General features: G+C 39.3%; 1 protein-coding gene across 2 annotated transcripts; it reads left to right on the top strand.

Annotated features, from left to right (window-relative positions):
- The first annotated feature begins 25,998 nt into the window (after nucleotides 1–25,998).
- Nucleotides 25,999–92,557, top strand: NFATC3 (nuclear factor of activated T cells 3). 2 transcript variants are annotated; one of them, XM_035543808.2, is made up of 11 exons: nucleotides 25,999–26,279; nucleotides 41,127–42,258; nucleotides 50,212–50,374; nucleotides 63,361–63,560; nucleotides 64,740–64,912; nucleotides 65,658–65,798; nucleotides 68,165–68,220; nucleotides 68,853–68,979; nucleotides 70,786–71,838; nucleotides 80,387–80,488; nucleotides 89,048–92,557. In XM_035543808.2, the coding sequence occupies exons 1-11, from the start codon at nucleotides 26,180–26,182 to the stop codon at nucleotides 89,170–89,172; spliced, it is 3,372 nt and encodes a 1,123-aa protein (XP_035399701.1). In that variant the 5' UTR covers nucleotides 25,999–26,179; the 3' UTR covers nucleotides 89,173–92,557. The 2 variants fall into 2 exon arrangements, with proteins under 2 accessions (XP_035399701.1, XP_035399702.1); XM_035543809.2 differs by lacking the exon at nucleotides 80,387–80,488.
- Nucleotides 92,558–108,117: the final 15,560 nt, after the last annotated feature.

The raw sequence follows: 108,117 nt of genomic DNA, 5'->3' as shown, positions 1-108,117 counted from the left end.
TTCCCTCCCAAGTACTCGTTTTAAAGTAATTCAGCACTGTGCTTTTCTTCTAGAGACTGTTCTGTTCACATTAGTTTTAAAGACTTTGTTGGACAGTCTATCCTGCGCTTCTCTTTTCTGCTGTACCTCTCATAAACAGAAGGTGGCAGATTTTATTGCCCTTCTCCAGGAAAATCTGCTGACTTCTGCAAGATTAGGCGGTGCAGCCATTGCACTTCTGCATTCTTGCATAAGGTGGCAATTGAGACCACAGTTGGATTGGAGAATGTTTAGCCTCACTTGTCAGAAATACTTTTATTTTGCCACTTTTAATATGGCGTGGATGCGATACTTGGTCAATACGAACCAAAGCTGTGCTTTAAGTATTTAGTGGGAAAAAAAATCCTATTAATCGTATGGAATTCAGTGAAGCAACCTTTCTTTTCTATCAAAAAAGCCTTTTCTACAAGTATTGATGCTGCAGGAACTGTTCCTAATACCAGCCAAAGGTGACCCACGTGCATAGGGAGCACTGTGACACCCCCCGATAGCCTACATGTATTCTACTTATTAAAGCATGAATGGGAACGCGAAGGTACGTTTACTGGCCTTTTAGCACGGATGCGCTCAGTGTGGGCTACCTCTGGGGCCTTGCTGTTTGGAATGCTTTTTGGAATGTCCCAGGCTCTGAGCCCAACCCCACCCTGGAATGTGAGGTTAAATGCTGGCGGTACAAATCTAGAGTTTGAATATCAAAATCCTAGAGTTCCCTAGTGCTGCAATTTCAGAAAGCTGGCAAGCGAACCACATGTCAGCTCAGCTGCTCTCTGATTCAAAGAGTAGGCATGCTTTGGGTTGCTGGGGGGGGGAGGGAGGGAGGGAGGATGTTTTTTGTTTTGTTTTGTTTTTTACTTACCCGTTATGACCTGCAGAAGGGCATGCTTTTCAAAGACATTAACTGGCAAGATCGCAGGAGGTCCCAAACAGGTGCTAGCTTGAAAAAAAGCCTTCATTCACACGAGTGCTTTATCACTGCTTCTATAACCAAACCTACGAGCTCAACATACGTGGGAGATGTTGCCTTATTAAACAGGAGTCCGCTGATTCTTGGACTCAGAGTCGAGAAGCTCTCGATGCGATGGCCCACGAGGCTTAAGTTTCCATCTGTCCAGAGTGCAGGAGGCCGGCGTTGCAGACTTTTAATCTGAGTCTGATGACAAAGCTGATGAAAAACATTAAAAGCGACATGCAAGGCCTTTGGTGAGGAGGGAGTGCCTTGTGCATTGTTAAACAGCAGTTGTCTAGGTCAGTTGAGGAGAAGAACTGATGAGCTCCAGAGGGAGCCTAGTCCAGTATCCCCACTCAAAGTATTAACCTCAGTGTTTTTATGAGGGGAGGCTTGAAAAAATCAACATGTTTGTGGTGTTCAGTTAGCTCCCAAATGAAATTCTGTTGCAGGAGTTAATGGGAATCTGCTTGTTAAATAGCTATTAGATAAATAAATAAATACTTTTCCCTTGCCCCGGCATGGTGGGAGAGGCTCTGATTTCCTTTTTTAGAAAGTTCTTGTCTGACAGATAACCTCTTGTGAGAGTTTACAAAGCGCTGCAGTGGAAAGCTGACATTTTACCCATTTTGACTTAATTTTTCCTCGGTGGTCTCTATATATTGAATACTTCAGTTTGTACATGTGTGTAATATGAAAAATGGGCTTCCTGTTTAAGTGCCTTTAAAAAATATTGCTTGCTTGGTTCTTGCAACTGAACTAGTTGTAACTGTGAAAATGGATTTTTTGATTAGTGTTCTGTGGGGTAGAGCTGACGGAACTGAATTTGAGAACTGATCCTCAGTCTGTACTTTTCATACAATTTTAAAACAGCTTAAAATTTTACCTCTCCTGTGAAGGTTTTTTGTTGATTGTGAAGTTACCTATGCTGTGCTAGGAGGCTGCACATGCCACGCATGGCTGTATGCTTGCTGTGCACAGGTGTTAGCAGAGACTGTTAGAATGCTGCCATAGGTCTGTATCTGAAACTTCTTAAACTGATAAAATGGTTTCCCCCACTGGCACCTGAGAAAAGCCAGGGTTACAAAAGCCAGGGTTTGAGATATTAAACTCAAAGCTAATACCTTTTAACCTTTTTTTTTAGTGTTGGAAAACATTTTCCTTTTGACTTAGGGGAAAAAAAAAAGGCTCTGATCAAGCTTCCATGGCTCGTGTGATTTGATTCAATGCATGTTTATCTAGAAATTAACTACTGCAATTTTCTCTAAGTTTCTCAGGTAGCAAAGATATGTATACCATCTAGTATTTTACTGTCTCTCTACCTGTCTGAATAGTTACAGAAATGTAAAGTAAATTTCATGGTCATCAGTGTATCTGCTCTAGTTGCATACTCAATACACGTCCCAGGCAGCAAACAAAAGTTAAAACCATTGTTTTCTGCTCACTGCACTGAAATAAAGCAAATCCTGGACACCAGACAGAATACAAGTAAACATGTCTGGGTAGATGTACCTATACGAACCACAAAACCCATGAGATCTTGAGTATGTTAAAAACAATGTGGGACAGTTTCACTTCAGCAGTAGCATGCATTTATTTCCCCTGTATGGCATACAGTGCTTTTTTTTTTTTGGCATTTTTTTTCAGAAGCTAATTGAACGTTAAGCATTCTGGCCATTAGGTGAGAGGGACCAGCAGATCAAGTGTTCGATAGGTGCGTAACAATGACAGGACTTCAGAAGCTGGGATATTGAAACGTCAGGATTAAGCAGGTAAATCACTGTACAGTTAGACCGTGATGCTTGCCTGTCACATCTGTGATATGTAGTTCTGACTTACTGTCCTACTGCCCTGTGACATTTTGCTAATTACAGCTATTACCGGCTTTAATATTTTGCACTGCCTATAGCGTTTATAGTACTTAGGCTATAAAGATACTGCATTATGAATACTAAATTAATAACAGATGTAATAAATTATCTTCTCTCCCATTAACTTTCATCAGTAGGCCAAATATTACAATGTGTAGACTCTAAAAATCAGGTGTAGTTTGCTGACTTGTACAGGTAACATACAAAGACTACAGTGTGATCTTAGATGTGTGCACATCCTGTAATGGCAGTGATGCTGCCAGGGGTGAAGGGATGAGTGGAGCAAACAACCCAGCCCAGCCCACCAACCCCCCTGAAACCAAACCAAACAAAAACCTTACTCACTGACATCTTATTGCACAGTAGTACTGCTTCAGTATTTACCCGTAGTTTCTGTCTTCAAAACTGCTTTCCTCATATTCATATTCAGTATTTAAGTTCTTTTGAGGGCACAGTGCAAGGATTCTCCATTCTTTGTTAGAAACATGCTGTGTAAAACATTTATTTGAAGTGATGCCCTATGTCACTGTTCTGTAGAAGCAAATGCAACTCGAAGTATGATGGAGGACAGTTTCCATTTCATGTCTTCTTGCAGAGAACCACAATGAAGACAAACAGATTTGTTCCACCCCCACTTGGTTATTTTTTTCATACATCTTAATTAAACAACAACAACAAAAAGTTAATTTAGATGAAAAGGAGATTTTCCAGAAAGGGTTGATGTATTTCCATGAAAGGAAGAGCTAACCTCATCCTGTTAAAAAACAACTTGTATTTTCACCTACCACTGCTAGATTGCCATTATGTTTACCATTTCCCTCTCAGCCTAGCCTGTGAATTCAGCGGATCACCTGGTCGGAGAGAACATTTCGCCCACACAGTTCACACTCTTCTCACTTCCCCTGTGCTTTAGAACCCTACAGCAGACTGTCATCACATTGACATCCTATATGGCCTGACAAGACAGACAATAAATAATAATATTTGTGTGTGAGTTCATGCACAACAAGAGAACACTCTCCTTTATGCATTTTACAGTTTTTTTTAAGCCACACCTTATCCTTAAGCCATGAAATCTTCCCCTCTGGCAAAATGACAGAGGTAACAAACACAGGATCTGTCCTGTTTTAGGACGTTCTAATCCTCTAATTATATCCTTACAAAATAGATACCTGGGGCCAGTGGAAAATAATTCTGTTCTAAGGCCAGAACCCATCCCCAGGTCTGTAGTTTATTACTGGTGCTTGCAATGTTTTTTGTCATGTGTATGTGGCCTACTGTTATTCTGCTCTCTCTAATAACTCTCTAATAAGTTTCCCCAAGCAAGTCCTTGATAAAAGTGCCTGTGAGCAAATTGGACGGATATGCCTTAGTTTAGTATGCAATGGTACCTGGTTTTGCACAGTTTTAGGACCCTTTTCCAAACAGACATGTAGAAAGCAGCTGGCTGTATTCCATCTTGCATTAGTAAGTTTGATTGGCTTTTTTGTAGCTGTGACTTAAACTCATTTTGGCTAAGTAAAGCTTGGCCTTTAGAGAAGTCTTCTGTACCTTTTTAACAGACTTTGGGATACTGACAAAAGGCTACTCTGGGCTCATTGAAGTTACTCCTTACTCAGGTCAGTGTGGAGGTGGGAAGAGGGGGGTCCTCCAGTGGTAGCTCAGAACATTTGCTGGTCTCAGTTATTTTTTCAGCCTCGCTAAGGTGAAGTTAGCATCTGTAAATACATTTTTTTTTCCACCTCATTGTTTAAAATCAGCATGTCAAGCTCAGCACTCTTTTTATCTGAACATAGTTACCTTGTTAATCCCCGTTCTTCCATGACAAGCCTTTCTTGCATCCTTGGGTGAAAATGGATTCTGTATTCAACTGCTACATTCGAGTTACCAGTACAATACTGCACAGGTGTTGACTTCCATTCAAGAAGGCATTTAGCTGGGATGATGAACCTGTACATCTGTTGTCTTCCTATCTTTGCTTGGCAATGATTGCTTCTGTAGTACAGATCCCTAAGGAGTACAGATATCTCTTCCTTGACTTCTGCTGTGTACTGCCTGTAGCGTTTGATTAGTGTCAGTGCTAATTGTCATGATGCTGCTTCCTCACGCTGTGTCTGGGGTGTGTAACCCTTCAGCAGGTGCAGCTAGCAGATCAGAGCAGGCAGCCGAGAGTGGTCACCACCTTTTTTGCTCCAGCAAAATCTGCCACCAATTGTTACTCAACACCTGAAGTGCCTCTCTTGACAGGTAAAGACTGGCTAGGACAGAAATGTAGCGAGAATACTGAAGATGAATTATGAAAGTGGAAGATTCAAACAGATAGGGAGCCTTTTGCTCTAACACCTGCACTTATGATAATACATATGCAGACAGTAGGGATGTTTCAACTGAAGTGGAATGAGCTGCTGGTTACAGTCCAGTTCTTAGCATGAAACATCCTGTTGACAATGTTAGCACAAAGATCAGTGGCAGAAGACAAAAAAAGCAATTAAAAAATATTTTTGTAGTCCCTTGAAGTACTGTATCTGCAGGTCAGGGCTCAGAGTAAGTGATATTGGGGTTCTGTGGACTTTGTCCTGGTACTAAGATGCAGCTGATCTCCTAAAAGAACTTAATCATTTTCATTTTTTGACACTTCTTTGCAACTTAGCACAGACGTTAGTGAGATGAGAAGGTACAGACCAACTGGATGTGCAGTTGTTTGATAAGCTTCCTTGCAATTCTAGAAATGGAATTGGGAAAAGTCTAGCGTATTTCTATCCACTACACTTCTACAGACTGCCTACTATTTTGTAGTCAAGTTCATAACCTCTGCACAGCTGGTAAAAGCTATCAAATGTATTCTGCTAATTATTTGTATAGGTTAGTCCATTAAAGAGCAATATGTAGTATTGAGCTCTGTCAGCAACTAGTCTGTGTATTACAAACACACCCACAGTACATCATGAACTGCTGTAGTTTTACATAAAACTAGCACCAAGAGGATCTTCCTTGATAAGTGAGGAAGTTGCATGATCTGTCATTAGTTTCCTCCTAACGAGAAACAACTATCTTCAACCACATCTTTAAACTCCCACGCCACTGTGGATATTGAGATACTCAGCTTGGTTTATTTTAAAGGTCATCATGTGAGATCTAACACACAATTTCTAAACTATAAACAAAACATCACTCCACAAAAGGAAAATGCAGATTATCAAAAGTGAGTGAAACTTAGCAATGTCTAAAAATAGATTCCAACCTCCCTTTTCTGGCTTAAAAACATTAGCAATTATGCACAAAGTTTGGGGTTTTGTTGTAAGATGAAGTTTAGGTCTATGTGAAATACACGTATTTTCTATATTATAGCAACGTCCAAAATAGGCCAAGTGTTGTAAGTATATGGAACATCTGCTATGAAGAATTTACTAAGAGAACAAACATGAAAGATAGGGCAGACAGGATATACCATAAACAAAGGGTAGAAGGTGGGGAGGAGCACAAAGCTGACTGACCCATTTTTCACAAAAGTAGAGGAGAAGATGAAGTGCATCATTTTTGTGCTTTTTGTGCTCCCTGTGATACTAGAGGATGGATGTTGTAAAGGAGGAAGAAGCTGAGGGACTCAAGAGTGGATTGAATTTCATAATCATAACATGGAAGAAAGAAAAACTTTTGTATAAAGCAGCTTAAAGAATGTATTGTTGGACAAACCAGTGAGAAGAAAGTTAAAACGGGGGCCTGGAAATGGGGTTACACGAAACCGTATCAATGTAATGGAGTAAGATGATTTACTGTCTCCCTGAGTGCTTGTATTGGTGATTTAAATATGGTTCTGAGCTGCTGGTAACATCCTGAATTCAGATTTACACACTATAGATAGGGGAACAGGGACATACTTCCTTGTATATGATTCCTGACAGCAGATTCTTTAAAATGGAGATCAGCGTTGTTCCAGGTTTTTGCTAGCTGACTGTAAAGCTTTAGACTGAATTACTTAGAAAGCATGAAGTGCTGGGTAAATTAGCTGGATTAAAGTAACATATTTTGGATCTAAGTTCTCACAAACTTAAGAACTATTTAGGCTTGGAATTTTGCTTCAGGCCTTTTTCTGTTTGAAGTTTTAAAATTATGTGCTTAAAAGGAAGGAACTAGCATCCAGTACTTCAGGGGGACTGCATGAGATTGCTCCTGAAATGTATTAGACTTTACGGAGATTGGAGATGAACTGAGGGATGCCAAAAAGGGGTATTGAAGGAACATCAGTTAGGGGAGTTGGCATCTGTCCTTGAATCTCACAGGTGTACTGGCATGGCACTGTGTCTGAACTACGCTGCCAGTGTATTCCTGGGACTAATTACTCCAGAAACAACACACACTTCTCAGAGACACTCGAAGCTACTAAATAAGCCGCTGTAGCATTTAATTCAAACATGTAAACGCTTTCTTTCTTAAAAAGTTATAACTAATGCAAGGGACTGTGAAAGCTGACTTGACACCCATTCCGAGCTCTTTCATTGAGCTATTCAGACTCACCGGTGCTTTCATCCTCTTACATTTGCTTTGGTACCATAGGCATAATATGCTTTCAAGGCTCACATAATAGGCTGTGGTTCATGTCAAATTACCTTACCAAATCCTTGCCTCCTGCTTCTCGGTGCAACCTCCATTGCTCTTTGCCACCTCCACTGTGCCAGCAGAGATGGTTGCTTTAATTTCTCAGGTGAATCAGTTCCCTGGTCTGATTCACTCTGGGACCCCACAAGTAACTGTAGTGGCACAATAGCAAGGATGGCACTTAGTCAAGCAAGGGTGCCCAAGAAAGGAAAGTCCCTAAGGAGGGGAAATGGGGACTGCTGAAATCAATATTCGTCACCCAGGAAAGGTCAGTACAGCCTCATTAGTTTCAGGCCCAGAGAATATCTCTTGGCAGGTTAACCTTTGCATTTGTAGATCTTATTTATGTGCAGGGTTCTGATCAATCAAATCAGAGTTGTATTTTTTTGCATCAAATTGTTGTTACAGGTAGCGTAACTCACGTCCTGAGTAAGAGCACTGCCCATTGGGAAACAGTTTGCTCTGCAAGTTCTGTGATTCCTGAGAACAGCTCTGACGAATGTTATTTCCATGTAATTGAAGTCGTATTGTTAAAATACCAGTTAAGATGACTGGTTACTGGCAGAACAGCTAGGCCAAAACAGATTTCAGAGCCGGACTAACTTCTCAAGTATTTATTCAGTTTTGAAGGACGTTATGTATCCCTGCAATGAAATATGCACTGCAAGGGTTTTGCCAGCTACAGCTAATGTGGCTGCTTTATAGCGAGGCTGCCTCCGCCTGTGTGAGCTGGAGCTCTGAAAATGCCTACAGCGTGCGTACATGCTCAGTCGCAGTGGGAGGACTTGGTGGCTCAGTACCTGCTTTCTGTTACGGTGAAGTAGCTGTAGTTCTGGTGGGGTACACGTCCACTGTGATGCACACGGCAGCAGTCTGAGTGATGGCAATCTCCATTTCTGAGGATAGATTGTGATTTTAGGGAAGAGATTTTAGGCAAGACCATGTCACTTAAACCTTAGATGTTTTATTGCTTCTTTCTAGTCTGCTGTACAGATCATGGCAGCTGACAAACAATTCAGTCAAGTGTAGAATCTAAAATCGAACACTGGGTTTTTCTCTTTGTTTCCTCCCCCTATGATTTCCTGAGAAGGAATGTCTTGAAATAGCTACTGAATCCACAGCACATTTGTAAATGTTTGTTTAGGGAATTAGCGCTTTGGGAAGGGTTTGGATTAGTGCCTCTGTAAGCTGAAGTCCCCTGCCTGTGGTTCAGTACAGTGCACTCAAGTCAGCTTTACCCAGGCTGGTGGAGTCAATTCTAGAGAGGTAACCCCGGACACCTCTTCCTGCCCCCACGTCGCCCTCTCAGTTCTGCAAGTGCAACTTGCACAGCTGTTTGGCTAACTAGACTGGGGAACTGCTGTGGGTTAGAAACAAGCCAGCCAAATAGTGCACTTACTGGGTGGATTATTTTTGATAACCAAGGGCCACAGCCACCAGAAGCACTCTCATTCTCATCCGGGATGACTTTGAACTGGGCTGTACAGTTCCCGGGCTCTCCAGGGCCCCACAGTTCACATTACCAGATGCTTTGGCCAGTGTCTCACTCCTAAATGAAAAGATGAAAATAGATACTTTTTCAACACAGAAGTGGCAGCTGTAAGTATTTAAAGGGTAGATACTGGCAACTACAAATGAGCTGTAATGGGAGCTAAGTGGATACTCGCATGGCTAACAGACAAATAGCATTCTTGTACAAAGTGAGCTGTCTTTCCTGGCAGTAAGGCAGTCGGAGTTGTTTCTTGACTGTGTAACAGATGCTATGCCTATTCTGTATACACATAAGATATCAGCATTTAATATTTTGGGGGGTCAGTCTGCAATAAACAAAAGCTGTGGCAATTCATGATGTGGACAAGCAATCATGGTTTTCTTCCTGCAGCAGTTTCTGAGTTAACTGGTTTTAATTGTAAAAGATTATTTTTTTAAAATAGAACTGCCAGAGGCTGAACTTTACAGATCATTAAAATGTAAAGACTTTTTTCCAAATGGTCATCAGTTTCTCACTTTAAATAAACTGCTATACAGTCACCTACCCCTATGATGTTTCTAGGGTTTGCTAAGTGAGATTTTGCTCTTTTCTTCTTTAGCTAAATCATGGCATTCATTCACTTTGTTTCAGGGTATTAATAGCCATGGTAACCAACTATCAGTGAGAACCTTGTCCAGTCCCCAGAGTAACAGGAGCCAACAAAAAGGAACACTTTTATTCCTGTCCGATGGCTCTCTGATCGTTTGCCATGAAAAGCAGATTATTCTGACAGAACCAGGTTAGGGAGTGGCTCCATGTGTAGTCAGACGGGCAGATCTGAGAGGGCTGGCAACTACAGGCGGTGTGAGGGAGTTCACCTCTTAATACAGATCAGCTGCACAAGTCTGACTGTGTCCACAAGTTCAGCAATGCTCCTTCTCTGTTCCCTCTCAGATCCAGGCAGGGAGACACATGCTCTGTTCCCAAGATGACTTGCGAGACCAGTTCTTTCAAAAAAGAGGCCAATTAAATACTCAGTTTATGGTCCATATGATTTCTGAATGATAAACTTGAAGTTCTGATTGCTCTAGACAGGCAAACGATTTTGATCCTTTGCTTTACTTGGCTGTGAGCGAAGCCAAGGTTTGCAGAGATATCCTCCGCACTGGACTGGTCCCAAAGAGCATGAGGGATGGAAAAATGTAAGGAGAGGCAAAGGTTCAATGGAAAGAATTGAAAGAAAACTTGTTCCAGGATCCACGCTAACCATTTTTCAATTATCTTTGATGCTCCTCCTGAGGACCTGCTATTTTGTAAACTCGAAAAGTGATGACATCTTCCACACAAGACATCTTCATGTCTTCCTGATGAATCCAGGTACTTCTCCGAGCTGCTGGGATAGCTGACAGACAAACTAGATGTTGTTATCTGTGGATCATTTAACATATATTTGGGAAAGCAAATCAACTTTATGACATTATTCTCTCATAAGCTCTAGGGCAGATTGGCAAAAAAAAAAGTACAGTTGGTTCCAGTCTCCATATTCGTACCACATCAAAATAAGCCTAGATAAGATAGAAGTTCCTTTAAAAGGATTTATGTATTTTAGTTTTCATCTGACTCCTGTCTCCATATTTTTGTCTATAGAATAAAAAAAAAAAAAAGCTTGCAGAGTTGCCAAGAGTCATTTCTAAAGGTAAAGGGAACGATTTGAGAGGGGTGGAGCAAAACAAAAATGCCCTTGTTTCGTAAAACAAAAGCATATTATTTGGAATCTCTTTGACAGCATATAGGTTGGTCAGTATGTGAAAGGTACTCAGTCTAGTCCCCCTGCCCTTCAGAAAATTTACCAGGCTCTGTCAGTATCACTGGGGAGACAAATATGATCCATAAACAGACTAAGACTTAGGGATTACCTCCTGCCTTACACCAAAACAAGTACTGTATTATATGGAGTAATAACTCAGCCCAGTATTCATAAAAGTGGGGAATGAGCAGCTGCTTAACAGTTCTTTTCTGAGTGTTTTAGAGCCTTTAAAAATCTGTCTGTGAATTTGCCCCTACAAATGCCTGTATTGTGTAATCTGGTTTGGGAATAGGCAAACACACTGGATCTTGGAAGTCTGTAAATTTATGTGTGGTTATAAAATAGTCTGCATATTTCAATTTCTAATTTTCCAATAAACTGCAAGAGTCAGTAACAACAAGCTTGTTCATAAAAATGTTGTACACAACTGCAACAGCGTCTGGGGTGGGAGGGAGAAGGAGAGACCCCCTTGAAGACTAAGCAGAGTGAGCTTATTACAGTGTGATTTCAGCTGTGTGTGATCCTTTTTGAGAGGGTATCTCCTTAGTCCTTATAAAAAGAGCCTGAATTATAGATAGGTAGTTTTTTTTTGTTTGTTTTTGAAGAAAAGGACAACATTATGTAGTTAGTACGCAGACAAAACTGCATCAGATTTCCCTAGGAATTCTGAATATGCAGCATGAAGAGATCTGACTCTTTACAATTTTTGAAACTTCAATAAGAACTCTACTACACAAGCTGTGTGTAAACAAGCCCAGTTTTGTACTTTTAGTAAATGGCCTATACTATGAATTTGTAAATGGGAAGCCAAAGTATACAGCTGATAGGAATAAGGGTGATGGTTTTGAACTAGGAGGGTAGATTTAGATTAGATAAAAGGAGGAAATTGCTTACTCTGAGGGTGGCGAGGCACTGGCCCAGGCTGCACAGAGAAGCTGTGGATGCCCCATCCCTGGAGGTGTTCAAGGCCAGGCCGGATGGGGCTTTGGGCAGCTTGGTCTGGTAGGAGGTGTCCCTGCCCATGGCAGGGGGTTGGAACTGGATGGGCTTTGCAGTCCCTTCCAACCCAAACCATTCTGTGATTCTGCATATTTGCAAGCAAGGCACTGAATTCTACTCAAGCTGTTTAAATGGAATCCCCAGTTTCATTTTGAAATAGTTTTATTATTTAAAGGACAAGTTTTGTTGCCATCTTCCACTAATTCATTTTTACTTCCCAAGAATTCTCCTTTAATTGGCTGCCTAGATAAGTAGCAGAAACATTTTATGCTCCATCAGTTTGGCTGCTGTAGTTTGACAAACACCTTTTCTGGTGTCAGTGTTCCCCTCAATCCCCAGCTATTCCCTGTCATAGTTGCAGCAGTACAATCTTTCATGAGATTTTGGGGTAAAACAGATTAGGGAATTGATGCAGGTTAAAAACATGCTCCCCTCCATGCCCTCTTCCAGCAACCTTCTGAACAGTTGATCTGGGGGAACAAGGAACCTATAGCAAGGGTGGTTTAAGTCAGCACTGCTGACAAGAGAAGTATTTGTCAGACTGTGTCCTACAGATATTTACTACCTGGTTGATTTGGATGTCCTTGACATTAGACTTCCCAGGACAGCAAGCCCAAGGAAGCATTAACCATACCCATGTGTTCCAACAAAAAAATACGTGAGCTGTCAAAGGGGAGAGCTGCCATTATGGAAGCGATGCGGTGTTTCTCTAGCTGCCCCTGGTGAGGCAGTGCAGCCCGCTGGATACAGTGTGAAGATTTGTGCACGTGTGTACCATGTGGCCTGTCCAGATGAATGTGTATACTTGTCACATAAAGCTGTTGGTTTAAAAAGCCCAAAAAATCAACAAGTCTAAATAATTTAAAAGTTCAAGTTCCATTTTCAGATCTGTTATTGGAGACTACATCCCACTGACTTGTAATGAAAGACTGATACATTTCTAAGGCATTTTTGAAATAAAATTTAGTTTTTGGAAGAAATTTATATACCGTAGACAATTTTACTCTGGCAATATGTAAGACCCTACTCCTACAATGAACTGCAAATGGTCAAGCTTCATTTCAAGGCAAAGTTGAATGAACTTGGTGGTTGTCAGAGTTATTTTATAGGTTAATTAGGAGAAGCATTTTGGATTAGTGTGTTGTACCTAAAAATCAGAAGTTGTCTTTCATGTTGCATATAAAATGGATACAGTGATTTCTTCTTGAGCTGCTGCCTGCCAATTTTGCCATCTCTGAAGTGGAAACATTATAGAATTAGTGACTCAGCTGCAATTGAACCCATATTGTTTTTAATTTCCTTTTGCTGTTTTAACTAAGGTCGACTCCTGGTAAAGGTTCTGAACCACGTGCAACATCTGTTTTCACCAAAATTTTACTTTACCAACTTTGTCTTTTTCAGTAACAAGAAACAAAGTCAGTTTACATAGGATAAGAGTCTCACCGTAATCTTTTTTTAGAACTGAACTTTTTCCCCACAACTTCTGAAGACAAAACACTATGTGAGAAGTTGACTACGTTCATCATATTCCAGCTGAGAACAGAAATAAAAGTGCCAGCAACATCACAAATAAGCCTTTTTCTCGTAAGACTTACAGCACTTTTTTTTTTCTGACAGAAAGTGTTCAGATGAATATCCAAACTTTTAGATGTTTATCTGAACTATACCCACATTTTTAACCTTTTGTAGCTCTTGCTTATATCTGAGACAAAAAAAACATCTATCAGAGCCATGGCTTTGAACAACAATCATCCCTGGAGGACAGATTGTTTTCAGAGTTACTGGTATGAATTGTGGGGAGGGGCATAAATCGATGAATTGTTGTCCAGGTGTCTAAAGATTCTCTCAAAGGGAATACGAACTTCAAGCAGGTTTCAGTCTGTTTTTCCTGATGATTTACTATTGCTTATCTCTTATTTCTAACAACGGCCCTTTGAAATGATTATCTTTCTCTTTATTGAATGCAAGTTGTATCTCTGAAACTAAGTAAGGTTAACAAGAGAAAATCCAATAGCAAATAGTTCAATTGCCGTGGTTTTATTGCTTGCAATAGACCTCAGTAGTTACTTTTCAGACTTACTTTCTCCTACTTTCCCTCCCTGTTGATCTGCCTCATCACAGGTTTTCTTCTAAAGTCACTCTACAGGAATGCATTTGCAGCATTTACCCTCGAGATAGCATCTGTTCACTTATAAATTTGTTCTGGGTCCCTTTTACAGGCATTTGTGAGGAATGGTTGCCTTGGCAGTGTATGGGAGCCTTTCTCTCGAGCTATTGCCCTGTGCAGGCAGGCACAGTTACTAGTACCGCTCGTGCACTTGCGTTTCATGAGACAGAGTTTGGCATCAGCACTGACTGAAGATGTCCTTGGTCTGCATTGCTTATTGCAGTCACTACACCACCCTTGAATGGTTGTGCTGACACAGCTTTTCATGGGGCCACGCTTTGGATTGGCTCAGGGAACTTATCTGACTGTACCAATCTCTCTCCCCTCAGATAAAGAATAAAGCTGGGTTGGTTCCTTGATCTATCTCACAGGCTGGTCTGACAAATGGTTGTGCCAAAAAAGGTGAGCGGATGGTGTGCTCCTAAGGTGCAGTGAGCAGGAAGAAACCCTTTAGCTGGTATTGCCTAACACCATATCACCATATTCTTATTAGTCTCAAAGTACAAACAGATGTTAATATTAAATTTATTTCCTAGTACTTGTTGTAACTGCAACTGACCTTAATGGCTAGGTTGCTGATTTTAAGTATAAAAGAATGAACGAACAAGGTTTTGAGACGTAGGTGCTGTAATTTATCTTGTAGCCTACATTCATTTATTCATTCCAATTGATTAAAACGTCATTAGAGAAAGATCTATACTTAATATATCCAGTTGGCATTGATGGCAGCCTGACTAACTGCTGCAGATCAAAGCATTGACTCTTCTGCTAATTATTCCTTAATTACTAAGTTAATATCATCTTGGGTTTGTTTTCTGGTACAGTAAAGAAACATGTTTAAAACGGCAACAAAGGTCCTGCAAATGGGGTCAGGTCTGGCTCTGTTCCCTAGATTAGAGTATGCTCTGGCATGCAGTCAAATTGAACTGATTCCAGTGATTTCTGCACTGTGTCTGACTTGTGCTGGCTTTTCCTGTAAGTCTTGTAGGTCAGAAACCCGTGATTGTGCATTTGCTGCCCCCCATTCATTCTCCACGGTTTGTTCTTTGATCCAACCTGCAGATACCCCAACATTTTCAAAGCTTTTTGCTTTTCTCTCTCTATGCTGAGGAGCAAGGCAAGCAATTGAAGATGTACATTGAAGCAGCAGGTTCATCGATATCAGTACCTTACTGACTTTTTTTGGAAGTGGGCATGTTCATTTGGTACAAATTACTCTTTATGGAGAGGGTGTGCAGAAGGCACAACAGTGGAGGAACAGAAAGGGGCTATGTGCAGAGCCTTTCACATGTGTGTTGTGGCAGGTGGGTTGTTGGTGAGGAAACCAGAGGTGACAAAGGCATGACCAAGGTACAGGATCCATGTGATTTTTCAGTTTTTTTCCAGTTTTCAGGTCTGTGTTCAGAGGGAGCTATGGAAGAGCTGCTCTTTAAGCTGTTGGGGCTAACATGGCTGATTTTCACTGCAGCTGCAGAAGGAGTGTTCACTCCTTTGCTTCTGTAAGCTGTGTAGGTGGCTGTGAGAGGAAGCCACTTCACCAACCCAGCAGCAATCAGACCAGGACATGCATCCACAGCCCCACAGGCAAAGGCGGTAGGCTGAGCTGAGCTGAGAAAAACCTGCTGCTTCCACAAGAAAGTGATCCCGTTCCCATCTTGTACTGCCTCGGGCAGAAAATTAACACAGCAAAAGTGGAGACTTTTTCATCTGGTTTAGCAAGTTAAGTCCATTCTCTGATGGCCATATGAAGGAGAGCAAGCAGTAAACCCTCTTTCCCATAGCAGGGAGGTGTTAGACCAGTGCAGCTAACTCACTGTGCCTTTGGTTCTAACTTACAACAAGTCATGCTGGGTGATTTGTGACTTACCAGCTGAAAGATGTTACCATTCCCTTGTCAGAGGTATCAGATTTAGTGAAGTTTTATCCGTTTAATATACTAGCTGCCATATTCGTGGACCCTAAAGCTAATTATAGTTTAAGTCACTATTTTGTGAGCTACAATGCTCGTACACAGATGGTTAGCCACTGGGTGTTGGACAGCTGATGGTCCCAGGGGCTCTGTAGCCCCTTATATCAAACTTGCGTGAAACCGAGTGAGGTGAGGTCCCTCCCCTGTGCCAGCCGTGCTACCAAATAATGAGCTATTCAGGGAACTGAGACAAAAAGTTGCTTTCTTTGGAGAGCTGTTTTTAACTGGCTCAGATCCCTGAGCTGACTTACTGCGCAGTGCTCACAACAGCACAAATCTCTGAGCAGCTAAGGGCTGCTGGAGAGGCAGGCTGCGGCAGCTGTGCATTAGATTGGCTTAAGGTGGTGTAGAAATACGTCCCACATTGAGGCAGAAAAAATATAAAAACTTCTCTTTAAAAATAATGTTTTCCTTGAGTGTTTGAGACACTATTGAGAAGTGCAGAGAGATTAGGTACAAAGAAATTTAAATCCTACGCAATTTTAATATAACTTTTGAGTTATATTTGGGCCAGTTATATTGAAATAGATTGAAATAGATTTCCCAAAAATAAATTCTTCCCACTCTTTTGTTTAAAGACCTGTCATTCCGGTGATTTAATGGGTTAATTAGTTCATTTTCTCAAATGTATTTCTGGGATATTTTCCCTTTAACTACTTTGATCCATAACCCCATGTTCTGAGAGTTACTTAACCTTTGGTCTTGTACAGTTTACTGGCAATCATTCCTTTCCTTTTAGGATCTTTCTTATTTGAGATTCTCTTAGCAGTATAAACCACATGTAGCTACTGTTTCCTACCATGAAGCCTCAAACAGTGAATTGATGTTACATTTAATTAACAGAAGAATTTTAGGTATCTCATAAAGTTACTGACACCAGGAACACTGTACGTTAATACTAAATGTTTGATGTGATTTACTGTAATAGATTTTGTAATCCCAGATTAAATTAATTTTCAAGGATTCATCAAATTTATTTTCCAACCAAAGGACTGCTATAAGAAAGAGTTAACATTCTCTGCATATACTGTATGAGGTTCTATGCCTTAACAAGCTTGGATTTCTTTCAAGTTTTACTCCAACAGTAACATTTCTTGGCTTGCAATTGTTTTCTACTCTAAATCATTTTAAAGCTTAATTTTAAACTTTTACAATCAATTTTATAACAATCTCGGTATAATTTATTAGGGCATTCCCAATGACAAAAAAAAAAGAAGAAAGAAATCCAGGAAGACTGTTTTAAAGACTCTAAATGTATATAAATATCAACTTTGAGACTATTTTTAGTTTGATCTTTTGTCTGATTCACTGGTACATACCAATTGTTTTGTACCAAGCACAGTCAGAGCCTGGTAGCCAGTTGAACTGGGTTTACAACTTTGGAAGCTGCTAGACGAATAACTTTCATGTGCTGTCTTGACTGGAAAAAGATTCATTTCCAGTTTATGGTCATACTGTGGCAGACACACCCCTCCCTTTGTGATAATAAATGAGAGACAGTATTCTGTGATACGGATCTTTAATATATTGACTGTTTTTGGAAGGTGCCACTGTAGAAATTTCATAAGCACAAAACACACAGTTTCCTAATACAGGTAAAACTCAGTGCAAGCAGTTTCCCACTTGGTGCCTCTGGTGTTTTAGAAGGTTTTTCCTTTTAATGGTTCTCGAGCAACTGTATAAACCCAGAGGATTAGAGGCTGCCTGCAGGAGAGCACCAAGAAGGGCAGCTGTTGCTCTCTTCAGCATTTTTCTGCTGAGCAAAAGCATCTCAAAGCCATCAGGACAGCTTAATGCTACTACATGCTAAAAAAGTTATGCATTACAGTGATTGTGGGTACATACAGTCCTGCTGACTACTTCCTGCTGAATCCCTGCCCAGCAGAAACCACTTCATGGCTGATTGATTGCTTCTTGTTTTTTAATTGAGCAAAACTGGAGAAGATGTATATGTTTTAATTCAAATGGAAAACTAACTAGCAGATTCCAGAGGCTTCGCCTTTTCTTGTCTGAGTACATTTAGCTCAGCGAAAGGGTTTAGTAAGTTAATGAAGAGATTTGCAGGAGGGACTAGCACCTCCCTGTATTTTATACTTTTATATGTTAGTTTATAAATACTGAAGTATGTTTTCCAAAAATAACTCGGTCCCATCCTTTTGTTTGGAAACCTGTCATTTTGGGTGGTTTTATGGGTTAATTAGTTTCTATTTTTAACTGGATTTATGGGATATTTTCTTTAACTGCTTCAACCCATAGCCTCCTACTCTAAGAGGAACTTAACCAAAAGCATACTGTTACTCTGCACAGTGCTGCTAAAACACACATTATTCCTCAGGATCCTCCCCTTGATTAAAATCTTTTTCTCTGCATGTTTCAGAAACCATTTTGGACTGTTCAGAAAAAGGCTTGAGAATGGACATGTGTTGTTTTATTTCAACAGGAAATAGGCTGACACTGTCCCAATATTTATTATGGCCAGCTGATGTGCCAAAAACATCTATTTACAGGGACAGGCTTGCAGTCATACTACTGTAATCTTTTGAAAGCATGCCCTTTGTTGTCCAACCTTAGATTTTAGGCTCAGTTTCAGATTTTACCTCTGTTCTTGCTGTCTCAATGGCTGACCAGATAAAAGTCTGTATAAATGGCACCTATTTTGATTCATTTATTTGCTGTGGTTCTGCGGTGGGCACTTGGTGGTACCCACACACACACGTGTATTTACTTATCTCTTTACATTACTCTCCTCTTCCAACATCTTCCTTTTCCAGAATCTTTATCCATAGCTTTCTAACATTACCTTAAAACCCTTGTATCTACTGTCTGCCTATTTTCTTTGTTTACAATAGGATAAAAGGTAGATTGCATATTAGCAGTAGATATTTGGGATGGAAAAATTATCCATCTTTTTGATGTTTTGCCTGGCTTTTATTCTATAAAAATACAAAGAGTAAAAGGAGAGACAAAAGTGGCAAAACAATAATTTTCAAGCTTTTTTTTTTCCTTGTAATTAGATGAATTCCCTGTTGGAGTATCTTTCTTGTTGTTTTCTTGACATTTTTCCTTGAATGCTAATCTTAAATGTTCTTTTCCTGATTTTTCCCCCATTGTCTTTAGTTTAGCAAAAGCTAAATTATTTTTAACCTCATTATGTCCTTATCAAAGACCACTCTACTCTGCCATGCAATAGTTCTGAGCTTTTTTTTTGATCTTCATGGGTTTTGCATTCTTTTTCCTCCAGATATATGTTTCATAGCAGACATTGCTTCAACTCTGGTTTGTGTTAATCTTCCATCTGTAGAAAAGCCTTTGAAGATGGTTTGCAGAAGTACATAGGATCTTTTCATCTCCAGGTTATTGGCTGAAGCTGTATCAAATCCACTCGGACCAGAATCTGTTTCCAACCACTAGTTTAGCAGTGTTAGTCAGCAGCTATCAATATAACAGAGACATCTCCATATCTGGTACCACTATTGCAAATGCTGGTTTTCCTGCTATGGAGCAAACATCACTGGAGGTCCCAATGTAGGGCCCAGGTTCATTTATAATTTGCTGCCTGAACAGTGGGCTTTGTGCTTTTCTTTGGTGTTGTCAGCCCAGCATTCTTCACAAACTCCATCTCCCTCTTGGTTTTAGGAAACATTATTTGTGAAGGCCAAAACACTTTGCTGTGCTGCTGCTCCCTCATGGATGTAACATAAATAGTATGTAGAGGTTTTCTAGTATTCTTTTTTTTGACTTCCATCTACTTTCTCCTGAGGTAGCTTTTAATTTTGATATAGTGCCTTTCAATTATGGATCTTAAACTACTTATTACCAATTACTTGTGTTTTTTTTTTTTTTTTCATGGAGATGACTTTCCCATTGGTTTACCTTCTTTGTTTCCCAGTTGTTACTACCATTCTAGATGCAACTACTATGACGTTTCTAGCTAAAAACAGCAGGAACTAGAGGTAACATAGAATAGAGAGTAGCCTGCATGCTGAGCATGCAATTGGCTACTTTCCGATCAATCTACAGATTATAACCCTTGTTATCAGCAAATGCTTTATAGACAAAAATTGAACAAGAACCAAAATTAATTCAATTTTGCACCAAATTTCATATTTAATGGGCAGATAATCAAGTTTGGTAAGGACCTCATAGAATTATTTACCCATTCTATTACTATCATAATATCGAATTTAACAAGTTTAACATGTTCTCTTACCAGTTTTCCTAATCTGAAAATACTTGTTCTGTAGCTTATTACTAGTTACCTCCTTGTGGCTTATTGGTATCATTCCTTCTTCATGTATAGGAGCACCAGGCCCTGGCCAACGAAGGAGCATGCAATAGGTCAAACATTTTGCATTTGCAGACAGATGATCTGTGACATGCGCAGTGAACTCAGACTGCATATTCACACGTTTATGGCCTTTTTGATAAAAGCAAAAAGACTGATTATATAATTTGTTTTTGCTTGCTGACTAGATGACATAAATCCTTGGGATAAGATTTCTAGTTTGAATACGTGTTAGAAATCCATTTTATTTGAGCATTCATTGAAACTCAGTTGTTTTGTTCAATATAAATTAACAGCTAGCCCATTGCTTATGCATATCTGAGAAACAAATACATAGGACCTGCAAATACAGCAAAAATAAATCAGTATTAGAAGTGTGAATATCTATTAAGTAATATTCTTCCAGAGCTGACTGCGATCACATTGTTAACTGAACAGCTCATTCTCCAGCTTGGAAGAATACTAAAGTAGTATTTAATCAGTTCTGAGTCTTCACTTTTCTGCTTCCCATACATTTTTAATAGACAGCAGTACCTTTATCTCACAGTCCAGTCTTGCATAAAAGGAGCCAGAGGACCCAGCAAAGCCTATTCCTGGGAAGGGGTTAGGGTAGAAAGATAAGGACCAGGGCCAGCAGCACGGTGTCAGATAACTGGCTGTAGTGAGGATTGATTCTGTGACCAAATCAAATAGTTAAACCTCCCAGCTCTTGCTCGGTCAAAGCAGCATCAACCCTCTTCTATGCAATCTGGACAGCAAGCCAGGCAGAAATTCAATCAACTCAAAACTGAAGGGCAGGAGCAGTTAATGAAAACTCTTGATGATGATGCCAGTGCTACTTTTATTCCAATGCAAAGCAAAAACTAAATGTAAACCACCTGGCTGGCCTGCTCGACTTCATACTGGAATGGATCGCAGTACAAAAGACACACAAGCACCTGCCACAGCTGGGACATGGCAGTCGTGTTCAACACCTGTTGCCTCTCAGCTGAAAGCTGTTGTATCCAAATTAAGACACTGGGTCAGAAAGCTCGTTAGGCACACACCAAGCAAGTAGTGTGAGCATATGTGATCTGACGACTGCAAAATGGATCCAGTTCCACAAAGACAAAAGGTAGCAGTCCAAAATCCAAACTACCAGGGAGCCTTTCAAGCGCTCCGCGGCGTTCGAGCCTATTGTTTTATGTTGGCTTAGGCTGACCTGAGTCAAGGACAAAAGTGATTTGCACAAGGCTGACAGTCTCTCACTGAAGAATGAGGCCATCAGGATTCATACAGGCAGTATACTTGAACAAAAACAGAGCCATATCATAGAATTATCATATTCTGTAGAGATCCTAGAGAACTAGCAAGAGGCTCAGAGACTGGGGTTCCACTTTCCTGTGATAGTCGTGTGATGCTTCTCCGTTTACGGCACAAAGAGAAATATCAGCCCAAATCACCCAGTTAGGTTGCTTGGTTGTTCAAGCAACGTTTAATATTCCAAACTTTGTAGTCCTTATGAAGAGGCATGTGCTATCTAAGTAAAAAAAAGAGACAACAAAATCTGTATTATCATCACCTTAGAGGGAAGCAACGGCAGTGTTTTAGATGACTACAAAACAAGCAAATTAATTATGCCCTTTGGGAAAGTCTGAAAGTTAGCCTCTAAGAAACTGGAAGCTTGGAACAGAACACTTGTTTTCTATGTCCCAGTCCTTACCTTAGCAAGAGGACCTTCTGCTGGCTAGCAAACCTTCAAAAATGAAAGTTAAAATATGCAAAAGTAACTAAAATGCCCCCTTAGACTTTGTATCAAGCCTAAGAGCTTTTATGAAACCTCATTCGAGTTTCCACAAATATTTATCTTATGCAAACATCACTGTGCATTAAAGGAGTTTGTTCTTGTTCCGGTGGCAATCTCAGTTGTCATCTGATTTCACCAACAAACCACTGCAGGCTTTGTAATAAGGCTCTAAGGTAACTATAAAAGCAATCTCTTCAGAAGCAAATACCTGTGCCTGGAGTGTCCTTATATATTGATACCAGTAAGTAATAGCGAAGGTGATAATTTTATTTGGCTTTCACTTGATGATCTGAGAGCAAAATGCTACAAATAGAAGTTCTGCGGAGAGAGCTATGCAACTAGGTGCCAGGTTTCCAGACCCTCAGCTCTGTTTAACGTGTGATGGTAACCTCCAAATGGGGGGATTCCACCCCGCTGTGCAAAACTATGGAAATATAAAGCAGCAACAAACTTTATGAAGTAATGTCTGCTTTACGTGGCAGAGTGTTAAACAAACAATAAAGCAAAGCATTGATTGTTTAATGTAAAATATATATTGAAGAAAAATCTACTGAAATGTACCAATAAGGCTGCAGGAAGTTTAGGGGAGCGATGAAACTTCCCAGAGAAACCTGTAAAATGGTTAAATGAGACTCTATGACCTCATTAAATTTTTATGTATGTGTGTTTTTGTCAACACACACCTTGTAGGCAACCTTTTTTTTTTTCACTTTGTGATCTTGTTATTACAAATGCCCCATTGATCAAATGCTGAGCATGAGATCTAGATAGAAGCATTGCAACTGAACAGTCGTGGCATAGTGAGTCTGAAAAGGATGGCTGCAAATTTTCCCTGAAATCTTAAAATTTATCCAAGTTCAGTCAAATTACTCCCTTTTACTCCATTTTCTCTTACCATGTATTCTGATGCCTGAATTAGGACAACTCCTAATTTTCCTACAAAACTTTCCAATGCTCTGCAATCTACTTTTGTTTTTGTTTTCCTTTTAATTCCCCAATGGCAGAAGTTTCACATTTCACCCAGGCACTGGTAATTAGCCAAGGAAATTATTTAAATGCCAGATGTCACATATTAAATATAAATAACCTATGACCTTGTGTGCAGAATGCAAGCCCCTTTTTCTATATGACTGCTGAATTTAACTTCCCCAGACACTGCCTCTATGCTGGAATAGTATCCTTCTCCTACATAACACGGTTCTGCATGCTTACAAAACTGATTTGACTTGTTAGCTGTGAGAGAAATAAAAGCTGTGATATTTTGTTTTTATGCCATTTGCAAGTGACTGCAAGTGTCTAAGGATATATTTGCAACAGTAAAAAAAAAAAATCTTTCTGTACTCATGCTTTTTTTCAATAGTAGCTGTAAAAAGCATAACCATCGATGCAGCCAAAGAACACTATCTGCTGATTCCAGAAGTCTTTCTCTGTGCTTTCTCATCTGCCCTTTCCATGCCACGCTGGTGTGTGTGGCTTCTAAACAGGTCCAGATTCAACCACGAAAGGGAACAAGATCAAGCATCTGAAATACAACCTTGTGCATTATATTCTTAATTCGAGTCTGTATGGTTTATTGAATCATGCAGAACGAATGCCTGACCATGCTTCTTCCAAAGCCTATTCTGGCTATAATTGCACAGCTGGGTTTGATTTGCTGCCCGTAGGAAGGGGGGGAGGAATCCCCGTTTCTCCAAGACAAATACAGATCTTGGGATGTGGCTGCAGCTCCAGAATTCCTTGCTATCCAGCATAGGATGATGTGTGGAAAATAAAACACGGCACAACGCAGCCCTCAGGTTTTTGGAGCCGAGAGTCACAACACGCCTACAAAATAGCCCCAGTTTGGAAAGCATTCAAATACCACAGGAAGCGTGTTCTTTCCTTCTCGAGGCACACGCAGTAACTCCAGCTTCTGACCAGATCAAGGTGTATCCCCATCTGGATGCAATAATGCAGCCTAAAAGCAGCAAGGACAGAAACCACCTACAGATATTAGATGAATAAACAAAAGCACCCCCTCACAAAAACACAAGCGAAATAAAGCTGCCCTCGTTACCACTGCTGTTTCAGCATTCAGTAGTAGCAAGCAAATGCCAAATCAGCCATCCACGCTGCGGACCTCAAGCGCAGAGGTCGACCTAAGTCCCTGGAAATTGATGTAAACCCACGTCACTCTTTTGAGGGCTTCTGCCAACTCGCTCTCTGTCACGCCCCAATTACTCCTCAGCCTCATGGAAGGGGGTTGAAGGGGTTTTTCTTTTTACAAATTCAGTGCTGAAAGGACGTGCATTTTGGTGCAGGAGGACAGAAAGTAGAGTGAAAAAATATGGTGAAGAAAAGACACAGGAAGGATATCACTGACAAGAAACAGAAGTTCTGAATTCAAAGAGTTGGATATACCTGATTTTGAAGGAAAAAGCCTTATAAAGGTTACTGCCTTACTTTCTACAAATTCTGTAAATCCTTTCTCTTAGCTAGATGACCATGAGATAACCGATTGGTCTATTTTATTTCAGGGTATGTGGTCTTTTCTCATTTTTACCAACAGCTCTAAGTAGGACTGAAACCACTCCCCGCTGACCCACAGATATCATAGCTTTCTGAGTGAGTATCTGTCTCAAACACGGGAGAAAAGATTTGTTTTACAATCAGAGGAAAGGAACAATAGTGTACATTTTTAGTTTAGCCTGCTGATTAGAATTATACTCTGAGCATCTTATCAAATAACCAGGATCAAATGCTTGTTGTGCTCACGTACCCCCTTATGCAAGAACAAATTTGGTTGTATTTTACTCCAGGGACATGCATAATGAATAACGTGCTAGTGTAGCAGAACAGGAAAGTACTACAGTTACTCCACCTGCTGTAACCTGACGCAACCATTATTTAACAATAAGATGAATTCTAATTTATCTGCTTTGAAAATCAGAAAGATTGCCCCAAAGTTTTAAGTCAAAAATTATCTGTTATCCTGAAACATTTCTCAAAGACCTGTTTTCATTCAAGAATGAAGGTGCGAGGGCTTTTTTTAAGCCTTGGTTAATCCAATTACACATTCTTTTCCAGCTTGTCTTGCTCCATGACCTTGGATTTAGAGGTAAAAAAGAGGCAACAGACCAAGGACTCATAAAGAAGGTTTGGGTTTCCTTCAGGAGAGGGAGTGGGCTCCCCTAGCAGAGGCATCAGCCTTCAGTTTAAGCACCACAGGAGCAGTAGCTGCAGTTGCTCTTGGGTTTTACGTAAAGAAACAGCTCGTGGTGCATGGGAAGTGACAGCAGAAGGGATGGTGCATTAGAAGACTAAGGGTAAGACAAACCCACAGCTGCTTTGTATGCTGGGCACTACACCATCCTCAGTTAGACAGACTCCTCCCATGCCAAGGCCTGCACAGTTTTTTCAGTTTTATTTTTTAAGTATGATGCTTTCTGCTTCCACTAAATCTGGAAGACCAGAAAGTAGCTTTTTGCTTAGGCAGGGTTTCTTCAGCACAGATTACTGAGCTTCTTTATGAGTGTGCAGGCAGATGGCATTAACTGGGCTCTTATAATTCGTCTGCACCCAGAACCCTACGCACGCACCAAGCTCTGTTCACATCACCTTTGCTCACCTACAAGAGCACCTGGCTGCAGACACACGTGGGGCTGCACGTTTGTGCATCTGCATCCATCCAAACAGCAACACGCCTAACCCTGTGCACAAAGACAAGCTGAATTTGTCACTAACACCCAGACCTGCAACTGCCCCTAGGAGCCCGCCCCCAGCCCCGGCTCCCCTCGCCCCCTCCCTCGCGGCGCGCCCCAGCCACGTGCCCGCCCGGCGCGCTCCCGCGCCGCCACGTGGCGCGCCGTGCCCCGCCCCTTTACGCGCTCTCCTCGGGCGGTGCCTCCCGGAGAACTACAACCCCCAGCAGCCCCCGCGGCCGGGCGGGGCCGTGTGGCGTCACGGGCCCAAACCCCGCGTGAGAGAGAACCCGAGCGCTGGGGAGGGGGGGGGCGAGTCCTAACAGAGGGGCGTGTCCTAGCCGGAGGGAGGCGGGGCTTTCCCAGGCGAGGCCAATAGCTGATGCTGCCTGCGCTGACTGACAGCCGGAGCCCCCGCTGCCCCCTCCCGCCCGCCGCCCTCCCTCAGCCCGCGGCGCCGCCCGCTGCTATGAGGCGGCCCTGAGCGGCGGCGGCGGCCCAGCGCAGCCCGGCCCGGGGTTGCCGGGGGGGTCTCGCCTCGCTTCGCCCCGCCGGCCAACCCCATGACTACGGCAAACTGCGGTGCCAGCGACGAGTTCGACTTCAGGCTCATCTTCGGCGAGGACGGGCAGCCCGGCCCCGGGCCGCCGCTGGGGCCTGCAGGTGCGCTCCGCAGGGCCGTGAGGGGAGACCGTGAGGGGACCGTGAGGGGCCGGGGGGGGGGGCGTTCGTGTTCTCCTCACAGCGAGGCTGGGAGAGCACCGGGGTGGGCGTCGGAGGGGTTGTGGGGGTACTTAAGGAGGTATCGGGGGGATTTGGGGGGGTACCGGGGGTTTTGGGGGATTTTTGGAGGGTACCGCGGGGTTTGGGGGGAGCGGCGCCGTCCCGCCCACCCTGAGGGCCGCAGCCGCCTCACGGCGCCGCTCCCCGCCCCTCGCCGGCGGGAGGCCGAGGGGGCGCCGCCGCCGGTTTCTTCGGGGAAAAGCAAAAAAAAAAAAAAGTTTTAAAAAAACCACACAAATAAACCCCAAAACTTCGCCCTGCGCCGCCCGGGGGGCCCAGATCGCGGGGTGGAGGCGTCCTGAGGTGCAGGGCTTGGGGCCGAGGGACCCTCCTGCAGGTTGGGTTTCGTGACATTGGTGCCTGCCTGTGGGGGCACCCCTGTAGCCTGGAAACCCCTTTAAAAACCCCTCTCGTTTCCTCAAGCAGCGCCCAACACACGTATTCCCTGTAAGTTGTCGTGCATGGGATGAACAAGAGCCAGCTGTGCGGTGTGTGGCTGTGCTGGACTTGGACGGCTGTGTGCTTCTTTTGTGACCTACTTGAAATAAGTGTTAGCTGGTAACGTGCCGTCCTGAGCCTGCCCGGTGAGATGGCAAGATAGGTCTGAAACGCAGCTGGAGCTGGGCTAAATGGTGCAGCCATGTTGTTTTGTTCGCTCACTTGCTTGTCTGCATAAGTTGATCAGGAAAAAAATTCATCGATAAGCTCTGTATATAGTCCAGTGCGAACGCTTGGGAAAAGTTGCCAAAAAAAACCCCAAGCCTCCAACTTTTTTGATGCAGAGTTTTAGCTTACAGATTCCTTCAACAAAGGGGGGATTTTTCTCCCTTATTTTCCAGCTTGGTGGAGTAGACAGGAATAGTAAAAAGCAGATGGTGCTTTTGGGAAGGGGGCCTGAGTTCTGCTAGCCAAAACAAACGCGTTCTAGTACCCGATGAACAGGATGCATGCAAGTCAAACGGGAAACAATGGGGAGTGTTAATAAATTACAACAAAAATAATGGTGACGTCCCAATTTCTGTTTGCTTTTCTTTTCACGTTAAACTAATAATCTAAACTATGTTACTCAGTCAATGGTAGATGAGAATGAGAAAACAAGTTCAGAAAACTGGACACTTTTATAGTACTTGTATTTTGGTAGCATTCCTTAATAAATGGCTCAGATATTACTTTACAAAGAGAGAGAAACTTCCATGCTTGATAATTTACAACTGTTTTTAAGGCAAATTTGAAACTGTGATATTCAGACGATGAACAGATTCATTTGCTGTGGCTTTCAGTGAGAAATGCTTGGCGGGGGGGGTTGGACCAGATGATCTCCAGAGGTCCCTTCCAGCCTCAGCCATTCTGGGATTCTGTGATCTGCATCCCCAACTCAGGAACTCAACAGTGTGGTGATGTATTGGGGGTGGCTGGCCTGTGCCCCAGACGTGGTCCTGAGGCGGAGGGGTTACAAAAAGGCCTCTGCCTCTTGGCATTGCCACAGCTTAGCTGTCAGTTCTGCTGTGGATCCAGAACTAGATTCCTCGTAAGAGAGGACCCTAGTTGGAAGTCGTATATTTTCCCTTTCCCCCTCGTCCAAGTATATTAGTTGAACAGAAGTTGTTGCATCTCCTTAAAGCACATGTTTCGTAATCCCATGTCACTCGCTTCAATGATGTTGTCAGTTGTGTAGCGAAGTAAGTGTAAGGGTGCTTTTTTCCTAATATGTGGTGATAATAAAGTGTGTAGGTGACAGGGGAAGGTACTTAATTTGAAATAAATAATATTTAAATTGCCAAGTCTGCTGTGATCATGAACACTTGAAAAGTTCTTGTGCCTCATGCTTATCTTCTGAGGTGTTTGGGATCGGCATCCTTGTGAAAGAAGTGTCTGGTAATAAGTTCTGGTGTGAATAGCACGGAAATCTAAGTTAATGCTTTCTTTTATGCTGAGACTACTGCAGTATTGTGAGGATTTAATTCTTCTATATAGGTACATAAATATTTATATATCTTAATTTGTGACATTTTAACCAAAATCAAAAAAATATGAGCTATTCATTTAATTTTTTTTGATTTCTGAGTGATTAAGAAAATGCTAGACTCAGGCTGTAGTTGCCATTTTTTGTGACATTAAAAGGTCAATATGAGAAATTAAACCAGGCTATATTCTGAGCTAGTGCATAAAACAATCTCAGGGGGTTGCAGGATGCTAGAACTAGAGGGCTTAGCTTTACGCTCAGTGACAGAGATTGAGACCACCATTTTGCAGTGGAGCTTGTGTGCTAGATCTGAAAATTGTAGTTCCTGCTGCTGAGGGGAATGCGTGAAAGATGGCTCAAAGACACTTGAGAGTCCATGGCCTAGTACTACAGTTTGCTGTGTTCTTTGGTTAAAATCAGGGGGATTGCCCACTTCATATCCCTCGTGTCTTGACATAAGCATTTGCTTGGGTTCAGAAGCGCTTCAGATACTTGTAAGTGGAGGTTAGGCACTGAGCACCTTCTGCCAAATCTCCCCTGGTGTTTCAGTGTCCTTGTCCCCAATATCGCTTTTATCTTGCAGTGTTCAGTGCTCAGAGCAGGTGGTTCTGGGCTCTAGGTGCGGGTCAGCTTCATCTTCTGACAAAACACTGCAGGCCTCGAGTGCCCTGAGGTGAACCAAGACCCTTCGCCATAGTCTTCCTTGCAAAACTGTTTTGTTAGTTGGGGCAGCATCTGACTGCATCTCGCCACCCAGTATCAGTTGCCTTTGGGATGCTGAAGTAGGCATTTGAATTATGGTATTGTTGATCCTGTGCAGTCCAGTAAAAGAGGTTGCCATGTAACTAACTGCCTTTGTCGGTCAATGTATTTGAGGTGCCACCACGCTTGGTCTTTTTAATTACAGATTTTTGAGATTTGAATATGTGACTCTTGACTAGCAGAATTTGAATACTATTTTTTCTGATGCCCCCACCCCTTTTACCCCTCAGTTTTGCAATACTATTAAGTATAATCTTGTGAAGTTTGAATTTAGAATTGATAAGGCATTAATCAAGTAAATTGCATTATGGGCTTGGTGCTACTGTTACAAACCCTGTAGAGGTTGAGGTATAGTAAAAGTTGCAATCTGGCATTGAAAAATGCTGAAGTGTGCAGAAGGGAGCAAGTACAAGTAGCTATGATTCATTTCTTCAGCTGATTTTTTATTTTCAAGGTTTATCTTCTGTTATCAAAAAAGGTGTTTTTACAAGGGAAGGGCCTTTAAAGAACTTGGAGTATGTGGTACTGAGCTGGGAATTCCAGATCTGGTGAAGTTCTGTAACATCCCAAATTTTTTCTATTCAATATGTGAAATGAGGGCTGACTTAGAATCAGAGGCTGTCAATATACAGCAGATGAATTATTTAATTGCTTAGGAAATTGTGACAGTTGAGTTGTTGATGCTTCTGTTCTGAATCCTGTCAAAAATGTGCCTGTTATTTCTGCAGAAGTCTTCTGAGAGCGAAAGGGTTTGTTACCCAGTAGAGCGGGGCAATATACCCACCGTAACCCCCAACTTCTTGCTGTTGAATTATGAAGTGGAGGAAGACAATTTCATAATACCTTTTAGCTTTCAATATATGTAGTCATCCTTGGTTGTTTTTTGTTTGCCTTCCCAAAATACAAATATTTTAAAAGTACTGGTGCATTTTTACTATGAAAATGAAAGCTATGTTCCTTGGAGTTTTTGTCCATAATAGCTGTTTTTTGGAAACTACAAAACAAGCTGAGAAAGGGTTCTCCATATTTTCTTTGACTTAATATTTGGTTAGATAACTGCTGTGCAGTTATCTTGTTACTGGTGCATTATTTCCCACAATCTCTCTTATATCCTGAAAAAAAAAATAGTTGTGGGTTATTGGTTTTGCTTGTTTGGGTTTGTTTGGTTTTGATATCCCAGTTTGGTGATGGATTTAGTGACAGTTCAGAATGTCTCTGTGAGCTGGAGCCCTGCTCTGGTTTAGAACAGTGTACCTGGATTTGACTTTTTAATTTATTTGGAAACTTGTATACTTTTGTTCTACTTGTTTGTTTTTTTTTCTCTGTAGCTTAGAGCCATTAGTGTACTGGTTTAAAGCTGTTTCTGAATACCAAGAATGAAATGCTCATTTGGCCATTGTGACTGACAAAGTAATACCTGCTACTTCCTTTCAAAGGCTTCCATGTTTGCCCGTCTTTCCCTATGAGCATCCCGGAGCTCCTTGGGCCGCTCAGCAGGTGCCCGCTGCTGGTGTGCTGAGTGCTTGGGAGCGATGTCTGGCTCTGAACTTTCCTCAGCAGCTAGGCAGAGATCTGTGCAGCGGAAGTTGGTACTCTATCTGTCATTTAATTCAGTTATGTACTAAAAAATCTTACAGCCGATGACTTGGTACTGTAACAGTACTGTAATACGAGTCTTCATAGCTTTGCTTTGATCATTAATATCTAAAATATTTTTCACTTCTTAAATGTGTATTTGTGACATCTTTGCTGTCAGGGGCTGCTGTTAGAGAGTAGAAACCAGGCTAAAATGTTTATAGAAGCCTGCAGTGCACTTGAAGTTCTTGTTCTTTTCCCTAAGGTAATGGTTAGGGTGGGTAGTGCTAAGAAAGTCACATTGTGGTAGGAAAGAAAGTCTCAAAACTGGGCTGGGTGGAAGATGCAGGGCTGAATACTGGCAAGTCATTGTGCACTGCAGGTGCGAGCTGAGGGAGGGCTGCTGAAGGTGGAAATCCTGCCTGTGGCCTCTTGCTTCTGATCCCAAACTGCTACAGATCCCTCGCCTTAGCTGGGAAGGGGCAGTTTGTGGGACGTAGCCTTCTGAAGAGATCAACTTGCACACCTGTATTGCTTGCCTGAAGTCATCTTACTCTGTTTAGGTTCATTTGTCTGTATAAATGGGTAGGAGAGCGAGTCTGCACAAGATGGTATCTCTGAGGTTTATGTGAATAGTTTGGGCCACCCGTATAAATACAGCTGTCCGTGCTGCTCTGTAGGTGTCTGCTCTGTGAGAGAGAACTTTTATAGAGGAAGGCCAGGTTCAGCTGGTGCAAGAAAGGGATGAATGAACAAGTTGTTAAAGTCTGTTTCTTTTTTTTTTTCTCCACTAGAAATAAATGACACTTTTAAACAAAAAATATTTATTTATTTATGATAGAGCACCAAATGTATTGCAGTAGGAACTGCCGCTTGCGGGGAAGTTTAATTGCTGCCACTATTTTATTTCACAAGCTGGTGAGTGCTGTTGTGTGCATGCAAAAGGTTGATGTGCAGGGACGCGATGCAAATCAGGCAGAGGCTGTGGTTATATAATCTGCTGGTGGAGGGCAGGGGGAAAACCAAACAGCTGCATCTGACCAAAAATAGAGGGTCTGTGACAAGAGCCGCATGGCTTGAAGATAATGTCGAGAGCCTGAGGAAGAACCAGAGGGAGATAGGTATTAAAGTCAAAGCTGGTGTCACCAAATGCAGCGTTGCCTGGCCATTAAGAGTAACACTGGTTAAGATGGTAATGTTCAAATGTGTTGTGGTTTTTCATATTATGCTGGCAAAATGAAGTCTTGCCTCTTTGGGTAAAGCTTGACCAGGAGGAGGCCATTTGGCAAAAGCCAAAAAAAGTTCTCCTGTGTGCTGTGGTAGTTGCACCTGATCTAATCTCGTAACTTTCACGATTTGGTGTCTGGTTCTTGGCTCACTGTGTAGGGCATCAAGAGGCGCTCATGCAGCCATTTGGAAAAGATCCCCAGTTTGACCAAATGTCACTTATTTCATGTGTGCATTCATCCTGACATGCCACTTTCTGTTCCTCTCCCTCCAGTCTGATGTTGTAAATCTGAACACGTGCTGAGAGCCAGGGTATAGGAGGTGGGCCGGGTACAGAAAATGTTTGTGCTGATCCTTTTATCTTACAGACTTATGAAAATTGGAAATAAACCATTTCTTTCTTGAAAGCAAAAAGTAGCCCTCTGCCGAAAACATGACGTCTTCCTTTTGCTTGTACCCTACAATTGCAAATTTAGTATTGTTGCTGTTGAATGAGTGAGAAATAAGAGCAGATTGGGCCCGGGTCAATCACAAGCAGCAGTTTGGCCGTTCACAGCAATAACGTAACTACGGGAGTTGTTGCCTAAAGCTGCCCTAGTGGGCCAGGGAAGTGCGTGGAGCAGAGCTGGCAGGCAGCCCAGCCCGTAAAACGACATCCCCGTCCTTGCATTTGTCCAGGCATGCCGCAGGGGTTCAGATGACAGTGGAATTCAAGAGGAGTGAAGTGATCAGCAAGGCGAAGTAAAATCACAAAGCGGGAGCAAGCCCATCAATGAGCCACTGTTCGGTTCTGCCTCTAGCACAGCCATCTCTAAGTACGGCTGCGAAACACTGGCGGTGAGGTTGTGCAAAAATCTGCCGAGCTGTTCAAAGTCTTTCAGGGAAGATGAGTTCAAAGCTGAAGAACAGCAGAGCTGATCGGTAAGAAGGCTTTCTGTCTGTGCTGCCGGCTGCACGTCTCTTGAGTTGACTGAACAGCTGAACTTAATCATTTACGTGGCTCTTCTGATTAAATGTCTCCCTGACACTGAATGCTTATGGCTGCTCGTCAGACAAAGGGCGATAGGTGTGATACGAGTTATTTTTGGTGGTTTTTGTTGAGAGGGCCAGGCTTTGTTTCTGTGTACGTGGGGGAATGGGAGAAGAATCAGCTTTCTGGGAACCTGAGTGCAACGATGGGAACACAACCAGTGATCTTCCAACAACATGATCATAAAAATGGGAATCTCATTTTGGTTTGGTTTGGTGTGTGTGCTTTTTTGTTGTATTGTTTCTTAAAAGCAGAAACAAATACTTCATTTGAGCATGCAGAAAGACATTCATAGGTAGAAACATGAGCAGGTACCTATGGCTAATACATCACCCTCAGAACTACAGAGTGAAATTATTCGTATTAATATTTAGATTAATAGCAATTGTTTGTTTAAAAATGGCTTCTTAGGCTGCTTTTTGGAGGTTATTCATCACTTCTGAAAATGATAAATATTTTTAATATAGCAAGATATTGCTAGATGGAGTAGGGCTTTCTGTTTGTTTTTTAATGGGTTGGTGGAGGAAGTTATATTCAAAATCTTATAAGTGTTCCTCTCTGGACTTGCTTTTAGGTTCTTTCAAACCTAGTTTTTTTAATTGTTTTTTTTTTTTATAGATGAGCTTATTCAGGATTGCAAGAGGCAAATATCTCTCAATTCACCGCTTAGCAAGAGTCTTTGTGTTTCATTGGTTGCTACCTTTCTTTTTTAGGAGCCAGTGCTGTGAGATTTTTTTTTTTCTAAATTGTTTTACATTGGTTTGGGTAAACAGACAAATTGGAAGGCCACGTAAACAGAAATTCACTGATAAGCAGCATTTGTACCATGCTAGAGAGGGAATAAAGTGTTACCTTGTAACTAAATTTGTTTTACAAACTTTTTGTGTCTTCATATCCAAACTGAAAACCCACTACATAACCAAGATATCAAGCTGGTAATGAAGCCAGGGTGCTTTTATTAACTGGGAGTGCCAGTGGTTTACTGCTTTTGGTGACTGGATTAAAGGGTGGTGATAATGACTACAATAATTTATAAGGATTCATCCATACCTTACATAAAGTGCTTTCTAGTAGCTGTTCCCTAAATCAAGGACACAAAGGAGCTGGAGTAACAGCCTGATTACAAAAGGTTTTAGTAGTGTCACTTGGGATAAGCGTACTCAAGTGACAAGGCCACGAGAGAACGTGTGGTTTAATGCAAGGAACCGCTAAGAAAATTTGTGAACATTCTGTATTTTGCATGTAGCTACTTTAATTTAGGTCAGAGTTTGTGTATTTCATCAGTGTGAATGGTCAGGTGTAGGCTTCAGAGCAGCAGATAGCAGTACCTTTCAAAGGGGTTAGCATTTCTGCTGGCTGGGGGAAGATTTGATTTTAAGCTGATTAGGTGCCTGCTGGAATAAATACAAGTTACTGAGGACTCTGCGAAGAGATGCGAAGTTTCAGGGTTTGCGTGTGACACAGTCATGAGGCATGCTAATATTTTCTTGCTTGAATTTTGGGGGATCATTCTGGAAATCGGTGAAAAACTGGCTTTCTAGCTGTGCTTTGGTGTCTCCTTTCGGGTTCCATGCCTGTCTCTGCCTGTGACACTTACTGTGTCAGTCGGTTAGCAAAGTGAACTCGAGGGGGGGTTGATAACTCTTCATTGATGTGAGCACTTCTCATTCTGGCTTATTTCAGTCCCTTAGCATACAGAGCCTTTGAGTTCTGTACATGTGAAGTCTACTCTCAAGCTGTATTACAAAACATATTGATGAAAAGCTGTAATATTAAAGATTTGAAGTACCTATGTGGTAGGACCGCCTGCTGCGGCACGGCAGGTTTTACCCTCTATTGTGTTGCAGGACAGCTGCTGAAGTAAGGTGTAGCTTTACTGAGGTGTGAGGGGTTCCCAAACTGGTTTGTTCATTTGCTATCAGCACCAGGTCTCAGCCAGCGCTGTGTTCTGTTTGATAACCAGAAAAAGGCAGGCCCCCGTTTGTCTGCCCTTCTCTTGCTGTAGGACTTAACCTCTCCCCACTCAACCTTTTTGTCTTTGCTTATTGCATTTTTTCTATGCACTTCCACAAAGACCACAGCCCGGGTCACTGTGCTGTCCTACAATCTAAGATAGCCATTTTCTTGCACGCGCCTGTTTTCTCTTTTGGTTTGTTTTGCTTTGGCCCTACTTAAGCACCCTAGTCTTGGGAACTCAGCTTCTGTGCAGTGCTAATTTCAGGACAGAGGCAGACTGCTCCTGGACGTGTCCCTGGGACAGCAGGGTCGGTACGCTTGGGGGTGGTGGGAGCTGGTCATGGTACAGCCATGCGGCAGTGGGGTGACAATTTCACTGGGTAGGTCAAGCACTAACCAGAACTTCAAATAGCTGGAGAACCCTTCATGGAGTCCATTGATCCCACAAGAGAACAAATACTGAACCATAAGCTCCAAAAAGTTCTCATTTGAAAGCCTGCTTCACAATCAACCTGAAATACCAGGAGAGCTTGAGAAGGCCCAGGTATAAACACTGCCTAGTGCTTCCGGTTGCTCTTTGCTGTTCTCGTAACCGAACGTACAGTGACTAATTCTTGTTGAAACTTACTGTTACAAGCTGGATTTTTTTGCCTGCTTTGTGCATCAGTCTAGTCAGCATCTCTCAAAGCATTCTGCAATGAAAGATTATGAGAACTTGGATTTTAAAAACAAGGAAGAGGCTTTCTCAGCTGAGATTAACTCCATTTGCCACAACTGAAGTACATAATTTTTGGAAACGTGCTTATGGCTTAAGTAGATACACTTGATTTTCATGTTTATTTAGTCTGTTTTTCTTACATGCCCAATAAAATTTCGTGACTGTTACTTCCCTATTTGGAACTGAATTCTGTTTCTTCATGGTGAAGCGTGATTGCTCCACGGACAGCCCTTCTACTTGAAATGTGTACCAGGCGACAGCCGAAGGCTTCAGTTGCACGTTACATTTTTATTTGAGAGTGCCACCACCTGCACTTCCAGTCCTGGCTGCTTGCTTCTCCCCATGTCCTAAAGTTTACGTAGCTGCACTGTAAATCAGATTACTAAAATCATCCGGGTTAAAAATACGACTCTTCTCATTTCCCCTCCTGCTTTGTATACGTGTGAGTGTGTGTGGGAGGGTAGTTACTGCTGAAAAAAACATAACATGTAGTTACACCCTGTGAGCCAGTCTGGTCTTTTTCTGTGAAATGTCAGTTGTAAACACTTGATAGGCTGTATTATTCTCTTGCTTAAGCTAGTGCAGCTTCATTACTGCTCTGCGGTTCTACTGAGGATAATTAATTCTCATCTAGACTAGGACTTGGAAAAGATTCATTGACGAGCTGCCACTGTGGAAGAGATTGTTTTTCTTGCACATTTCCAGGATCCTTGCTTAACACGAGAAGATGAGTGAAATTCTGATGGGCATGACAGAGCTGCCTCTATCTAGCAGCATACATGACAAGTAAAATTTATTTTTCTCCCTTTTGGGTAATCAGATATGACTGTGAAAGAGAGCACAACATCACTGAATGTGAGGTACTCCTCCATCAAATGGTGGTGGTGTAAATTATCCTTTCCTGGAAGCTTGAACTTGCACTGCTGTTTTGTGTGTTTGTAAACTTGGACTACAAGGAGGTGTTTTCCCCCTGCTCCCCATTGCTGCCCTAATTGCTTTCACAATTTACCCTTTTTATTACCATTTTTGGTGGCCTGCTACTCAGTTAGACTCCTCATAAACTAATACGTGGCTGCTCTTCAGGGCTTTTTTGGGTTGTTTGTTTTGAAGTTCTCTGCTAGATCTGACATTTAAGCTTGTTGGAAGACATGAATTGTCTCTGGAGAACGTGCAGGTTGCAATGGAAAACTGGAGTTAAATGTCCAATTATAGAGCTTTAGTGGGGTAGTGTGCCACCACGAACGCTGATGGGTTGTCTTTAAGTGCACAAAAAGCGAACTGGGGCTGTTGAGTGGGTTTGGCTTGTTGTGAAGATTAGGACTCATTTTTCTCCCCAAGAAGTATATGAGTTGCTGCAACTGAGTAGGATAATGAAATTAAAAAGTGGAGCTGCCTATGTTTTTTTTGTTCATGTTAACAGATACTTCTGTGGCATTCTTTTAATACCATCAAATTTGGAAAGAGATAATGGTGACTTGTGACAGACCTGGAAAACAGAGGAGGGTGTCCTTCTCAAAGTTTGGGAATGGAGACAGATTGTATGACTCGCATTAGAGCACACATGATGTCTGTGGCAATGCTTGAGTCCTTCCTCATGCTATTTAAAGGACTTTATTACTGATCCTGTTTTCACAGCAGTATTTTTGTAAGACCTAGGTCATGTTGCACTTTCTTAGTACCTTATAACAACTCTTATTGTCTGAACCTGTTTGTTTATGGGCTTACAAACCTAGAATAATACCGCAGTTTGGATATATTTGGCACAGGGCTTGTGTTCAGACATTTGATAGTAATTGACCTTCCTTCTGTGGAGAAATGGGGCTCACTGCACAGCTGCACATACGCCTGTGCCAGTTCATCGCTGAGAACAACTGGTGGGAAGCGTTGCTGGTCTGGAATAGCAAAAATGTGCTTTAGAAATGGTTTTTCTGGGTGTTCTTTAAGCTAACTGGAGAATATCGTTACATTGAAGTGTAGCTAGCAGCCCAGTCAGAGATGAGCCAGTGTTGTTTCGATGCTGCCCATGAGCTGCTGTGGGCTCGTGCGCTTCCAGGCAGTAGCAAACGTGCTCCAAGTGCCGGAGCGTCTGGCTCTCGTTGAGGCACGGACACCTGAGGGGGGCACCAGTGGCAGGCTGCACCTCCGTGTAGCTGACGGACATGTTGGGAATACGGGGCGTACGCTGCCTTTTGTGAGCCCGCTAGTAAACACCATCTCAGCAGGGAGGGGAAGAGGGCTTTGCTTATTTGTAGAGACTCGCTGCCTTCGCCATGCATGGTAGTGTGCAGTGCTGTAGTAAGCTAAAGCAAAGCTGAGCTTCTCTCTGTGCTACCAATCCAAAAGGCCTTCCTCAGTCGTACAACAAAATGTGTCTGATGTGGTTTTGTTCTTAACAAACGTTGACTTCTTGTTTTGTTTCTTGGTCTTTAAATGCTTACAGGAGCAAATCACTTCCTATAACTGAAGTTAAACTGATTGATCTGTAATTCTTCACTGCTTTTTAACCTTTTATTTAGGCCAGTTTTCTTTACTCTGCATTGTTATTAATTTTGTTAATTTCCTTGCTTGTCTTTACTGAAGAAGAAGCATTTACAGTCTGCCATGTCAGGATTGTGGCAGGTTTTGGATGTGGATGGCAGTACTTTTCTCTGTCCTTGTGTTTTGCTATGTCCTACTGAGCATCTTGCCTCCATGTGCTTCTGGTGGCTTTTCTGCTCTACCTCAGTAATCTGACCTAGTTTCTGTTTCTTCAATGGTTCCAGCACATATTTTAAGGTCAGTGAAGGCCTAGGCCAGCTTTACTCCTTTATTACAACATCTTTTGCTCCCTTACAAGGATTACTTGGACGTAATAGCTCTCCCATTCAGTTACCTGATTCCCATAACTCCATCCCTTGCCATGGATTTTTGCATAACTCCTTTTTGCCTTGTACTTGCCTTTTGTGGGACTCTCGTGAGCTTGTTTACTCTCTGCTCTCTTGAAGCCCTCTGTTGGATTTCTTTCAGCTATTCTCACTCCTTTCCATCTTAAGGATTGTCAGGCTTTTTTTCCCCCCTCCTTTCTTTCACTGAAGTTGTATTCATCTTTGTATGTTTACTAGTTCCTTCCATTTAGTTAGGGGGCTCTTCCAGATCAAATTCTTTATATAGTTCTTAATATGACAAAATTATTGGTAACTAATGTAGTAGAATTAATGAGACAGTCTTAATATTTAATGTTGTCCTTTGTATGAGTAACTAGCAGATTATGTTAACACATGATTATAAGGGGAGGGGTGGAGAACAGGCACAAACTAAGATAAATCTTAGTTTGGTTTATTGATCGTGTCTGAAAATGGCTTGCGTGACTTAGACTTCAAAATATATTGTTTCCACAGTCTTAAGTGTGCTTGTGGGATTTGGCGTTCATTAGAGGCTAACATGTTCTGACTGCAGGTTTCCAGCTGCCTGTGTTTTAAGTGCACGCTGCTGGGGAGGGATAGCGGGCGAATGCCCATATATACATGTAATGTTACATATAAAATCACACAGTGCATATAAAACTATCTAGTATTAGTCTTAAATTCCTTTTTGTGCCTCTTAGTGTGAGGATCATTGTCTGTGTAGTCTGTTCCTTGGTAACAGTATGCTTTGTCTCCACTTGAAGATGCTTCCTTCTCGTCTCTGAGGAGATGCTGTTCTGTTCTGTTCTGTTTCTGAATAAAGGCTTTTAGTTAATATTAAGATGATTGCTATTAATGAAGCTGAATGACTTGATTAACATCCTTTTTTTTTTTTTTTTTTTTCCATCGTGGAAGGGCCTAAAATACATGGCTTCCTGTCTGGGTATTTTTATTTGATTGTGAGACAGAATAAATTTATTTTAAAACCATCTTCATTTCAGGGCAGCAAAGGCAGCAAATTGAGGGACAGTACTAAAACATCTGCTAGAGTAAATATATATTTTTGAATGAGCAGTGACTTTGCTGAGTGGTGTAAAAAGAGTCTGCTAAAAAGGTCTTTTGCCTAATAACTTTTAATGAATCTTGAAACCTGAAAAGGTTGGTAAAGTGTTAATATCCTACCCAGCACTTTAAAAAAAAAAAAAAAAAAAAAAAAAAGAGCTAATATCCTGAGATACAATTAATGCCAGCCAATTTGCATTTACGTAAAATCATCAGATGACCATGGTGTTTTATCATTACATTTGATAAAGGAGCAGTTTTTTTGTGGAAATTTATAGGTTTCTGCCTAATGGTCCCCTACTACTGGAAAAAAATATTAAAAACAAACAACACTAGAAACTGCACAATTTTAATTTTAATGGGTGAAAAGCTCTCCAAGTGATTCAGTATTAAAACAAATTACTCATGCTATAGAGACAATATTGTTAACAGATTTTTCAGACTAGTTTCAGTATCGAGTGGGAATAATCCAGGTATGTTGAGTTCATCTTCTAGGAGATGATGGATTGGTGAACAACCTGAGGTCTCCTTCATGCTTTGTGTGATTTTAGAGGGAAGGATCCCTTTTACAAGGGAAATGGGTGGAAGCATAGTGATTACAAAATAAGGAAAAAGGTGTGTTTTCTACTTATTTCCAGGGCAAATGTCTTGTAGGGGCACTTAATCCAATATTGAGAAGCAGGGCAAGAATATCTGCATTGGTTCTGTGGGACAAAGCTGCTGATTTTCTTAACTGGACTTGCACTCCCTTGCGATTGGTTGTTTTTCTTTGGAATATTTCCTGTGTTTGGGATAAGTTTGTGAGATCTGGGAATACTTTGCCTTTTTTATGCTGAACAGCTTGCGCTTAAACTTTGCGAGACTCAACTAGAAAAAATGCTGTTCTGTGGGATGGGCACTTGAGAGTTTTCTAAGCAACCAAAAAGGCCTTTGGAATAAGATTCTTCCTACTATCTTTAATAATGTTCCTTGTTAGGCCTCTTTTGGTCAAATGCTTTGGGTTGTTTGTCATCTTCATTGGAGTTTGAGAGATTGTAAGATGCTTTCCAATGTTAAAGGAGATAAATACTGTGCATATGATACTCCCGTGCTTATAAGTATTGACTAGTGGGATTGCAGAAAGTGTAGTGTTTGTTCATATTCACATAAAAAGATTAAATATTTAATGGATTGTTATAACTACATTCAATTCATAATTAATTTATGAAAGAGGAAGTTTGAGTTGAGCGTTTCATCTTAGATCCTTTCGATATTTTAAACCCGTGTTCTATGTGTATTACATTTTAAACCACTAAAGATGTGGATAAACTGGAATCTGGTTGAAAACTAGATTTATGAAAGAAAACTTAAGCTGTAGTCATATCTATCTATAAATAAATAAAGGGTATCTACAATAATGAGCTTTATTTCGTGTGCCTAGTATAGTAAGAAATGTCTAGGATGTTTCCCGGACACGTCCTGTTTTCAACAAAAGATCTTGTGACGTTTTTCAAGTATTGCATTCTGACTCTGTTCCTCTTTTTTCTTCTTCCTTTATTTATTTTGTTTTCAGATCTTGAGTCAGATGACTGTGCATCCATATACATCTTCAATGTAGACCAACCATCATCGTCTGTCAATCAGCCAATTTGTATTCCTCGCCATGGACTGCAGTCTCACTCCTCTCCTCTGTCACCACCTACAAGACTTCAGAGTCACAAGAACTATGAAGGAACTTGTGAGGTACCAGAATCCAAATATAGTCCACTAGGTGGACCCAAACCCTTTGAGTGCCCTAGCATTCAAATTACATCAATTTCACCTAACTGTCATCAGGGGATTGAAGCCAATGAAGATGAATTGCGCACAAATGGCACAGAAAATGAGTATATGGAAAGGCCTTCAAGGGACCATCTCTATCTTCCTCTTGAGCCATCGTACAGGGAATCATCCCTTAGCCCAAGCCCTGCCAGCAGCATTTCCTCCAGAAGTTGGTTTTCAGATGCTTCCTCTTGCGAATCCATTTCCCATGTTTATGACGATGTAGACTCAGAGTTAAATGAAGCAGCTGCTCGATTTACCCTTGGCTCTCCTTTGGCATCTCCTGGTGGTTCTCCAAGAGGTCCCAGTGATGAATCTTGGCAACAGCCGTATGGATTTGGGCATGCCTTGTCACCTCGACAGTCTCCCTGTCATTCTCCTAGAACTAGCATTACAGATGAAAATTGGCTAAGCCCTAGACCAACATCAAGGCCCTCATCAAGACCTACATCTCCCTGTGGGAAACGACGACACTCCAGTGCTGAGATTTGCTATGCTGGTTCTCTCTCTCCTCACCATTCTCCAACTCCATCGCCTGGTCATTCTCCCAGAGGAAGCATAACAGAAGACACATGGCTGAACACGTCCATCCATAATGTACAAGGTCTTAACTCTGGCCTTTCACCATTTCAGTGTTGTACAGAGACTGATATTCCTCTTAAAACAAGAAAGACCTCAGAGGATCAGACTGCCACTTTATCTGGAAAAATCGATATCTGTACTGAAGAACAGGGTAACTTATCATCATCCCTGGAAACTGCAGTAGATGACTGCTCTGGATCTCAACACACCTTGAAAAAAGACTTGCCCGGAGACCAATTTCTTTCTGTTCCTTCGCACTTTACTTGGAACAAGCCAAAGCCTGGTCATACTCCTATATTTCGGTAAGTGGTAAGAAAATCTCTGAGTCCTTCAGAAGGCTTCCCTCCTGTGCATCCTGTATACACATACTAATGTGCTAATATTTCTGTGATGCATTAAGACTTCTTAAAGGAAACTTCTTGTGGACAGGTAAACAATATAATTGGAACAAAAGCAAGTTGAGACGCCAAATACCCATCTGCTTCTCCTTTTAAAAATACAGTAGATGTGCTGTAACATAGGAACTGACTGGAGGGTGAAGCTACCCTTCGCTTGACCAGTTCTGTGTAGACGTTTTCTAAGAAAGTCATGTTATGTAAAGCAATTATCTGTATAAAAGCACACTGTGGGTGTGAATCTTGGTGTTCCCATACTAGTCTGCCTTGATCTTAAAATAACTAATTAAAGTAGTGTCATTCTACAGAGGCAGTGCTTAAGATTTGCTCTTCAAGGGCATTGTGGATGAAGGAATCAGTGTGGTGGATGAAGCCATTTCTCTATTTTAGTCGGGGAGCAAAATCAAGAGCTGATGACTTGACTTGATACAGAATGTCAGAAGTTACTTAAATGCTGACATTTCTCAAAAATATGAAACAGGTACACATGCAGAAAGCGGTAAAGACTACACCTATTCACAAGTAAACTGAATAAAATGATACATGAGCTGCCCAAAATTTAGCCTGACTATTGAATTAGTGGAAATGGTTGCATTAGCAGCTATTTCCTGTATGAAAAGTCAAACTACTTAGCATTTGTAGCTTGTTCCAGAGGTACTGTGAGACCAGGCGTCTTCAGTATACTCCAATATTTAATTCTATTGTATAGTATTTTGATTTTGCTACTTAGGAAGTAGGGAAGCTAAGTTCACTCTTACCCTTTAGGAATAAAAATTAAATGTAGGGAGATCCACTGTTGAAGTAGTTTATAGCAGTGACCAAAAGCAAGCACCTCGGTTGTCATAAAGTTGGATACTAATTGCAATGTATATATTCATCACATAATACATATGCACTATATATAGCATTATATCATAATATAAATTATAAAATATATCATAAATTGCAGGATATGTCATTACGTAATATTTGTTTGACCAATACCTTGGCAGATTAGCACTCTTTCAATTGTAGATTAAATTGGTCATTTTTCAGTATATTCAGCAATGAAGTTATTTGGTCATTTTATTTATTACATTCTTACTCTTGTTTAAGACACCTTTTTTTTGTTTGCTTTTGGTTCCCTTACGAAGAAGGATAAGAACTGACTTTCTGTGTATTTCATGTTTCCATCCCCTCCACTTAGAAAATCCCTTTCTTATTGGGATCTTGTGATAGAAATGGCAGATCTGATCTTGCCATTTGATTGTTGCCCCATTGTTTCATGAAGATGCTGGGTTTTATTCTTTTTTTCATGTCTACTGGTACAGCTTGAATTTCATCCACTGAAAATACTCTTTTCCCCAGTAAATCTTTCGAAGACGTATTTCTAGGTTCTTGTATAGAGTAGTTTCAGATTTCTTTTATGAATTTGGTTATTTTTTTCTTTCATTCCTTTTCAAATTCTGTATTACCTGTTTGAAGAGCAACATAGATGCTTCAGGATAGCCTATGTCAGTATAGGCTAGGTAGTAGTCCAGGAGAATACCAGAGAAAGTGTTTCTTCCTAGAGCCTATTCATATGCAAATATCTAAATGTGATCCACTTGCTCATGGTAAGGTACCATCTGAAAAGGGTTAGTATGCTCATGTGAGTTATCTTAAGTGTGTCATTAAGTTATTAAAACTTTGTGGAATTCCCATTTAGTAGGTACTTAGTAAATATTTATGAAATCATGTAATATTGGGAAGTTCATCAAGACTGATCCCTTCTAAAGTTTTCTTGTGTAGATTCCAGCCAGCTGCCTCAAGTACAAAGCTGCTGTTTTAGAAAGACAAGTAGCAAGTAGTGTTTTGAAGTGATACATAAATAAATTGTTTCACAAAAACTGACGTTCTCCATTACAATGCCTACAGTTAGACATCTTAGATCTCCAGAAACCGGGGGAAAAAAAAAAAAACAAAACTGTTTTATAAGGCTTTTTTTTTTTCAGGTTGATCCAGGAGAATGAAAACATTGTATGAACAACCCAGAAACTAGTAATGAGAAAAGATTATAATGTAATTTAATACTCAGGATGGAGATTTTTCACTAAAAGTACAATTCATAAGAGCTGAGCAACATTTAGTGTTAACATCCACAGATATGGTGCTCTGTAGTTAATTAGTTCTGATTAAGAACTACTTTATAAACTGACGGTTTCCTTCAGAATGCTGTGCCACAAGTTCAGTCTGGAGCACCGTGAAGTGATGGGATACCAGGCAGTATCTTGGTTGCAGTGGTGGTGAACAAGTGGGCTGTGACACATGCATGTACAGTTCAGGAATCTCTTTAGTGGTGCATGCTTAATGGCAACTTGAGAGTACTTTACCTGCAATTATATGGCAGTTTCCACTGAAAGCTAAGATTGCTGACTATGTTAACCTTCTTTTTCGGGGAAAAAAGTAATGTAAATATAGTGGCAGGTGGTAGAACACTTGCAATAGTTAGTTCTCTTGTCTGAGTCTTTCTCTTGGAAGTCTGTGGAGCAGAGAGGAACAGAATTGTTCTATTTTTAGCATAACAATTGGGATCTCAGTCTTTAATTTTACGAAGAATAAGCCTTTTAATGCGATTGGACTATAGACAAACTTACTCTGGTACGTAGTTATCCATCTGTTTTTTGTTACATAGAAATAACACCAGTTATGCTGTGTTAGCAAAACTTTAAAGTAAAAATATTTGCAAGTCGCTGACTTTGAAGATAAGTACCCACTTAGTGAGACAAGCAAGAGAACTTTGAACCTCTTAGATTTTTAATAAGCTAGGCTATTGCTGTAATGTTTACACACCATTAATGAATCCAGAGAAATTCAGACTGTTTAATACGCGACCTCTGTGCTGTACATATGATTCAGCTCTCTCCTTTGTTCTGAAAGATAAAATACAGATTTTACTCGGCAGTATACTGTATCAGTAAAGCATATTTAACTATAGGTCTGCTAGTAGCAGAACAGTGATATTTTGAATGTAAACAGTATTTAAAAAAATTATTTATTGATATTCTACTGTGGCAACTGGAATGGCCCCCAAATTCTTAACTCCAAAACATGTTACTTTGTTCTGTGTAGTGAAGAGCAATCACAGCTGTGTTTTCACTCTACAAGAACTCTCGAAGAAGGACCATAATATTGCAAAATAGTAAGATTTGAGATTCTGAAGGGTTTGCTGTGTCACGGCATTGACTTGTCGTAACCAACGCTGTTGGTTATTCTTTGCAAAAGCTCAGGATGTGAAAAAGTTCTGGAATATCCATTGGTCAGCGAGCTCTTTCTCAGTCACAGATTTTGATGTTTCAGAAGAGCTGCAAGTGGAAAGTGTTACTTTTGCTGTAACTAAGAAATAATAATAAAAAAAATCACTCTAATAGCAGATCCGTGAAAGTTAACCAATGAAAGAAAAAAAACAGAAAAAGAAGAATTGTCACAAACTTTTTGAGATCCTAGTGGGTATCTTTGAAAGGTTATTACTAGAATTTGTGACTACTGAGAGGCAGGAACATGTTCATACTGAGTAGCTAAAATGAGCTCTCATTCCACCTATATTCAAAAACTTCTTAAGCAAGGAGTACAACAGAGCATTAGACTAAAACCGAGCTAATCACACGTGCTTCAGCTGAGGTACCAGGGTTAGCAATTGCTCTCTGCACGGAGCCCCAGCTGTCTGTCCAGTGAATTGCCTAGGAGGAGTGCTCCAAATGGAAGATAACTGTTTTCAGTTTTTAACAGGATTATTTTCCACAGCTGCCATTGGCCCCACAACACTGCATGTGGGATAGAAGGAAGAATAAAGCGCAAGTCAAATGCAAGCAAGCAATCTTGTTTCTAGGCTTTGTTTCTTCCTGTGCAAGGGAGATACAGCCCATGGAGGGGGCCCTGGCTTCTGCAGGTCCGAACACTGAAATCCAGAGGAATCCATGAGATTGTCATTCTGATGAGCGTTAGATGTGTGTTCATCAATGTGAGCAGCCAGAAGCGGTGTTATTTTGGAGATCATAGTTGCAGGTGAAGAAGGTATCCATTGAATTAATAGTGTGAACACTGAAGTGATCGTTTTAAAAGTGATGGCTTCTGCTGAGGATGCTACTGAAGGGTACTTTCTCTACTTCTAAGTTTTCTTTAATAGCAGCTGTTCTCTAAAGCCTTTAATCTTGATGTGATAGAAGTTTGAGCTTTTGGAGACTTGCATTAATCAGATTATGAAATTCTCTTGGCATTACTGGAAGAACATCTGTAGCTTTACAGATTGGTGCTGTCTCAACAACATGCTAAGATTTGATTTCATGAAACATTTAGGATGACCGTCAGTCATTGTTTGCTGGTATGTGATTTGGTGCTTTACTAGTAGGTTACTGTACTGTTAATAAGGGGTTTACTCATCAAAGAAAAGCAAAAATTACAGAATCATGTGTAAAAAACCACTAAGTTGCAAGCTATTGTAATGGTAATTTTGTGATGAACTTCTGTAACAAAGTATGTGGAAGTGTCTACTAGTACATTCCTCCTCCCTCAAGTTTGACAAGTGAGAGGTTTGAAAAACAAAAGTTCTTATTTCTTTTAATCTTTTAGTCTAAAATACCTTGTAAAAAAAAAAAAAAAGTCAGCACCTGATCTAGATCCTGTGTTCTGAATGCAAAGGTAGAGATGGCTTTGAAAGTAATAGAAATGTCATCATGCTGTGTGCAAACTGGGGGAGACAAATCTTTTTGTAACAGTACCAAATCTTTGCACATTTCTCAAAAAGCTGTGGTTTTTTAAACATGTTATAGGTGTCTTAGTTAAGTTTCAAATCATCAGAGATCAGTAGAGTTCAGTATCAACTTTATTTGCTCTAATTACTCCAGCTAGCAGCTTCAGAATTTATTTCCCATATACAGTGTCTGGTACAGAGATTGTGTTGCTTCACACCCCAGTTCTGACATGATTCTTCTGTTTTGATGTTGATTTCTACCTAGTGGGGGAAAAAAAAAGTTTATAGACTGTTTTCTGACATTTTGTGCATTTATTTAGTGTCCGAGCTTGAAGGTCCATGTGACGTTCAGAAGGTGACAGGCAAGGAAAGTTCTTGTTCAGCGTCTCTCCCGTTATTTCAGTTTGAACAAACCATTTAGATAGTGGAGGCTCTGGTAAACTAACAGAATAAAAAACTTACCTTTCAAAATGAAATGAAGTTAGATCACCGATGTACTGTAATGTGTTGCTCTACAGCATTTACCTCAAAACAAGTGAAAGAGTGGTGTGGAAGCAGAAATGGATTTAAATGATATCATCACAGGGCAGAAAGGTGCATAACACTGTACCCCGAAACTTTTTAGGATTTTATTGCTGATGAGAAGTTGAGGGTAATGGAGACAGCAAGAAAAATATTCAAAGATAAACACTTAACACTTTGGGTATCCAACATCACAGTCTGTTCCTTAAAGGGAAGCAGCTACAACTCTGGTCTGTTTCATCTAGAAAACAGCAGTTTGAAGCAGCAAGACCTAAAAGTCTAATGCTATGCAATTTATTTGGAAAACTTTTGGAAGCTTCTCCCTCCCTCCCTCTCTGTCGCTCTCGTTTAGGCATCTGTACATGCATGTGTGCTTGCTCACTCCCTCATGCTGATATTTTTTTATTTGTTTTCAAAGAATGACAAAATCTTGAGACCTCGTTATTTTCCTGTCTCCATGTTTGTTCTAGTATTCCAAATATTGTTTCAGCAGATAATGGGACTCTGATATGGCTTGTGCTACATTTTTATTAGTTAATTGCAGGGTTAAACCTCTTAGAGGTACAGAGAGCCATCATTAGCAACAAATACTTTTTGTAGAGTGAGTTTAATATGTAACTTTGAGTAATATCTCCCAGTAATTGGTATGTAGTCTGTGGTGTGCATGTTACACCAAGCTCTCTGCGGGACCATATCTGTTCATTATGCATACCAACTATTTTAACATCAACTATTTGGTTATAGGGAAGAAAAAACTTTTTCAGAAAAAATAAAGAACAAATTCTTGCATGCTATATTTCTTTTAAAACTATTTTTTGTATCTTCTAATCCTGATGTTTTCTTTCCATTTTCAGACTGAAGACTTGAGTCTTCTTCAGTAACTATAAAAGTGAATGGCAAGGTCTAGTTGATAACCAGTAGTAGCATTTAGGCAGTACACCTTGGCCTGTGGTAAGTAACTGGTAGGACTGGGCTTATGCTGCATTCCTCTTGTTTTCCTGTTTCCTCTTTTATTCTTGACATCACTTCTCCTACCCAGTAAATACTATTGCTGTGGAAGGACTGGTCCTAAGACCTGCTTACTGGGGGAAGAAGAGTCTTGGCTACACACTGAATGCTTGTGGACACAATTTATTGCTCTCATTTCTTACTTTCAGTAAGAAGAAAGGGAAAAACTCTGGTTCCCATTCATTCCCTGAAAGGCGCTTCAGGAGATGAGTTTATCTCAGGGTTAGCTCTCTGCTGAAGTGCACAGTTGGAGGTATTCCACAAAGCAGCAGGCCACCAGGTTTATAGGTGGCCCTCCTGTAGGAGGATGCCAGCAAGTGGGGCCTTTTCTCCTCCTTTTCCGTGCTTAGTGACAATGATGTTTGTAGTAAAAGGTAGATATATGGTGCTGCAGCCTGAGCCCAAGTCCATCCAGATACTTACTAACGACAGCCTTTTTTTCTCCCCTTCAGTTCAAACATTACCTTCTTTCCCAACTGTGGATATGTTTTCATAGGTTGCAGCTCTCCAGAAGGTACAGCTTATCTTTTGTGGATCTGTAGCTGTTCGTGTTTGTGAAAGTGTGCGTGGTTTTGGACTGGCAGTGGGGTTTTACCTGACTTCCTGTAAAAGGAGAAAGAAATGGAGTTGAGCTTTCTCAGGCAACAATACAAACCAGTGTTTGTCCATCTCTTTAAAACCTACTTTGCTTGCCCTGTTGGTCAGTGTATGGTAGTAAAAACTATTTCAATAGAAGCTTATTTTTGTTGTATATGTTCTTGTGTGGTACACAGTGCTATAAACGTTCACTTTTAAATGTTTAGAAATTAATTTGCTCCACCAGGTAATTACTGACTTGAATCCTACTGTTCTTCATATTAGAATAATAAGTCTGTGAATCTAAGCAGGTAAAAGGATAGGTATGGAAAAAAAATGGTGATACCATGTGGCTTATTTCCCTTTGAGTTTTTCATGTTACTTCTATTGCTGCATTTTTTTCCTGCACCCCTGGAGCAATTTTGCTACTGGGTGTAAGAGTATAATCCATGGATAAGCTAAGCACACACTTAAGGTGTGTTTGTTGCAGTAAGTGTTTATGCTCAGACAGGACTACTAGTCCTAAAAGTTTGAATCATCAGGTAGTGTTCATCGGAATGATAGTTAACAAAGTGCAGTGCTTACCAATCTTAACAAAGTAACTGTCTGCTTTATTATCTTCAAGTATTTTTTAAAACTTAACGATTTAGGAAATGAATTTAAACTGTTCCCTTTAGAACCATTTGAACTTGCTTGTTGATAAACTTGAGAATAAAAACATAAAATAAAAGCATTATGGAGTGACGCTGGTAATGCAGGGCCTGCGGGACCTTTCTTTCAGTCAGGGATTGGAAGGAAGAAATACAGCACTACATTAGTACACTCCAAAAATACCCCTCCAGATAAATGTTTAATTGAAGATTTTAATGCACCAGCAGACTTTGGGAATTTTCAAGAAATAGTGCTAGGCTAATAGCTATTCTTATTTGGTAATCACGTGTTAGGAAAATGACATCATTGTCTGTATTTATGGAGAAGTTCCTGTGATTGTACCCTGGCCAAATGGCATATTTCATTTAACCATAGTGTGCACGTCTTGATTGCAGCACATCTTCGTTGCCACCTCTCGACTGGCCTTTACCAAGTCATTACGGGCAATGCGAACTGAAAATAGATGTCCAGCCTAAAACTCATCACAGAGCTCACTATGAAACAGAAGGAAGCAGAGGAGCAGTAAAAGCATCTACTGGAGGACACCCTGTAGTGAAGGTAGGAAGTCTGGCTTTCTTGAATCAAAGATAACTTTTTCTCTTAGCTACAGTTACTGGTATTTACAATGCCGTGAGTCCTTACCTTCTTTGAAGCTTATATTCCTTCCTGGGTAAGATTTTCCCCTAAATGTACCTTGTGCAATACAAAAATTAGTTCAGATTTGAACTGTTACTCTGTAAGGGCAAGCAAGACTTGTTCCCCTTCCTACCCCGCCTTGTGTCTCGTCACTGTTTCCACTGCTTTAACAGAATCAAGCAAGTTTATTCTCTTTCAGAACAGTTTTGTTCAGTACTGAAACTGATTTAAATGCAGTAGTAATGCAGGCAACGGTTCTCCTCTGACTAACAGAGGGTGGTGGTACACAAACTGTTTTGATACCAGGTACTGGTCATTAACAGTTGCTTTGGCTGGGTTCCTTTGTTCATACTAAACATTTAAAGTGCTAAAGACATCTAAAGCGTAGTATATAAATACTTTGCAAACACCATCCAATTGTTGTTGAGCTCAGGAATGGATGTAAGGTCCTGGTAAATCAGGTTTGGCTTTCATGTGAAAGCTTTGCCATCATAATCTCCTTTGAAGGGAAAGAAGCGTGGTTTTGGTGTTGTGGATATAAATAACTGCGTACACAAGCTGTGATGTGCTCCCCTCTAAGCCGAGGTGTGCACACATCTCCTACCCTATGCTGGGTAGGCTTCTGGATTACTTTACTGGTAGTCACTTACGTCTCATTTAGTATTTGTGGTGCAGCTGGCAACAGAACTGGCCCTCTTACTCACTGGACACAGGGAAGATTGTGCTGGGGAATTATGGGGCTTGTTAAGATTAGTTGATTTGTAAGTTTGCCGCATCCGTGGGTGAAAGCAACGTCTCTTTACTTATTCACCTCAATCTTGCGTAATGATTTTTATCTCAATCCCAAAATATATTAAGATAAAAATCAAGTGTTCATTTATATGTCAAAAGAAACAACAGCTATAAAGGATAAATAGCTGCTTAGGATAAATAGGGTGGGGAAAAAAAGAAAATTAATCTAATTACCTTAAGGTTACCACAGGTCTGTTTCTTCCCCCAAACCCAGGATACTTCCTGTTCTTTTACAGCCAAATGGCAGTCACAGTTTCAGTCCTTAGTGTTTTACAAGAGCAATTGAGAAATTAAAAACGTATTTGTTATATTTGTCCCATTTCAATAGTTTAAGTAACGTGTTAGTATTTAAAACCAGACTCAAAGTGGTAATAGAGTTGGCATAATCAGTCCCTATTGTTTCTCCTACTCATACTATAGGATAAACATATTATCACTTTTTCTCCTTATATTTTTTTATTCCTCACTGGCAAGCAAATTCTGTCATGCTTTGTAATTACATCAGTTTTGGAACAGCTCTGAAGTTACACGTGCATAGGTAAAGATATACCAGCAGAATTTAAATGTATTGGACTGGCTGTTCCTTTCTCCTTGCCTAAGCAATCTGCTCTTTCTAAGCTCTTCATCTAAAGAATTTCTTCTCCTAACCTGACACCTAGTCACATTTTTCAAGCTACTTATCCAACTTTGTTTCTTCTCTGATACCTTACCTTGATTTTTTTCATTCCTCCTGTTTTCTTCTTAGGACTTTTTTTGTCTGTATCTTTCCTTTCCCTCCTTCCAAAAGAAGGCTGGATCTCTTCATCACCTCTCTTCTTCCTTGAATATCTTTCATCATCCTTCCATTTTCATTCTTAATCTAAGCTCTTCGTCCAGCTTTCATGTTACCTACAGAGTTTCTCAGTGTTTTCCTGGTGACAATACCATGGCGCAACCAGCTCAAACCTTGTCCTATTTTCAGACCTTCTAGATTCCTTAGCACAGTAGAGGCAACGATCGAATACACAGCAGGGAAGTCTGTGCTGCATACTAGAGAAAAATGAGGATGCCTGAGCTAGTCTGGAATCTGAAAGTAGTTGCCAGGGCAAATTTCTTCATGTGGAGCATTGTGTTTAGTTGCTGGAGAACAAGTAGATACAATTTTCACATGCCAAGGTGCTGGCACTGGAATTTAACACATCATTAATGAGGACAGAATCTTGGGAGATTTTAGCTGCCAAACTAAGTCTCTGCTGAGCATTTGGGAACTATTTTTTCCCCCCCCTGGGTTTTTGCATCTTGCACTAATATTTGTTTTAAAGGAACTTATTTTGCTGATGGTTATAAGACTTGACAAATATATGTAGGCTTCCTTTTGCTTGCAAAACTAGATGCTTTTAAATTGCAGTGGTAGATGTAAATTAGAAAAAAAACCACAGATCTGTAATCTATGTGACTTATTATTTGCAAAGCTCTTTATTCTAATTAGAATTGTGAAATACCTTGCTATTACAAGAATCCTGTTTTAAAAATGGGCGTAGTATTTGTTTGTTTCACAGTCTCGTGCTTAAACACATGCATGGTGCTATGCCTCTCTAAATTAAAATGAATACGAATGCAAATCAATAATCTATTTTGCAATTTCGTCTCTTCCAGCTGGATTAGAAATTAATTATTGTGCTTGATGGGAGAGGAAGTTGTTACGAAACAAAACAAGGATTTGAATTAACTTTTTATTTGCTGCTGGTAAAAACAGTATGCTAAGGGCCAAGTTTGGTGAAAAGTAAACATTAAATAGCTGTGAGTAGACATAAATTACTCAATTTAAATATAAAGATGCAAGCATTTCCAGAGTGTTATTACACAAATGCATTTCGCGATATGCATTGCTATTTGTATCTGACTTAACTTCTTTCTGTTTGGTGCTCTTGGCTTTACAACATTCAGTTCTGTCCATGTGGGTGATCACTGCAAAAAAGTACTTGGTGTTTCCTTGTGCCTGTAAGTTAACCAGTGTCAGAGACAAGAAAGGATGTGGGTGCCTCAAGGCCTATGTGCTTTTTCTTGCTACAGAGTGTTTGTTGCTTTTGCACAGTATTTTATAGAAAGAACATTTAATTTCCAAAATGTGGAACCTCTGTAGTTCTGCATGTGCAGTTGATGTGTTATTTAGAATAAAGATTTTAAGATAGTACATGGCTTCAAGCCATTAATCTATTAGCGTATGCCATTAATCTATTACTAATACTGTACTGTACTTGTTGCTAGGAGACTAAGCTTCTGACAAATTTGGTATCATCTCTTGTGAGTACATTTAATCAGCTTATTTCCAAATGTGAGGAAATGAAATGAGTTGAGCATCATGTTTTGTTTTGTAAGTCCATTGATTTCAAAGAAGCAAATTCTGTGCTGAAATTCTACTGTTTTCAGTCTTTCAATGGCAAAACTTTCAAAATAGCAGGTAACTGTCATTTTTATCTCTGCTTGCTTAGGAGTGTGTTCTAGCTAATCCGTGTCATCTGGCACTACTTATTTTACCTATTTAGAAAAATCTACAAGATAAGGCTGACATTATTCACAGGGAAGGAATAAATAACTTGGCAGTATGGTAAGCAATGGGAAGGGTGACGTTTTGAAATTCTCTCATTCAAACAGTGTGGAAATCTTGTGTTGCGTAGTCAGGAGGCAGAGAAGGCCTCTGAGAACTGTCTGCCTAATTCAGTAGGTTAAAGTACTTATTCTACCCATCTAAGAAGCCTTTTAAATAAATAGCTGCTATGTTTCATCTAACTCTTAAATGAAAGATCATAATTCCTTGAATTTCTCACCCTTGCCCCAGGCCTAATTGTACATAATAAAATAATGTTTACATTTACAATTTGCTGGAGTGAGATTTAACTGTTTTCTAAAATGGTTAAGGTTTTTCATGAGACTTCACTCAGATAATGGTTTTTAAGCATTTTAGAGCAGGCAGGAACACAATAAGGATCTCTCACGAATAGTTTCTTGCTTTTATATTTTAGCTTCCTGACCTAAAATGACATTTTTCATTTAAAAAATAATTGTATGTTGTGTTCCCGCAATTCACATCAGCTTCTGCAGTTTGTCGAGTTCTCTTAAGTATTTTAAATTTGATGCTATCTTCTAGTAGGAAATTCCACAAGCTGTTGTGCACAACAAATATTTTAACCTTATGTCCTGTTGCTGTTGAGGAAGGTGATATCCACTATAGTTTTCTTGATAACCTTGCAGTGAGATTTACTGAGGGGCAGTGGAGCTAACAGCTCCTTGTTCTGCACGCACGGAGGATATCTGTCCTGTGGTGAGTTACCACAGTGGGAATCGGTTTTAGATGTAAACACAGTGATAAGGGTAACTCAATTTGAAGTGATGGTATATCTACAACAGACACTGTGTAAGTTCTATTTGGGGATGAAGTACCCCATGTATACCTGAGAAATTTGGGGCAGGGGTAGCTATTAGGAATTTGCCTGTACCATAAGTCTTCTTGCCATGCTTTAAGGGGCTCAAGGGTAGGAGCTGTTCATCTCTGCCATAAGCCAAATTTGCACAGTAGTTGATTCTGCTGCAACAGGAGAGAGGAAGCATGCAATCTATGGACTGGTCAGCAGTCCTATGATTGAGGAAGGGTATAGAGAATGGTATACAGAATGGTTTTTCTGTGTCTTATGAGCCTTCCCTTCTTCCCACCTTCCATTTTTTCAATTCTTGTGTGTTGTTTTTTTTCTTTGTCTCGAGTCCTTCCCTTTATTCATACATCACCAGAAGGCAGGTTCTAATCCCAGTTCTAATTGTTGGTGACAACAACCTGCAAATAAATGCAGAAGGTAAGTCTCAGCCTGTGTGAGCCGTGTGATCGGCTGTTAGGGACAAAACGTTGGCTTTTGGATGGGATTGTAAAAATAAATATCTTTTTAAGAGTAGATTGCCTATATAGGCATCTTCTGCTCTAGAACCCCCAAAATAGATAGTAAAACCCATCCACATGCATCTAATATATGTTTGAACACTTAATCAATACAATGCTCTAATTAACGTGGAAAAAATTAAAATGGCATACTGGATTGGTAATGACACGGTTGTCTGCTTCTTGTGTTGTGGTTACTAAGATGAGGAAGAGTATTATTGAAACTTTTTTCCAAGTAGAATTAGGGTTGTTTTTTTTTTTTTTTTGCAAGTTATATGGGTTTTCCTGGAAATGCTCATCTGAAAAGCTGTCCATAGCGTAATTTGGCACTGGGAATTGGAGGTTCAGAAATAGCACAATTTCTTGATAGCGTAGAGCAAACTGAAGATGGATGGTGTATGGTGATGGCTAGTTAGATGTGACCAGTAATTCTGCACGGTGTGAAGTTGTAATGTTAGTCTAACACTATTTTAGCTATGATTTGGTCTTCTGTTGGTAGCATAGAATGGGACAGGACTCTGAGCTGAAACACTCTTCAAAATATGCCTGAAATTAGCATTTAAATAGTCAGTCTTCTCTGCAAGCAGTGAGCATGGAAGTGTGAGATTTCAGAAACAGAAAAATCCAGGTTCTTAAACCTTGAAGGATGTTCCGTACGTTGTATGACCAGATGGTATCATGGCCAGTAATGCACTGCTATTTTTGCTTTGGTTCTCTTCAGGACCCATTTGTCTTTGTGATGACCTTTAAAATGCTGTTAAACCTGGACTTGTGCCACTATGTCTAGTAGTTCGTTAACACTTGTTGCTTTCATACCTCAATTCTGAAAAATAAAAATAGTGCAGAGATCTATCCTATTTTAAGGTTTTAAGTCAGTCTACTCAATGAACTATTAGCAAAAGAGGAAGGAGGATGCTTCTCTGGTGTGCATGCTTTTCTTTCCTACATCAGATAGTCAAATGATTGAAAATAGTACCGCACTTCAGGAAGGGGAAGTAGGTTGATACAACATATTTAATTTTAAAATTATATGTGTAACTTTCTCTAACATTAAAACCTTTGTGGAGTGGGAATGAAGTTTAAAAAAAAACACAACACACATCTACTGCTAAGCTTTTAAGTCAGTGGTTGGGGTATTGTCTAAGAGATCCGAATGGAGTTCTCTTCCATGAATTTCGCCACTTTCCTGTGAACAGTCCACAGCAGATCATAGGTCAGCACTCATTGCACCTCTGCGTCCCCCACAAGGGGATGGCTGTGGTCAGTCTGACTTTCAATAACTTCCCTGAACTTGTTTTTATATCTATAGCTTGGTTCAAGCTTTTCAAAATGCCACTGACAATAAATTTATGGCAAATTGCACCACTGGTGTTAGTCATTCTGTGGCTTTTGTTTCAATTTATTGATCATCTTCATGCCTTTAGATCTCTTTTATCCCTTGCTTTTATTTCTAGCTGTTACTAGGTGTGCTGCTCAGTTTGGAAGCGTCACCCTTCAGCTTTTAAAACGTCAGTCTTCACGGTTCTTTAGAAAAGTAGCTGCGAACCACTCAAAAGTGAAATTCTTGTGGAGAAATGTCTGAAGAAAAAAATTTTGGTTCCTCAAAGCCATGCTCCAGTGCCTCTTGAATACTGTTGTCAGAAATAGTCCAAGGTTATGGGTCACATCTCCATTGTCTCAGAGGACAAAACATCTCAAAGCCTTTTTTTTTCTTTTTTTAAACTTTTATTATATTACTATGGTGAGGTTTGGCAGTTTTGTTTTGTAAACAACTTTTTAAAAGTGGACTAAACCTTAAGTAATGAAAGTTCTTTTCTTTTAGGATTGTTTAGATTCCAGGGTAAATTATACCATATCTTCACTTCTGCAGTCTTCCAAAGTAAAAGGAAAAATACCTAATTGAAGAGAACAGCTTTACCTTCCCTTTATCTTTGCCTTCGCCTTCATCTATGTGGGCCTTTCTTGTCCTCTTTTGTCTTCCTTATGGTGGTGTAACTCTGGGAGGTGTTCTGACGAATAGAGACACCACTGAAATGCCTCCAGCTGCAGGGAGACTACCAAGGAGGAGATAACTAGTTAGTCGTGCACTTCGTGTCACCGTGTTGAAAAGCCTAGGACCTCACTATTGGAAGTAAAGGGGTAGGGAGTGCCTACGCTTCTTCACACTGCTGTGGATTTCCTTCCCCCTTCCTCATGTTTGAGCTGAGGATTTTTACAGGAATACTGGTGCATTTGATGAAGCTGGAGTTGTTAACCTACATGAAGAAAAGCCTTGATTATCACAGGTTTTTTCCCCTGACATGTCTTGTATTTCAAGACTATGCTCTATTTTTAGGGACATCTGTTTTTATGTAAAAGACTTCCTTCTAATCAGCCTACTTTACCAATCCAGTAATGCCATAAGCAGTAAAGTAATTGGCCAAGGGGAGGGAGCACTGGAGTGGCGATAGGATCTTATTTTTTTTGCTCGCTAATTGAAGGCAAGGCGCGCAAAGGATAAAACATGAGTATTAAACACAAGTGAAAGTTTGGTTAAACATGCGAATTTGTAATGAATGCTGGAAAGTTTTACAGGAAAATTGCTTTAAAAATGCCAAAACCCATTTGATTGTACTGTCTGAAATGTCATTAGTATCTAGGATTGGTTGATTGCTGAGTGTAAAATGTAGCTAAAGAAATGATTTCGCTTTTTTTTTTTTCCCCTAAGCTGTAGTTCCCCTTTTTTTTTTTTTTGTCTGCGTTTTTAGTCTAAAAGAATAGCCATGTGAAAGCCTGACATCACTTCTGGATTTAGTGACAATATTAGGGATTGGTTTATTGTAAATAAACAAAGAGAGTTTGGGTTATTTTAATTTTCAGAAAAACAGACTATTTCGAAGTACGCTACTGTGGTCTGATAGTACCTGTTTTCTGTGAAGTGTGTGTTTTCTGTTGGATAGTCTTCTCAAGTCTTTTTGCTACTCTTGAGAAATCACATCTTGTGGGTAAATAACATTTATATTTGAATAGAGATAGGTAATACTTGGCCTGAAACAATAGATGGAAAACAGAGAGAGAACCTTCTTAGTTTAAAAAAATAGACAGTGGAGGGAGGCAGAACTTCTAAATACTTGAGATTTTAAAGCCCTCTGATGAGCTTGCCGAGTATTGTAAGCTCTCCCTTAGCTCAGAGCATGGAACTGATGGCATATGAGCAACATAATGGCCCAATACAATCTGCATGTAATCTGGAAAACTGCTACCTGTGTTAGGTTGATGCCTTTTACTTAATGTGATCTGCTTGATTTCCTCAGAAAGGAAAAGATTCTCACCCCTACCACTAACTTTCAAGTGTAAATGCTGCTGACTTCAGTGATCACATTGATCTCTAGTGTTACAGTTGTTTTTTTCTAAAGGATTTTCTAGATGTGCATTAAGAACATATGAATGTTTTTCTACTATAAAAACACAGCATCCTGATGACTGAATTTTTCTCATTACCTTACTCTCTTCATACTTGTATTATAAAAATTGCAAACTAAGTATTGACATGCAGGAGTTTACTGAATGCATGTAGTAACATGGCTGGAACTGCTTTGGCTGAAGCTGTTCTGGCTTATCCTGTTGTGACCTTCAGTCTTTAGCCTTCCAGCTTTAGTTTAACTTACGCATGCACTGACCTTTGCTATGGAAACGATACAGAAACACAAAAACAACTTGGCTGAGTTTCCTCTGCAAAGCAGTGGGTGGTGTATCAGTATTCTATTACAGAGGAGGGTTTCTAGAGGTCAGTAGTGACAGTGTGCAGTAACTTATTAGTTGTCTGCAGCACAGTGCTTGCTACTCCTGGGAAAGTGTTGCCTTTGTGTCTTTTTTTTAAAAGTAAAATTAATATCTATATTTTTTTAGCATGCAGCTCTAAAATTGTGTATTAATGGCATAAATACTGGAAGGCATACCTGGAAAAAAGCCCCAGTGCTCAACCAGTAGTTTAAGTTACTGTCTTTCTGTGTGTGACCTGTGACTGAATCTTGGACGGGCTGATATTGTAGCAATTTACGGTGTGCATCTTCAGCGTGGTGATGCTGCAGCAGGTTGTAGGTTGTAAAATAGTTTGTTAACTTAAATGCCCATGAGCTGTGTAGTGACACTATATTCTTATTTGTATATAGCATGGATTCTCTACCAAGGTAAACTAAAGGTACAGACACCACAGCTTCACTAGGTATTTGAACAAAACAGTATGTATTCATTCAAGTTAATTATGTAGGTATTTTCATTAAAGAAAAATTAGCATGTTTTTTTAACTTGCAGTTTTGCTGGGGCATTGGATTTCTTGTTTGTTTTTGTTTAATTTGGTATATAGAAAAGTATAGCTAAGTGCCAAAGGTAGTGCTACTGTGTGGTGGCTCTTTTTTAAAAAAAAATATATATATTATTATTTATTATTATTATGATGTTTATTTTTTGAGCTGTAGTAACATAATTTCAGATTTCCATAGAGGTAAGGCTAGCGAATTGGTGTGACTTAAAACAAACTGTATTTCAAGACCATCGTTCAGAAAATGCACCTGATACCCTGCTGATATATAGCTAATCTGTTGGCGGGGTAGGGAGTTTTTGTCTTTTTTTGTCTGCCACTTTCCACTCCTCCAACATCTTTTGCAGAATAATGTTTGGAAACCAGGCCCTGTATGTCTTCCATAGCGTATCTGGGAAAGCATAGAGGGTGAATGGTTGCTCTAGTGTAATGGAAGCAAAACCATTGTTAGAAACAGCTCTGAGCAATTCAAGTGTAGCGTGCAGCCATAGAGCCTCATAGGCAACACCACTGCAACCACTGGCACTGGGTGGGCTTTGCTTCACTGCAGTAAGCTCCCACTGCCTCTGCGCTGCTGTAGAGGACAGGGCCTCCACTGAGTGTTGACAGACTGGTGCAGTTCTATGAGTCAATCTCGGTCTCTCATTGCTGTTATCTCTAGAACTGTTGTGTATGTATCCATTGCTAGGGATGGGGGAGCTAGCGTTAAGTGGAAAGCAGCTTTGTCCCAGTGACCCTATTTGTCACTCAACTTTTTTTTAATAGCTCTGGCTTGTAATATATATAATTCCCAGTATAAGAGTGAATGCGTTTAACAAAGTTCACATTCAGGCTGTGTTTCATCATGTTAAGACTGAATTTTAACTGAGGAAAATGGATGGTGGGGGTCACAGTGTTGAGAGTTTTGCAAAAAGTGACTGCTGTAAATGCTAAATGAATGTAAGGTCTTAATTTTTCTTTAGATACTTTAAATTATTGAAGGTCATAGCTTCTGGAAATACTAATTTGTTATTGGGAAAAAAATATTTTAGAAAGATATTGGAGCCCTGCATCAAGTATAATGGATGTAGCCATAACTGATGAAAGAGTCCCCATGTTCTATTTTCAGCGGAATGATAATTAAGGGTAAAAGTTGTGATCTGGTTGTGCTGCTGTAGTTTACAGGTGACTCCTGACAGATGGAGAAAAACCTGAACACTGGTGGTGGTCACGAGAAGTTCATTGTCTCTACTGTAACATCTGTAAATGCCTGAATATTGCATTTATTTACATGGGTATCAACACAGTCTAGACTGCCTCCACTCAGTGAAGGCTGAGGCCTTGGTATGGTTTGTTTTTTTCCTAGATTTAGCTCTTTGTGCTGAGAACTCCAATGAGAACAAAACCATTGACATATTTGGCAGAACATAAGCCTGTGAAATGTAGAAATACATAAATAAATGAAATCATGTAAGAAATTAGTTGGAAATTTGTCAATTATAGGACAGGATATTGTGTTTGATAAAAGCTGCTGTGACTTTTAAAGATTGCCTGGGTTTTTGTGGCAGATATTTTTATTACATTATACCAAGGGTCTGAAGGGGGGTAACGAGTGTTAAAGCCAGGAGGAGATGTGACATACTTACTGACTGAACATTATTAAGTCCGTTTTCTCTGCTTGACTATGCACAGGTCAGTTCCTGATGGTAGTTGGACTCTGGGGGGAGATGAAGAGAGTTCAAATTTCAGGACAGTCTGCTTTAGTGTAACCCTACTTTTAGTCTGCATTTTATGGTAAAACTGAACTGGACTGACTTTTAGAAGGCACAACAGCTAGGAAAGGTAGAGGGAGAATTGAAGACAACAGAACCCAGAATTCTTTCCCTTCAACTATGAAAAGCAGCGAGGTCTCCTTAGTGTAGGAACGGTCTTGAGATCACCCAGCCCAGGAAAATGATAGAAATGCTGAACCGTTTCCTTTCTTTCCCATCAGTCTCCCACTGTGCAGAACTTCAAGATGGTATGGTCTTACTGGTGTAGCTTTTGGGACCTTCTTACTCTTTTAAAAACAAATGGAAAAACAGGAGAAAAAAAAGAACACCACAGAATTACTTAATAATGCTGTAAGTGTAACATACGTAATACATTAGATCTATCAAGCTTTTCTGTTAGCTCTTCAAGCTACATATGTTCTTGCCCAACAGCAGCTATGTGCTGTAGCTTATCTGGAGATTTTTATCTGCGGTATGTCTGTAGGAATTTTTAGATTCTGTGTGTGCTGGGGGAAAAGGGGAAAAACAAGCTTCAGTTGTTTTGTTTTGCTTTTGATTAATCTCAGTTTTGTCTGTCTTGCATGGTCTAGATGTTTGCTGTTATGCTTCTCAATCACATTGAACCAAAAAATTAATGGACAGGAAATATTGACCCACATGGTTGTATCTGGATGGATTAATTAAATCTAGGTGGAGCATTACATCTTGGACAAAAGCATTCATGTAGACCTATAGCTGAAAGCTTTGAGAATGGCTCTTTAACATTACGGACTCTGAGAAACAACATTCCTGTCATTGATTGAGACAGAAGTTCTAATACAAGTGATAGGACAGGTAGGTGTTGTCATGGGCGTAGCTTTAATGTAGGAAAGAGGCACTCGTTGGGTGTACGTAAAACTTAGCACCAGTTGTAGCACATCGAGATGCAAGCAGTCTGCAGTGGTGCTTCGGATGTCTGTGTGTGGGTGTGCTTTGTTTTTTGTACTGCTGACTACTGGTGGTGTTATTCGTGTAAGTAGGTTAAATTGACATGGGTTTTTGCATTTTTGTGTGTGTTTTTTTGTTTTTGTTTTTCTGTGCTAGTTCTGCAAAGAGCTTGGATAAGATTGCTGTGCAACCAAGTAACTTTAAAGACAAAAATACTGATGTGACAAAACCACATTTAAAGAATGACTGTCTCCCCTCCCTCGATTTGTAACATAAGTTGACATTGAAGTCAGTGAAATATAAATGTGTTACATTGCTATTTAGAAGTCATGTAACTTGCAATGTGCATCAGTATACACAAACTGCAGGAATACTGAAGATCAAGTGAGCGTCGTGGATTTGTAAGACCTGTTTTGTAGGTCTCGTTTAAAATTGCAGTGGGTAAAGGAAACTTGTGTGTTACTGTCCGTTAAATTTTGTTTCCTTAAATCTTCTGGACAGCTATGTTACCAGTGTATAATCATAAAGCTAGCATGTTTTTTTTATAGCTAGTTTAATTTATTTATTGAGGCATCAGTGTTTTTTATGCCTAGAATTACTGTTAGCTCAAACAAGAGGTGGTTTTGTGATAGCGAAGTGCATTGGTGGTTAATCATATTTTAGAAAGGGAAAGATGCACGAGTTACCTTCTTTAAAAAAAAAAGCAAAACTTGATAATATTTATTTTCTTTATGAAAAAATAGTCATACTTGATTTTCTAGCTATGAATCAACTTTTCTTTACCCTAACATAATACATTTACATTCATAAAACCCCTTAATAAGCTTACTAAATTGCATTTCATAATAAAAAAATGTAAACTTCAAAATATTTTCAATAATTCTAGAAACTGTAGGTGTATCTTAATAATATTGATAATTCTTCTTTGTTATCAGGTAGTATCAGAAATGCACGTATAGCATAACATGGTTTTAACACAGAAGTTCTGTAGATGAAATGATTGTTTGTTTCCTCTATCCAAGACTCAAAAGGAATACGAACACATTGATATCCATTTATTCTGGTAAATGTTGCTGATACCTGTTGCTGGAGGACTGGTGTCTGTACTCAGTTTTCTTTAGCATTGAAGAAAACAGAAGAGACTGAAGAAGTTTTGTTACTTATTATTACTCTTTTATGCAAATACAGAAAAGCTAACTAATATTTTAATACATCTTTTATTTTTTGTCAGCTCCTGGGCTATAGCGAGAAGCCTGTAAACCTGCAAATGTTCATCGGCACGGCAGATGATCGCTACTTAAGACCTCATGCATTTTACCAGGTGCACCGAATCACTGGAAAAACAGTTGCTACAGCTAGTCAAGAGATAATAATTGCCAGCACAAAAGTTTTGGAAATACCACTTCTTCCTGAAAATAATATGTCAGCCAGGTACATTGCAACTGTGTAGTTGATATGTGGCTTTTTTCCCCATTTGTACAAATGTGAAAGAAACATCTTGTAAAACAGGAAATTTTCCACAAGTATGACTCATGATTAAGCTAGACACAACTCTTTAAATGTGCCAGTATTTAGAAATAAGTCCTCAGGTAACATTAGAAGTAATGAAGTAGAGAGACAAGGAAGCTCATATAACTGATGGGAAGATGAGTGAATGATTCTGGGGTTCTGTTTTCCTGTACGGTCTGTATGTATGTATGATCCCACAGCTGTAGAATTGCATGGGGGTTATAATTGGCTGGTGGGTTTGTTTGTTTTTTTTTTACATAACAGGTGACTTTTTTTCTGTGAAAGTATAGCCATGCAGTTCAACTGCCTGTTTCTTCGTTGAATGTGGTCATCTAACTTACCGTGTCCTTGGCATTTTCCTTATTTTGATTTTTTTATATAGTTTTTATTTTTAGCAGTTAGATTATTCTCATGTTTTAGGTCCTGCCAGATGGAGTGTACTGAATAATATTTTAATACCAGTTAGTTTTAGCAACAATTACACTGCTTTTTTCTACCTGGAGAGTCAGTGAACTGAGTGAAGCGTAATTTTTTATTAATGTAGCATATTTATTTCTAACATATACTTCTGAAGCCAGCTTAGATTTTCCTGAAGTTACACGCTAGTAACCACTGAATGCTATGAACCCATAAAAAGTCTTCAGAAGCTTCTGCGTGTGTTATTTGATTAAAGTATGCATGGCTTATATGGATAATGAACAAGCACATTGAATGATAGCTGGGATGTGATCATTCTCTAGTCCTTCCTAAGCAGCACTAAATATCATCCTTGTAAATGATATTTACTGTGTTAAACAACTTATTGTGAAAGTTAAACAATGTGCAGTTAAGTGGAATAACAATCTTTTAAAGGTTTGAGAAAGCAGCAACTAGATGTTTGCAAGACAGAACAATGTTTAAAGAGAATACTTGCTGCCATTTCTGACGCTAACAGATATGTTAATGGAGGCATTAAAATAACATTAAAAATAGCATAACGTGGGGAAAAAGTGGAATGTTCTCCATTCCTTAGCAGAAAGACTTACAGAGTATACTTTAGCAACAGTTTGATTCATTTTCTTCCATTTCTCTTCTAATCCATCCTTTCTCACCTGTCTCCAGTATCGATTGTGCGGGTATTTTGAAACTTCGCAATTCAGATATAGAGCTCCGTAAAGGAGAGACAGATATTGGAAGAAAGAATACCAGAGTGCGGCTTGTGTTCCGTGTTCACATCCCACAGCCTAGTGGAAAAGTCTTATCTCTGCAGACTGCTTCCATACCTGTTGAATGCTGTAAGATTGTTTTAACTGTACATAATTTATAGCCATGTTTTCTGCATGTGTCAGTAGTAATGTCATTCTGACAGTATTTAGTGTCAGAATATATGTAACAATTGTGTGACAACCATTTTGTGTAAAGAGCTAAATTGTGTAAAAATAGTAATAATTTTATTTAAAGATGGTACTTGCCAGTGGGCAACCCCATTTGCTGTTTGGGGGAACAGCAGTGTTTTAGGTTTTAATCCTAATATTGCAGTCATGCAGCTAGCAGCTTCAGAAGTTCCTGTATATGAAGGGAGGCAGCCCATGTATCTCAGTGAAAATAAATACTCATTTTAGGAACAAATAATACCATTTCATTTACAGGAGTCTGTACCATTACTTACCCAATGAACAGCTGAACTTCTGGGGATTTTGTTTTTTAAATGCTGGCACTAAGGAATCAAAACATGACCTTAATCTTAATTATTCCTAGAACTCATTTTATCTATTAAATACTAAAGTAGTTTTTAAACCAGTGTTCCCAAATTAAAAATTTAATTTGCTGTAACAGTAGAGACTGTTAGGTTTTGTGACTTCTTTGTGTTTCTTTTCTATAATTACATAATTTCAACATAATTCTGAAAACAAAGATAAATACACAACTATGATATTTATATGGTTGTTTTACTCTCACCTCTGATTCTTCAATTTAGGATCATAAAAGAAATATTACTATGGTTAAAATGACGGATTATTTTCTTTTTTATTTTTAAAGCTCAACGATCTGCTCAAGAACTTCCTCAGATTGAGAAATACAGCATCAGTAGTTGCTCAGTAAATGGAGGCCATGAAATGGTAGTGACAGGATCCAATTTTCTTCCAGAATCAAAAATTATATTTTTTGAAAAAGGACAAGGTAAATCTCTTTTTTTTTTCCTTTTTTCTTTCTTCTTAAGAACAAAACCAAAACCACTACCTGAGCTTGACTTTATATGTGTTCTTCATCTCTTTTATCACTTTTGAAATGGTTCTGGATTAATTTCAAACATCAAAGGACTCCAGAAAAGAGCATAGTTTGTATTTTTCTCTGGAGAACTAGTTTTGTTTAAAATACTAAAAACGTCTGTTCTTCAGGTACAAAGTATAGACCAGGCAGTTATGGAAGTATGCCTGGCAGTAAAGTTACTGTTCACATTATGAAAAGCTCTTAATGAAAATGAAAGGCTCTAAAACTTGGATAGCCTAGTAAGACTGTCAAAACACAAACATTTATCTGTTTTCATTGTTTTTCCCTGAACTGCAACATAACACACAACTTCCCTTGTGATTTTGTTTTGCTTTGGATTATCATTTTAACCGTGACACTCCTTTGCAGCTAAACAAAAAATCTTTTGAAAGCTCTAAGTAATATCCTGGGGGGCATAGCTTAAGTCGTTAGAAAAGAGCAGTGCTAGACTTGGGGAAGAAACAGACTGTGGAATGTCAAAGGAAGTGGTGTTTTAGAATAGACAGCCTTTGGAGCGCACGGTACTTCGTGTTGATTTCTGTGAAAGTTTAACGCTGGGGGGCACGGAGAGTGAGTGACGTATTTCAGTGAGAATAGCGTAATACCTGTGACAAACCTGAACTATTTTTTGCTCTGAGGCTTTTGTTGCAATCAAAGCTTTTTCAAAGGCATTTGCTTGGCCCTCCTGTTACTTAAAGTTGAAAAGTTTAAAACTTATATCCACTCCTATAGAATAGAAGCAGTGGATAATTGCTGTTCCAGTTAAAAACTTCACACAGCCTGTTAGTAAAATCTACTTTCTTACACAAATTCAAAATTTATGACCCTTAGAGTTGTATTTTAAGGGGTGATTAAGTTTCGATGGTTGCATCACAAACGTACAAGTTCAGTTCTTTGTAATCTGAAATAGGTAGAAAGCTTAGTAAATGCAAAGTTACAAACAATACCTGTATCAGAGGAATAGCACTAGATCAAAGTGAATAATTAGTAGAAAAGCATTGCTTTTTATCTAGCTAAACCCTTTTCTTCATAGCTTTGTCTTTTTCCAAAAACAAATCATTTTCATCATTATGCAAAATTAAATTGCTATGCAACTACCTAAACTATAGATTTTAACACCCCAAAGCCCTATGAAAATATTTTTGTTTTGTGATGTACATAGGTGTACATATATGCAACTTACTTAAATATGTTCTGTTATCCAGGATTCCTTCCTGGTTCTGTAGCAGTTCTGGATACATGCTGTGATCTTAATCCTTCTTCCTTAAACTAGTATCCATGAAAAATAGTTGAAAGTTTTAGGATTAGCTTTCCTGATACAGGGACTTCCTTTTCTTCTCTGATTTTTCCTTTAGTATGTAGAGCTTAACATGTGAGCAATTTAAATTATCACTACTGGAACTTGAACACCTGATTTCAACTTTTCAGGAAGGAGTAGCAAAAGTAAATCATTAAAAGGAAAAGCTTGCAGCTAAGTCCAATTCCTCTACATTTTATCTTTTCCTTAAATATTTAAGTAAAAATGTGGTATTGATTTTGTTTTAATTAGCAAATACAATATAAAGTGTTTTTTCCTACATTATATTTTGACACCCAACTTTTCAAGCTGTATTTTTAAGCCCCTTTAAAGAAGTACTGCTGCTAGACAGTAGGTTTCTTGATAACCTGCACTAAACCCAACAACAGAGAGAATAAAGCCTTAGGTTATGCTAGGTGTGAGCAGGGAGAGGTTCACCAAGGTGAACTTATCTCCCTCACAACGCAGGCAACTTGCCCTGTAGTTGAATTATAGTCTTTTAGTTCAGGGGCTGGTATTTGTCTTAAATATATAACCTTTGGATATGTACACGAAGATATAGTATATATTCTCTTTCACATGGTGACTTAACCTGTAAGTCTTCAGCATGTTTGTTTGAATAATCAATCAAGTTAGAAGTTATTTAACTTTCTTTTTAAAATGTTTTGGAAAAATAGGAAAAAAACTCCCCCAGCCACTTACAGTATACACTGCCCACTCTGGAACTAGATTTAACTGTATGTAATCAGGAGTTCTATTAAAATGCAGAATCCTGCACAACAGCCAGCTTCACAATGTCTGTAGTGTTGAAACTCTGAAAGCATCCCTGTACTTGCAGGCTGTTTACAGTATGCCTGTCAGCTGTATCTCTCCCTGAATTGCCTCTTTATGACCGAAAATAAATGCAGTTTTAGATGATGTATTTAAGGATTTTAGAAAATGCTTTTTGCTTGAATTATTTGTAAATTTCTCTCAACAGATGGAAGACCTCAGTGGGAGGTAGAAGGGAAAATAATCAGGGAAAAGTGTCAAGGGGTAAGAAACTTTCTTTTTCTTTCTTTAGAAATCTTTGTTTTCAAATGAGAATACTCAATTTTCATTGTTGTTCTGAAATTTAGAATTCATTTAGTAAAGTAGATCATTGGCTGATTCAGACAGACAACTGGAGACTTCTAAGTTGGCCTAATACTATAAAGTAGCTATTAAGATGATACGTTGAAGGAATTGGAAGTAGCATGCTTGCTGTGAAAGCATTGAAAAAATAAATTCAGATTTAACTAAAAGAAATCTGAAGATAATTTTTCTAAAATAACAAATAATTTCCAGTGCATTCAGATTTTTCTTGCAAGCTTAATGATCTGAATTGCAGTTCTTTGACTCCTAGAGTATTTTATGCTCTGGCAGATAAACAAAGCATCCCTTAGATGTGTCTTCTTAATTTCAAGTGTTACCTTCAGAACACTTGGGTTTAAGAAGAAAAAGGTCTCCAAATAACAGTTCGCTTATAGTACTATTTTGTTATGTAATATATGCATAAACTTTACGTTTATCCATTCTGGAATATCAATTTGCTTTAGTTTTGTAATAAAACTGTTTTAGTTCTGTAATTAATAGTAGTTTCATTTGCATTTAATATGTAAAGCTTTTTCATTTCAACTTTCATATAGGCAAACATCATACTTGAAGTTCCTCCATACCATAACAAAACTATTACAGCTGCAGTTCAGGTGCAGTTTTATCTCTGCAATGGCAAGAGGAAAAAAAGCCAATCTCAACGTTTTACTTATACACCAGGTATTAAAAAAAAAAAAAAGCTGCATTCTATTTTGCCATGTAAAATAGACATTTGAAAGTATATCAGACCGTCTCGTACTTTTTATAGATAGATAAGACTAGCTTTGAAAAGTTTGTAAAACACCTTAAACTCATCTAATTAAAAAGCTGAAGTTTAGAATATTAAGCTACAATGCTACGCGCACAGCCAGGCATTTCTTTGTTATGCTTTTTACAGAATAATTTGCATTTTACCAGTCTTTGAGAATGATAGTGAATCTCGGAATTTGCTCTTCTCAATACCCACAGTGATGGTAGTGAGATAACAGAATATGCATTTTTATGCATGTTTTATGCATTTTTTTTTCCTTCTTAGATATTCCAAAAAACTGCTTTATATGCAAGGAAGGAAGAAAAAAAAAGTCCTCTAGACATGTTGCGGCATATTCAGAGGAAATAGCTTGGAACATAGCCAGGACTGAAAATTGTGCCTATTTCAGTTAAAGTCTTAATCCCTTCCTTTTAGCACAAGAAGGTGTTCACTACTATCTAGATACAAAATACCTACTACTTTGCCTGCCACTTTCTTTCTATTAAGAAATTCATGCATGCCCACTTAGTCAGTTCTCTTGGTGCTAATGATGGAGCTAGATCTTCTAGGACTATTTGGAGTACTTGAGGACAGATAGCTGAAGACATCTTTAAAGTCAGATATAAATATTAAGACAAACTTCTTGAAGCTAATTTGTATGGTGGCAAAGAAAGCTTCTATTAGTTTCCACAGTTTAAAATAAGTTTTGCTTGTTGTGCTCTAAAATACTTCATGCATAATTTGAGCAATGTTACCTAGGTTTGTGGTACACTAAGTATTCATTTATGTGTTACCAAATTTGTGATGTTTTTCAACAGTTATTCTTACAAATATCAGCTCCTCATACAATTACAAGAAGAATCTTAAGTGATACTTTTGTATGAAAAATCCATATTTAAATGGTGAAATGAAGTAATGAAACTTACCGCTTAAATAAGAAGCTATTTTACTTACAACTGCAGCTGTTACTGTACAAACCCTTTAAAAATCCATTTTATTTTTAAAAAAACAGTGCTTCTAACATGTACTGTTTAAAATAGAAATCAAGCCATTAAAAATGTTAGCATTTTTCTCCTATTTACGCTTAAAATCAGTATTTTCATGAGCCTACCTGTGGCTTCAAAAAAAAAAAAAGACCTGTAACAAAGCATACCTATTTAGAACAGTTGCCATCGCTGAAATTAGGGAATATACTTAAAGATATACTGCCCTAAGAAAAACAACACACTACTCAGACTAATGGAACTGAGTTGCTAAAGGTCAGCAGTCATCTTGATCAGAGGCTAATGAAAGTTTGAAATGTGGATAAAAAAAATTTCATTCACCTTTTCCTAGTGCCTGATACTGCACTCATCTGCCTGTTTTCAGTGGAGCCCGGCAACAGTCCCCACAACACACACCTTTGATGAGTGGATCCTTTAGATGTACTGGACTTCCTCTTTTTTGCAACTTTTTCTGAGTTGCAGATGTCTTTAAGAACCATACACTGCATAGGAGGATAGTTTAGAAGGGAAGAGACCTGCCTTTAAATAAATGCTGGAAGGATTCTTCTCCCTTTATATACCTGTAATGCTGACCCTTTAAAGTCCAAGAAAATGAAAGCAGAGCAAGAGGAAAAGGGAAATTAGAACAAGGCCAGTAATGATGCTATTGTGGCTGTTGAACAGCAATTAGTGTGCATTTATCACAGGATACAAATGAGTCGGAATTGTAACACGCTGTTTTACTTTTTCTAGTTATAATGAAGCAAGAGCACAGAGATGAGGTGGATTTGTCTGCCGTTCCCTCTTTGGCCCTGCCTCACACAAGCAACGTCCAGGGCCTACATTCTATCCGAACTCAGTTGCCTTCACCAGAGCAAGGGCATCCTCATGACAATTTACTGTCTACATCACCCAGGAGCCTTGTGTGTCCAGTTCAGCCGGCATACACAGCAATGGTGACCTCAGCAGTGTCCCACCTGTCGCATATGCAAGGTAGAAACCTTAGTCCAAGCGAGGAGTGTCACGTTTTGCCCCCTGCTGTGGTTCAGTCTTTTCAGGTAACATCAGCACCTCCTGTGAGGCCTTCCTACCAGCCTATGCAGTCTAACGATGTATACAATGGACAGTCTGGTCTTCCCATGAACTCTGCCTCCAGCCAAGGATTTGATGCTATTTCATTTCAGCAGGACACAGCTGTACCTCATTTGATAAATCTTAGCTGCCAAGCTCTACCACCAATGCCGTTCCACTCTTCAAATCCAGGTTCTGTGTCAACATCGAGTACCGCAGGGCACCCGCTAGCACACTCAGCCCATTCGGGACAGTCATCTTCGCACCTACCATCGATGGGATACCACTGCCCAAGTGCTGGGCAAGGCTCCATCCCTTCTGCAATGAGTCGCTCGCTTGGGCAGTCTTCTCCCCAGCTGCAGCAAGTCCCATACCATCCTACAAACCCAGCATCTGCTTCATCCCCATCCCCAACAGCTTCCCACCCTATGGTCCATTCACCGCTGTCTGGACCTTCTTCACCCCAGCTACAACCTATGCCTTATCAATCTCCTAGCTCAGGACCTGCCTCATCTCCCCCGCCGACCACTGTAAGTCACTCGGGACAGCACTCCCCTCAAGCACACAGTCCAGCACTGGGAGGTCTTAATGCAGCTTCGTCCCTAGTACACCATACCGTATGCGATTCATCTCCATTTTCACCAGATGGGGCAGCTATTAACATTAAACCAGAACCTGAAGATCGAGAATTGAATTTTCAAACGATAGGACTACAAGACATCACACTGGATGATGGTAAGCGGATCTAATATTTTAATACTGGGATATAATTACATTAAACCAACAGGTGTGGGAGAGGGCTGTTTAATTTAGGACACTCTTTACAAGAGTAAATTTGTACTATCAAAATAGTCATTTTTGTGCCTAAAGCAATGACTTATTTAAAACTAATTATATCAGCTGTAGTTATGCAGTTCAAGTACTTTAGTCTAGTTTGCTGGACTTTGGTTTTAGTCATAAAACAGGGCCAGAAGATTAACTCATACATACTGACACCTTATATACAAGGAATTAATTTGAAGCCTCTTCTGATTGTCTTACTGGTATGTTTCAGTGAAAGTCCTAACAATGTCTGAGTTGCATAAATGTAGTCTGGAGTCTTGTTTCATGGGGTTGTCCCAGTTTTGATGGACAACCTACTTCACTGAAAATATAGCACACGCATTTTGGCACTTAGTCTCTTCATAGGCATTCTGTAGAAATGCTGTTGTCATTCAGCACCTCTGCTCGCAGTAGCTGTTTGCTTTTTCCTTACCACTTTGGCTACATTTTTTTTTTGAGAAATTCACTTGCTTACCATAAACAAGGACCATGGTGGAAGACATTCTAATGCTTGAGGCCGGACTACAAAGTCCTCTACTTTAAATACTTGCACAATGTTAAGTTACAAAACTTGTCCAACCAAGTGGAAAGTAAGAGAGATCAGCTCCTAAGCATCGGACTGTTTTAGGCATAGATGAGAAGCCATTTAAAGAACATGTCAGACTAAAATAACTGAAGGAACAGAAGGCCTGCACTTCAGAGGTGTTTGATATTGATGATGGGAATCTTACTAGTATCTTTTTTCTACAATAGCCGTAACTGTAATTTTTGTTATCGTCCTTTGTAATTATTTAATTGCATCAACAGTAACAATACCATAAGGATTTAAGCATAGGCCATCTGTTAAATATCCTTATCAGTCCCAGTTCCTTGCCTAAATGGAACTTTGCTGTTGTAACCTCCAGTCGGTAGTAAGAAAGTTTAGTAAGAAATGCCATTAAGACACAGCATACTAGAAAGAAAATGAGAGAAAGTGATAAAGCAGTTGGGCTTTCAGTTAAATGGCCACCCTAGGTAAATAATATTCTGATTTTAGAAACGCTGCACAATCAACCAACTTTCCTTAATCTAGGAAAGAAGGAAGAGACTGATCCTTTCAAGGACTTGGGTGAGGGGAGAAGAGGAAGGCTTTATGAAACAGAATGCCTAGAAAAAGAAATATATATCTACTTCTATGCTTTAGGAGTGAGAAAGAAATCTTAAAGTTTCAAAAAAAGTGTCATGGTAGAACCTGTCTTTTTCTCATCCTGCTTCCCTTCACACCCACCAGAAAGATACAGGAATAAAAAATTAAACCCTAAAAACTAAATACTATAGTTAAATTTAACACAACCTAAGCAGAAGTGTTTCGCATTTATGAGCGATTCAGCAGCTTGTCTGTACCTGTTTGGGAGTTAGAAGGAATGCACAGCAAAGAAGAGAGAGAGATTTTTTTCTTTTTTCCTATAGCATAAATACTAGCTGCTTTTAGAAATATAAATATCTATAATGAAGCGTATAATAATATAATCTATTTATATATATAATGAAATTACTGGGTTGTTTCTGTGCTGACAAACGTATTTTATACTTTGAATCACAGGAAAAGCTGAAAGAGATGCACTATAAAAGGGTGACCACTTGCTAATACTTTAGACGATTCAAGTGACCACAGCTTTAATAATTATTACTTCTTAAATAATGCTGGTTAGAGAATTTTAAAGCTCTGATAACTGGTGATTAAATGATACACTTCCTATATGGAAACAGAACTTGGTTTTAATACTAAACAAGTACTTGGCAGCAGCTATACATTTATAGGCACTGAGCTTACATTCATTTCAGTTTAATATTACTGCCATACAGTGATTAATTCATTCAGTGTTAGGATTCAAAGAAACAGAAAAACTTGCTTTTATTTTATTTTTTATTTCCAACCTCCAAATTTAAATTAGATGTCTAGCCTGAAAGCTGCTGTCTGAAAAATCTTGAAGTGTATAGTGCAAAGACACAAGCTGCTCAATACTCTCAACATGAATAAATACTTCCTCCGCTTAATCAGTTTTAAAGTAGAAAACATGTTTAGACAGGAACACTCTTTTTGTAATGTATCTAATATATTACTGTGGTTTATAAAATAATTTGAAAAATTTGCTTTTGTTTATAATTGAATTTTAGTTTCCATGCAGATAGAGCTAGACACAAATTGCGAATGAATTACTCTAATGTTATAAGAACTATGAAGAAAAATCCAAACACAAATGCATACGTAGATAAATATTGATATGGTATGTTCTCCCAAGTAATTTATCAAACCTGAAAGCTATATTTAGCTGGAAAACAGGTTTCTAAAGGTGACCAATTTAAGGCAAATAAACTGCTCTCAAAATAATAGTAAGGGAAAGCCAATTAAATTTTTTTAAATCACATCTGGATTAGAGTTGTTAAATGTTGAATAATATTTAAGTCAGGAGGTTAAAACAGAAAACAACACCCTGATACCGTAAATAATCTTCTTTCTTTTAGTAGTGTGCAGGATTTCAAAATCAACATAGTAGATACTTTATTTGCCAAGAAAATATTTGAACAAAAATTCAAGTGCAGTACAGAAGTGCTACTTCTAATTACTAAGCTTAGCTAGACAGAGTATGATTATTAAAAAAAATAATAAAAAAGTAGCTAGTAGTTATATCAGTTCCGTTAAACAAGACGCCCAAAAGTGGATTTCAGTACCTCTTTAGCCAACATTCAGGCTTTTTCTTCAAATCCTGACTCTGCTCCCCTCAAATCTGAAACTTAATGTAGAACTACAACGCTGCTTCATCAGCACTCAAACCAAGAGCATCTGGATTAGTCTTGATCCAGCATCTACTGGAAGGTGTAACCTATCTGGATTCGCCATTTACAGTTTCTGCAAAGTCAAATATGCTTGGCAATGACCAGAATGGAGTGGCTTTTAAAATCCTGTTTTATTCCCTTGCCCAATATGTAGTAGTGCAAGTCGGGCTCTGTTTGGATTATGAGTGACAAAAGATTGCAGAATTTAAAGGTAGATCCTTTACTTGTACATCTGCAGAAATTACACAGAATTTCATTTTTTCTTCTACTGAAACTTGGGTAGTTTTTTTCCTCATTTTTGAACAGGATCTAATTGATGTTTTAGCCTTTTCTGATCACTTCCTTGCATTTGCTTGTGTGTATAGCATCACTCCTCTTCCCCACAATCCTTCCTCCCCCCACTTAAAGAAACAAAAAATCAAAGTGCATAAGGGCATCTAGATATGAAATTAGAATTACATTACAGAAAATGTTTGAAACGTAACACATATTCAAAGTAATTTGTAGTGTATGCTACCACTTAAAAGACGTTCTGAAAACCAGTACTTTTTCTGCATAGGACTTTCCAATAGTCAATTTGCACAGGTGGAGAAACTTTTGGACTGGAACTGCATAAAAGCAGGTTCCTACTCTTTATTTGTCCCATCCCTTTCTCTTCCTCCTCCCCTAGTCTCTCCCATGTTGGACCTCCTTTTTCCCTTAACTGCTTTCACCAAGTCTGTCTTCTGTACATCTCCCCAGGCTAACTGTTCCCCATACAGATAGCAGAATATTTAGGGCCGCATGCAGGTGTAAATAAGAAGGCTAACATGACAACCAGGCAGCCGGTCACTTCCTGTATCCATCATCCATACCATGCTATGTTGTGTACTCATCTAGTGAAGGTCCCATTCCTTCCCGACTTGAAAAAAGTAAGTCAGTTAGGCTCCGTCTCGCCGTATGATGAGGCCCTGTTAATTTTTTTCACTGTTTTTAAGAAGTGCTCCTAGTGTGGCGGTTTGCCTATCCCACTGTCAAGTTTTAAATTTAAAGCTATTCTAATACTATTGATCTAAAACTTAAGCTCTTGTGTTTTTTTTGCAGTTTAGGTGTGAGTTTACCTTGGATTTCACGGCTTTCTAAAGTGATGAGATTTCTGTATTTAACCACTTTCAAGGTATTATGTTAGGCTATATTCAGCAAATCAGGATGACCTTCTGCTAATCCTCTTACATTTTGTTACTCGTTGCATCTCCATTACATAAAGCCAGAGATTAGAAAATTCAGTATGTGGATTTATTATAAATCATAACTAGAAATCCTCTAACAGTTCTGTGTACATAAAGCAATAAGTCTGCTTTGTCAGGCATATTCCACGTAGAATTCTAAGCCACTTGCATTCATTCATTTTAATAGTTCTGTGATAACTCTTCAGAGGATAAGTTCTTTTGCTTGGAAGCTCAGAAATTATTCAGATCTTTACTAGAAAATCTGTGGATCTTTACAGGCATCTTTTTACTTAAGCTTCATCTTTTAACTTAGCATCACTACTCGTATCCTATTAGCAGTAACTAATAAAGTTTTTGGAGAATGACTGTATTTTCTATTTCTATGTATTTAAAATTCACAATTAATAGGTTGTTCTTAATTAAGACAGCTTCTTGCCAAGCAAAGCATTGAAGGTCAACAGACACTAATATTATATGCCAGAACAAAATGGTGCATCTTGCGACATACATGGCATGGATTTCTGTAGCAAGAACTCCAGCCTGCATTGTACACTGAACTCAGAATATTCCTGATTCTAAAAGGCATTCAGAAAATGGCACTGCTTGGATTGTTTAGTAAGGTTGTGTTTAAACTCCCATCTTTCTTAGTATTCTGTTTATTAAGTATACATTATCAAGTAAACAGGCTTTGCAATAAAAAGCAGTATACAATTCTTACTCTTCTCATAAGCTTTATGGGCTCCTGCAGTGACATCTTGAGGTTGAGTAAGGTTATAAGGCAAAACCTGACATGTATTGGACAATAATGGCACTCTGCTTTTAGGATTGGGTGTTATGAATAAAATAGAGAACAGTCCAGACTCTAGGCAGTAGATTCAAGGGATGAGGTTGGAATAGTAATATAAAAGTGAAAAGGATGTTATCATCCAGGGTTGTCAGCAGTTAAAGGATGTTATGGCCATATCTTCTAGTGGAGTCGTTCATAAAATTGAGGCCGGGAAGGCATCTTTTGAGAAGATCAGTTACAGACTGCTGATGTATTAAGAACTTTGCATAATTCCTGAGATCTCTGTGACCAGCTAATGTATGAATCCTCCTGTTTGTCTCTGAGAGCTGCAGAACACCTCATATCTATTTCCAATTAAATACACCTAGTTGTACCACCACAAAAAGATTCCCACTTAAGAATTAGGACAGGTTAGAAACTTATTTTGGAAATGCAACTGTTATGTCTACATCATGGTGCAGATACTACCACTAGGAGCAGAGCTGAAGGGAGTTAGGCATGTCATTGCAACACTGGCAAAAAATACGCTTAGACACTTCTGCACTGCTTTCCACAGCCCAGCATGTGGCCTCCAGCTCCAGGATTCACGCCTAATGCTTACTATGTTAAACTGTGTTTAAATTCATGTATTTTCGTGCTTGACAGAAAGGGTAGTGATGTGACTTACATGAGTTGGCTTCACTACAATATATAAATGCAGAGTGTGACATCATAACCATGACATGGACAGATTTTTGTTACTGTACAGAATAACTTACAGCTTGTGCCATGACTCTGCAGCACCCACACACTGTCTATATTAGCTATAAACATTATGTGCCCATGAAAACTATACTCCTCCTAACATTTCATACGTCCTTATTAGTTTGGTTTTTTAAAAAATAAAAAGTAATTTTTAGTAAAGTTGGTGTAAAACCCAAAACTTCTAAAGTAAGTACGTCTTATGGCTTGAAGTAGTAAGTTGCAAGGTCACTCATCATGTCCTTGAGAGTTTGCCATTGCAAACATGGCCTTCCATTTGCCTATTTTTGATCATCAACCCCTAGAGTCACAGCTGGCTGCTCCACAGCAGAGAAGACTGAGGGTTAATTATAGCCTGGCAGCTGCTGCCCTTTTTTTTTTTTTTTTAAACAGGAAAGTTGACACTGTACTACTTGCTGGGTCTGTGGAGTCAAAAACCAGGCTAAGTATGCGGTGCTAACTGTGACGTAGTTGCAGGGCTTCTCAACATAAATGCAGCTGATAGAACTCAATCCAGAGTTGACAAAAGAAGGCCTATATCCAAGGAAGCATGTGCTGCAATCTGTCCCTAATGTTCTTTGAGGTTTAGTGATCCTCGTTACATCTGTAAATACAATAATTCAGTCTACTATGATCCAAAACACAAGTTCCTAGCTGGATGCAGGAATACCACCAAGCCTCGACTGTTGGTACAACCTGCCAGACACTTACATCAAACTGCCTTTTGCAAAGAACATGAAAACCCTACTCTGGCTGTACCAGCACCACAAACAATGTGCATTCTAGTATAGTTTGGGGGATCCACTGTTCTAGAAACAGCAAATCTTCCAGTTTAAGTCTGGCTGCCCACGTCTTACTCAGCTCATAGCAGTAAAGGATATACAGGCTTTTAATCAGGTAGTGCTAAAACAAAACAAAAAACCTAAGTTACTTGAAGAGATCCTGAAAACCAAATCGTAGAACTCCATTAGCTTTTTGGTCTGCCTGGAGCCATAACAGAACTACAATTTTTCATTGCCTTACACCTCTGACCCAAGTCTGGTGCAGCTAATGGAAGCGGTAAAAAACTTTTCTCAGCTGTTTATGAAATGATAAGGTAGAAAGGTATTTTCAGTGTATGGTTATTTGGTACCTCAAGTTCTATCCTACTTCACTGCTCATGGCACAAAACCCTTACACTGTATTACACACTTATAAAGGCTGTTGCTTTATTTACCACGTTTCACAAACAACAAGTATTGTGCCCAAGGCACATGCATGCTTCATTCCAGCAGGTGCTGGCAGGAGACCTGTTACACATACTACATACAACATACAGCGTCAGGAATTTGTAAGAGTGAAAATTCAATACTGTCACCAGCTTTGTAACTCAAATAACTCAGAGTCCCTCTATGTATGAAATTAATTGGGAAAAATTTAATCATATTTCTCTGCTAGAGTGACAGATAATCCTTACTGTATAAACGATGCTGACATGATGCAGACAATGTTGCTTAAAAGGAGTAATTAATTCCACTGTTCGCTTTGGAGGCTCTCACTGTGATTGTTGTCTGCCTCTTTGAAAGCCTGAGCTTTAAAGAACACTGTGAAAAAGTTCATTTGTTTCATCCCCAGGTAGTTTTCTGCCTGTCTCCCTGGATTCAATGTGTATTTAAATGTCACTTTCCTGCTGGTTCTACCAGCTGGTGAGAAAACGCTCTTTTCTTAATCTCCAATTATTTGAGATGAACTAATGAAGAGTGAGGTTTTCTCAAGAGTTTGTCCTTCATCTGCTCCTTTCCTTCAAAATGGCAGTGGGTATTTCTTTGAAACAACTAATGCCTTCCACTTCCTGTTTAAATACATGCAACTTTATGCTTTAAACAATTAAGCTTGAGAAGTCATCCAAAGAAGTAATTCGAACTGCTTGAATTTCAGGAGGGAGTGAGAATAAACTTCTTCATTCTCCCTGGAGTCCTCCCTGAGCACTGCTTAGAAATCATGCTGGCAAAACAGATGTGTGGCTCTATCCAGAAGGCACAGTTTAGCCAGTTTTCATAGCAGTTTCATTAATTGTATTAAAGGCCCATTTACAAAAATGTGTGGCTCCATCTTAGACAGAAAAGAAAAAAAAGGTATCCAGGTGTAAGTTCTGCCTAGTCACTAATCACAGCTGCATAAATACACTCTTGTTGGTTAAATTAATAAATACACCATTCTACATTCATTTTCCCCCCAGGAACAGTTCAGTGAAGTACCGTTCTCTTCCTCCTTGATCTCTCACAGTGCCTCTGACAGAGCCACCTACACCAAGATAATGCTTTGTTTTCCCACATTGCAAACTGTGTGGCCTTACTGACTGAAGAGCAGTACCTTGGGCAAAATATTCAGATAGTCTGACAAGTAAGGGGAAGCTAACAGCTGTTTACAGGAACTGTTTCCATTGTTTAAAGGATAAGAATAATAAAAATAAAGGTCTTATTTACTAGCACTACCATGCCTACCATGTTCAGTGGAGGTGATGTCAGGAGGTATAAGCACTTTTAATTTGACTGCATTAAGTAAAGCAGGTTGAGAAAACTGAAAGAGGAATGTTCTAAACCAACACAAATTCTAAATGAAATTTATGTAGCATAAAGTTCACAATTATACAAGTAGGTAGACATCCAGAAATATTAACCATTACCTTTATGGCTCTGGCTACAAATTGAAAACTAATTAAATATATAAGATAAGTGATACTGTTTCTAATAGACACTCTGACAATTTATAAATAGTTATGTCGACGTATGTAGTAGTTGTGAATGAAACTGGGTATTTAAAGTTAGTGCTGTTAAAAGAAAACTGAAAGTCACTTCCTGGTTGAGTGAACTGTAACTTCTTGGTTTAGTCCAGTCAGTAGTTATGTCTGTCTTCTTCTCTGACACAGACAGTTTTATCTCTGACCTGGAATACCAGCCATCAGGTTCAACAGAGAAATGGACTCAACATTCAGCACTCATGTCCAACTCGTATGTGGAAAATCTAGAGGGTGAGTCTGCTTACGGAAATGCTTCAATGTTTAAAATTGGAGCACAAAGGAGAGGGGAAGGTATTTTAATAGTCCTAACATATATAAGTGAAAAGCACTATATAGTACTTAAGTATTGCTATAATTGGACACCTGTGTATTCTGAAATAGTTGGAAACTTCAGAAGTTGTGAACCAGGTGTACACTCACTCAGTAAAAGCCTCCACCTGAAGTATATATAGCTGCCACAGAACTTCCTGAGTGCTGTAGAATCTAGTACAATAACAGAAGAGGATATGAAAATCTTAAATACAGCCAAGGTTGTAGAATGGCCAGATCAGTTAATTCTGAGAAACTTAGGATGTTTCTCCTTTTTTAAAAAAAGATACAGCAATGTCAATTTAAATAAATGGAACGCAGTGGCATACACTACCAGTCTAAGTATCAGAAATATGGGTTTCATAAATAGAGTTCTAGTTGAATGTGTACTATATAATTGGGAAAGTTCATCTGGATTTGCTTGAAGGTGCTTTCAGCTTCTTTGTCTTACGTATAAGCAAGGTAATTATGCACCGTGGCTCTTTTAAGTAGTAATGTTAGAAATTGACAAGTGGTATATTGGACGTGTTTGTATTTGTAGTCATTTTTCTTAAGTGTTTTTCACTTTACTACAAACATGCCTAAAATGCCAAAGAACTGTCCTGTCCCTTTACATATATATTCCATATATATAAATAAATGGACACACAGTCATGTACATACACTCATATATATGTAACATGTTTTACTTTCCCTGTAGATTTTTAAAGGGGAATATGTGTAAGTGTACATTCAATTTAGAGTTGTTAACACTAAAGTAACCTAGCTCTGTTACAGCCTTAATAAAGCTCTTACACGATTAGTGTGTAGACTTACCTTAGATTTGCTCACATAACTAATTTAAAATAAATCACACCACTGGTCTTTTACCATCTTTCAAAAACTGACTTAGTCCTGCTTTACTTAAATCATCAGAATGTGATCAGTAAGGTAAGTAGCTACACTTCAGAATGGCAAAACTTGCGAAAAGACTCCCTACGCTGAGTTGACATTTCAACATCTTGAAACGGCAAACTGATTAGTAAAATACCAGCTCTGGCTTAGATTATTTCTGTGTTCTAGACTATTCCGTGTGCAATTCAGGATCTAGTAGGTACAAAATGATTGTTGAAGTTCTTGAATGATGGACTCAATGGAATAATAATAATAACAAAAAAAAGCATGTATCAGTCTTGTCAAGTAAATGGTGAGACAGAGGTTGGCAAAACCCAAAGGTAGAATTACAAGATGTAAAATAAGACGCTTCTGAAAGGGCACACAAATGGAAAACCAGACCCAGAGAGGAACACACTTATTCACGAATGCTAGCATCTGAGAAACACGATCGGGAAACATGACATTTTTTTAATTAAAGTAATAGGTATTTCATCTAAGAAAGCTAATCAGTGAGATGCTAATCCTGTAACGTAAACTAATATTTACACAGGAAAGCCAGAAGAATGGTTCTGCATCTTAAAGAATGCTTAGTGTCAAATCAGACAAAAGAACTGTATCAATCACTAGGATGGATGCCAGGCTTAAATTAAGAGTATAGCTTCTGAATTACTCCACTGAACAGGACAGCAACCGTAACTGTAGCGTGCTGCAGGAGATCAGACAATGTGCAAAGGCAGGAAACACACGAATGGAATACCTGAGTCATCCTTTATAGAATGGGTAAGTGTGACAAGTGCTTCATGGAGCGCTAAGTCATGAGAGGAACCCACAAGGGGAAACATCTCTTTATTTGGTCCCAAGTAGTGTACAGGAAGAAATATATTTTTTTAACTAGCTCATTTTGTCACAATTTCAGCATTACAGGCTGCAACAAACTTCAGTAGCCCTTTGAAAGGGGAACTGCAGGAAAACAGTAAAACTTAAGAAAAAAATAGATGGTCAAAAGGGTAAAATAGTTGCAAGTGGTCTGCAAACTACTTGCAAAGGTTCAGACTAAGCGTACAATTACCGGTTAGAGAGTCTAGAAGCTGTTTCCAAATACCAAAAACAGAAAAGAACATGAAAATTGTTAGGCTAAACTTGAAACCTGACCAACAGATGACAAATCAGGAATTCGGTTTAAAGTAGATAACCATCAACAACCTTAGAAAATATTTCGTGTTGATGTTCACAGCCAAGAAACTTGTGATTCTTATGCCAAAGTCCTTTGAAAGAGGGACTTAACGCAGGATCAGTCTCAAGGTGATGTATCAGAACAAGGGTTTCGCAACAAATAGATAAAACAGACAGTGACAATTCACTGCAACCAGATGAAACGCCATACAACAGTTATGGAAGAGTAAGCACCAGTTGAACTATTAACCACAACGTATAACCTCCCACTTAACCTGATTTGGAGCCAGAGGACTGGAAGCTGATAAATGTCACACTGCTGCTGCTGAGCTATTCAGAATAGTGAAAAACAAAAACTGGCTGAAAATATCTACAGGAAAACCTCGTGATTAAAGAAAATCAATGTTACTTAAAGTAGTGGAAATTATGGTAAGGGGAGGAGGAAACAGAAAAAAAAACACTGCCCTATTTCCATATACACAGTGACAAGCTCTCTGGACTATTTTTATTTAAAGCAGTCTTAAATCTAAAATGGACAATTCTATGAAAATTTGGTTGTTTTAAAGGGGTGAGTAAATGCCAGGAATGAGTATGAAACCAGCAGAGAACAAATACTACTACATAGATAGGGTGTGTGCTCACATGTCAGTTATGGTCCCCTTCTCTCCTCCCTGAGCTCACAAAAGAATTAGGTGCTGTTTTGTTTAAGGTCAATCAGCAAGCTCAAAGATTTGGAACAGAAGTTCCATTGAATCAGCTAGCTCTCTCCAGCCAGGAAAATGAATGTTGGGAAGATGTTAAAAATGAATGGGTAGCTTGGAAAAGCTAACAAACAAAAAAAACTTACTGGGAAAGCAAATGAAAAAAGTGTCCAGCAAGTGAAATAATGGACCGATACAAATAAAAACCACTGATATGGCTACATGTAGTTAACCTTTGGAACTTACTGCCTCACAGTGTTGCAGATGCCAGAATTTTGCACAGACCCAAAAGACCCCTGTGAGAAAAATCCGGATTGGACTGTTCAGCACAAAAGATACTGTCTTAGGAATTCCCTCGGCCAAGCACGTTTTGAAGCCTGGTAGAAGCGTCATGATGTTTTTTTCCCTACTTTTCTCTCTGTCTCTGTTATTGCTCATTACATACCTAGTTTGTGATGTGAACTGGTTTCCTGATAGTCCTCCTTAGAGGTTTTCAGGCAGTATTTTTGACCTATGAAAACCTAAAATGGCAAGTGCTTATTACAGAGACCTGTAGAAAGGACTGATAGTAGATTACCATGCTGATTATAGATTACCAGCTTCCTGCAAGGTAAAGGAGGTCACTTCATTATTACTGGAATGTCCTTTAGGGTTCAGGAATGACTTATGTTTTTCTGTGTTCCTGTACAAAATATGTGGCTCTTAGCATTCACAGAAACTGGGGAAATGAGGTATAGACCAAATTAGGAGGATGCTAGTTCTGGATTGACATTTCATTGAAAAAGAAAACACCCTCACTTCTGATGTTAGAACTTCAAACACCTATCTCAGAGTTTACACTACATTTAAGTGTGCTTTTATTCCAATATGAAATATGTAGTAAGATGGTACAAGTATGCAAGATGACTCACAAATTGTGGCTCAGTCTCACACTGAAAAGGTGACATTGTAGAATTGATGAAACAAATAAAACAGGAGGAAAAAACAGACCATACAAATAAATCAAAGCATCAGTTCCTTTTTAGAACTTGTTACTGCAAATTCTTAAAGCTGTTTTTTTTTGTTGTTATTTATTTATCAGAAAACAACCTATTTTTAGAAGTCACCAGCTCTTATGATGTGATGTTTCATAACACAAGAACCCTGTTCTGTTCAAAGCAGCTACTGCAGATAACTCTTCGTAGGTGAGAATTTCTCCCAGGAAGTTGGTCCATACGGGACACAGGACACATCTCCATTGGAACAGCTGACAAGATTACAATTCATAGCTGTGTGTGTCACTCACAGCACAAATGGCTGAGCTGTTTGACCCAATTCTAGTATATTTTAAAACTCTGGATTGCGAATTGCAACAGTTTAAGGAATCTTCACGAACAGTCTGGCTGTTCATGCAGCTAGCAGCTGGAACAATAGCTTTATCAGCTGTCCCAGTGTAAGTCTTCAGGGAGCAAGAGACGAAGTCCTCTGACTAAAAGTTAAGGGGGTGGCAAGCGGGGAGCAGGGAAGGAGCTTCCAAAGAGTTGTGGTCTGGTTTTTATATCAAGCTCAGTGGCTCAGCTGTCTTTCCTGTGTGTAGTCAGCAGGGACTTAAAAAAGCAAACAGAACACTGTGAAATCAAAACAGTGGGAACAAACTGGGAAAACAGAATGTGTGGTTGCTCTTATTTTACAAGCTTGACAGCAAACCCCAAAGTCAGAGCTGGTTATCTTCTACTCTGTTCCACTGGTATGAGTGTTAGCATGCTGCTTATTTTTTTTTAAAGGTTATGGGGGCTGAGCCTCCAGATGACTTTCAAACTTTTTAGATGCAGCACAGGGAGCCGGAAGTGGGGAACCTTTGCAATACATTACAATCTTATCAGTATTTACAGGTCCAATCTAATCGGCCTGTAGCAGAAGGTTTTTTCTCACCATGCTAAATTCAGTTCTGCACCATCTATTTTTAACTATCGGTATAAATCTGCCAGCCAGTTTAAACTATGTATAGATAGTGGGAAAGAAAAGGATAAAATTATTGCAAATAAAGTAACAGCTAAAATTCTGAAGTCTGGGATAACTGCTAAAGAAGTGAATAAAATAGACCCTGGAAAGTTATTAAAATAATTTCCATTTAACAGCTTGATTTAAAATACCTGTTTTGCATTTTGATCCTCGCCATATTTGACAGTCAAGCTTTCAGAATGCAGTTACTGCTTTTGTAGTGGAAGAACTTGTCATATTTCTACACAGATTGTAGTGTGTGCCACTGCTCTCATTTTTGATCTGATCTAGTCATTATTAAAAGATAAGCAACCTCAATTGTTAGCACATAAATCATCTGATAACACTTTTGATGTTACCCATGCAATTGACATTGATCATCTAAAAACAAGTTTAGGTCATCAGTACCGAGTACTAAATACTGGCTAGATCTCTAATTATTTGTATGTAAAATATCTCTGATTCTTTTGGAAGTAGAGGTCTGGGGTGTGGGATTAGTAGTCAAATCACCTGGCATAAACATACCAAACCGGCAAGAGTTTTAGTATGGAAATTCAAAAAAAAAAAAAAAAAAACAACACAAGTAGTAAGTTGAAAAAGTCACAGTCCTATTCCCTTCCATCTTAGGACTCAGGAAATTGGCTCACCTCAAAAAGGGAACAGAACTATAAGCTACACTACAGGAATAAACCTGCCATACCATAGAACCTTAACAGCATACCCAAGATCAGTATTGCTCAATCCTGAGCAGGCTTTGCAGACTTCCCCAGTAAACTTACGTTGAAGGAAGAAAGGAAATTTTATGAAAAAATGTGTGCATGTATTTAAAAAGAATAATATATCTTGGTTTCCCGGCTTCTGTTTGCTGATTGAATAGCTTTTGCAGTTAAGTAAAAGGTATATGAAATCTTTCTAGCCATATTTCAAGAACAGCATGACCCCTACAGCCCATAGTTGAAAATAGAAAAGGTGAGATAAAGCATTTTGCCACAAGTATAGAAAAGAAGTTTTCTTTCTGTTATAAAGCCCTGTCAGCATACCCTGAGCTCTGGCCAGTCTCAGACTGTTGAACTAGACTTCCTTTCCCAATTTGTCATGTAAGAATGAGCCAACATTACAGAAAATCTGTGTTTATGTTCCTGAATTAAGCCTTCAGTTTCAATCACAGAGCAGTAAATGTTCTATGGTAATATTGACCCTGTATGGAGGAAGGTCACACATTCAAATCCTAACTTGTGGATTTCTAATTTAGTCTTTAATATTAATTTTCTCAATCACAAATGAATACAAAGGGGAAAGCACCCTATGATTTTTACATTGTCTCATATATTTCTCTGCAGTCTTTTACTCTTCTTACCAATTACACGATTTACGTTTTAAACTTTCTTAATTTCTACCATCGCACTGTCAGACAGAAGTTAATTTTGATAATGCTGGTAAATACAGGCTGTCCTTCACAGAAAGCCAAATGTATCCCAATTTTGATATGTCCTGGCATCTCATTAATCGCTGCCTTAAAGCTGGGTGGTACATCTCTTCCTGAGCTACCCCAAAGGGCTTCAAGGCTGCCTGATTCAACATGACTTCTTTGCAATGGTAGGGTTTTCCTACACTGGATCGGGGCTCCCCGCTGTCCCCTTACAAGCACATTATCAGAGGACTCATGGAACAGCCTTGTCCCCATGTCTCCAACCCAGCAGCCAGGCTGCCGTGCTGTGGGTTAGCGCACTTTGATCTTGGCTGCTGACTTCTGCAGTCTGCACTTTCTTTGAAGCATTTCTGCCATCATCTGTACTTAACGTAAAGCAACCTACAGACTTCTGGAGTGTGCTTCCCCTGGCCATTTGTTGCCTGCAGATAAATCTCTGTTGGTCACAGGCTAAAAATGTTGCCAAAAAAAAAGGTTCTGTAACACCAAAATAGCAAGTGTAACAGAGATACCACACTGAGATTAAAAACAAAACAAAAACCCACTACAAACTAACCTGTAACTTTAATACTCTACCTAATGAATTATGCAGAACATTGGCAGATAAAACATCACATGACCAGCTATTGTTTTCATGATACAATGGGATTTAAGGAAAACGTAATGCCACATGGCAATGTGCTATTCACTTAGTAAACACCTTTGCATATGGGAACTACAAAATGTTGAACAGTATAGACCAGTTTGATGTGCTGTTGCCTACTACAGATATATATATCTAAAATCTATCAAAACGTAAAGGAAGTAAGAGTCTAATACTTTCAAAACAAAAACGGGATTTAGCTATGTTGCTTTTTATTGTACCACTCATCAAAGTTTTAATAGTACTGAATAGCTGCAGTGCTGGATTTGCACAAAGCAACCTGTTCAGCAGCATGCAGCAGATAATTGTTAGGGGTCCCACAGAGCAAGCCAGTGAGTACCCTGACAGAAACTGAGGGAGCACAGTACTTAGGCAAAAATCTGAATTTTGCTTAGGAAAAAAAAAAAAGAAAAAAAAAAGTATCTTGTTTTTTTTTTTTACAGCTGTTTACTTATGCATTATTTTGATAAAATAAAAAATATTTGGAAAAGCATCCTACCTGCAGTCACACAATTTTCAGTGGCATAGAGCCAGTTAAAGTTCTTTGAACAAAATTTTTTTTAAGCTTAGCAAATTGCAGTCTTGCAGTGCTCAAGGGAATTTGTTAGTACATAGGTCATCTGGACTATTTTAACCTTTAGGCTACCATAGTGTGTATTTTTAAACAAACTGTCTTTGCACTCATGCAAGAGAATACCATTGTCATTGATCGACTGTTAGATAACAAACACCTCCTCCATGATTACATATGGGTACAAGACATAAGGTGTTCTTAAAGCTTTCCTGCGTAAAGCACACAGACAGAGCCTGTCTACAGGAGCTGGATTTTGTACACATTCTACATACTGCAGAGCATTCACAATATGTTAAGCTTTTTAATAAAAGCAATTTACTAGCAAAAGAACAGTCTCTTAGTTACACGAGGAGTGGTCCTTATTCAACAAAAGGATCCCATTCTGTGCATGCTTATAGAACATCCAAACAAATTCACAACAGGGGCTTTTCTTCTACTGCTGTCATTTGGCATATTCAAAATCTTGCTGAATAAGAGATACTCCACACGTACTGTGACACACACACACAGAATTGATCTGCATATTAGTCGATCTTAATTCTTTACTGTAGAAAAGCTGACTGATGACTAAGGAAGATTTTGTTACTGAAGTGTTAGAAACATAAGAATACTGAATAAGAATACTGAATAAGATTAAGAAGACTGGCCAATTAAATAGGTATGTAGTATTTAAAAACAAAACAAAACACATTCTATTAACCCAAATCCAAGTTCTGAGGAAGTTCTGTAAGTAGCTTGAGAGAGCCTGGAGTTATTTATTTTGCCTGTAACACTTTTGATCTCAGACTTCTGTGGGGAAATTTGTACTGAACTGACCTATGCTGTGGCTGATGGTGACCTTGTTTTCATGAATATGCATTTGCTTATTTTCTTCAGAAGTTTTAGAGATTTTCTGACATGTTTATGGTAAGTACAGAGTGTAATACGAGAAGCTGGGGCTTTTTCTTCTTGTTTAACTGTTACTGAAGTTCTCTCATTCATCCTCTGCTACTTAACTGCACCAAGGCTTAGCACTGCAATATTTTGATTTAAAAGAGATGGATTGATGAGTTCAGCATTTTGGAAAGCATAAAAACAGCCACTTCTCTTTTCTTTTTTTTTGTAGTAAATGAGATCATAGGAAGAGATATGTCACAGATCTCAGTGTCACATGGAACAACGGTGGCCACCCAGTCTCCACGTACATGCCCTGGATCTCTGGAGACGAGAATATCTGACGGAATCCAGTAACAGATAAGCTTACAACTCGACATCCATGAAAACTTCACAGTCTCTCTGAATACTTCTTCATCCTCTTCCTCTTTAGACTTACTGTGCTTCCAACTCTGTGGCCTTTATGAACTGGAACAGTGGATCCTTGCAAAGCCCTCTTAGTGGGTTACGTTTTTGATGTAGAGACAGAGCATTTATAGTTCCTCAGATGCTGTAAAGAGACTTCTTAAAATGGACATGTGGAATCTACACCAGATACTTAAACTGTTTTAACGTTACAAACAAGCTTTGCTTTTTGCATTTAAATAGAATACTTTTATATTGTAAGTGCTTCAAATGTGTGGAGATGTTAGTTTGCTCTTATAATATTCACAGTACTGAATGTGGAAAAAGATTTAATACACATCTTCAGTGTGCTGCTTTCCCTTAGAGATAGTATAGTTTGTAACTGATGATTTGTTAACACCTTTTGGTCATTTTGGAAAGCCTTTAAGCTTATATTGTTTAATTTTATTATTATTTTTTTTTTAATATGATCTTCCAGTGGCAGATCATACCTGTCATCTGAAGCCAATGCCATGGAAGCCATTGTGTATACAAATACTGTAGTGTTTTCTTTCTTAGATTCGTAGGAAGCAAAGCCAAATATAGATCTGCACTTGTTTATAAACTTAAAATGTTACTTGATAGGCTGCAAAAAGACCATTCCATCATGAAAGTGTTGGGATAGAAATGACATTCCAAAAATTTAACTTTTATAACTTTGTGGATAATCTTCCTGTACTTTATTAGCACAGGCTCCTTCTTGAAATAGCTTTTTCTTAGAAAGTTACATTTGTAATCAAATTTGAGAAGTAGGGTTTTAGATTAAAGAACAGCAACATCAAAGCCATGTTAGATACAGGAGAAATTTTAGTATTTGCTGAGGATCCAGGTGTTCCTATTAACCCTGCAGAATATGGTTTTGAAGTCACCAATTCAGTGGCATTCAAGTTTTCCATGCAATAAATCATTTGATCACATCTGTATCTTTTATGTGCTGTATGCCTGACCATGCCACTTTGAAGCCCTACGGAGATGACAATTACAGTTCCTTAAATTTAAACCGTTTATAAACTTCAGCCTGCTAAAAAGGCATTTCATGTGAATTAGCGATTAGGTAGTATAATTTGCCCACATTTAATTGTAAATGCGTAAAGCAGAAGCTACCAAAGAAATGCACAAGATTCATGGCAGCAGCAAACTGCTGTGCTCAAAGGATGCATTTCCCTTGGCCACATAACCTGATACATCTTAAGCAATCTGTTTACATGGTTATTAAAAGTCTCAGGCCTCTATGATTAGAAACCTAGGAGAGGATCTGAAACTGCCTGCTTAGGTCACAAATGTTTCCCTCCCCCACAAGAAATGGTAGTTTACATAGCTTTCTGATATGGAAAATACAGGGTACAACAATCACAGCCAAATAAGATGAGAAGTGTCTGAGGTTCAGTACATTTAAGATGTTAGTTTTAGTTCCTTATTTGGGTAAGCCATGAAAAGAGAATACACTCAATTTTGAAATTCTGAAAGCGTAGTTGCACTGAAACGTTCAGACAATTATGGACATGTTAACAGCTAAACACACATGGAGGACGTGCCTCTGTCCTGTAGAACATTATTCTAGGCTCTTAAAATTACAGTAAAATGTAAGTCTTAAAGTGGACTTCATTACTGAATTATAATAGCTCTAAGAGTAAATTCAGATTCCTGATGTTGCATTTTGGCAGACAATCACAGGGGAAGACTTTACATTCAGCCTTTTGCAGGCAAACCAGTACTCCTAAATTTAAGTCAGCACCCCAGCTCTACCATTAAAGTAGTTACAACTGCATCTTTGTAACAGCTGAATCACGTACTTTTTCAAAGTCCATATATTAAGCAGGTGAAATTAAACTCTTTATCAATTGCTTCCTTTTAAGAGTGCAGCCTGAAGCTACTATCTCAACACTCCATAGTTATTTCAAACAACGCAAGGACACTGTGTACGTGCTGGGAATCTAAGCATCCTTTTTGTGAATGTATTGTTCAATGGTGCAAATCTTTAGATTTGAAGTAAAAGATTGGCATGGCTGTAATCTGAAAAGTGTGGTATTACAACTGTCCCTCAGCGATGGTGCTTTACTCTGTCCTCTACTCATTTACATTAAAAATCCTAGAAAAGGGTTGACATGCTCAGAAATGCATCTACTTATGTTTTCAACATTTAAAAAAAAAAAAAACAACAAAAAAAACAACACTGTAAGCTATGTAATTGTCTTCAGACTGTGTGCTGGTGGCAAGGCATGTTCCAGTTTTCATCCATTTATTGGGTCTTTTGCATTAAGCATCGTTTGTAGGAAAATTCTAACTTAAAAGCTTTTCATACTGTATGGGATTTATGCTCCTTTATCCTACTGGTACAGACTCTCCTTGCAAGTTCTCCAAGTAAGTAGCTGGAATTCATACTGTACCTAAAATATAGGAGCCCAAACAATCCAGAGTTGCTATGCACTAAATTTTCTGATGCCTTTAAATACCTTGATGCCTGTAGACATAGAGATGCTTTCCTATTTAAAAATGAAATTAAAAAAATATATAGCTTTGGATACTAAAGCAGTTTTGTATTTGCCTTGTAAAAGCTTCAATACAAGGGTCTTAATTTTATTTTAGCTTGTGTGATAACGTAGGTAAAGACTGTTAATCTTGTGTAATTTTAGTGATATAAAAAGCACACAATCTCTATTGGACTATGCAAATTTAATTAAACAGCAGAACCCGGCAACTGTTGATATTTTGTTGGCATCCACTTTCTGGCCCTTAAGTCCTTTCTTCTTCCTGAGACCTCTTCCAAAACTTTTACTAATTTAGATTGTCCTGAAGGAAAGCCTTAATGATGAGGTAGCTTTTCTATAAGGAAGGTCAGAAAAGATCAACATTGAAAACAAAAGCTTATGGGACAATAAATTAATCCATGAGGGAGGGAGGGAGTTTTATTTCTGAAATTAACATAAACTAGCAATCTCAACTTCTGTAGTGAAACTTTCATGTTGTCAGTGGAACTGCCATCCTTTTTAACCAAAGAATGAAAAGAACATGACTGTTTTGTTCTGATACAAAGCTTTGAAACTCTATTTTTGATACTCAGAATGGATGTCATTCCTTGAGGTTCGGAAATCATTCAAATTGAAGTTTTATATTTAAAAATATGGGACAATAAAGATTAAGTTCTAGATGTTTACAGAGCCTTGTATTGTAATTTCATGTACATTTTGTATTTTAAACATTTTTGTAAGTTATGATTGCAGTGCTACTTGCAGAAATAAAAGGGAAGAACTTGCATTTAGGCTCTTAAATCAGTGTTGAAATAAATAAAAAGAACGCAAACGCGTTGTCATTTATTTAAAATGCACTTCTGACTGCAGGGTGGGAAGAAAATCCCTAGTTGTGATGCAGCGGTGACAGCTGCACTCCATCATGACATATAACATGAGGGACATTTAATATTCCTCCTTAGAAGAGTGATGGGTTTGAACCAATGTAGTAAGTGCGTGGGGCTCAGCTTAGCCCCAGGAACAGTGAGCCTGGACATAGTGGGTGGGCAATGGGCAGCTGTGACAGTTTCACTTTGCAGAATAACTGGTGATTTCCTGCTTGCAAAGCTGATTGTTTCAGTTAGGCTGTCATAGGATTATTTTCAGAAATTATTCCAGGAAATATTCAGGAACAGCATTATAAACAGTAATCTCCATCCCTGAAGGGATATTATCACAGGTGAGTTAAACTGTTCCAAAAACAGATTTAAAATTCTTACAGTCTGAATTATTTTTTTTAACCCAAGGTCAGCTAATCAATCAGTACTGAGGGAAATGCCTTTGGCAACGGCAGATTCAGGCCCTAAAAACTACATCCCATCTCAGTGGTACTAGTGCTACTGAAAAGATTTATTTATTTACTCCCTTTCAGTTTGGCCACAGGGTCTTTTATTCATCCGTGGGATCCCGCTTGCATACTTAGGTGTACAGAGGCATGCAAGCATTCCAGTTTCAATGCTGAAGCAAAGGTCTGGCCTTTGCCTAGCAATGCACATCTGCCCCAGAGTGAAACGGAGCGGAGATCACCGTGATCTCCTGCTCACATTGCACAGTGAGAACATAGACCAGTTTAGGATTAGCCTCTTATTTACAGTGCTTGTCCTGAGCAATTACCTTCACCGAATGTTTTTAATCTATAAATAGAAAGGGGTGGCTACAGTGCCAGGAACTGAATGCAAAGTCATTATACCTGAGTTTTACTAAATATATACATGGTTTTTCAAAACTGCTCCACAAGTTTTTTAGTATGATTACCCAGGATATAATTAGCATATGCCAACAACACTAGTAATAATCCATGGATTGATTGTATAATTGTATATGCTTTACTGCCAATTCAAGCCTTTCAGATGCAAGTAAACTGAAGGCTGATTCACGAAGATTGATAGGGTCTGAAAGCTGATAGGCTTTGCGTTCCAGCCAAGGCATTTAAAGCTGAGCATGGCTGACCCTGAGCACCCATGCTGACACCCCCATCTGTTGTGGTGCAGAGCAGAGGTAGTTGGACCTTACTTTAGGCCTTGTGAAAACATCACTTCTAACTCGTAAAACACTGCTTTGTGATTTCAGGCAAGCAAAGAAGAAAATACCCTGTTAAAGTCAGTGCCTTTAGAAGAGATGAAGTGCTGGCAAAAGTCTCAGTTCTCTTAATTTCCTTTCAATACTCCACAGCAATACTTCTGCTATCTGCTGCTGTTTCCCAGCTTCTGGCCCTGTCCATGCCATCTCTCCCAGCCCAATTCAAATACAAGTGTACTCTGAATCCAGCACTTACCCTGCTGTAATGAGTTAGGTGAGGGTTGAGATCATTTTCCACATATTCTCCCTTGCCATTTCCCGCCCCCCCCTTCCTCTTTGGCTTTTATTAATCGACAAAAATAATCAGGAAGTAGCCACTGCTGTAGTGATTAAAGTATTAAGATACTTGAAAGGCCCCTAGGACTGCATTTAGTTCAACATGGAAAAGAAAAAGGATTTAAATTCATACATAGATTTGCATGAATCTATGGTAATTAAAATTGACACTGAACCTCATTCTGCCTGTTAAGAAGAGCAAGTTTTATCAGTCCTTTACACAAAAAGCATCGTCATTTGCCGGGAGCATATAAGAAAAAGAATTACTTTATAATAACTTCTTGCTACCAGTAACATCTGCTACACATAAAGGGGTGTGTGTGTGTGTTTGTAATCAACCAGCCTGTAGCATACCATCATAAATGATGCAGGAGCAAGAAAAATAGGATAGCTGCTTTGTGAAGAGTTGTATGTACCATGAATTTTATTATACAAAAGACGGATGTAGAAAAGTCAAGCTTTACACAGTCACCTTACAGCTAGGGCAAAGTTCTCCCTGATGTTTCCACAGATTTAGGGATGAGGGAAAGTTGCTCTTTTGTTTGTTTTGTATTTATTTTTAAAAATTTGTTTACTATCTTGAAATACTATTTGGAAACTCAAAACAAAAGTGCTTATCTCTTCCCTACTGTCATTGTTATGTCATCTGCTGGTAACAGCTGGAAGAGTGTTTGTGATCTCTGCTTGCTCCCATTGCAAAGACGCTTCCCCTACAAAAAAGGACTCTGATACCTCACTTGACATTTTCATCCATTTAAAAAAAAATTAGACATTGGTGCAATTGATGCATACTCATCCAGAATTTTTCCTCTCAGAAAGAAATTCATAAGTTGTTACAAGAAAACTTAAATAGCTCACACCTCAAACAGAAGCCCCTTCTAGCTGTCTGTGCCTGTTAGGAAGCCATGCTAAATGCTAAGCATGTGCACCTCCCGTCTTTTCAGCTCTCACTGAAGCATCTCCTGAAGATGCAATGCAACTGAAGCAAAAACACATACAGAAACAAAACAACAACCAGACCAAGCAAAATCCCATTGAAGTAGACCTTTTTTTTCTTTTTTTGGCTGCCTTAGGTTAATTTAGTCCTGACCCTTTAATACATTGCAGAAAGTGTTAAACCTTCCATAAACAAACACTTTGAACATCTCTCAGAAACCCAGCTGCATATATATGGCAATCATAAAACACAAGCATTGAAGAGGAGAATGATCAAACTCTGGGTGTACAAATAAGCAAAGAGCATAAAAAAAATCTTAGAGTTGCCATTTGTTTTTCACAAGGCCGTGTTTTGGTGCAAGACCATCAGTTATCCAGTCCAATCTTGTTAAAAGTTGTTTTAGTAACAGCTGGAAAACACACATACAGATCTTTCTCAGATCTGCGATTTGAAGCCTGAGGCTTCAACCCTTGCGGATTTATTTCAAAAGCCATTCTTGCCATTGTCTTACAGAAAGATTCATTGTGACAGAGCAGATCAAAAAGGCAAGTATATTGGTGATAACCATTTCTGCATGCAGGAGCTGCATTATCCATAAAGGTAAAAGGGAATCAATGACAAGATACAAAGTACATCTTGCTGATTTCTTCCAGACCCAACATGGAGCATGTCTGAAGAATAGACAGGCTGATTTGATTCTCTTAGTAATAGGGTGGGGGGCATGGGCTAAAGGGCCTGAAAAAGGTACAGGCAAGACAGTCTGAAAATCAAGAGCAATTCTGGTCAGAGTGGTCCTTGCCCCTTGCATGAAGAAGTTCAATGCCAACAGATAACTTTCTGGCAGTACTTCATAATAAAACTAATTGGCAATGAGTATTTGTACCCTAGATGCTGTTTGCTGTGGGATGGTGGGTGTCTGTCTGTCCGTTGTCATCCCCCCCAGTCAGACTGGAGTTTTGTTCCATTATCAATGCAGTTCCATCTTCTCACCCACTCAAACTCCTTCCTAATCTCACCTCTAACAGAAGAAAAAAGCTACTGTCAGCTTGTTCTTTTCTGTGATTTTTGATCAACATGTCACCATTTTCAAAGAAAAGTGATAGACTACAGTCTTCTGCACCTAAAGGGGACTTGGACATTCAAGAAAATACTGTTTGGGCACACAGCGCTGGATAATCAGTGGTATCACATGAAATAAGCAGGAGGGAATGGGAGCAATATACTTTTAGAAGTTCTTGTGTCAGTGGAATGAAAAGTGAGTGGTAACTTGGAAAGTTCCTCCACATTCTGGTTCTTGTGCAAGCAGCAAGAGTGAAGCTACCATGGCACTGGCATCAACACCACCATCTGCTTCTTTGAGGATTTAATCTGGTATTGAGCATTCTTCAGGACAAGACATGAAGGGTGAGGGTACCCTTCCTAAATTTAATATAGCTTCATACAAAACACGATTGATTCTCTCTGCCAAGCTGGCAGCAATACTGCAAGAAACACATACAACATTACAGCTGAGTGTTATTCCAGTTTTCTTACATGCATCAAAAGTTTTTCCTCGCTGCAATAAAGGGATCTGTTTGTAAATATTTCATGAGCTCTTCGGTGGTTTTGCCAGCCAAGTCTCTCTCACAGTGTGTTGGAAAAAGACAAGACAAACTTCTAGAAGTATGTCATTGTTTTCAAGTAGGAAATTCTGTGAGTATGATGTAAGAACAGATTTTTCCAGTCTTTTGACATTTGAACAAGTGCCTTCAAAGCTGCTGCACAGCCTGCTCCAGAACCCTAGTTTTCTATGATTTCATGAATTACGCTTTCGTATTAAGGTCTGACATTTTTAAAAACGCATCATAACTATGGTGCAACTATTTACAAATCTGAAACAATTTCAGTTCACATCATTTTTGCAGATTTCCAAATTGGCATTAATTCAACATGTACTCAGCGTACTTTATGTCAGTGTCTGAGTGCTCAGATTGCTTACCCTGTGGCATTCGCAGGGCTGTGGTCACAGTAGCTGGATGAGGAGTGCAAGTCATCAAGCCAATAGGACAAATAAGGCAATTCTGAAACTGAATTAAGTGCTACTATGGGATTATTTTTTCTAAGGGTATGAGGGGAAAAAGAAGTTATGCCAAGAAAGTCATCATTGCCATCTGACCTCACCACTGACAGAAGTTATAATGGAAAAGTTGCACAAACAATGAAGGAAACAAGCAATCCAACACTGGCCAAGTACTGGGCTGAATGACATCGTGGTTTGCAGAGACAGAGACATACATTTTGTGGCTGTCAGCAGAGTTTCACTGAGAGTCTAAAATGCCGATTGACTGAGCTGAAACCCTGTGGAACTAATCCAGCTGCCGAAATGACACTGGGGATCAATGAGGTTTCCTAAGCTAGAAAGAAGAATGCAAAACATACACCCCCACCCCCCACAAAAAAAAAGGGGGGGGATTTTGGTTACTGAACAGGTCTGTTTCCAATTGCAGTCTTCCACTGCTACAGAAGGTTTATCTCAACTGCTTTATAACAGAGGACAGAAAGACCTCTCACAAAGGTCTCAGCAATTCTTTTTAGATAGCATGTAAGCTGTATAAAACAGCCCTTAGATAAGCAAGAGTTAAAAGCAGGGCAAGTTCTAATGTTTATTGTTGTTTTTCTGTGCCATTTTTGCCCTCCCTCCTGGATCCCCGTGCAGGGCCATGCCTTCCTCGCTATGTGTCACTTGCACATGCATTACACTATGCTCAAGATTTTTTCCAGCAATCCGTGAACCCCTAGCAGTTCCAACAACATTCAGGCTGGATGGATAAAGTGGAATCCTATGAATTGTAACAAAAAATCCATTTGGTTGGAGGGACCCAGTCTAAATACAGTACAATAGCGGGTGACATTAAATATTTAAACAGTGACTAAGTCTTTCATAAACAAAGTAGTGAAAATGAAAAAGGACATTACACTTCTATCTTTCCACTCTGTAAGGTAGTTTTTAAGCAGCATTGTGTTTCTTTCATCCCAAATCCACTTGAGTAGCTGATGCAGCACAGAAGGCCATTTTGCAGGCAGTAAAGACCTGCTGCAGATGGGCCCAAGGAAGCAGATCAGAACTGGATATTGTGCATTAAGAAAATGCTCAGGGATGATGTTAAAAAAAAAATCACATTGTTGAGATGCTTTTTGAGCTGTTCTCAAGCTCCACATTTGTTTAAAATAACCAAGCAAATCTTTGGTATTGCTGCCACTTGGATGGATACAATCTAGTTTTCTACTGTCAGCAGCATATGGACTTAGGATTTTTTGTTTGGTTTTGCCTTTATTAAAAAAAAAAAAAAAGACAAAACACAGATGGTGAGGAAGGCATAGTATAACATTTAATCGACTTAGAGATCTCACCTTTACACCTGCTGTTCTCATTCCCCACAAGAAAAGTCAGGGGTAAGAAAAAAGTTTATGAACAATTAGACAACTTTTTTTTCTTCTTCCAAGGAGTTTTCAGCAGCCCTTTCGCCTGGCAAATGAGATGTGAGTCGTCACGAAGCACATGCCCAAGTCATACTTCATGAGCTTTATGAAGACAGACATTGGGCACAAAGCGAGAAGTTTACAGCACACACTAGCTTTAGCTTCCTGTTTGCACCCAAGAGGTAAAGCTAGGATCACATGCAGTTTGAATGATTTCCCCCTTTTGTGTATTTTGAGTCACTTTATTTACAGTATGACCCCCCACAAGATGAACATATGCAAGCAGCAATAGAAGATGAAATCACATGTAGAGAGGTCACCAAGGGAGACAGCCTTGGCCTGCCTGCACTGAGTCAAGCAGGACTGATCAGGAGCTTCGCAACTTCTTTAGTGCCCTTCTGCCGGTAAAGCCATTGCTACTGCTACTTCTAATAAACCTTAACTAAGGACCAGACTGCCTTGCACCTTTTCCTGAAAAAACCCACCATGGTATGAAATAACCTTTCCCAGAAGATGAACTGATAGATCTCCAGCTGAAAGCAAGCAAAGTCTGAATTTCTGGTGCCACTGCTAACACAGCAGTCACTCACATACGCTTAGTTACAGGGCTGAGCAGGACAGAAAAAACAGTTCAGTGGAGATTTGCTTTTAAAAAGAGAAAACATTAGGAAGCTACAATTAGGAAAAGGTTGGCGATGTGCTACCGCTGAGTGGTAGGGAGTGTCTGGTCTCTCTTAAGAGGCAGTAATAAGCTGTATGACTGCAGCGTGCTGTTTCCTCTGTACAGACAGACACAGAATACTGCCTCAGTGAAAGTGCTCTGCAGCAAGCAGCATTATCCATCAAAGAGAGGAGAGAATTAGATAGAAAACCTAGCAGTCTAATAAAAGAACTGATGCTTAAGATACAGCAACATTTTACATACATGTAAAAGGGAAAAGAGCCTTTATTTTAACTAGCAGGATGGCCAAACTCTCTCCTACTCAAGAAGAAGGTGCGGAAGCAGGGGGACAGCAAGAGAGATTAAACTGATATAAACTCTCTAGAAGACTTGAGAGAGAATATTGGCTGTAAAAGATAAAGATACCCCACCAAAAAGGAGGAAAACAAAGGCTAAGTCCTTAAGTAGCTCTTCTCAGATGGGGAAAGAGCCAAGATGCTTAATGCACAAATTGAGAGCTTTCTCCCCTAGTGTAAATGCAACTAGACTAAACATGGGGGTTGGTTTGTTTTTTATTTCTACACCTATGACTTTTTAAAGAAAGCAAACTGCTTGCTCTGAGCATTATGGTTAAACACTGTATTCACAATCTAAATCACACTTAACTCCGGCTAGATAATCTGGATAACAAGGCATCTCTCGCAAGGCATCTCTTGTCCTAACATGCGGTGAATCTATGAACTGGGACTTCAGGACTTCAGCAAGTGGCCTGGTTCCCCAGTACTTCACCCACTTACTTAAAAGTAACAAAGTGCATTCCCGTTCAAGCGGCACTACCCAGAGAAGAGCTGACAGCACAAGGGCCACAGGCACAAAAATAAATTCCAGTAACTACTGGCCATACTGGAGGCTCTGTGCTGGGAGCATACTTGAACCCCAAAGCTCACAGGATACAGAGCATCACAGTGTTGAATAAGCTTTGGTAAAATGGACAAAGATGTCTTAGGATTTGCTAATTTTTCAGTATCACTGTATCTTAGCTTGTTTTTAAAACACTTTGCATTATCAATTATTTCAAATACATGCAAAAAATGCATGTAAGTCACCAAGGAGACAACCACCACTAAGGTAGATTGCAGCAAGTGTTTAATAGTAACCACAGGAAGTCAAGACATGAAGAAATATCATAGCTAGCTGAAATACCGATGAGTCTCAGGTAGGTGCTACATAATTATCTGAGTTTGTGCAGACCACTAAGGTAAATGCATCCTTAAGTAGCATCAAGCAATCACCATTTGAATTCCATCAAGTTATTTTCCTCTGTGTCCCACTGAGATAACATAAAATCTCTTAAGTACTGATCCCCAGTTCCAAGAACTCGATATTTGGTTGACAGTTCAGGTCATGTATATAAAGCATTTTGGAGCCTTATCAGTTGTGACGAACACCTTTTACAGTCTCAGTAGTCGTCAGCATACCGCATATTGATCATGAGCTGTTTCATCATGAACCTTTCCCGTAACTCAAACTTTTAAACCACTCACAGCTTTATCAAGGGTGTCCCTCCCCATCCTAGATAGATTTGCCATTTAAAGTCAGTCTAAAACTAGAGGAAATTTAAGGTATTAATGAAAGGATAATCACTTTCCATGCCACATAGTGAATTCATACCAGATTCCCCTCGGGAGACGAAGAAAAGGACCGGTGACATGCAGATCCTCCCAGTTAGGAACCCTAACCCAAGAGACAGCATTAGACAGGTTAGGATGAGGCACTGGCCACAAGTCCCCAGCCCTCCCTGTACTCACAAGTAAGTTGCTAAGCTGCAAAAGTGTGGGGATGACTAAGCTGGGGGCAGGATAGGGCTATTCAAGTACTTCTATTATCTGCAGCATAAATCTACAATGACAGTAATGTCTGCAGTTAGAGCTGTTTGTGTTATCTCACTCCATTCTGTTGCTGTTGTTATTTCATGTTTACAGTCGTCTTTCAGCTTTTTTTTTTTTTGCTGTTACCAAAAGATACTCAGATTCATCTAATGCCTTATTTATGTCCCACCATCAAATTCACTAAGTAACAGATGGTAGTTGATGAACCCTAGAAATTTTTAACATGTGCTTCTCGTCGGTTTCATTAATTTAAAACCAATCAATAATTTATATATAAACAATTAATTCAATGTTCCTGCAACAGTACAGAACCATCCAAACCACATGAAAGAACTGCCTCAAACACGGGGCCTGCTAAATAACTTCTCAGAAAGTCCTCAGTCTCGCCCTGCCAGAAGAGGCCCTACCTGAAAGGCCGTATTGCACAACTGGCTGTTTGAACAAAAACAAGTACACAACTAGAGGAAAGACCACATTAAGGTGCATTTATGAAAGACAACATTAAATCTTTCAGAATGGATTCCTGACATCCCAAGATTTACCACAATACAGGTCTAATAAAAAAAATAAATAAAGTGAGCCCAAAGGAACCTCAACAGCATCTTAGTACAGAATTTTGCATAGAGAAACCTCCCTTTTTAAGAAAGGAGACAAAAGGGGCTGGACTTGGAGACACAACCAGGTACAACTGGTGATTCAGTGAGGACTTTCAGGAAGAGAAACCATTCTGAAAGGAAAAAAAATAAACTTGTCCTTCAGGAATAGGGTTTCTTGCTTTCATAGGGTTAAGAGGAAATCCTTGTTTGCTCAGTGTTGGGAACGTTTAAATTATTTTCTCTAAGAAGTCTGCATAATTAAGTCTGGCCTCAGTTGGCCTTCCAGCAACTACTGTAGCCACTCTGCTGGTTTCACACAGCTGGAGCAATGTTTACAAGAGCTGAAGAGCTGAGCTCTTCTCAGAACATGGTGGGTGGGCTGGGAACAGTGGGCACAAAGTGTGCTCACACTGCACAGCAGCAAAATGTGTGCTCACCAACATCAACACCCCACTCTCTGCTTGGAGCTGGTAAGAAATACTTAAAAGCCAAACCACGCACCTCAGTTTGTCAGGCATCCCTTGATACTTCTTATAAATATCTTCCCATCAGCATGTCCTCCCAGAAATGCCCATTAAATTACTCTTACTGCAGTGCAGAAAGGATTATTTATAAAGCTCCACATTAGCAATCCTTTAGTGAATGCTAGAGCAAGATAAATGCAAAGGCACTTTTTGAAAGGGAGGAATGTTTTCCCATCGTGAAATATTATCAAGAGAACATTATCTTCAATACTTTAATACATTTGAGTCAAAAGGCTACATGTGTGGTTTGACTATTCGGTCTGAAATGGACTGCATTTACTGTATTCGCGTAGAAAACATTTTTTAAGAATTATTTCTTTGTGCCTGTAAACGAAAGTCAATTTATGCAGGGGGAAAAATTCAAGAAATTGAGAAAAATCACAAGTTACCGATCTTATGCAGTGTTGATATACTATGTGAACAAACTCTTGATGTGCATGTAAACAAAGGTAACTCTAAACTAAATGTTAATGTGATGCTTCAAGCATACCAGACTGCTAAAGTGAAAACTGGATGAGCTCCTTTTACAAATGAAGCTCAGATGTGGGGAATATCAGAAGAAACCAGGGCCATGATGTCTCTTGCTTTGGGCAGAAAGCTGGCCCAGACTGCTTGCGCAATCCCTTCCGAGATCATACAGCAGATAACCTGATATAAAACTGCTTGCTGTGCAGAGGTTACCAAGCATCCACCACACAGAAGTGGGACGTATTCTAAAGAGGGAATATACAAAGAACAGGTCAGAGAAACATGAGACCCTTAGATCTGAAACGTAGTCTAGGCTGTGCCACAAGGAAGTTCTGCAAACAGAATTTGAGGAGCTACTCATGAGCATCAAAGGTAGAACAAAAGCTTTCCCTTTGCACTGTATTGTATTATCCTTGGTATAAACTGCCACTTCCATTTTCTTTTCAAAACAAACACCCACCATCTTTACTCTTTTTAGCACTGAAAAGCTACCCCAGTGACAGGGAGTAGTTTGGACTGTCATCCAAATCATTCATGTCAACTACTTGCAAACCTCACCGCTGGTGAGGAAGAAGAGAGGTCAAGTTCCAGATCCTAAGATTTCATTTATCATTTGTGAAAAACACCTTGTCGTAAACATAATCAGACTTGAAGCGATTGAAGGGCAGCAACCAATTTCTATAATTTCTACAGTATATCAGCAGAACCCATTTAAGAGAGAAGAGTGGATAACTGGTATTCTAACACTGCACCTTCCAGCGAAGCAGATTCTCATACTGGTTACCCTTCCACATAGCACGGCTACTCACTCACAATAACAACTAAACAACATGCATCTGAAAAGCACTATTTGTTACTTATATCACAAAATTACTGAAAAGCTGATCTTTTTGGTATCAGTGCTCACCAGTTGATTTGGGGGACTAAGGACAGAGTGTTTCTAATAAGAACATTCAAAAACACCCTATGGTTTATTGTGTGTAAAAAATAAAAACGAATGATAAACCACAGAGTCTTATTTTTCCTGGGTACACTGAACAATAGAGAAAAACATTCAAGTGTGTGGGGGAGGGCAGTGGTTTTGAGCATTCAGGAAAAAATGTAAGTCCTCTTACACAAAGAGTTTATAGAGTTTGATTTTTAGTGGTATAGTCTGTTAAACAGCAGTCAAGTTCGTCCTGTGTGCTTCACAAAGTTGATACCTATACCTAATATGAGGCTGAATATTTCTGAAATCAGTAACAATAAGTAGGAACAAAAAGAATTTCTGAAGAGACATGCTGTGCTTGCTAAATAGAATTCAAAACTTACTCGTTAATTGTAGTAGTATTTCTAAGGAATTTCTGACTCAAATGCCAGCATTAAAAATTCAGGGGTACTTAGATCCAAGGGTGTCTTGTTTTTTGTTTTTTACCAACTCCGTAATTATACCTCGAGCAAAACTATGTGCTTTCACAGTGACATCAATATAAATATTAAACGCTCCCTCTTGCTAGGTAAACCTTGTCTGACAGGGACGAAAACAGGCGTTGGCACCAGCAAAGTGATTCCTTGGCCCTTTCTTCAGATCCCAAATCTAGTTTCCTATCCCATATCTAAAGGCTAAACCTTCTTTTATGCTCAATAACAGACATGCAACCAACAAACTGTAATTGTATCCAGCAATCTACACCCACTTTGTCTCAAATTGTCTCCGAACACCTGGAGTCCACCGTTTTATAGTCTGTTGTGACTACAGGTCATGAGACCACCAACACGAGCAGAATGGCTGCTGTCCTGTAACTGCCTCCCTGTCTGTCCAGCTTTTTGACATAAACAGTGCTGCTGAGGCCCAGAGCTAGCAGTTCCAGAGGTACCTGGCTCAAAGCTACATTAGTTACACCTATCAAGTGCTTTGATGAATTTGTCTCCTCACCTTCCTGCTCCATTTCTGGCCTGTCCGGAATTATCCCAAGAACAGCCTCTTAGCAGTAATGCACTTTGTCTCCACCTCAGCCCATCCTACCCAGAGTATCGGCTAACACCGCCGACTGCCTCCTCAGCATATTTCCAACCTGCTTTTCCTGTTCAAAACAGGTCAGAAAATCATACCACCTTCTCAATCCTTAGAAGAGTGATATTAATCTCTATACCACTAGCCAAACTGGTCTAGTCATTGCAAACCTTCTGAAAGCCACAAGAGCCAAAACTGAACTTCCCCTGTAGCTGAAAGGTCTTGAGGTCCACTTCAGTTGCAAGTCAGCATTCTTGTTTCTCAGACTTGCTATATTTAAGAAAGAACAATTGGATCCTCTCCTGGTGCAATGAACAGAATAGGAAAATCCCTCTATCTTGCCTTTACTGTATTCTGAATTTCCATTTGTTAGCAAACTGACTATGGGATGCCACGAGCAGCGTCTAGGCCCATGGCACTGTGATACAACTTTCTTTTCCAAACCAGCCTCAAAACTGTCCCCATAATATGAAAATTCAAAACCCCTTATTTTCCAGGGATTTACTTCTTACCCAGTAAGATCAGGTTAATACTCTAATGAAAACATCACCACGCTGTAATCTCTCAGTTGCCAATATCTTTTAACTGAACAAAAAGAGATTAAACTTAAAGATATGCAGAAGTTGCATTTCACTGAACACCTGGAAGCTGCCATCGCTGCAAGACTTCTCCTACTTACAAGCAAGAGAAATGGTCTATTATTCACAGGAGCATAGACAGACATAATTCTACCTTTTTACTGCTTGTTCAGGACATGTCCGCTTACGTCCTGCAGATCATCATTTAACCTCCTCTCCAGACTGCATCACCAGTACGATGTACTTGACTTGATGAGTCATTTTAGAAGGATTTAAGAGGTAAATAACACGCATAAAACATGCAGCATTGTAAGTGAACCTGCAACTTTATACTCATCAGACATAGATTATTTCACTCTAAGTAAAAACTGAGCAAAGTCATCAAGGACATTTTAATGCTTTTGCTAGAATTAATATTAAATGTAATGTGCGTGAATTTTCACAGTAAAATTTTGATTGCTGAAGGACTGCATTGCATCAAACAGAAGAGAGAGACACTTAATCCAACAGGAACAAGGCCCACGCTTTCAGAGCACATTTAAAGATCTCCGTGGGTTAAGCTGTAGCAACAAGTGGTACACTTGAGTTGAGGCTGAGTCTGTACTGCCCTGCCGAGAGACAGGAAGCACCTTCTGCAGCCTGCCTCTTGCTTCTGTTCAGTTACACCACACCTTTACTTTCCTCCCCACAGATGGTCTTTGTGTTTATCTGCCCTCCGCATTGAAGGCAGTACACACCTGGGCCTAGGAAGACACATCCCTAACAATGACATAGTATAAAAAACATTAGGAACAGCTCTTACTCTTCCTGACATGCATGCTAGTGCTAGCTTTCAATGCATCAAAGAAAGTCAAATTTTAATGCTACTCTGTGGCGTGGAAATAGTTTTCCTTCATTTTACCCTGGCATACTTTTTAATATTTTTCTTTTAAAAGCATCCAGACTAAAGATTTTGAAGCTTTTTGCACATAAAGACATATTCCAAAAGCTATAGTTGCAAGTGTCCTAAATCATTTTAAAAGGGAATATACGCTATCAAGTGACTCATGGCAATACCAAATTGGCTTCACCCACTCCCAGCAAGCAGAAGATTAAGTGTTGATAACAGATGATTATTAAAGCAAACAAACAAACAGCAACAAAACTTTCAAAAGTTACACTGCTTTAACAGTTGAGGCAGAAGGAAGGGACAAGTACAAGAAATTGATATAAACTGGAACAATTGCACATTAAGCAAGTCTATTATAAAAGATGCTCTCCCAAAATAAAAACAATACAACATGTTGTTGTTGCCATCGCTGCTTATTGCAAAATTATCATAAAAAAAAAAAATATTGTAAAAGCAGTAAAATGCCCTGCTGAACATTCCCAGGCTTTGGACAAAAGGCGAGTTGCATTCTCCTAAGTCTAAATTTGTGTTCTAGTGGTACAGACTCAATTTGGCTAAGTTGTCTCTAAATTCTGTTACTAACAATTCCTTTGTATTTTCTGCTGCTTCAACATTCTTAGTTCACAATCAGAAATTTGAGTAAAGTACATACTAATTACATTTACAGAGGGGCTTAGGGAAGATGACACAGAACTGGACACCTCAGCACTTTCAAACTAGCATTTCTAATGACAAAGATTATGGCTTTATATGCTTTCACTTAAAAACACACCTGGCAAATGAGTTTACTGTAGTTTTCTTAAAAATTAAACACAAGGTTCTTTATAAACCTCCCACTCCAAGAGCTAATGTTTTCTTTCTAGTTCTATTGTTATATTCACAACTGAAAAGCGTTTAAAATACCTCATTTATTCTGAAGCTCTGTAGGAAACAATATTTCCATCATGACAAGGATATTCCTAAATACATGGAATGTTTCAAAACAACAAAAAAGAGTCTATAAAGACAACTCAGGTGTTAGAAGGTTAAGGGATGTGGGAGAGGGAGTTTGCCTTTTTTATTTTTAGCAGAACTATTGTTATACAACTGCCCTTTCTCCCCCTTTCCCATTATTCCTATTTTCACAAAATTCTCTCTTGAACAAGTGAGGCAGTCCCAAAATGCAGGAAGTGCTGGAGCAAGGATATCCAACACTAAAACCCCTCCCGACGTTTATGAACCCTCTTTTTACGCTATGTACACGCTCCACTGAGTGATTACTGTGCACAAGGTCCTCTACAAAGACAATTTCTGAAGACCGTCAGTTCATGGTGCTCAACCAAAGGAAACAACTGGAGATATATTTGTACATTTCAAAGCAGCTCTGACAAATACCAATAAACAAACCATTGTAGGCAGAAAGCATTTAAAATTGAAAATCAGGGACAAAATAATAATAATTTTAAAAGTTAACTGCTTTTTCTGAGATTTAATTACCTCCGATTTTAAGACACTAAATTATTTAACAAGATTTGCACGTCTCTTCTACTGCAGTTGCTAACACCGAAGCTCTCAGTCCCGAAGTATTTGTACTTCGTTTGCTATTTGCAACACCCGGTCGAAAGGGGACATCTACTGGTAGCAAGGATTAGTGCAGGCAGGAAACACCAAACTGCATTATTAAATTACAGTACCAACCTAGAATCCACTGACGCACTTGAGAAATCTAGAAGCTTCTGCTCCTATCACTTAAGTAAAGGTCTTTAAAAAATTGTCAAAGGCACAGACAACATTAAAGACAAATTATAACTACGCTTTAGTAGTGTTTGTAGAAAGGAAGACATTTTAATTAAACTGTAGTTTTTATGATTAACAGAAACAAATAGCTTTTTTTTAGACTCACATAGATAAAATCAAATAGGATCGCAACAATACACACCAATATAAGAAACAGCAATTGACTGGGTTATTCAAAACAAGCCTAGATGAACCTGTCATCATTTTTATCTGAATAGTTACATTG

This window comes from Cygnus atratus, chromosome 12 (genome assembly GCF_013377495.2).
Source record: "Cygnus atratus isolate AKBS03 ecotype Queensland, Australia chromosome 12, CAtr_DNAZoo_HiC_assembly, whole genome shotgun sequence".
NCBI lineage: Eukaryota > Metazoa > Chordata > Aves > Anseriformes > Anatidae > Cygnus > Cygnus atratus.
Note: the sequence above shows the minus strand (reverse complement) of the source record. Positions and strands in the feature narration are given on the sequence as shown.

What these genes read in the sequence shown, in the direction of transcription:
- NFATC3 (XM_035543808.2), top strand. Translation starts at nt 26,180, where the DNA reads ATGACTACGGCAAACTGCGGTGCCAGCGACGAGTTCGACTTCAGGCTC. An exon ending in GCCGCCGCTGGGGCCTGCAG is followed by an intron (nt 26,280 to 41,126) that starts GTGCGCTCCGCA and finishes TTTTGTTTTCAG; the next exon opens with ATCTTGAGTCAGATGACTGT. An exon ending in GAGGACACCCTGTAGTGAAG is followed by an intron (nt 50,375 to 63,360) that starts GTAGGAAGTCTG and finishes ATTTTTTGTCAG; the next exon opens with CTCCTGGGCTATAGCGAGAA.